Raw genomic sequence first — 144179 nt, 5'->3', positions numbered from 1 at the left:
GAGGATCTGGCTGACAAAATTCTAGGAGCTTCAAGGAAATGTAATTCTCAGTAAGTCTGGAAGGTCTATGAGATTCTACAAAGGTTCAGAACATTCTAGGAGGTTAGTGAAAAATGAATCCACATATGGAATACCTGAAATATTTTATTTTAAACATTCTATTTTTTCCTTTTGTTGCTAACTACAAAAACAGCCCCCCAAACTGAGTGCCCCTCAAAACCATCACCAAAGCTGGTCACCTGTGTTGCCAGTCCCTCAATCCAGCCCTGCCACCAACACAAGGAAGTGAAGTGTGGATGTCTAAACCAATTCAATTATTGTGGTGGCTGTACATCAAAGTAACTTAGTTTGGCTTAATTTTGTAGTGTAGACTTGCCCTGAGACTCAGAGTATGTCTACATTGCAATAAAACACTTGTGGGGGCCAGGCCAGCTGACTCAGGCTCGTGGGGGTCAGACTGGGGGGCTATAAAACTGCAGTGTAGATGTTCAGGCTGTGGCTTGAGCCCAGGCTCTGAGAGGGGAGAGGGTCCCCTGAACATCTACACTGCAATTTTATAGCCTTGCAGTGCAAGTCTGCTGACCCGGGCCTGCCATGGATGTTTTATTGCAGTGAAGACATACCCACAGAGAGATGGAGGGGTTCATTTTCAAAGGTTCAGATGGTACTCATATGCCTAACTCTCATTTGGTTTTCAGTAGGAGTTAGGAGCATACACATCATTTGTGCCTTTGAAAATCTTCCCTGAGTGACTTGCCCATGAGTCACACATGAAATCTGTGGCAAACCCAGGAACTGAACCCCTGAAACAAAGTAGAAACAGGAGGATATTGTCTGAAAATAAAATGCCTGAAAATTCCTTCTTATCACACAAAATATTTCCTGCCAAGTATCACGTGAATCAAGTGAAAATGGCCCACATATTTTATTAATCAAAACTTAGGAAAGCCTGTTTACATAACTTCTATTCTACTATAGGCAAATGCACAATGGAATGATACACATGCACTTCCCCTGCCTCTCTCAGAAAGGTTCATGTTGCTTAATTAAGGATAGGGTGAAATTCAACTGAACTCTTCCATAAAAGTATCATAGGTAAAATTACTTATAGAAATCTTCAAACAGGATCCTTCCATGATACTTTATTTACAGGGTCTGTGGCTTTCCCTATGTTTATATACAGCCTAGCACATTTTGCATGCTACCACTATACAAATTCTAACTAATGATATTGGCTTTTCTTATTTCTTTCCCTTACTACATGTCTCTTTCTTTTTTAGCATCAGTCAAACATCAGGCTACAAACAATGGGATTTCAGAGTCATGTGCTGTATTACTAACAGTTATCTTTCTGTAATATACACAGGTAAGAAGTATTTTGATATTATAGTCATTTTGTGATTTTATTTTCCAGCTGGACTCTGTACACAATATGGAAAATTGACCCAGAGGCTTGTCTCCAACTCATGACCCAGGGCTTGTTCCAAATAGATATATGCTCATACTGGGGTCCTTCAGAATTTCATAATAGAAATATCTGATTGAGGGCATAGCTGGTTCCCAATAAATCACTTATCTCAAGCACTAATACATACTGGGAAGTGAGTGTCCAATGGAGAAATACCTACATATTTGGGGCCTTGCCTTTGTAGCAGTCTTCCCCTTCGCCCCCTCCATGGCACGCAAACCAGCACAATTGGATTTCTTATACTCTACCCACAGCACAGTGGCTCAAATTGTCCCTTTTGTGATTAAAGGGATATTACGTAGATTGAAAATTACCAGATCACAATATCTTCTTTAAGTAAAACTTCATTAGTCTTAAAATAATCAGCACAAACCACCTATTAATTAACAGAAATAATGAGGCATGCTATTCTGTCCCCTTAACAATGTAATGTAGTCCTTGTAAGAATACTGACAGATCACAAAATGTATTTTAAGTGTGACTGCTGATGTGTTGTATCAAAAACTCATTATACAGTTACTTGAATCTGTAACTCTGTTAGAATAAATATTTGTTACGCATCATGGCCACTTAGAAGGACTAGAGCTCAGATGCTCTTGCTCCAAAAGCATAGGCCACTTCCATTTGACCTAAAGGAGAACGTTTATACACGGTTAATAGTTTTGCGGTATGGGGCTCTTTAGAAAGCCAACAGATAACTATTTTAGGGCTTGAACCAAACCTACTGAAGTTAATGCAATTGATTTCAATGGGCTTTGGATCAGGCTCTTAGTCCCTCATCTTCAAATCAAAGTTAGGTTCCCAAAAATCCATAGTTAGGTGTCTAAATATGTGATCTTTCAGAAGTACTGAGCAACCCCAAATTCTGGAGAAGATAATAGGAAGAACTGTACATTCAGAAATCAGTCTCAGAATCAGGCTACTTTTATTTAAGTACCTAAATAGGAGTTTGAAAATGTAGACCTCCCCATGTGAAAAGGTTGGCCCTTGTTATGATAAAAGACAACAACCAAAGGCTTTACATCGTGGACCAGGGAGGTGGTAGTCCGTCTATATACATGATGAGTTTGCTCAGGATAATGCTGCCTTCATGGCTTGGCACTCAGTACAGCAAGATATATAACAAATGTCAAGAGGTTCGGAGAACAAGAACAACAAAAAAGTCAAGGAAACTGACTTTTGAAGAGTTATTAAAGGAAGAAAATATGTATAATGATGAATAAAGGCAACGGAGTTATTCCCAATTTACATGGATGTAACTGAGATCAGGATCTGGTATTTAGTGGGTCTTAATAATGGTCTACCACTGTGAAGGAGGTAAATACCAAGGAAAGAGGGGGACTGCTTAGGTAATAACAGAAGGAGATGCAAATAAGGGAAAGGGGATCAAATTAAGAAAAGGAAAATCTAGATTGAATATGGGGGGAATTTTCCCAGCAGGGAACTATATTAGATTGTGAAGAGAAGGCTGGCCAAAACGTTACAAACTGTGCATTAGGAAACGATCCTGCACTGGCAGGGGGATAGACTAGATGACCTAATAGAGCTTTCTTTGACTCAAAAGTAATCAAAAGTTTGGATCCATATAATCCCCTAACATTGAGATGTTTATCCAGAGCTTATCAAAATGTATCCCAAACCCTACAGTCTGGAGGTCAGCCTGAAAATCTCACAGAATTAGTGTTTCCAGTGCTTCCTAGTATCAGACAGCTTGAAACACTGCAAGAACAGTCTTTCCATGGTATTTCAGTACTTACCCTTCCAGCCTCACTGGAAGTAAGAAGTGCAGAGGTGAGTGAAATTGTAAAACAAAATCCAGCTAAACTAATTCTCCCTGTGTTGCTAGTAATAACCCGACAGGTAGGCTGTTAACAGATTTCCTACTCACATAGCAGGAGCTCTGAGTAAGCAAATAATATGATAGTTCAATACACAAACCAAATGCCTCCTGCTGGCCACAGACTGGAAAGTTCTCTTTAGCTGTAATTCAGAGGGAAGCTTCTGAAACCTGAATATCTGAACACAGACATGTCTGAACACCAAAAAGCCTTTGTTAGAGGATATTTCCGAAGAGGAAAGATGGTCCTGTAATTAAGACATTGGACAGAGCTCCAGGTTCCATTACCAGCTCTTCCTCACAGACTTCCTGTGTGACGTTAATCAAGTCACTTAAGGCTTGATATTCTAGAAGTGCTGAACACCTCACAAATCCTGCTGAGGTCAATCAAAACTGTAGACGTGCAGCACAGCTAAAACGTCGACTGCTAATCTATCTGTGTTTCAGTTCCTCATGTCTGTAAAATGGGGATACGAGTTCCTCTGGGTGTTAGGATGAATTCATGTTTGTGAGGAGATGAGGGGGACATGTCGATGCCTGTGTTAATAAAGTGCTGTGTACACCCATTGTGCTACAAATTGATAACAGGTAAACATCTGGTTCCATACTTAAACAAATCTGCTTCAAACCACCGCAGTAAAAGCTGAATCTTCCTCAAACCAAGTTGTCCAAATAGTGATTCCCTAATTAATAGCAAGAGAAAGTGATTCAGGGGAAGAGCTCGCCTGCAAACAAAGAAGGAAAGTCCATTTCACTAGAGTTCCAGAGCTGACAGCACTGTTTCCTGCCAGCTATCCAATGGAATCTGGACTACTATATTGGGATGAGCCTGATAAGCTGCATGGACCTGAAAATAGTGTTTAAAATGCCTTTTCCCCCTTCTGCTTACACTATATGTTGTTGGACTGCAACCCACACAGTAGCCACTATTTCCCCAGCCAGGATTGTTGAGCCCACCATTCACCACCCTAAGCATGATAGAGTGTGTACAGCACTCACCAAAACCCTGATAGATGACAGTCACCAGTGGCTTTCCAGGACACTAAATAGGAAGAAGTAGTGACATGACTCAGTAACACCAAGAGCCACATTGTCAGAGTTGTAAACTGTGTGGGACATGCAATGAAAGCAGCGAAGCAGGAGAGGCAACACTATCTATGGACAAGGACAGTTAGATTACAGATTTAACACACACACACACAAAACTATGCAGCTACAGTGAGATGGCTGGAAACCTTGGAAAAGCACCAACTGAACAGAACGTCAGTGTTTGGAGAGTTCTGTTCAGGAGCTGGCCACAGATAGCGTGCAGTAAACTGCTGCCAGGCATGTTGCTTATTGATTTTTTCTGAGGAGCCCATTTGAACTGAATGTGCATTCTGAATCCCCAATGAGATTCCCAGCTGGAGGAGGCAATTCTGGAGGTACTATACGTATTACACTTTAGGACTCCAGGGACCAGGATAGGTTTTTACAAGCAGCTAAAATGAAGAAAGAGATCATATGGGAAGGTGCTAGGCTCCTATTGTTTCCGGACATAAGTCCTATAACCTAAAGCAAAAGGGAAGAATTAACTGTGGTTTAAAAAAAAAAAAGTTGTGATATAAAATGTATCTGCATGAGTCTCTCTAGCCTGCCAAACGGCACATTGTGCACAGTGAGAAAACTGATATCTTTCAGAAAGTAGAAGCAGCTTACAACAAGTCACTGTCAAAAGCAAAGAAGACAAGAGAGAAACTGTAAGAAGTTAGTCAGAGACTAAGGCCTGTGATTTACCTCCCACCCCAGGGCTTGGAGTGCTGAAACTGTCCCTATAAATTATAAATTTATATAAATTAATAAATGAACACAGTCACCACTTCTGGGGACCAACTTAGAGTTCTGTGGTTTGTAAGCATTGTTTTTCTTTCCCTTCATCTTGTATGATACAGTCTTTATTGGCCCCTCCCTGCCAATACATTGGGATGAATTTGAAGTCATTGCCAGAAGTTTTAGGGTTAAAACAGTCCCTTCTCCACCCCATCACAAAAGTGCTGGCTAAGGGTATGTCTACACTGCAGTTAGACACCTGGGGCTGGCGCATGCCAGTTGACTTGGGCTCACGGAGCTCTTTAATTGCAGTGTAGACTTCAGGCTCAGGCTGCTGCCAGAGCTCTGGGACCCTCCCATCTCACAGAATCCTAAGCCCCAGGTTCCAGCCCAAGCCTGAATGTCTACACTGCAATAAAACACCCCCTTTAGATTGAGACCCACAAGCCTGAGTCAGCTGGCGCAGGCCAGCCACAGGTTTTTAACTGCAGTGTAGACATACCCAAAGATAGGTGCACTTTTGCACTGCAATTGTGGTACATACAGAGATACATTTTGGTACATTCATCTATCTGAATAATAAGTTTAATATGTAATGAAACAACAGAAGTACCATCCAAGGGTCAGATTCTGCCCAGGCTTGATACAAGTACATAGCTGGAGGGAGGGTTCAAGCAGTTGCTGCTTTACACAGCTGACATTATAGTCAGGCACAATTTCAGTCCCGATGCTCAAAAAAGTGTGAGGTCTGCTTCCTCTTTTCTTCCGTGGGGGCACACAGGCTCAGATCCTCAAAGGTAGGTAGGCATCTAACTCCCATTGAAATCAATGGGAGTTAGATACTTCAAAGATATTTAAGATTGTGACCATCATTCCCTAAAGGGGACAGAGACCTATTGCTTCATCCCTCTCATGCAACTACTGTATACTCTGGACAGGGCCATCCCTATGGGGGCAGGGCCCAGGACAAATCAGCCTCCGCCGGCTTGGGGGCCCCGCTCTGCATCAGCAGCTGGGCAGAGTCCCGGGTGTGTGGGGTGGCAGCCAAGACCTCAGATATGAGGCAGCGGAAGAGTCCCGGCTGTGGGGCCAGCAGCCAGAAGCCGGGGGGTGCTGCACTACCCTCTGCTCCCTTAGTTTCCACATCTATGTCTTCTGGGACTGATCGCACCGGCCAATCGCACCAGCCTTCAGGAGCTCCCAAAGCACAGGGCCTGGAGCAGTCACCCCAATTTGCCCTACCCAAGGGACAGCTCTGACTCTGGATGTAACTCGTCACTTAGGAATAGAGAACCCCAAACTTTGAAGGGAGGTGGGTTGATGAGTGGGAATCCTAAGTGCTATCTTCAAAGAAAGAAGCAGAATTCAAGGTAGATAAATTTCCCCTGCTTTACAGCTAGCAGGCCATGTGAGAAGGGGTGGGGGCTGTACCTCTGCACAGGCAGGAGTCTGCACTGGGGCAGTGCAGCTCCATGACACCCTTCACTAGGGACTGTGCCTCGCTGCACAGGCCAGCCTGTAGTGTTTTTTCAAGCATTCGTGACAAGCATAGAATTCATGTACGGCAGGTGCTTCAACCATCGCCCTCTGGCTCTTAGTTTTACCCAGGGGCAGCTCTAGGGATTTTGCCACCCCAAACACAGCAGGCTGGCTGTCTCCTGCAGAGTGCCCCCCACGGTTTGCCGCCCCAAGCACGCGCTTGGCATGCTGAGACCAGCAGCCGCCCCTGGTTTTACCTTTTTAAAGGAAAAATCGAAGAGAAGTAAACCAAAAAAACTAAAAAGTGGGGGAAACATGCAATTTGACACAACAAGTACCCGCTCGTACACTCTGCCATCAGTGTGGGAGGCTTTCGGACACTTGGTAGTTCTGGGCTGCTGAAACATTTCACTCCAATTTCAAATCATATAATTGTGAAAAACAAAAAACAAGTGTCTGAGGAAGCTGTTTCTCATTTTGGGATGTCCACTGTGTCATGCGACACTAGGCGGAGGAGGATGGTGCAAAAGCTTCTGGGTTCAGTTCATGCTGTTTCAGTGAACTAGAAACAGCTGCTTTTATTTTAGCCAAGTTCAGTTCCCCCACCCCAACCCCTTCTGCTCTTGAGGGTTGTGGGGAGTTTTGCCACCTCCAACAGCCCCTCCCTCTAAAAAGACCCTGGGAACCTTCCTCTCCTTTTCCTCATCCCTGGAACCTGCCTCTCCTCGCAGAGAGGCCTGTTAAAGGAGTTACAGCTTTACACTTTGCTATTAATAGTTTTTCATAATTTGATATACCAGTGTCTCCTAGTCATATTATGAGAGGCCAGCCTTGCATCCTTAATTTACAGCCATGTTAGGAGCAAACCAACGTCCAACCGCCACATGCCTACATTTTCTATATTAAATAATCAAGTGAGCCACTTGTTAACATCTGGTGAAATACGCACCTATTTGACTGCACAGAGATTAATCACCTACATTTCTGTGGCAAATAGGATGCACTATTCACTAGATTACAGTGCAGTTATGAGTGACTGGGGAGACTTCCTAATGTGAACAGATGCTTGCTTAAAAAATAAACAAATAAATAAATAAATAAATAAATACACCACTGTGTTAAATAAAGTTGTACTGCCACCTTCGGTTACCATCTGTTTTTACTTGTATTCAACTGTTTCCTTCAGACCATATTGTCAAGTACATACAAGTCCAGCTGGCAGCTCTTAAAGCCAAACATGGTGGGGCCCCCTATGAGTCCTGGTGCCCCTTTCTCATGCTCCCAGACACTTGGATGATATTTAAGGGGGAGGGGGGAAGAGAGATCACTCCTACTATCCTGCAATCTTTAATCTTTCTCACTCTTTCTACTCGGTTTGGAGGGATATTAAAAATAGAGGAGGGTTAGATTTGGCAGTAAATTAATGTCCAGATGAAGGGAAAACAATTACAAATTGGAAACAGATTTATTCACACTCTGTACATTAATGAAAACTTTTACAAAACTAAACTGGGTGTACTGTGTGGAAAAAAATAATGGCCCAGCAGGTCTACTTTTTATTAACAACTCATCAGTAAGCAGGTTGTAATTCATAACAAAGAATTTACCCTAAGGAACACCATGGGACTGTGAGCTTTTTAGTTTCCTAAGAAAATACATATGTTGTTCCACTTGGTTTCCTTTCAATAAAACCCACCAGTTAGCACTTCATTTTCAAGCTGTTCTGACAAATCAGGTGAGTTAGCTTTGTAGAAAACACAGAAGCCAACTTTTCAGCTGAAAATTTTAGGGAATTTTTTTTAATAACTTAAATAAATTTCCCACCTGGCAAGGAAGTCATGATAAAAGGCTGTGAAAGGAGTTTGTTTGGAATGGCATGAAAGAATTTTTATTTTAATTCACTTCATTAATTTTTCCTAAGGAAATATTTAAGGATACATCTCTGACTGTTAAGGTATGTGGTTGAGACAAAGGGAATTTTTATATGTGTTTTATAGTGTCTTGAAACCTGATTAAAGACATGGAGGGAAACCTGCCCAGTAGTATACTGCAGAGAGAAAGGCCTCAAGGAGGAGACTTTCAGAACTCAGCTCTCCTAAGGCCAGTGTGAGATGCTAGATCTCCTGCAAAATAAAGTATTTGCATTTTTTACCTAGTAGCTCCTGGTGACCTAGTTACAGAAGAGAAATTCTGAAGGAAAATAATCAAGGCAAGGATAGAAAAATAGAGCCAAAAGACATGGCAATTCAAAGAAAAGATCTGGAATGAAGGGGAAAAAATGAGAGTGATTTCAATAAATCACTCAAGATGAAGTGTCATAGTGCAACCCACTGTTCACTGTGTGTTATGCATCCCTCTTCCCGTCTTCAAGTCACAAAGGCTATGAATCTGTTCCAGCTGCTAGCTACGGGACTGGATCCTTTAGTTCAGGTTGCAGAGGCCCCTGGCTTTAGCTCTGTAGGGCCCTCAGATCAACCTTCAGTCAGGAGCAAGATAGTAAACAGCACAGTCCTTGAGTACCACACCCAGGCTCTCCCAGAAGCATTTCCAAACTATTCTATAGCTGATCAAAGCTTTTATTATGGAACAAGAAAACAGATGTACAACCAGGGCTTGATCCAGTGGGAGTCTTTCTATTGACTCCAAGTATACTTTGGATCAGTCCCTAATACAGGTTGCAAACAAACAAAAAAATCAAACAATGTCTAATTGCGCTTGTATTTCCAGACGTGAGATTTGAGGACAGGGCATTGTGTGGAGGAAACTGCTTTCCAGCTATCCAAGTATTAACACTAGGGTAGTTATTTATCTATCCCTGCTTAATTATGGCAATTATCACTGCAAAAGTAAAGAATGCAAAGGAAAGTCTGATAAGTACAGATTGCATTATAATATAGCTAAATATTCAAATGAGTGTTAGATACAGGTGTTCACTAAAAACTAATCCTCAGAATAGAAGGAACAAGACCAGCCAGCAAGCCTCAAATCTTGAAACAGACTGGGGAATTAGCTACTTCAAAATGGCATGTGGTTTTGGCCCTGCCCCTATCACACAGTAAATCCTGGGAAAGAGAGCATGAAAGGTGGATAGTTCTTGGGCAGAAGAACCACACACAGACTTTGAAGAACCCTATAATACCAAATGCCAACAAAAAACCAAACCAAACACCACCCACTTCTGGAAAAACTTTTGCTGCTCATAAGATAGATGATTATATCGAGCATTTGTGTGGAAGTAATAGGTGGAGTTGGGGGTCCCCAGTCACATTGCCATCTTTGCTTTCTTTCTGAGCAGCAGGAATCTTTCCCAGAGGAGTGAGACATGGAGGATTTCAGCTCCTGCTTGAAGAAAAGTCCCCATTTGTATCTGTAAAAGACATAAAAGTAGAGGCAGCATGTCATGAACTGTTAAAGTTACTGCTAAGCCTGTCGTCCTGCCCAGGCTCTAATCAAAGGGGCCAAGACCAGCTGAATTAAGCAGTAAAAGTCTCTGAGGCACATGTAGGGGCTGATGTTAACATGAGTAAATCTGCCTGCCCTCCTTTAACAGGATTCCAGGCTTTTTTGGGGAGTGATCTTAGGAGCCAAGATAATATTGCAGCATGTAAAAGGCATCATGTGGCACCTCTGACTCCAGGCCCACTTTACAAGACCAAAAGGAAAAAGTCTAGCTCTGGCCCTGGGAGCAGCTGAACACTTGGAGGGTGGGAAACATATGGAAATGAACTTCTTATCTTGTGTGCAAAGGACAGTCGGCTCCTGCTACATGTGAAGGAGTAGGGCAATGTGGAGTAGTGTTGGGGTGGGAGGAACAGGTCTATAGTGGAAGTACAAAGTCTTACAGGTGCTATTCCTTGCTACAAACAGCCACAGAGGAATGTGGAGCTGCCCCATTCTCCTTACAGGTTGTGGGGTGCATTATACCTCTCAGCAAATCCCTTCAGAGTTCCCCATTCATAGCCCATTTACTTAGGCTTTGTGATAGGTATGTGTGTGAATTCCATCCAACATGCACTGCTGCCTCTTATAAAAAAAAAACAAGTGCAGCAGTTGCTGGACTTGAATATGTCTTATACATTGATCTCCAAAGTATTCCAGCTGAGAAACACCATTAAGACAAGTATCTAGTGCTTAGAAACTTCTATAGTAACACTGAAATGGAAACACTACCGTCCACTCCCTCTCCTCTTATAGTAGGACTGGGCCACACAGTATAAACTGCAATTAGAGATAATTTAAGAGCTTAAGGATGTAGCTCATAGCCTGGAAAGCATGCACAGCTGTAGTATTTAATCATTGCAAGACTGAAATACTTACTGTGTTCATCCACTTTTAGCCAATATCCAATCTGTAATCTATCCAGGAGGAAAATAAAAAATCATATATCTGCTACTCTAATTATTTTGCTATCTGCCAAAGAATACTTCTGGGAAGGGTTAGCCTTCCCAGCAGAAATGTAGAAAACGACCCTAGAAAACATTAATTCATATTAGTAAAAGAAAGACCTGTGAAGACAACAGCTGTTTGATCCTTAGATAAACTGTGGACAGTTTTCACTATTAAGTTTTTGTGAGTGATGTACTGTAGATTTAGGAAACAAAATATGGCCAGGAGAAAGAACAGGATAAGGAAAAAAGTCTGGGGAGTTGACTGAAAAATATTTATTCACATACCTACCTTTTCATAGAAAAACATAAATGTGGCTCATAGGACTTTTTTTATATATTCTGTATGTGTTCCTGTAGGGTCAGGAGACATTTTCTAACCAGTTTTAAAGGCATTTCACCTTGATGTAGTCTTGAAATCAGTCAAAATGGGTCTGCTTGCCTTAAATTGGGTCTCCACTATGGCTCCAACCAGTTTTGGATCTGGTTTAGCTGAACTGATTTTAGCAGATTTCTCAAACATAGACAGGCCCTCTGAGTTTTGGCGTACAGTCAGCTGTTTAGATACATTTCACTGTGTTATTGTTCTTTACCTCCTCTGAGCCCTTTGCAGTTATATAGGAAATGATTAACTAGGCAGCATTAGCATTTCCTTTTGCTTGATCGGAATGTTTCACTCTGGGTAATGTTTTGACAGTGTCCTAGTCACTTCCAATATTAAATAAAGCATAACCTTTATGTTACATTCCATCAAACTAGAGCTGGACATTTGGGCAAGTGGGCTGAACGTGAGGATAAGTTATTTATCTAATAGCTAATCTCATTAATGAATTACCCAGCAAAAGGAATAAGGGTATATACTTTAGTGCACAATGTCAAATGCAAGAGGACAGCTACTGTTTCACCCAATAATACCAAATGCTTTTATACTGAAATGTGCCCCAGCAGAATAATGGGCAATTTAGACTTGAATAACAAACATTCCAACTTCTCTTTTTGAAGCATTTGCACTTGTTGATTTTTCACTTCTTAGATCCTGAGGAACCCTCATGTAAGCAATCCTGGACCACCGGGGGACAGGGAATTTAAATGATTTGCTCAAGGTTACAATTCAGATTGACAGATAACCCAGTCTCTTGCATTGATGAAGTCACTCTTCTTCCTTCCAGTGTAGCAGCATGCTGTTAGTTAGTGATACAAACTCAAGAGATAAGCACCAAATTGCAAGAGCATATGATGGAGGACCTGCTTAGAAAGGGACTCTGGCAGTGGGAGAGTGAAGGAGAAGCTGTCTGAAGGAAGGAAGCCAATTAATAGCTTCTGAACAGAGGAATCCACAGGGGAAGGGCCTGGACTGTGAGGAAGGCCCAACTAGACAGCCAGGGGCCTGATCCGACCCCTCTTTTTCCCCCTTTCTCCCTGACAAGGTGGAATCAATGGACACTGAGAAAGGAGCTGGGAAGTCCCAACTGACTGTGTGCATCATTAAGCCTGTCTGAGCAGCTGTCTGGTGGGACAGAGCAGGGTGCCCTGGCCATGCCCCAAACTGAGGAGAGCACAGGGAAGATAGGAAGTGGCCCAGGAGAGGTTGGTTTGGTGTATCAGCTAGAGGAAACTGGGACATGCCTCACCCCTTCCCCCTGGGCTGCGAATGGTGGAAAGGGAGGACCCAGGTCTCCATACTCCACCGTCTGCCTTTTGTCCGAAAGAAAGAACCTGGGAATCACAGGGGGATGATGGGCTCTAACTCAGCCACCAGGCCCTCAGATTGCCTAGCAAGGCCACCCCAGACCTTTGGGGGACTGTTGAATTGTGACCTGCCCTGGCCTGCTGGCCCCCACGTGACGCCTGCTACAGTGTGAATTAATTTGTTGTTGAGGAGAGAAGTCAGGAAATATGTACCCTACGCAGCACATTGCCCTCTGAAAAAGACAGAAGAGACCTGGCTAATTTTCATATACCTTACTGCCGTTTCAAGCACAAGAGCCAGCCAGCCTGCTGGGATATGAAATGGTATTCACAATGAGGGCATGATCTCACACTCTGACTGGGCCTAGTACCTTTCAGGATGGCCAGTTCTCTCCAGGTGCACACTGTCTCTCACCAGCCACGATAACCATTGACCTTGTACTTGGGCTCCCTTTTGAGTTTATTTTCCCTGAGGAAAGCACCTTTTCCTACCAGCAATTGTCCCCAGCTAAAAGTATTCAATTCCAGTTGTTTTTAAAAAAAAAAAATCAGATTTTTACTGGAAAAAATAGAAAGAGGGAAGAAACCATGAAATCAAAGGTTGAAAACACTCTGTGCACTTGTTTAAGTGAACATAAAGAAAAAGAAGAAGAAGACTTTCCTTCGGCAACCCATCTGACAGGAGAGGGAACATCACCACCTCAGATCCTTTTCAGATGCCACTTCCTCTCCACAGTCTGTCTGGGTGCTGGACTTCTCAGGCATTGCTCTCTTACCATTATCTGGGGATTGTTTCTACAGCCAACAGGGTCTTTTTATCAGAAAAGCTGTTGCATTCCTAACTTTGTCTGGCTTCTACTGCTGCTGCTGCTGCTATCCCATGATATTGCTCAAAATAATATCACTTTTTTCCACTTCATCAGCTCAGTTGTATTCCTGTGTTCAGCCTCCTGGATATCACAGTAATTGGATGCCATATAAATATTTAGACAAGATCAAAATTAAAGTTTCTGCCTGACTTAAAGCTCTTCTGTTAGGGGCAAATATTCCAAAAATAGTCCAGCAAATATTTATCCCTTAATGGTTTCATCAGAATCACCCTTCCTAGAGAGTACAACAGGAGCTCAGTCTCATCATGACGGTCGAGGCTCAGGTGAGTTTCAGAAAGCCTTTGGGAGCCCTGTTGATAGGAGTTTGTCAGTGCTGTACAGCTCACTGCAGTTCTCATTTACAAGCTTCTTAAACTAGCTTCTAAACTAGCTTTTAACAAAGAAAATGTGTTAAAGTACCTATAAAACTACTCTAATAAGCCCTCCATAGCAAAATCCTAATTGAAGCTCATAAAGAGAGCTCTAAACGGTATTTAAAGTGAAAAAACACATTGGTCCTCCATGCAAACAAGTAGATGAGGGCTGGTCCAGAACATAAGAATTTAGATAGGGGAGAGAGATGTGTGTGGTTAGAAAACTGGTTATTGGTCTAAGATGCAGGTTGAAAAAAGCTTGACGTACTCATGACCAGCCCTGCTAGAGAGAACATAACAGATATTTACACACAACACATTTCTTTCTCTATTTAAACACGCACACTTAAACATGTGGCTAAACCCACAAGTGTATGAATGATAGAGCATGTTTATGTTTTCATTTACTGATGCTCTTTCATCCACAGCAAGCCATCATTTTCCTTTTCTGCATTCCCAGGCCAGGCACCCACCCTCTAGCGCTGATACCGTCTAAAGATGGGTAAGACAATTCATCCAAAACTTGAACCAATCCTGAGTCACTTTAAGGATGAGTTTGAGTAACTCTCTGATTCCCAACTGACATCTGTGGGAGTCTATTTTGGAGACTCCATAGACCTTGCTTTCCCAAGGGCCTGAGGGAGGGGAGGATTATATGTGTGGCTGGTGGGAAAATTACATTCTAAGGTGCTGTATCCTGGGAAAGTGTTAGTGTAACAGGGCCAATCACCTCCCGAGAACCCTTTTCATAGCCAGAGAAGGTGTTGTGTCACCCTGTCTCAGTTTCCCCTCACAGGTAATCCAATAACTTCATAAAATCATAGAATTGTAGTTCTGGAAGGGACCTCAAGAGGTCATCTAGTCCCGTTCCCTGCACTCATGGCAGGACTATGTATTCTCTAGACCATCCCTGACAGGTGTTGTTTAACCTGCTCTTAAAAATCTCCAATGATGGAGATTCTACAACCTCCCTAGGCAATTTGTTCTAGTGCTTAACTACGCTGACAATGAGGAAGATTTTCCTAATGTTCAACCTAAACTGCCCTTGCTATAATTTAAGCCCATTGCTTCTTGCCCTACCTTTACAAGTTAAAGAGAACATTTTTTCTCCCTCTTCCTTCTAACAACCTTTTATGTACTTGAAAACTGTTATGTTCCCTCTCAGTCTTCTCTTGGCTAAATAAACTTCATAGGTCATGTTTTCTAGACCTTTAATCATTTTTGTTGCTCTTCTCTGGACTTTCTCCGATTTTGTCCACATCTTTCCTGAAATGTGGTGCCCAGAACTGGACACAATACTCCAGCTGAGGCTGTATCAGTGCAGAGTAGAACAGAAAAATTATTTCTTGGATCTTGCTTACAACAGTCCTGATAATATATCCCAGAAGGACATTTGCTTTTTTTGCAATAGTGTTACACTGTTGACTCATATTTAGCTTGTGATCCATTATGACCCCCAGATCCCTTTCCACAGTACTCCTTTCTAGGCAGTCCTTTTCCATTCTGTATGTGTGTGACTGATTATTCTTTCCTAAGTGGAGTACTTTGCATTTATCCTTATTGACTTTCATCATTTCTCCAGTTTGTCCATATCATTCTGAATTTTAATCTTATCCTCCAAAGCACTTGCATCCCCTCCCAGCTTGATATTGTCATGCAAGCTCTCTTCTCAATATAGTCCATAGCAGAAGTCTCAACATAAAAGTCATTTATCATCCTCAGGGCAAGTAGTCAAAAATATGGTGGAGGGGTGCACAACTAGAATCTGGAGGTGGACTGTAACCCTCTGCTGCCTTTGATGGTGAAACAGTTAGATGGCTGAACCGTTTAGGTATCAGTTTGTGATACATCCAAAAGAATTGCATTAAATTAACTTGACATCCCCCCCTTAATGCCCCACATACTGCACCTATAGCCACATCCAGACTCTGTCACTCCATGTCTAACGCTTTGGCCCTGGGCAGCCACCTCAGCCCTTCCAGCTGGACTGCATACCCACTCTTCCCCATTTGAATTCCCAGCCTCTCTGCTGGGAGCATCCTTGCCCTGACTGCCCCAACCCTCTCACAGTACCTCTGAGTCCAGCTCTCCAGCCCTGGAGATGCCAGTGGGTAAGCTCCTCCACTGTTCCACTTTGCAGCCCCTCCGGCCCATGGCTCTAGCTCTCCAGCTTAAAGGCAACAGTGAACTCCTTCTGCTACCCCCTTGGCCTTCAGTCTCCAGCCCTGGCTCTCTGGCTTGAGGACAGCAGCCTGCAAACTCCATTTATCACTCTCCTGCCTTCAGCCTTCCCAGGACCCAAGCACAGTCTCTGCCAGCTCTCATCACTTACTCAGTCTTCTTCTCTCAGGCAGCTCCAACTCATTGGAGCTCCTCTCCACGAGACCCAGGTTTTCTATTTTAAGCCGGATTAATTGGTCAAATTGGAGTGTGCTGATAGGGCAGGTGCACTGGCCCTACTTCCTCTTACAGGGCCAGTGTCACCCTCTAACAGACAGAGTACACAAGCTTTGGCTTAGGGCAGCTAGCCAGAAGATGAGACTGGCTTGAAACAAACCCACTCACACCATTGCAGTTTCTACCCACCGAGAAGAATGAGAACAAAATCAGAGTAAAATGTACCTTCCTTCCAATTCTATGCAAGTCAGAACTACTAACTTTATGGAATAGTTCTCCCACATGAAAGATATTGGGTAGTTGGTTTGGTACCCGGCACAGCATGGCGCACTTTCCAGTAGGAGGCTACAAAACAGCAGCAGCAGCAGCACCCATCATCCTGTTCACCTAAACACAGCATAGAGCAGTAGCTTTTAAAGGCCCTTATATAATGAACACATGTAAAACTAAAGCAAGTGAGAACACCCCCCCACACACACATTTATACCTAGAGCCACAGCATTCCTTTCAGTGAACTATCACCATGGAAAGGAAACTGGAGGGTCAGTTAGAGACAGGGCGTGGGATGGTGGGCAGGGGGTGCTGTAGAAAGTTAAGAGAAGGAGCTGAGAGTTGAAGAGCCTGGGATGAAAGTTTGGAATCAGGGAAAGGAGAAGGCTCTGGCTTGGCTGAAAAGAAAGATGCAATTTGGAAGAGAGGGAAAAGAGGCTCAGAGGAGGTTAAGAAATTCAGAAACACTTTAGAAAGGAACCCAAAACCTTGTGGTGATTATCTGAACTCTGAGGTTCATCCACTCAATAGTGCCATCCCTCCAATTTCCATTCTGTCTCCCCGTCTGGTTGTGCTACATTAAAAACGCTTGTGCTACTGATAGATAGGATGCTTTAAAGTGGGCCTGAAGGCCACAAGATAGGCTGAGCAGGTGATCGCACGCTTGATGCATGAACAAGAGGGCTCAGAAGGTGGGTGAATGAAGTCAGCAAGCAGGAGCTGGGTGGAGAAACCCCCCTTGCTCTCAAGCTTGGGAAGTGCTGATAAAAAAATTCTCAGTACTGATAAGGAAGATGCTTGTGTGCCAGGAACTGCTCAAGGCCATGAATTTTGTAACCAAATGCTTCACCAGGTGCCGTTAATTAACCGCAGGCAATTAAATGCTTTAACTGTGATGTAAACTTGCTTATATAAATTTGTGCTATATTGGAGGCGTAGGGGGGAGGCTGGTTCTGGTTCTCTGTGGAGAATGGGCTTGTTCTTTGTTGCTTGTGTGCATGCATCAATAAAGAACTTGGTTTTGGACTTTGCTAGGTTGCCTGTCTCTCTTGCGGTCAGACAACGAACCTGAAAAGTCTGAGATAAAGATAACCCCGACAGATTTGGCTACTCCGCCGGGACCCGTCTGACTTTCCGGTGAGGGGTGTTGTGGAAAATCGACCACACCGTTGATTTTAGATCAGACAGCCCAAGGCTCTTTTATTTCATACAAGCATATATGCAGGGAGAGACAGCAAGAGGCTGGCTGCTCTACATATTACAAATTTTACCAAGCTTATAAAGGTTAAAACCGCAAAACATAGCACGCAGGTTATACATGTTATTTGCCTTATTTGGAATATAATGTTGATGATATGCAAGCTGACCAATTAATTCTCCATCTATGGTTTTTCCTGTTATTGTCTTTGCCAGTCAAGTCTGCGGTTTGACCGTTCCAGCACCTTTTCTGTAGTCCTGACAGCAGGCTCAGCTGTTGTAACTTAACAGATATTCTGGTTCCCCTTTATCTAATTCTAGTTCCTCTTTTTGGGGCCCTGACCACATCTTTCTGCCTCAGCATGCCCTTTGTACAGAAAAACAAGTTTAGCAAAAGTTAAAACTCTTGCTCTTAGCTAAAGGCTTTTGGGCCTACTCTTACTCTATTCTCAGCAAAAAGCCTGGGGCCTTGGGTAAGGTAGGGTCAAGAGGGGGGGTTCCCTATCAGGGGGTCTGTCTCCAAACACAATGCAGCGCACATCCTTCAATTGAGAGGAGCCTTGCCTAGGAGTCGGATCTCATGTTGGTGATAAGGTGTTGTCTCATGGACCAGCCTGAGCCCGTTTAAATCGAGCAAAGTCCACCTGCCCTTTGAGCAGGAGTCAAGGGAACTAGGTAAGTGAGCACTCAGTACAGGAAAATGGGACAAGGTGGCAGTAAATGTCCGGGGGACGCCCCTTTATCTCTCATTCTGAGAGATTGGAAGGATATATCCAGGACAGCCAGATTGTCCAAGGCTAAGATGAGAGATTTGTCAGATCCAATGGCCATCATTTACCTTTCATTTGTCCCTGACAAGAGACTGGCCGGAGTGTGGAACCTTTTCCACAGATAGGATGAACTCCTTAAGGGATATTTTGGTCGATCTTAGACCTGGACAAATGGATTATTTGTTTGTCTGGTATAATTATAAACCCACGGAGGGACGAGTGGCTATTGAAGCTGTTTGTATGGAGAACTCCTGTAAAAATCCCTCGCCATATGCCCCAGAGCCACACTGGGAGGAGGACGATTTTGTTCCTGTTCTTCCCCCTGTTCGGCAGAGTGCAAGGATTCAAGAGCAGGCTAGGGACAGTTCAGGGACAGAGGAGAATAAAGGGGGAGCTCAGAGTAATGTTCACTCATCTTTAGAGAGATCAGTCAGTCTCACCCTCCCTGCCTAGTCTTCATCAAATTCAGAAGGAATCTGAATCCATGGGGGAGAATGCCTCTGAGACAGACCTGACAATACAAGCCCCATTAAGAACTTATCTGGTTCCACTGGTTGCTGGGGGACATCAGATGGTTTTTACTCATACCCCGTTTGCAACTTCAGATTTGCTTAATTGGCAACGTACTATGCCTTGCCTACGGGACAATCCTGAGGCAGTGGAAAGAATGTTCCGCACAATCTTTTCCACTCATGTGTCCACCTCTGACTTTTGTGCCTGACTGATTCGTGAAGTTAGAAAGCATGGGAATTTGAATCCTGAAACTGATCATGGAAAGGAGATGGTTAAAATGGTTTTCACGTCACAATGTGCGGAGGATATTGCTAAGAGATTTAGAGAGCATCCAGACGATATGCAAGGGAAAAGTTTGCCTGAGGTAGTTAGCATTGCTACTAGAGTGTTTAATGGGAGAGAGGAGAAGAAAGAAAAAGAGAAAGGGAAGGAAAGGCATAAGGACATAAAGGAGCAAGTGTCACCGTTGGCAGCAGCAATGACCGGAGGAAGAGGCAGAGGTCATGGATGGAATCGAGGTGGATGGAATGGAAGGGGAAGAGAAGGAGCAGCAAGAGGCAAAGGACGTGGAGAAGGAATTAGAAGTGGTGGTTGTCATTATTGTGGTGCAGAAGGACATTGGAAGAGAAAGTGCCCAGTGCGCCCTAAGAAGAAGTATAAGCCAGAGGCAGCAGGGAAGTTCGCAGAGAACAGCGACTGACAGGAGTCGCCGTTCCCCTGGAGTCCTGAGATTTATGAGGCTGGACTTGTGCAGTTTAAACGTGATGCCCAGTTCCCTGTGATTCCCCTTAAAATAGGGAACGAGACTTTTGAACTGTTAGTGGATTCCGGTGCTACTCGTTCTGCCACACCCAAGGGAGCAGCCCCAAAAGGAAATATTAAAAAATGTGTGATAGGAATTACTGGAGAGACAGAACGATGTTTTATGACCAGCGAATGCATGGCCACTTTGGACCCTTTAAATATTCAGCATTCCTTTTTGCTTATGAATGAGCCAGTAAACTTGCTTGGGTGAGATTTGCTGTGTAATTTGCATGCTCAAATTTTTTGTAATCCGGATGGCATCATTCTAAGGTTCCCATTAGAAAAGGCATATTTGTTGGCAGGGCTGGAGGTTCAAGAATTCAGTAAAGATCTCCCTGTGTGAGTGCAAAATGAAGTTAACCCTTTAGTGTGGGGAGGAAAACATGCAGTGGGACTAGTAAAATCAGCTCCTTTTTTAAGTCCGACAGTAAAGAGTGATCAGCCTCCGCCCACCCAGAGACAATACCCTCTGAAACCTGAAGCTGTTCAGGGGCTAGGGCCTCTCATACAGGATTTGAAGGAAAAGAGAATCCTGGTGCCATGCGTCTCTCCTTGCAATACCCCTATTCTGGCTATTAAGAAGCCTCAGCCTGGGTCAGATGGAAAACCGGTGTAATGAATGGTTCAGGACCTGAGACTAATTAATCAATATGTGATCCCAGAACACCCTATAGTGCCAAACACTAGCACTATACTGGCAATGGTGCCACCAAACGCAGAGTGGTTTACTTGCCTGGATTTGGCAAATGCCTTCATTGCTGTACCGGTTGCCCCAGATAAACAGTACCTTTTTGCATTCACCTGGGGAATACCAGGTGCAGCCGGGCAAAGAGGGCAGAAACAGGAAATTCCATCCCCAGGGCAACTTACGTGGACTAGAATGCCCCAAGGGTATGTGGAGGCACCAGAGGTGTTTGCTAGAATTTTAGCAGAAGATTTAAAAGATGTCCAGTTACCCCGAGGCTCTACTTTGGTAACTTGTGTTGATGATATCTTAGTGGCATCAAAAACACAGGAAGATAAAGAAATTGATTCCATCTATCTACTTAATCTGTTGGCAACAAAGGGACACAAGGTCAGCCTCACAAAACTGCAGTGGGCAAGACAAGAGGTGAACTATTTGGGTTGTACTTTAGGATCTGGAATTCATTGCATAGATCCCCAGTGGCTAAAAGCAATTTTAGATATTCCTTTTCCCACAACAAAAGGAGAAATGAGAGGCTTTATTGGAATGATTGGATTTTGTCGTTCATGGATAGCGGCTGCAGGTGAATTATTGAAGCCATTACGTGAGTTATCTAAAGAAGGGACAGAGGAACCTTTACATCCAAATGCTGAGCAGTTAAGAGCCTTCAGAACACTCAAGGAGTTCCTTGTTCAGGGTCCCGCACTAGGGCTCCCTAATTATAACAAACCCTTTGACTTGTATGTATATGAATCTAAAGGAGTGGCATCTGGAGTGTTAATGGAATCATTTGGAGGCTCTCCTCAACCTAGTGCTTATTTGTCAGGACAATTAGACCCTGTAGCTCGAGGCCATCCAGGCTGCCTAAGAAATGTTGCAGCAGCTGTTTTAATTGTGGAAAAGGCTCAAGAAATAGTTCTAGGACACCCCTTCATGGTGCATATGCCTCATGCTGTGACCAGCTTGTTAAATTCGCAGCAGCATAAGCATCTAACTAATCAAAGGTTGTCAAAATATGAAACTGCTCTCTTAATGACTCATAGGGTAACCCTCAAACGATGTGCCACGTTAAATCCGGCTTCCTTGTTGCCCCAGGAGGGAAGTAGTGGATATGTGCATGATTGTTTACAGGTTTTGGACTTAATTTCTACCCCTCGCCCTGACTTTACTGATGTTCCCCTCCAAGACCCCGAAATGGAGTTCTTAGTGGACGGATCTGCCTTTGTCTGAGAGGGAATCAGACACTCTGGATATGCAGTTACTGATAGCAAGACTGTATTAATAGAGAAAGCTCTTCCTCCCGGTGTGAGTACCCAAGCTGCGGAGTTAAAAGCCCTAACCGCAGCCTGCCTTTATGCTAAAGGAAAGAGGGTTAATATTTATATGGACTCAAAATATGCTTTTGGGGTGTGTCATGCCACGGGTGCAATTTGGAAGGAACGAGGTTTCATTACCTCATCTGGAGCTTAGATTGCCCATGGAAAAGAAATTGCTGAACTGTGTCAAGCCATTCAGGCTCCTAGGGAGATTGTGGTGATACACTGCAAAGCTCATACCAGGCAGACTGATCCAGTCGCAATGGGAAATCGCTTGGCAGACAAGGCAGCCAAGGCAGCAGCCCTACAAGGGGCCCAATTGGACCTGATCTCTCCCTTAGCTCAATGGCAATTACAAGCTTCAGATACCGAAAAGGCAACATGGGAAAAGTGGGGTTCACAACTTAATTCAGTGGGAATTTGGGAATGTGATGGTCGTCCTATCCTACTCAGAAGTTATCAGTGTGAGGTACTACAAAAGTTTCACAGTAACACCCACCTAGGAGCAAATAAAATGGTTCAAATCGTTCTTAGGAAGTTTGTATCCCCTGGATTAAGTGAAATGGCTAGAAGAGTAGTGGAAAGTTGTATTCTTTGTCAGCAATGTAATCCTAAGGGAACACGCCAACAGACGTCACCTAGTGGGTGCAGATGGGCTCATAGGCCCATGCAACACATTCAAATTGATTTTACTGAATTACCCCCCTCAGAAGGAAAGAAGTATTTGTTGGTAATTGTAGATCAACTTTCAGGATGGGTAGAGGCCTTTCCCACTGCCAAAGCAGTTTGCAAGGTGCTTCTTAATGAGATGATGCAAAGATTTGGCCCTCCTGAAAATATTGATTCTGATCAGGGAGCGCATTTTACAGCAAAAATTTGCAAGGAACTTACTGAGGTGGTTGGGACAAAATGGGTTTTTCATGCTCCCTGGCACCCTCAGAGCTCAGGCCAGGTGGAGCATATGAAAGGAACTCTAAAGACCACCCTAAGTTGTGTAAGGAACTCAAGCTGAAATGGACTAAAGTTCTTCCTTTGGCTTTGTATATTGTCTGGACTACCCCGAATTCTAGGACTAAGCTAGCGCCCTTTCAGATATTTTTTGGACATGTACCACCTTTTTTTACTGCTCTGATTTCAATACCTAATGATGCTGATCTGACTTGTGAAACAGAAGATTATGTAAAAGCATTGCAGCAGCATTTAACAACATTACAACAGTACTCAGCACAGTCTCAATCTTTACCATTGTGGGAAGCTGTTCATTCTATTTCACCAGGTGACCCGGTGTGGATCAAAACTTACCAAAAGACTCCACTTCAACCCCAGTGGCTAGGACCGTTTGAGACTATCCTGGTGAACCCTACTGCTGTTCGGGTTAAGGAACTTCCCACTTGGATTCACGATACCAGAGTCAAACGGAGCCTCACTAGGGAGCCCAACCTGGTAAACGGTTCCCCAGAAGCAGACGGCTTTGGACTTCGAGGGAGCCACGCACATTCACCCCACCGTGAACCGGGTGAGCCAGAAGCAGATGACCAGCATGCCCAGGACACATGGACTGCTACCCCTTTGGGTGATCTGAGGCTAAAACTCAAGAAGAAGTAGATTTGTGCCCATCACAAAGATCCTAGCCAGCCCTCAGCAGCGTGCCCCAGCGCAGCAGGCTCTGGTGGCAGGGCCAATCTGGTGGAGGGAATTGATGTCCTCTTCACTGATTTGATTCCTTTGATTGGTTTAACCCAGACCGGCTAATTCAGGTGACAGGTGGGAGCCTGAAGTTGACTCACTCGCCCTGGAGAAAGGCCAGGGGGCCGGGGCTAAGGGGTGGTTCCCCAGGCGCTCAGACTGGGGCTCAGGGGTGGGTTCCCCAGGCGCTCCGACCAGGGCTCAGGTAGATTCCCTAAGGGATGGCCACGAATAGTCGCTTGGGGAGTCGGTGGACTTATTTGTGTGTTGTTTGTTATTTTTCTTCATTTGTGGTTGGATTAACTAGGGGATATGACTGGCTACCGAGGAAAAACAGCTTAGACAAATGGTTCTTCAAAATAGAATAGCCCTGGACATTCTGTTAGCCTCACAAGGAGGGACATGTGCCTTCATAGGACAAGAATGTTGCATGTATATTCCTGATGTTTATAAGGCAACATGGGAGAGATCTCTCCCATGGTGAAATAGAATGAACAGCTTCCCACAATGGTAAAGATTGAGACTGTGCTGAGTACTGTTGTAATGTTGTTAAATGCTGCTGCAATGCTTTTACATAATCTTCTGTTTCACAAGTCAGATCATGGAGGAAAGCTGCAATGCTTTTACATAATCTTCTGTTTCACAAGGGATCATGGAGGAAAGCGATCCAGCTGGAACTCCTGGTGGAGTGATTTATTTAGCTGGTTGCCTGATGTAGGTGGATGGCTACATAATCTGCTTAAAAGTGCTGCTGTTATTATTTGTGGGCTTTTATTGCTTTATGTAATCATAAGGTGTGGATGCTGTGTGGGTGCTCAACTATGTAAAAAAGTCCCCAAGGTTAAAAGGCCCTACCAAGTAGTAAACCTTCAATATCTATAAATGGATATGTGTCCCAAGAGTCCCCTCTTCAGGTCCTCTAGGGACAAAGGGGGGATTGATAGATAGGTTGCTTTAAAGTGGGCCCAAAGGCCCACAAGATAGGCTGAGCAGGTGATCATACGCTTGATGCATGAACAAAGGGGGCTCAGAAGGTGGGTGAATGAAGTCAGCAAGCAGAAGCTGGGTGGAGAAACCCCCCTTGCTCTCAAGCTTGGGAAGTGCTGATAAAAAAATTCTCATTACTGATAAGGAAGATGCTTGTGCACCAGGAACTGCTCAAGGCCATGAATTTTGTAATCAAATGCTTCACCAGGTGCCGTTAATTAACCGCAGGCAATTAAATGCTTTAACTGTGATGTAAACTTGCTTATATAAATTTGTGCTATATTGGAGGCGTGGGGGGGAGGCTGGTTCTGGTTCTCTGTGGAGAATGGGCTTGTTCTTTGTTGTTTGTGTGCATGATCAATAAAGAACTTGGTTTTGGACTTTGCTAGGTTGCCTGTCTCTCTTGCGGTCAGACAACGAACCTGAAAAGTCTGGGATAAAGATAACCCCGACACTACTGACCAAATATGGTTTGGCCTTGAGTAATTCACTGGTTTCCACACAAATCACTGTGCTAAGTTGATTTCACTGTGCTAAGTTGATTTTGCTGTAAAAAGGTGATTTCACCTCTTGCACTTGTGTGACAATTGAGGATATGTTCCACTCTAGAATAACACAATGTTACATGAAAAGCAGTGTCTTCAACAGCATTTGCAAAATCTCACCCTGGGCCAAATTTGTCACTTCTCATAAAATCATAAAGACCAGACCTTTGTGTGAGTGCACCAGGGCCGGCTCTAACCATCTCGCCTCCCCAAGCACAGCGGCACGCCACGGGGGGTGCTCTGCCACTCGCCAGTCCGGTGGCTCTGGTGGAGCATCCGCAGGCATGCCTGCGGGAGGTCCACCGGAGCCGCCTGCCACCCTCCCGGCAACCGGCAGAGCACCCCCCCGGCGTGCTGCCCCAAGCACGCGCTTGGCACGCTGGGGCCTGGAGCCGGCCCTGGAGCACACAGAAGCATTTAAATAGTATGATGATGGGCACCAAGAAAAGAGAGTGCGGGGCGAGGGGGAGGTAGAGAAACGGATGCAAGCAGGCTCTCCCACCTGTGCATCCCATCCATGCAGAGGCTGTAACCATTATAGTTCCTGTGTTCGCATGAGTACATTGACTCCTAGCAGCACACACTACCCCAAGGAATGTGGCACGGTGAGGAGCTGGAACCAGTCCCCCTCCCCCGATTCCCCCAAACTCCACATCAGTTGGGCGAGCCAGCACACCATGAAGGCCAGTGCAGGCCACTGTGCTGAACGTGCTGAAGCATTAGTCACTAAAGTTAAATAGATGTTAACAAGACAAACAAAAGCCAAAGAAACAGTCTTATTAAACTTTCCTTCCTCTGTCAGTCACTTAATATTCTGTCTCTTGTGACTGACAGACTTTCATAGCTCTTCAGTCACCATAAAGTCTTCCAGGCTAGACAAGACTTGAATATTTGATGTAAAATACAAGCTAATAGAAAACATTTTTGAACAAAAACTTTTCAGGCCTTCTGTATATACTACATAAAAAATAGGCACAAAACCAGTTTCCTTTTTCAGTTACTTCTAATAGTTAAAAGACTGAACAGGTTAATACAAATAAGGACAATCAGGAAAATGTTCAGTATCCCTGACAAACCAGCTTTCAGTTAAGAAGCTAACTCAGAGAATATATAAAAGTAATAGCATTTGGTTATACTAGTCAATTCATGAATCACAGTTTGTCTAATGTGAAATGCAAAAACTGGGTATTTATTACACAGATAACAAAATCCACTGTACAGCTTGTTTTCAAAGAACCTACAAAATCAAAATAAAATCAGCTGTTAAAATGAGAATTCTAGTCTCTAGGCTCTATGTTTATTCAAGTATAATTTAATTTATATTTTCAGACTCCCACATTCCTTACCTGGCCTCAGTTTGTTTATAGTCAGCTGTGTCCCATTAGCATGCAATAATAATCAGCCCAACATTCTACCATTAGCAAGAAAATAATAAGATAGTTATATGTATAAATAACTCACACATACTCCAAAATGCTTTAGGTGCTTTGCAAAAAATAAAATACAATTAAAAATAAAATATCCAAAAGGTGGATTATTTGAAAATCTGAACAACAAAGGCTATAAACCATTCTAAACAATATGACTATAAATTACATGAGAGTTTCACAGATCAAAATGTCTGTATTCACCAAGTAATCTCTGCAGTGACTCTTCTACAATGAGTAAAAGATACTTAGCACAATGACAAAGGGCCAAGGGCCTGATCTAATGTCCGATGACATCAATAAGCGTTTCTGTTTCATTTGACATTGGGGCCTGGTGCAAAGCCCAGTGAAGTCAGTAGAAAGCTTTGGATCAGGTCCAACTTCAGGTTCCACGGTCAGAGCTTATCTAAGGTATATCTTCACTATCCGCCAGATTGGCGGGCAGCGATCGATCGAGCGGGGATTGATTTATCGTGTCTAGTCTAGATATGATAAATCGACCCCCCGAGCACTCTGCGATCAACTCCTGTACTCTACCACCACGAGAGGCACAAGCGGAGTTAACGGGGGAGCAGCAGCAGTCGACTCACTGTGGTGAGGTAAGTCGATCTAAGTACGTCGACTTCAGTTATATTATTCACGTAGCTGAAGTTGCATAACTTAGATTGATCTCCCCAGAGTGTAGACCAGGGCTAAGCAAGTGCCAAACCATGTCTAACTGTGGTGCTGCAACCATTTCGAGCAACCCTGAATTAGGCCAAATTTACAACTCTTCTGAACTCCGATTCTAACAGAAATGTCAAAGGCAAACACTGTCCTTATTTGGGTTAGTTTTTAATTTAAGTGAAATTTCTTTCTGAATGTAAAGTAAATGTACTGATTTTTTGTCTTCTCTGTACGGTACAAAAGTATTTTGCCTGAAAGACATCAGTGCCTTTGTTAAAACAGGAATGTTCAGATGCGCACAGTATAAGGGCTTGTCTACATAGGGAAACTGATGAGCAAACTATTCCAGAATGGCTATTCCACATTCTGGAATAATTCCCCATGTGGACACTATTCCAAAATAAAAGTGACTTTATTCCTTCTGAAATAGCTAAATTATTCAGGAACAACTATAACAGAATATGCCCGACTCGCTAGTCAATTTCCCTCATGTGCTAGTCAATTTCCCTCATGTGGCACCTAGACAGATAAAATCAACATGGAATACACCTCCTGTTTTTTCAAGTGGTAGCTAAGGCAGATTCAAGAAGTGTTTGCAATAATGAGTGCATGATTTCTGCACTTACGCACAGTTCAATCTGCCTCATAACACTGGGGGCTTTTTTGGTAGAACTATGGAATAATTTCCTGTACTTCAGCACAATCACATGTACTCAAAAAACATTTTAACTTGTAATCTTATCCCCATGAAACCAAATCAATGTCCTTCTAAAGGATGGCATCAATACAATATCGAAGGCTCAAGCTGCTGGGCACAAGCCAAGGAACATAAATTAAGAAACATTTTACAATCCAAGCATGATGGAAATTATATGAGGACCTAACCCATTTAGGGCGATCTGAAAAGCACATGGTTTTAGATTATTTGACGGATTAACTATTTTGCCTGAGTAGCTACTTTAGAACATTGAAATTTGATTATAAAGAATAAAATTCAAGAATATTTTTAAATGCACTAATATTCAAGGATAAATCAAATTGTCCATGGGGTGAAAGCCTTCCTCTATTACCGTCTAATGGGAGTTTCCCCTTGACTTCAGTAGGGTCAGGATTTCACCCATTGCTTTGAGAAAAATACTCAGATTGAACTAATGCAGTTAGCAGTTCAAGATCTAGCTTTGGAAGGAGAAATCTGAGTAATGTCTTATCAAGCAGAAATAGTTCACATGTATTGGTTTGGAGCAGAGGCAATATAGAACTATGTAGATTATTTCACTGGCATTTATGTCTCAATCCCAGCTCTGTAGTAAATTATTTCTCATTAACTTAGTTGTAGCAAAAATGTCTCCTGTTAGGTATTTGTTCAACTTGGCAGGGCTCGGAAATGTTTTTTTCTGTACATATATATCTCTTCATTCAGTTCTCTCCCTCTTTTACTCATTCACCTTTGGCAGTTCAGTAAATCCCATTGTGCAATAATCTGCAATATAATATACCTTGGATTGAACCTCACAACAGACCTGAAACACCAAAAAAAAGTCACATTAGAAACAATATATTTGGATAATTTTACTTTAAATCACAGTGCAGTATTTTAATGTATCAACTGTTATAATTCTGATGTTTAGTTTGCAATATATATGATGTATAAGTTGTCTAAGTATCATGTGTGATATACATTTCCATGTTTTTCTCAGGGAAAATCTCTGACAAATTCCACTTTACCATTAGATTAGCAAAAGACAGACTGAAACTAAAAAAGAGATGGGGGGGAATTAAAGAGCTGCAAGGAGAGGGATTAATTTAAACACCAATTCAGCAATGTAGTTAAGCACATGCTAAACTTTAAGCACATGCTTAAGTTCCATGGTGCCAGTTAAGCAGGTGCTGAAGTGCTTTTGCTGAATAGTAGTTTTAAAGTCTTGTTAGGCCTTTCTTAGACAGTCTTAGAGCTGAACAGTGCTTTCCACATATTTGATATGGTATTGGCATATTTGCCATCCTCACATTTATCTGTAAAATATTTTTAGGTGCTCGTATAAAATAAAAACACGTTTTATATCAGAACCATAGAAGTCTCTGAAATTTATTTCAAGGCAATTCGTAGTCATAGATGCCTGTGGTTTTATGTGTATTTACGAACCATTTAGTACAGCAAAGAGATGGAGATTGGGGAGCAGAAGCTGTATATTTTCACTATTTTTTTTTTTACTTTTTATTTTGAAAACTATTCAACAGCAAAGAATGAAATAAGGGGAACACAAAGGAATTGTGTCAGTTTAACAGACAAGGCTTCTACTTCTTTTAATTAAGCACAGACATTAGTGCAGATCTTTCTGTACAAAAGCTGAACTAACCATATGTAAAAAGAAAGTTTCTTGAATATGAGCTGTACTAGAAATCCTGGCTTAGACTGGTTGAGGCCCCTTAGTCAATTGAGCATTGTAATCAAAACGTCCTATATGCTCTGATGACTTATGGTAGACTAGATCCATTTTTCTACTGGATTCTTTTTATTTTTCCTTTCCTGTCACGTGAGTGGCCATTAGGAATGTCTTGTGGGACACAACACAACCCCACCCCCTCAAGGATTATAGAAATGTCATAAAAATCACACCCTTAACTAACCTAGCTGACATTACTATGCTGGCACAAGCTCCTAGTAGGACTAGCCTATGCAGCAGCATTACTGGGAACCTGATTTTGCCAATCCCATGGGAGGTAACCATTCCATGAATTCTGTATGTGGAGAAGTTGTTGATAAGCCCTGTTGCAACATCAATGCTTTTCCCATAGGCACTGGAGTAACCACTTCCTTTTTTCTAATTTCCAGCTGCCTGTTTAGCTCAGAATAGAGAGTAGCGATTAAGAACAGCTTAATAGGAGAAAGCACCTGGAGAAAAGTCTGCTCGCAGCTTCTGCATTCCCAGAAACAACTTCACTAAGTGAAAGAGACATAGCAAAGACTGTTTCTTTGACAAGGAAAAAACACAAAATTCCGGTTAGAATGAGGCCTGCCAGGAAGCCTCTCACAGCCTTACATGAGAGCTCAGACATGGGGGTGGGTCTGGGGTTAGAAAGTTCTTGTTGATGTTGTGTCAATTCATTAATTGCGGAATGACAATACTTTGGGTGAACGTCTGCCTTAATTGAAGGCAATAGAAGTTTTGCCATTGATTTCTATGGGCAAAGATTTCACGCTTTATGCTTGCATACCAGTTTTTAGGTACAGATCGCAAAGCACTTTTCAAAGGTGGGCAAATATCATAATTGCCATTGTATATTTGTTGATTCTTATACATGTACTTCAGTAATAGGTATGTTTTCATAAATTGGAAAAACATAACACAAACCCTAAAGTAAGTAACCTAGGGTAGGTCTACACTGCAATAAACATGGAATGTCCCAGCGCTCAGGCTCCAGCCTGAACCCAAATGTCTACACTGCAACTGTATAGTCCCACAGCCTGAGCCCCACAAGCCTGAGTCAGCTGACATGGGCCAATCATGTGTATTTTATTGCAGTGTAGACATACCCCTAGGGGTTACAGATGGCATTATCTATATCACCAACAGAAAACTGCAGCACAGTTCAGTACAGCATCTCATAGGCAAGGGCGTGAAAGCATTGATTCATCCAGGCATTGATTTTTCTTCTTGTCAGCTTCATTTATTTCCACAAATCTGTGCCCCAAAAACAAATCCAGCTTTGCCCTAACATTTCCCTCTAGCCCTGGAAAAAAAATATTTCAGTATCCCAAGAGTAGAAATAGATTCTTTTAGCAGCAACAAAATGCACTTGCCAGGTTCTCTGACTATTGTGTCCTCCTGAACCAAATACTCAAAATAGATCCTGGCATCTAATAGAAGCCTAGCTGCCAAAGCTCTGCCAGGTTCAAGATCCACAAGAAATACATCAATATCCACACAGTTTCCCAGTCTGATGAGGGTATTTAAACCTCTCTGTATGCCATAAAGAATCTTATGGTGGAGGTTCCCTAGATTCATAGGTCCTTGCTTAATAAACCATCCCTTAAGGATGGCAATCCTATCAATTGGTCTCTAAACCTTCCCTTATGTTTAACAACACTGAGAACAAATTGTAACAAGGTAATTTTAGTGCCACCTGAAATCCTCAGTGTGAGACCGTGTGGGACTGGAACCATGGGGGGTTGGTGCTACTGATGCTTCTGCAGCATCTCTGGAAGGTTAGGCTAGGATTCCACTGGAGGATTCTGTGAAGCTAGGCTCTGCAGGAAGTACCGCCCAGCAGGGCCTGAGTGGTGGCCTCTTACAGTCCACTGACTGGCTGATGCTGATATAAGCAGAGTCTGAATGAACTTTCCCCAGACATTTAGTGATGAGCCAGGGTGGGGGAGGGATTTCAGGAGCACACTGTATTTGCATAAACACACCTACTCTACCTAGGTGCGCAGAATGATGGAGCTGCTTTGCTAATGTGATCAATTTTGACTGGTGCTGGGTTACAAATCACTTTAGTATTGAGTACAGGGGTAATGAAATCTTGTTATCCTTGTGTGAGTAAAGGGCAGAAGACCTGTATTTAGCCTGCCCTGATTGAGGGGGTCACCCTAAACTGAACTTCACTCACTAAGCAGGGATGCCAAAATCCAGGGAAGGAAGACAGACACCATTTGATGCTTCCCCTCTACTGTTTAAAGATAGAGCGGATTAGACTCAATTGAGAGTCCTCATTTTGTTCAGTGATTGCTAGAGCTGATATCACCAGGTGCTGAGCATTAGACCTGGTGTGAGACAGTGCTGCAGTGAAAAAGACTGAAAAAGACAACCTGTACTAGCAGTGAGGTTCCTCATTAATTGCTGAAATCACTGAGAGCTAGGTTAAACCTCAGGCTAGAACCTCAGAATGTGATTTTATAGCAGAGCCACAGTAGTAGCAGAGGATGGTGGCAGAGTGAATGGTGGCAGCTGTCAGCTAGTTGCAGAGGCAGCCACAGAAGCTGAGGCATTGCTTGATACTTCTTTGCCTCCATCCATGCGGCGGAAGGTGAATGCACCTCTGAGCTCTTGGTCTTCTCTGACCAAGAACAGCAACTGTGAGTGGATTGTTAAAGGAAAATTTGTTCATTGGACTTTCACACTCCAAGGTGAGAAACTGAGGCAAAGAACAACGCCCAATGTACTCTAGGGTGTGTTTGTTCATCGTCATTGCAGTAGGAAGACAGCCTGAGACATAAGCCCTTGTGTTACAGGCCTGGTACTAGGCATGAGGCCTGAGTTAAAGTAGTGGTAAAAACTTTGCCAGTATGAAGCAAAGTCATGTTGTGAGCAAAAGGCAGACCCTGCTCACAAAATTTGGCAAGCATATATTCCAGAAAGGTGGTACCAAAACACGTCGATACCAGCACATTCCCCAAATATAACAGGAACACACTGCCCCATCCTAAAGATAAAGTCAGGATGACAGCATGATGAATAGAAATGTTTTGTCAAACCAACATGTACGAGGCAATGGGTGGCGCCCTAATACATCAGAGGGTGGCACCTGATACGTCAGGGGCAATACATAATTTGTTTGTATCTCTGTATAAAGATGTATCTCAGAGGGAGTGTCTTTGGCCAGCCTAGGGAGCAGTGGAAAGTCCGGTCACTGGCTGAGCTGTGTCCATTGTCACAAGCATACATGTCTTAGTATCCTTGTAGAGTCTCCCAGGTGCTATTACCGTGCTTTGTCGACAATAAAGCTGGCTGGGTGTCTTCATTACGAACCGAGTCTGTAGATTTATTGGGCAGTTTAATTTAGATCTGCTCTTTCTGCTATCTGTGCAGAGCTGGGACTGCACACTAAATGAACACATGCAGCCAACCTCGGACCACAGTCATATGCTTTCGAATCATGGTTGTGACATTTTCCCATATTAATGCTGAGTTCCTTTTCCCTTTTATTAAAAATTGTCTCTGTTATACACAGATAGTGTGTGCAAGTGGGGAAGTATTGCCTCTTAGAGGTACCCAGGGGAGATGCTTAATTTTCCCAGATTACTGGGTGGGGGTTTAAGCTGGTTTTGTTTTGTATTGTTAAGAGGAACCCCTAGATATTGAACTTGACCCCTGCTGCTGGTGACTCCACCCAGCAGAAGGGTTATATGAATATTTAAACTAGGAAGCCACTATGGGGAGCAGTCTGAGCAACAATACAGACTGCCTGACTGTGCTCAAGACCTTGCTTGTTGCAGACCCTAGACTCTGACTTCTGACCCTGGTTTGTCCTGGACCTTTCTATTTGCTCACCTCCTGCAACTTGGTACCTGACCCTGACTTCCTGACATTTTGACTCGATTCACTCCAGATCCCATTACTCATCTCCTGACTATAACTTAGCAGATGACCAGTGCATGCAGACTGCCCACAGCCTAGCCCAGACATTCAGATTCTCTTCATCCCTTTCAGTTTTGCCTCCAGGCTGGGTCTGGCATACACTGTAGTCATGTTAGTTGAAGATCCTGTTTTTGTTTAGCCCTGGCAGCAGCCTTTGAAATTGTTAAACCCAAAAGTTTCTGCTGAGCTGCTTGAAGACCATGGTTAGATTAAATAGGATCTCTTTTGAATGGCTCTGCTCTTTTCTTTTAGAAAGATCACAGAGAGTTGGTCATCTGCCCAATGTACTTGTGTGCAAGGTTGAGTGGGGATCTTTTCCAGTACCACTTCATGCTCATGTAACCCTTCTGCCCCTCTGAGTTGGCAGCAACAAGGGCTGGGTTCAGTATCCAGGGGTTCCATTTCAATAACACAACGCAAAACCAGCTCAAGCCCCCACCCAGTGACCTGGGACAATTACATACCATCCCCTCGGGCGCCTCTAGGAGGCAATACTTCCCCTCTCACAAGCACGGAGTCTAAGTGTAGCAAAATCCTTTTAATAAAGGAGGGAAACAATGCAGCATCATGTTGGGAAATACCACAGACAGGATTCATAACACGAACCATAAGCAAAAGACCCACCTCCAAGTAAATTTTGGCAAGGTCCTTTTCCCCTCAGGGTCTTAAGTCCAATCACCCCAAAGTCCAACTACCCAAAGGTTTCTGTCCTTTGTCAGTGCCGCCCCAGAGTTCAAAAGTTTATCTAAAGAGTTTCCCCCTCACAGCCTGGGTGGAAATGGGGGGGAACATGGGGTATTAAGGGGCACCTTACATGGTCCGAGGCCGACTGCCCTGCCTCTCCGTGGAGTTCTGCTGCAGCCTTCACCACGAATTGCCCCGCTCCACCAGCCGCTCCACTCCTCCAGCCATCCCATGAGCCGCTCCAGCCGTCCCCACAAACTGCTCCACTCTGCTCCGCTCACTGTTCCATGTGCCTCTCCAACTGTCCCACAAACTGCTCCGCTCTGCCAGCTACTCCACTCCACCAGCGATCCCATGAACTGCTCCAGCTGTCCCTGCAAACTGCTCAGCTCCACTCCACTCACTGTTCATTGGGCTGCGCCAACCATCCTGCAAACTGGTCCTCTCTGCCAGCCACTTAGCGATATATCATCAGGCTCTCCCACTAGTTAACACAGAACTCAGTGATCTCAGCTCAGTAAATTTAGCTGGTGCACTATTGGCTCAAAGTGAATTCAGCTCAGTAGCCTCTTGCTAGACTTCTAATGGAATCAAAATTAGCTCTGCTATTCAACAGTGGAGAGAGGAGGAGATGCAATTGGTGTTCCAGGCCCTCAAAGGAGACCCATACTATCATGAACACATACCTGTCCCCAACCTCTTTCAATTCACTGGGTTTTTTAATATCTCCCAGGCTTATCTTTTGCTTTGGGAGCAATTTAAAGTGTTAATTGTTATGTATAAAACCCTGAACAGTTTTGGTGCTGGCTACCGCAGAGACTGACTCTATCTCCATATACTACCATGGCAGCTGAGTCAGCTAGGGAACTCAAACTACAGTCACAGGTCTTAGATTTAAATGTCTGGTAACTAGGGTAGGACACTTGAAGATCCTTTGGATTTGATCTTTCCATCATCTATCAGAGCTCGCCTTTGGCTTTCAACGCATGGAATAAGTCCTTCTCAGGCTTACTCCTCAGGGTGTGATTATGAGTATGGCACAGAGTTTAAAGGAGGATGAGAGTCTTTTACTGCTAACACTGGGGAGTTTTTCATTCAACAAGTTCTGTCAGTTTCATTTAAACATTTGTCAGGGCTCAGAGGTTACAGCGATGTTAATCTTCTCCAATAAAGAAAAATAAGAAATAACTGTAAGCACAGAGCAGAGTGCAGGTGTTAGAGTCTACGGCCTGTGCCATAAAGCTGAATTATTACTACCTAAAAGTAGTAAAAATAAATAAATAAATAAACCCTAGACTTAGTTCCAAACTTCCATGATTCACAGGAACATTGGCCTCCGTGGATATTTCAGCTTCACCAGCCAGAGTAATAAAAATATCACATGTTGATAATGTTTCTACTGCTCTTTGTGAAAGAAATGTTTCCATTCAAAAAAGATACATTTCTCCAGGTCACCTAGCGTGTATATAGTGACGTACAGTACAGAACTTACCATATGTAGCACAATAAACAGAGCAAACGTGGAAGAGACTGGCTACCCTTAGTAACCACCTTTGATCAATCTGGTAATGCTGTCAATCAATCTGAGTGCAGAATTAGGTCACGTGCTGTTTTGGTTTGCTGGCTTTCAGAATGCATGCTGGGAACGTGTGCAGGGCTTATTGCCTTGAATTTGTCAATAGCCACATCAACACATTTGCTTGCATAATTAAACTACGGAATCTCAGAAATCTAATAGGATGCTACTGCAAGATTTCTTGGGTTTTGTCAGGGCCCATAACAGGGAGGTCTGACCTAGTGGTCAGAGCCATGGGGCAGAGTCGGGGTCACAATCAGAAGCCACACTAAAGGTCAAAGACAAGGTTGGACACCATGCCAAGAGTCAATACCTGGGTCAGAGTCAGTAGCCATGCTAAGGATTCAGCCATAACTGGAGTCAGAAGTGATGCCAAAGGTCAAGCTAGAGTTAGTTACTGGAATTAGGGAGAGGAAGCAATAACCAGGAACCAAGAGAAGTAACAGGAACAAAGAGCAAAAACCAGGCAAGGAGACAGTAACTTGATTTCAGGGGCTGTGGTCAGCAGCAGGTCTAGCAACTAATTGAACAGACAAGGGGTGGGACAGGAACAGGAAGCTTTATTGGGTAGTGTCCAATCAGCAGTCTGCTGCTAGTCACCTTATCCAGGTGAGCCCGTGGGCATAGCCCTAGCGCTGGGGTGTTAGCTACAATACCCTCATCCATCCTTGTGGCTTGGTGGCACAGAGGGTAAGACTGTTGCTCAGCAACCTCACAGACCTGGGTTTGAGACCCTTAGTACCTGCCATCACAGTGTGATCCCACAGGGCCAGGCTTCTTGGAATGCTTCCTGTGGAAGGCCTGTACTCTTTCAATGGCATGCACATGTTGAGCTGGCTCCCCAGAGTGTTCCTTGCACCCCCAACCCTCCTGGTTGATCAGATAATACAGGGTCCCTCTACATACTTGGGAGTCCAGAATGTCATGGACAACATACTTTTCATGGCCTTTACTTGAATTGGGGGTAAGATAGTGAACAGATTGTCAAGGATAGGTTTCAAGAGAGAGATGTAGAATACTAGAATGGACCTTTCAGGATTGAGGGAGCTATAATTGAAACATCACTGAAGTGATGTGACAGTGAAAGGGCCTGCATACTGATGATCTAATTTGTGTGCAGGTTGGCCAATCTGTTGGTGTTTTGAGGACAGCTATATCTTTTGGCCTTCTTTTAGAGGTGGAGCTTCTTGGCAGTGTTTGTCAGCATGGTGTTTGTTGGACACTTTCAAGTGCTCCTTTAGGTTGGCTTGAATTTCATGAATGGTCTGTACCAGATAAGAGGGAGCAGGAACCATTGTTTAGGAGGGAACAGAAAGGTAGAAACATGAATGAAAACCATAGCTGGAGTAGAATGGGCTGGATCAGGTCAAGGCGTGCTCTGTGTGGTTACACAAACCCAGCTGTCTTGCAAATGGTTCATGAGGCAGCACAGGTATTGTTCAAGCACCTAGGTGACTGATTCTGAGTGGCTGTCTGTCTGAGGGTGATGTGCAGTGGATACATTGCACTGAATGTCCAAGAGGTGAAACGCCTCCTTCCAGAACCTGGATATAAACTGGGAGCCATAGTCCAGGTTTGTCAGGAAGCCATGGAAGCACAAGACATGGATAATTAGAAGGTTTGTGGTAGTTTCTGCAGGTGGGAGATGTATGCGTTGTACAAGATGGGGCACTTTGGTAAGCTGGTCCACAACAGTCAATATGGTGTTGCTGCCTTCTGATTTGGGTAGTTCCATGATACCAGTCAAGTGTTATATGAGACCTGGGCTGGGAAGAGGTTTTGAGTGGCATTAGGAGGCTTAATGGCCTGCTCTATGGGGTCTTGGTTCAAGCACAAATGTCCTGACATAGGACTGGACATCATACCACATGTGTGGCTAGCAGAACAAGAGGGATACAGTGCATGAAGTTTTGAATTGTCCAAAGTGACCTATCCAGGCCATGTCATTGTGTATGCTCAGCACCTCCAGTGCTGGAACATATAGGGGGCCATTGACATGGAGGAGGTCATTGACCCAGTAATAGTAGGATATAGTGGTACTGAAGAAACCTTCTTGAATGATGTTACAAGTTTAAAGAAAAGGTCATTAGGGAGGGCAGCTTGAAGTATGGTGAGAAAATCCAAGAATACAGACCCACAAGTGAAATGACATGATTTTAATATGGAAAGTGGTGGATCTTTGAAGCTAGCAGGTTCTGTATTGTATTCCTCTTTTTGTGAAGGGCCTTGCCATTCTTGTTGCCTGGATGGTGTGTGATTGTGAAATTGATTCTTGAGACTAACAAGGCCCAATGTAACTGCCATTGATTCAGTGCCTTGGCAGATTCTAGATATTCTAGATTTTTATGGTGGGTTAAGACGAAGATTGGGTGTTTGGCGGCCCACAAGGTACTTTTCCCATGTCTCAAATCCAGTCTTGATGGGAAGTAACTCTTAGATATCATCTAACTGTTCCACCACAAAATAATCTAAGAGATCTCAAAATATGTCATTGACCAGATGCTGGAAAGTGGTAGGTGTGTTTTTTAGTCCAAAGGACATGACCAAAAATTTAAAGTGTCCATACCTTCTAAAGGCTGTTTTCCACTTATCTCTCACCCTGATCTGAACTCAATGATATGCTTCTCTCAAGTCCAGCTTGGTAAACAGCCAAGCCAACCATATTTGATCAAAAAACTCCAAGATTAACAGTAAGGGGTACCAGTTGCATATGGCTATGTGATTACATGCCCTGTAGTCCATGCACAGTCTAAGAGAGATATCCTTTTTTTTTTTACAGAATACTGAGGCATCTGCAGGGACAGTAGAGCAGGGGATTAAACTTTTATCTAGGTTTTCCTTTAGGTATTCTGCTAGTTCTGGTTTAGACATAGAATATATACACCAGAATGGAACTGTGGCTCTGAGCTGTAGGTCAATGGGGAAAATGTACACACAATGCAAGGGTAGTGAGTCTGTGTTGCATTTTTTGAAGACATCCCAGTAGTCTTGGTATTTCACAGGAAGAAATGGTACATCATGTGGAATTGGCATTTCTGGGTCTGACAGGGTTGCTGCCATTTGGGGGAAAATCTGGATTCTTGGAGTGGGTTTGGTTTCCAGGGGTCCAATTTCTGGAACAGAAAGTCTGTTCTTCCTATAGAAACTCGACAGGAAGTAAATGGCGAACTCAGACCACAGAATGTAGGTGTCATGATGGATTATCCAGGGTGCTCCTAAAATCAAGGTGAGATGTGGGGAGGTAATAAAGTTAAACTGTGGGACTTCCAAGTGTTCCTCAATCACTACTTCCATCAGTGTGGTCTCCTGTGTAACTGGATCAGAAGCCAGTGGAGACCTTGTAAACTGGAGTAATAGAAATAGGATGAAATACAATAGTGAGAAGTGCAAGGTCATGCATTTAGGAATTAATAATAAGAATTTTGGATATACGTTGGGGGCGCATCAGTTGGAAGCGACGGAGGAAGAGAAGGACCTTGGGGTACTGGTTGATAGCAGGATGACTATGAGTCGCCAATGTGATACGGCTGTTAAAAAAGCAAATGCGATTTTGGGATGCATCAGGCGGGGTATTTCCTGCAAGGATAAGGAGGTGTTAGTGCCGTTGTATACGGCGTTGGTGAGACCCCATCTGGAATACTGTGTGCAGTTCTGGTGTCCCATGTTCAAGAAGGATGAATTCAAACTGGAACAGGTTCAGAGACGGGCTACGAGGATGATCCGAGGAATGGAAAAACTGCCTTATGAAAGGAGACTTAAAGAGCTTGGCTTGTTTAGCCTGGCCAAAAGAAGGCTGAGGGGGGATATGCTCGCCCTATATAAATACATCAAGGGGGTTAACGTTAGGGAGGGAGAGGAATTATTTAAGTTTAGTACTAATGTAGCCACGAGGACGAATGGGTATAAACTGGATATTAGGAAGTTTAGACTTGAAATTAGACGAAGGTTTCTGACCATTAGGGGAGTGAAGTTCTGGAATAGCCTTCCGAGGGAAGTAGTAGGGGCAAAAGACTTTCCTGGCTTTAAGGCAAAGCTTGATAAGTATATGGAGGGGATGTTATGATAGGATCGTTAATTTGGACAATTGATCTTGAATTACCACCAGACAGGTCTGCTCAATGGTCTGCGGGGAGATGTTGCATGCGATGGGTACTGAGTTGCTGCGGAGAACTCCTTCTTGGGTGCTGGCTGGTGACTCTTGCCCACATGCTCAGGGTTTAGCTGATCGCCATATTTGGGGTCGGGAAGGAATTTTCCTCCAGGGCGGATTGGCAGGTGCCCTGGAGGTTTTTCGCCTTCCCCTGCAGCGTGGGGCACGGGTCGCTTGCTGGTGGTGTCTCTGCAGCTTGAGGTCTTCAAACCATTTTTGAGGATTTCAATAACTCGGTCCTGGGATAGGGGTTGTACAAAATTGGATGGGTGGGGTTCTGTGGCCTGCCTTGTGCAGGAGGTCAGACTAGATGATCAGATTGGTCCCTTCTGACCTATGAGTCTATGAGTCTATGAGTCTACTCTTTCTACCAAATCTGGGGTAATCTTGGGTCATACTGGAAGACAGAGGACCCAGTTCACAGAAACAGCCATAAAATTGTCCCCATTCCCAAATCAATCAAGGTCCATTGTCTAGGAAAGGCCTGCTTTACCTGTGGGATCTACAGTTTCAGATAAGTCTGTAGAAGGGGAAATGGATGAGGAACTCCTGGTACCCAGGTTCAGGACCTCAACTGAGTGTGGGGGTAGAATTTTCCCAGTCATCGGGTTAGCAGAAATTTTGACAGGGCATGTGGATACTGCACACTCTGTTCATCCACAATAGAAGCAGGAGTTCTCCCATCTTCTGCACTCTTGCTCACCCAGGAATAGTTGGGGGCCATACTACATTAGTCTGCACACGCTTGACTGAGGCTGAGTTCACCTGGGCCTGAGAGATGAGTCTTGGGCAAGTGCGGAAGCGGGTGGTGGCCCTCCTACATTCCAGGTGCTGTTCATGCAGTTTGATGTCTATCTGATACACACTATCTAGTCTTATAGCGTCTATATTGTGCACTGTAAGCAGAAAATGGTGCTGATAGGACCCCTTTTTTGCCAATCACCTGCAATAAGGAATATGAGGTTGATAATATACCTTCCTTTAAATGAAAGAAGGACAGATATGATAATCATCCCATTTTGCCATAGATAAGCTATATGGTTGTCATAGTTTTGCACAGCAGAGTATGGAAAGAGTACAGGAAGGATAGATAGCAGGAAGCTCTTCATCTCTGTTTTTTAGCACCAGGGCCTGGATTCAGGAAAGCAGTTAAGCACACACTTAACTTGAAAGTGCTTAAGTCCCATTGACTTAAAGTTAATCAGATGCTTAAAGAACGCTTTTCTGAATGAGGGCATATAACTAACTATACACACACAACTATATACACATACATACATACATACACACACAGAGGATCAACTTCTTATATAGTGGAGCCTGTATAATTATTTATCACTCTAAATTTAAAGACTAGTGAACTAGGTCTCACACATTTTTGAGGTTTCTTCTGAATGTCTTGCTTCAATGTAAATGCTAGAAATAATTGTCTACTTTTTCAATCAATGATCTTTGATTTTATTTTGACCAGGTTTTTTCTCTTTTAAGTGACTTTTTTGTGTGTTTCAGTAGAACTTCCCTCAGGAGTCTGAAATTATGAGACTGTTATTCCAATTACTGTGTGAACTTAGGTTTCCAAAATTCAAAAAAGTTTGGACTCAGTGGGTTTGACAGGAGATCAAAGACTGAGGGAGAAAAGTGAAATAACAGCAAGACAAAAATTCCATAAATTTGGAAGGAGGCGTTCTTGCCAGTTTGTTTTTATTAACTGCTATATCGGAAATGAGGTTCAAAGTACTGAAGAGATGGTGGGGGAGAAAGATCAGGTAAATGGATTGCAAAACCACCACAGACAAATTTAAAACTGATATACTGAAGAACCATGCTTCACATGCCAAAGAACCAATCACTGGAAATCATTACCTAAAATAATAACTAACCAATAATGGCCATTTGCTTTTTCTAACCATAAAAATACCCCAAGTGAAACAAAGAGAAAGAAAATACATTTAGGCTCACATTCTCAAGTGTTCATAAGAATATGTTCATTCCAGAATAATTACTAGGTTTCTCCTATACGATATCTTAATTACTGGCAAAATCATATTTGGGAATATTCCTGAACCACCTTGCAGAAAAGCTACCACATGGTAGTATCACTGGCAATTATCTAAACAACATTTAAATGAAAAAACATGGCACCAGAGCTTTTCAGAAGAGAGAAACTATGGATGAAGTCTGTCTTTCTCTTTGGGCTATTTTACTATGCTTTAGGTCTAGTAATAGTAGTTGGTCGTCTAATAACTTCTACAGAAAATGATTACTTTCCGTGAAATACTCCCTTTAATTTCCCCATAATCAATCCCCTTCCCTCCTCATCACACCTTCAATAACCCTACGTCATGTGCACATTAATCTTTCTCCTCCTACACCCTAGATTTTACATTGGAAATAAGAAGTGGTTATTTTGTTACTCTGATTTATCGTTTTCATCTGAAAAAAGTCCATATGATTTTTCTGTATAGTATAAATAACAAAACGTGTTTTCAGATTGAATAACAAAGTTATAATTCAATCGTGGAGCTTTCCTGCCATTAATAAACCCTCAAGCTGTACCCTTGTGGTTCATGATGTCAGTAGAAGCCCTTGGTTGAATTATAACCATGCAGTCAATCAGGGACCACATATTATTCACTCAAGGTATTTCTATAAATGACAAGTTACTAATGCCCTGAAATATAAGGCAATACTACAGTAGGTAGGATGCTAGTTATAATGAGGACAGTTATATATATATATGTATAATTTAATGAGACAGTGGCTTAGGTTTTTTATTATTTTATTTCTTGTGGAAGTAAATCATAAGCTGCACATGAAAAAAAGCATATACCATAGGTAACCCGGGTATTATTATTTTTTTAATTTCAAATGCATTTACTGTTACTGTTTAGGAAAAAATCCTCTTGTTTGTGTGATTAGCAAATACTTGGTCAGGATTCTGTTAGACACCAGGGTGTAGGTGTTGAGACCTAGTGACTAGAACAGGGACAGAAGAGAGAACCAGAGTTATGGTCAGGAGACAAGCCAATGGTCAAAGCCAGAAGTCAGGAGTCAGAACAGAACATCGTGGTCAGGAGATAACCAAAGGTGAGAGCTAGAAACCAGGAGTCAGAACACAGTGGAGTCCCGGTCAGGAGACAAAACGATGGTTAGAGTCAGAACAGAACCAGATTCATGGTCAAGAGACAAGCCAGCAATTGGAGCTGGGAGTGAGAGGGTTAGGAAGAAGGTAGAGACTAGGGCTGGAACAGAAATAGGCGCAGGTTGGAGCATGGACCAGTACAAGAAGCAGGTCTGGCGCAGCTTTGGGCATGGAATATACTGGGAAACTGCTGTGCTGCTTTTGCTACAAGGCTTCAGTGATGATCGGCTGGCTTTTCTGTCCCATCAGGGTCCACAGTCACTTAGTAAGAGCTCATTGGGCCATGCCAAGCTCATTGGCTTGCCAGGTGATCATACCCAGAGTCAAGCTGAGTTCAAAATGGACTAAAATTAACTTTAATTTAGATTTCCACACCCTGTTGGAGGATTGTGGGAATGAGCATCCTGTAAAAAAAAAGTAAATGAGCAAAATAGATAGGAGTGAAATGACAGTCAGTAACTTAATTTACACTTTTCTGTTGCCTGTGCTTTAAAAGCACTAGATTTACATGCTGTGGGATTGTGAGTTACCTATTCACCTTAAAGGGTGGGGTACACTTTGACACACAATCTATTTGGAATGTCTTTCTGTAGCTTTCATCAGATACTGTGTGTCAAATGATGTGCACAACACTTAGAAGGGGCAATGTCAGAATTCAACCAAAATATGGGGATTGGTCAAACAGTACCATTAATTCATAACTGCTGAAACAATAAGCATGCTATATGCAGTATAGTTTATTCAGATACTGATGCAACAACAAGTGAGTGAGATTTTGCTAAAGTACCAAAGTGATTTAGAAGCACAAGTCCCATTAACTTTCAATGGGACTGTTGCTCCTAAGTCACTCATTGGTACATCTACACAGCCAAAAAAAAAAAAAACTCCATAGCAGCAAGTCTCAGAGCCAGCATCAACTGAGTCGGGCTTGCGCTGCAAGGCTAAAAATTATAATGCAAATGTTCAGACTTGGGCTGGAGCCCAAGCTCTGAGACCCTTCGCCCTCATTAGGTTTCACAGCCCGGGCTCCTGCCCAAGTCCAAACATTTATACTGCTATTTTTAGCCTCACAGCCTCTACCCCATGAGCCCAACTCAGTTGACCCAGGTTCTGAGACTCACTACCATTGCGGAGGGCGGGGGCGTGGAGAAGAGGTCTGTTTGTTTGGTGGGGTGTTATTTTGCTGTGTATTTGTATCCTTAGGTGCTTATGAAGATTCCACCCAGAATCCATAACAGTGCATGAAAGCTACAGTAGTAACTTGGGAACTGCGTGTTTTTAGAGCATCATAAAATGGAGGATTCTCTACAACACCAAAGAACTCTTACTTTGAAATCAGATTCTAACCTATGAGTCCTCTGATGGAACCACTGCATTCCTAATTACTTAAATAAGCCAGTTATAATAGCTGCACTGATTGTGTAGTATAAGGAAATATTCCAATTAATTTGCCCAGGAAAAATCAGAAATGAAGTCCTTTTCCAGGATAAAATAAAGGAAATAATTAAATTCCTGGGAAAGGTTTGTTGTGAAATCACTGGTTCTTTAGAGCCAGATCGAGTAATAAAGTTTTTCACTGGGACACAAAAGGCTCTAGTAATTTAACAGAGATGCAAACTTTTTTCCAATATAGTTTCAGATTATATCATCCCTCAAGAATCCTCTGTAAATGATCTTCTATGTAAAGGGAAATAGCCCCAAACTAGTAGGATACTTGACCGCAACCCAATTATAAATTGTAATGCTGTCATAGTATGTGTTGTGGGGGCTATTGTTACTCATGGTTTTTTTTTAATTTCTCTTTCAAATAAATGCAGCCTTTCCATCAGTTTTACAAAACTTGGGCCAAAAGAATCAATTTTTTATTACAATCATGGATTCCAAATCCCGAAGACCTGATATCTCAAGAACTTGTTCCACAACCTATTTCTTAACATTACTTTTCATCCAGGACACCCAGACCCATGGCTGCAGCCAAATCACCATTTCTTGGGGCAAGTCTCTTCTCTCAGAGGCCCCCTAGCCCTCTCATGTATTTTCATGCGCTTTTCTGCATTTGAGAAAATGGTCCCCACAGATTTGGTTGTTTTGCTCTAGTCCACTTCTGACGCGCTGCATTTTTTAAGATAAAAGCCGAGGGATAACCCCAATCTCATACACATACACAAATAAATATGTATGGCAAAAATTCAAGTTGCTGGAAACACCTAACAGGAAAAATACCACAACACTGGGATGAAGCATTTTACTTGAGGTTAACACCCTCCCAATCACATTTTCATTTTGACTGATGCACTTAGCTCACATTAACACTGGTAGAAATAACGGGCCAGATCTCCAGCAGGCATAAACTGATGCAGCTCCACTGAAGTCATCAGAGCTATTTGCCCCAGCTGAAAATCTGACCTGAAGCACACATTGCCAGGCCTTTCATTGAATCTATAAATATTCAGGGAGTTATTGTTTTATGGCTTATGACTCCTTTTATAGTAGAATCATAGAAGAGAAGGACTGGAAGGGACCTCAAGAGGTCTTCTAGTCCATTCTCCTGCAGTTAATTGCTTGCTGTTCGATACAATTAGAAAGATGGTCAAGACTGCTTACTAGAAGGGTCCTTTATGAATTACAATATAAAAGTTGCATCTATATGTGAATTCAAGCACTCACAGATGCCAGTGTGTATAATGTTAACTACAACTGATTCAGGATTGGTATTAAAAATGATTGATTGTGACCAGAGTCATTGTGTCATGTAGTCCTTTCATTTGAATGTGTAATTCTATATCCTGACTTGTATACTAACAGTTTTAAACTGGCTTTATTTGCTTCTGGTAGTGTTTATAATGTGCTAAGCACTTTGTAAATATAAAAGAAGATGTGGTCTCTGCCCCAAAGAGTTTACAGTCTAAAACAGTCTAGTTTACAAGCTAAAAAGTAGCTTTTGTTTTATAGTCATTAGACTAAGGGAACTTTAGTTTTGATCATCTTTGTTCGTCAAAATCAAGGATTAAGTATTATACTCATCATTTTTGCCACTGCCAGCTGTGGAAATATGTCAACTTCTCCAAGATTTACAGGATGCTGGGAATTTCATGATCATCAGGAAAGGTACCAAGTATGTGAATTCCTACAACTGCAAAAATATTAGTTTACAAATACCAACATTTGCAGATTGGTATATTACAGCAATGGGGGCAAGGCTTTAGTGAAGTTCATAGATTCCCAGGCCAGAAGGACCACTCTGATCTTCTAGTCTGACCTCCAGTATAACACAGGCCATAGAACTTCTCCAAAATAATTCCTAGAGCAGAGCTTTTAGTAGATCATCCAACCATGATTTTAAAATTGTTAGTGATGGGAAATCCACCACAATTGTTCCAATGATTAATTACACTCATTGTTAAAAATTTACACCTTATTTCCAGTCTGAATTTATCTAGCTTCAAGTTCAAACCATGTAGGTTTGTTCCCCATGTAGGCACTTACCGATGGTAATCAAGTCATTCCTTAACCTTCTCTTTGTTTAGCTAACTAGATTGAGCACCTTGAGTCTATCACTATATAAGACACGTCACCCTCCCTCTCCTGCATGTAACTCCCCAGAAGCCCTGTCCATATCTGTGCAGCTACTTGTGCTCTTGTAGCTTGTGTGCCAGAAGATGTGGCTAGGCAACATGAATTTTTGCTACCCACCAGCCACTGCTAGCTCTGTCGCTGGGCTATTTGATATTAGTCCCATCTAGCTCTAAAATGAATGGTCTGAACCCACACTATGCAGTAGAAAACTGACAGTGGAAACAGCACTGTCAAAGGACTTTGGGAGTCAGGACCATACAGATTTAGCTGCAATAGCCTGAGGTAGGAACAACAGAGACAGGAACTAAGCTGGTAAATATGGAACACACTAAAATTTTACCTGTGTACACAAAAGAAGACTATGCTCCAGTTACGGACAGAGTGCCCCTCTAAGTCCCTACTAACTGGCCACCATTGTGCATTACCATGGGACGGCTCAAAAGTAAATTGCTTTGCTAGAACTGAATTCAGATGATCACATTAAAGTGTATGGTACCTTGTGGCTAAACTGGTAGCAGTTTCAGTATCTTGCACTGGAAGATTCAAGTCCTGCATTTGCCTCATCAGAGACTCATTATTACATTTGATTTTACAGAGAGGGCAGCTCTGAATCCTAAGATAAAAATTAACTGATATGTTTTTTCATCTGCCTGCTTCTTTTCAGTTCTACTCTTCCTTTAGATGTAAAAGAGACTATCTGAAAAGATCAAGGAATGTCCCATTGGCCCCGTGCAACTTTCCCTTTCTCACTGAAGCCCATCAGAGCTTAACTGACAGTAGTGCAACTGTTAACAGCTGTAGATATGAGTGTGGAGGGCAGCAGGAGATGGCTGCCTGACCCCTGTCACTGCACTGCAAGAATGTAATTTACTTCTTCAGAAATAGTCTTACAATGTGTTGCAACAACAACATAACCTCTGAGCAGGCATCTGTGTGCTGGAAATGAGAGCGCATCTCGGTACAAATACAGAGAGGTGGAATGTAGAACAATGCAGCCCTCCTCGCCCTGCGCCTGAGCCGACAAGTGGTTCATTACTTTAATCCTTCACCTTCTCTGGATTCCCTGTTAGAAATATGCCTTCCCAGTGGGACTGATCCGATTAGTACATGCACTCCACACTCTTTATAACACCAAGGGGAGCCAAGTAATCTGAGTGTTATAAACAGATGGTTTTCGATTTGGATAAATAGAAGGAAAATAAGTGGAGCCAAAGTACAACGGTGACGATTTTACCCAGCATGTCTTCTCAAGTCTCTGGAGTCAGAAATGGTTGTTTTCGATAAGAAACTATGGCAACAATAGGAGACAACTCAGCTGGCCTGCTTGAAGGCAACCGGGTCATTATCTCCCACTGATGCAGAAGATAATGTGCACTGTGTTGCAGAAGTCCCAGACAGTGTGCTGTAGAACTAGAAACTAGAAAGTCTGATTCTCATTGACCCTAAGGCAAATAGCCTGAGAGTAGATGTCATTATACCTATTTTAAGGCCACTTTACAAGGCCAGAGTGGTATAAGGGGGTCTTTAGTGTAGCTGAGAATCAGACCCTAGACAGTAAAGTTACAAAGTAATTTTCCTATCCAGTGAAGGAAGTTTGTTTCTTTGGTAAGTTCTAAACAAAAGAAGCAAACAATTTATTTTTCACCCTATGCAGCTGTGGAAATGTTCACATTCGAGGAAACAGAAGGTGATGGGCCTTGTAGTTAAAGATCAAAAGGTAAATTCAGTTTCCTGTGCCTTACTCTCTCAATCTGAACATTAACTCTCAACATGCTTAGCCCTGCTGAAAATCAGACCCTTTTTGTTTAGATGCCTACATATGGATTCAGGGACCTAACTTTAGCATTCTAGTTTGATAATTCTGGCCTAACTTCTCTGTGTCTTTAACCTCTCTCTGTTTCATCACCTGGTAAATGTGGAGAACTCTTATTTATCTGCTCCTCAGGATGGGCTCTAAGGATTAACTAGCTAATTTCTATACAGTGCTATGAAAATAGAAATCGCTATAAAAAGATCATTATTAAGGGGCTCCCTGCAGAAGTCACCAGTGCCCAGAGGAGAGCAATCACGTCCCTCCCCCAGTAAACTCACTGTGATCTGCTGCCTTCCACATGGCTCCCTAGACTGCAGACCAAGACAAAGTACCGTAGTCTTGGCTTGGTGAGAGCAGCCAAGGCACAGCTAGGGGCAGAATTTATATCGTTTCTTGCTTTTTCACTGGGCTGAAAGATGGCAAACTCTAGCATTAACCAGAATGGAGCTATTATATGCATTATGTATACTGAAAGCCCAGTATTAACTCCACTGGCTTCAATGGTAGCTGAAGGAGTCGTAGAACCTTCCGGAAACAGGCACTAAATCTATTTTGTCTACAGAAGTTGCATTTGGCTTTAGAAAAGCCCGAAATGAGTTTGGAAAGAGTTTACAAGTTCACAGACTGTACCTGTAGGTATAGTATGTAGCACTCTGTGTAAAAGTCTGTTTCTTGTAGTATTCCCTTCAAATACAAGCTCATGTCCTGTAGTAGAACTGAAGCACTGGATATTGAATATTGCTAGGAATGGTAGCCATAGCTGCGCCCAATCTCTATTGTACTTCATATTGACTCATTTTACCTACAAGAACCTACCAAAGCTTTGACATAAAACACGTGGGCAAACTCAAATCAGATATTTATGTATGATCTCATGTTGTTGTGCCAGAGCCTAAAATAAGCACATTCTTGACCTTGCCTGTAAACCAGTCCTTCACTGACTGGTATACACAGTTTAAATAGCTTGAGGCACTAGTACCTATATTTTGCAGACTTACTGTATCTTCTACTACAACTGTGCTTACATTGTCTGTGTGTCATTTATTCACAGCAGTACTAGTTACAACTATTATCTTCGAAGGGCTTTACAGCTATTAACTAATCCTCGGTATCCATCAGTTAGCTAAGGAAGTCCTAGTATTATAACCAGGGCCGGCTCTAGCAATTTCGCCGCCCCAAGCACGGCAGCACGCTGCAGGGGGCGCTCTGCCGCTCGCCGGTCCTGCTGCTCCGGTGGACCTCCCGCAGGCTTCCCTATGGGGGGTCCGGTGGTCCCAAGGCTCCGGTGGACCTCCCGCAGGCATGCCTGCAGAAGCTCCACCGGAGCCGCGGGACCAGCGGACCCTCTGCAGGCACGCCTGTGGGAGCTCCACCAGAGCCGCCTGCCGCCCTCCCCGCAACCGGCAGAGCGCCCCCCGCAGCATGCCGCCCCAAGCACGCGCTTGGCACACTGTGGCCTGGAGCCAGCCCTGATTATCACCCCTTTTTTAAGATGTGGGAAAGCAAGTCGGAGGTTAAGGACAACATTTTCAAACTTGGCTAGCCAAAGTTATAGAATTAAAGGCATCTCTACTATCTGTCACTGCAACAGAAATAATAATAAATGTGTAATTAGTTATTAGAGCTAGTTGGAAAATGTTCAACAAAACTGTTTCCATCAAAAAATGCCAGGTTGTTAAACAGAAATGTTTTGTGGAAATGTATCAGTTTCAATGAGAATTTTGTTAGGAAGATTTCCTAAGCTCCAGGATGGAATGTCTGGTCAGAAAGAGACAGCAACACCTTCCAGAGTAACCAATAGCCTGGTGATTAGGACACTTGGCTGGGAGAGTGAGGTTCAAATCCCTGCTCCAAATCAAAGTCCTAACCACTGGCCTGTTGGTTTGAAGATGGGTTGATTTCTCTTATGTGTTTCTACAAAAAAATTTGAAAGGCCCCATTTATACTCTGTATTAGAACAAAAAACAAATTTCAAAACCTCAATGTCTTTCACCAAACAAATCTTATTTTCAGGCCAGCCCTATTAGTTATATACCTTTGGACACTCTTGTTTGGAAATTTTGACCTAGTTCCAGAGGGTATCAGTGCCAGAGCTAAAATAAGTACTCCAAAATTCCTGACACCCAGTACAGAGTGAAACATGAGCTGAACCAATTTTAACAACTCAGATACCTGACATAAGAGTGGCACAGTCCCTTATGGATGTGGAGTGAGTGCCTAAAACCCCCTCTCTACCCAATGCTGGAAACTGTAACATTTTTTACCTTTTTTTCCAGAACTTCTTCCCGAAGGTTGGTAGTTCTGTGACTGACATTAATGTAGCACAGAGCTCAGAGTGACCAAATGGTGCCGTGACAGCATTATTGTCTCCAGGGCCGGCTCCAGGCACCAGCCCAGCAAGCAGCTGCTTGGGGCAGCCAATGGTGAGGGGTGGCATGTCTGAGTCTTCGGCGGCTGGACCCTCGGTCCCTCTAGGAGCGAAGGACCAGCCGCCGAAATGCCACCAAAGACTGAAGCGGCAGCAGTAGAGCTGCAGATCGAGATCGCAGGTTTTTGGGGTTTTTTTGTTTTTTGCTGCTTGGGGCAGTAAAAGCCCTGGAGCCTGCCCTGATTGTCTCCAAGAAGCAATGCCTCCGTGGTTTACAACATAGCACACAGGATTGCATTCCTGGGCATAATTTGAGGTGATGGAGCTTTTAGAGCATTTATTTTATCATTTCACATCACTAAACTTGGCTTGGGTCGAGCAGCTTACCCAGACTGACACTACCAGTTTCACTAGCACATGAAGCCTGGCATATACCCCCTGGAAGAGACATATGGAGTATGAGCGAGATACTGCATTACTTGGCAAAAGACAATTTTTTTTTGAAAAATGAGCAATCTGAAGCTTTCATATAAAGTACTTTTTCACTGAAGAAAGGTAAAAGAAATGCAGCTTTTGCGTGGCCAACCATGTTTCCTAGATCCATCTCACATGTAGCCCTATTCCCATCTTGCTAACCACAAGTTCTGAAAGCTCCACCACTTCCTCTTTGTTGGAAATGTAAGAACATGTCATATATATGAATGCTAAAGCTTTCAAAATGGACTGTTGGCTTGAAGAGGGAGAGGGGAGCCAGTGGTTTGTTCTTTGATACTTCCCATAATGAGCATTTGATTAAATTGTTCTTGGATTTTCCCTCCTGCTCCTCCCAGCAAATAGCCTCTCTCTGAAAATGTCTAACATTCCTAGTATCAAAAATCCAAAATCACCGCTTTCAAACTTTCATTCAAGGTCACACTTTTCTGCCTAATCAGGCCAGTCACAAATAGGGGAGGATGATGAAGAAGTGGCAATGAGGGTTTTATGGTCATTCTATCTTTCTGCACGTAGGCCTTCTCTCATAGCATCTACAGTAACGATTCTGGATCCATTCATCTCTGGTGTAATGTCACATCAGGCAGAAGCAATAGGGTTGCCAGGCATCGGTGATGCTGCGGGATTAAGACAGGCTAGTCCCTACCTGTCCTGGCACCGTGTTGCACCCCAGAAGTGGCCAACAGATCCGGTTCCTAGGCCAGGGGACCACAGGCTCCACGCGCTGCCCCTGCCCTAAGCACCAGTTCTGCACTCCAATTGGCTGGGAACTACGGCCAATGGGAGCTGGTGGGGCGGTGCCTGTGGGTGAAAGCAGTGCACAGATCCTCCTGCCCTCCCCCTGCCTAGGAGCCAGACCTGCTGGCTGCTTCTGGGGAACAGCCAGTGCCAGGACAGGCAGGGAGCCTGCCTTAGCCCCGCTGCACTGCTGACCAGGCCAAACCCGTACCCCAACCCCCTGCACCAGCCCTGAGACCCTCCCAAACCGAGAACCCCCTCTTGCACCCCAAACCCCTCATCCCTAGCCCCACCTGAGAACCCCCAGCCCCGAGCCCTCATCCCCTCACACACCCCAACCTCCTGCCTCAACCTACAGCCCCCTCCCACCCTCCGAATCCCTCGGCCCCACCCTGCAGCCTGGAGCCCCCTCCCACACCCTGAACCCCTTATTTCTGGCCCCACCCTGGAGCCTGCACCCCAACCCCATCTCCCAGTCCAGGGAATGTGAGGGAGGGTGGGGGAAAGAGGGGAATGTAGTGAGTGGGGGGCAGGGCCTCAGGGATGGAACAGAGAAGGGCTGGGGATTCGGGGAAGGGGCTGGGCTAGGGTGTTTGGTTTTGTGCAATTAGAAAGTCAGCAACCCTAAGAGGCAATGCATGGGGAGGTATGCAGGGTCATGTGTCCCCCTCCACCCTCCCGATTTGCTGCCTGGCTTGTATTGAGCAAGCTCACACAGACTGAATACGCTCACTAACACTGCTGAAGCTGGCTGCCCTCCCTCTGCCCCCCCGGCCCCCCCCCACCCCCACACTTTTGGCAGACACAGGTCAACCCTGACATCAGGGATGAATTTAGCCATTTAAAACATATAGGGCCAGATCCTCACTGCAGATGCATACACTCAGCTCCATGTCCTCAGTTCAGCACAGCATTGAAGCATGTGCCTAAGCTTAGCTTGTAGGTAAGCACTTTTTTTGAATAGAGCCAGACTGCTGATTTGGGGCCCTATTGAGTTGCCTGGGAATTGCGCACACGCAAATGCAGGAATGATCAGTCTCACTGTAATTAACACAGTATTTATAACAGAAGCATGTGTAAATCACTGAATAAAGACTTCAAGAGAACCTAGGCTTTGTAAATATAAAAACAGTTTGTACGTTTTCAAGGACATGGTATTCTAGATGTTCTGAGCCAAACACAGCCCTGCTGTAAACAATCTCAGCTCAGCTGAAGTCAGTTGCTTACACTAGGTATGATTTTGGCACTCTGTTTATGTGCATACATGGACTACATAGACAAAATGCCTTTGAAGGAAAAGAGGTTTACTACTCCTGTGCATCACATGTGCCCAAGGACAGAGGCAGAGGTACTTTTACCACCGGGCTGGGCAACACCACTGGACTGTCTTTATTGTGATACATTTTATGACCAGCTCAAAGAAGACACTGACCTGTCGCTCTCTTTATGGTTTAAATTTAACATCTCTTTCTTGAAAAAGAACAACAGTCCCCAGGGATATTCACCTTTCTCAATTCTAAAAAGACAAAAAGCACAGAAAGTAACAGTGAGTTAAATAGACTGACTCACATGACACTTTTCCAAACAGGGGAGATGGCCGCTGGAGAGAGACAGAGAGAGGAAATGTACTGAATACTGTCACATGCTGGAATTAAGCTCAGACTTGTAAATCAGTCTAAGACACTCTTGGCTGAATTGAAACATATTCAAAACAGTTCTCTAGGATGGGTTCTAGATGCATGCTATATCAATTCTGTCTTTACTAATGACAGTTGCCACTTCAGTGAATGTAGCATTAGCTATTATGTACTTTTACGTTAATTAACTCTGCGGTAAAGACAACTCATCTCCTTTTCCTTCTGAACAATATCAAGACTGAACAGTGAAAGGACAAAAAAAGAATAATTGCTCAAGAATCTGGTGTGATGTTTTCTCCTGTACAAACATATAATTAGGTTGTCTTAGCCTCCCAATATAGCAATAAACACCATTTTGCAAACTAATTTACAGGCAAAAGTCACTGAAAGGAGAGGAATTGCCCTGTCATTTAGCCATACTTTCCTCTAACTCAAATGAGATTGAAATAAAGTCTATACATTCAAATCACTGAATAAATCAGCTAATAAAAAATACATTTGTGACTGGTCATAAAAAAGAATATAACCAGTCACACTTTAGAAACTACTTTTACATACACAGTACGGGGGAACGAGGTTTCAATAATATTGACTTTACTAACACTTCTACACTCTTCTTCCTCTCTAGTTATGCTAGTCAACAGCACCTAGCAACTGTAAGTTCCAGTGTGCATTTCTTTAGTTTAACTGACAGTGGGGTAAGGTTCTGATTGGAAAAGGTGAATTTCTCATATTCTACCACTTCACAATATACTGCCCTAAAGTTGCAACGGGTCCACATGTGCAGAGCTCTTTACGCTTTTATAAATCTGTGTTTATAAAGTTAGGAGAGCACACCATTTTTTTAAAGGCTAAAACGATGTGAATTGTGAAATCTGGTCATTTCATATTTCACTGATTTTTTTTAATTCTCTTGGCATGAATTATGGGTGAAATTCTGGCTCTACTGAAGTCAATGGCAAGACCCTCACTGATTTCAGTGAGGCAAGGATTTTACCTTGTGTGCCTGCTTCTGCACCACTGAAGCTGATAGGAGCTGCCCCATTGCCTTCGGGGAGTGCTGGATCAAGCCATATAGTAATAACAGGATGATTCAATGTGAGGAATTCAAACTAAAGTAGGAAGAGTTTAGAGAATGTTTTCCATGTATCCAACAATTATACTGTTGTATATAATCCAGAACTATTGTTAGTTACGTTGATTGCAGTGGTTCTCAAGGAACCTGGTCAGGGATCAGAGCCCACTTGTATTAGTCATTGTACAAATAAGTGACACAAGTAAAGTCTCTCCCCTGGAGAACTCACAGTCTAGGACTTGGACAATGCACACAGGTGTCACAATTCTCAATCACTGTAAAACTATTATTTATTTATCTTGATAGGTATTTTCTTATTTAATGACAAACCAGGACATTTGATATTTTCACCATTGCAAAGCCATGGTATTTTCACATTTTTGTCAGTGTTTTACATGAGACTCTCACAAAAGAGACTAGACTACATCGACCTCATTAACTTCCTTCCTTAACATATAGTACATGCACGTAACAATTGTTTTTGCTAACTTTGTTCCTTGGTATAACTATGGCCCTTGGCAAGCACACTAGTTAAGATGCCCATCTACTCCTTATTTAAAGAGGTTCTTCCTTTACTTACAACTGATATTACAAGTCTCAAGAAAATATTGATGAACAGAATACAGTCACTATGCTATTATTAGAAGACAGAGGGACAGATTCTGCTCTCAGCTGCACCAGTGAAAATCCAGAGTAACTGCACTGGCTTCTCTGTGTAAGAAAGAACAGAATTTGGCCCAAGGAGTGTAAAACCTTCAGTAGCAACCTATAGAACTCTTCCATCACACAGCAGTATAGGAATTGCCATACTTGATCAGACCAATGGTCCGCCTAATGCTGGATCCTAGCTCCAACAGCGCCTAATTCCAACTGCTTCAGAGGAAGGTGTAAGAACCTCCTGCAGCAAACAGGGAAATGTTTTAACCCCCATTAAATAGAAGTTATTGCATGCCCTGAAGCATGAGGGTCTGTATTTCTTCCAGAGCTCTTGGTTTTTATCCTTACCATAGCAATTTTGGAGATTCTTTCTGCCAGTGCTATAAAAGGAAGATTTTAATTTGAGGATGTACATAGTAAAAACAACATTAATTTTAAATAATTAAATCATGCTTTTACAGTATTTTGCATTTTCAGAATGCTCAAACATTAACCAGTTAAGGGCCAATCCTCCCTTCCTTTACACCCAGTTGACGTCAATGGAAGATTTGTGTGCACAAATAACTAACAGCCCTACATTATTAATCATTCAGCAATTGCTGTAACAACAAATCCACTAGGCTTTTATGTGTATATGCATTTGTGGAGTTTTCAAGATATGTGCACCTGATAGGACTTTCTAAAATAGACCAGGGTGTTGATCTAAAATTAGAATCCAGTCTTGAGTCTGCCCCACCATTGGCTGAATCCAGCTTTATAACATTAGCTATAATGCAAATCAAGTTAGACACCTGTCTGCACCCCTGACTCCGGACTGCAGAAACCACCCTCCATGGTCTGTGGGATTCTCAGGGGAAGACGACGGTAAGAGACAGCCAAGAAAAAGGCCAGAGGTGCTACAACCTTGTTATTACTGCTATTATATTATTTGACAGAGCCTAAAAATGTGCTAATCACTTCACCATACCACTAAGGTGACGTGGCCTCTGCTGTGAAGAGTTTGCAATCTAACTTCAGTGAGATACACAGGTCTGCTTGTGGCATCATTTCTGACAGGCATTGCCCCCTCTCATTCAGAACCCAACAAGGAACTCACTGAAAAATTAATACAGCTCTAATGTCCTGATCCTGCTTCAGAATCTGCTAGCCTGGACCCCTGTGCTGAATCATGGCCTTCTGTTGCATTAGCTTTTCTGCGGAGCCCTCCCTTTTAAGGAGTCTTAGGAGCAGCTGGGGACAGGAGACTCCCTGTCAGAACAGCTCTGGCAAAGCTGGTCAAGAGGCAGGGTCTCAGAGCCAGTGCAGAAGCACAAGGCCTTCATGCAGATGGCAATGGCCTCCAACTGATCTTGGGGACCCACAGGAGATTCCAGCCTCCAACGGAATGATCTGGGAAAACTCCAAAGAGGAAACCTAACAGTCTTCCTCCTTGCTGACTTCTGCTTATAACATCCCCCTCCCCCTAAGAGGCACCAGTCTGTATCTAGAGATCACGTAGTCCAGTGTTGAAAGCACTGGACTAGGAGTCAGAAGATCTGCATTCAATTCTTGGCTTTACCACTGACCTGACATGTGACCAAGTCATACACCTCTATGAACCCTCCCACCCTCTGTCTGTTGTGGCTATTTAGGTTGTAAGTTTTCCAGGACAGGGACTATTTCTCACTATAGGAGTATACTTTGCCTAGCACAATGTGGTTTCAATTTCAGTGGGGGCTTCCAGGAGTTATTTGCAATACCAAGTTGTTAATAATGTGGGCCAAAACCTTAATCCTGTAGCTGGTGCGAGTTTTCCTGATAATATATTATTTTAGCCATCATCAATATGAAGCTATTTCTGGAGTGAAATCCTGCATCTGTCTAATACTGCACAGCAATACTACATAATAATGCTACTAAGAAATGTAAACAATATATTGGAGTTTCTGCAATGATCTTCTTAATTTAAGAAGCACAGCAAGTCAGTCTGAGATGGAGTCAGGAGATGCAGTAAAAAAATACAGCAATAGTGACCAGATCTCACCTCTGAATTAAAGCATTGATATTTTATACTATGGAAGTCAACCCTGGAAAATAAGAGAATTTGTCTAGGTAAGGAACAATTTAGTAGTTTAATTATGAGCCCTTTAATGTCTTTTCATAATCAGTTAATAAATACCTTAACAATAAAATTGAATTTAAGCTTTTAATAGGCTGTGTTGGCTTGAACCTAAACAAAAGAATTAGCAGCTCCAGGCATTGTGCAATAACTGCTCACTGCTTGGTGCCAGGAGAAACAAAGCATTTCGAGTACATTTTTTATACCTCACTATAATAAACGCTTGTAATATTCCCCAATTTCTGGAGTGTAAGATGCAGATCTTATTTATCACAGTATGCGACACATCTGGCACATGGATCAGGAAACAACTGTTTTACTTCATTTCTGTCATCACCTTCCAACAGATTTCTTTCACATTCCAATTTGGATGAGAGGACTTGGACTTTCTCTCCATAAGTTCTCCATTAACAGTTTCACAGCAACGAGCACTATTGGTTCTTTCTCCTTCCACAGCAATTAGTTACACTGAGCTGCATGTTATGACTTTAATTACAGTGAACATGTGAAATCATTGGTATTTACGTGTATCTATTAGCAACGTCTTTGTCACATACAGAGTGCCAGGGTGGTTTCTGATTATCATTACCTCTACTTAGCTATGCTTTCAAATGGTGTTTCGGCCTGGACATGGACTGCTGGCTTCCACTGCCTCCTGTCACTCTTATTAACATGTGTTTTATTTATAGTAGGTCTTTTGTTATGTCATAAAGCATGTTTTGCAACTGAAGAGAACAGTTTGTCTTCTGCATTAACAGTGGTGGGCATATCAAACTCGCCGAAACTTGAGCTTTGAAAGCTGTATGAACAGCTACACACTAATAAAGCTTGAATTACACTTTACCCCACAAAATTTTTCAAATTAAAAAGCCATATTTAGAGGCCTCCCGTGGATTGTGATTTTATTTACTTTAATCCCCTCTTGTGGCCAATTAGGTAGACACCCCTTTGCACATGCATATGGCAGGACAAAAAACGTGTAAGCCTAGTTGTAAAAGAGTAGTATATCATTCCGCCGTGGACAAAAATTATTTTCCCTCCTGCAGCCATGAAAATAACATGGCTGTTAGAAATCAATAAAAGTGTATGCAAGAAGTATGTATTTTATTTTTCTAGGCTGTATCTTAATTTCTCTTTGTTTTTACTGCAGTGTTCAGTAAAGTTTTATTAACATATACTATTTCAAACTATATAATTGCAAAGCCTCCAGCCTGCTGCGTTTATTCTTAACCTCAGAAGCAAGGAGATACCCTGGAAAGAAATTCTTTGGACATATAATTGAAATGCACCACATTTATGTAGCATGTATGTACAGGGTGGGCCAAATGCCCCTTTCATGTACACTAGCACAACCTCATTGACTTTCACAGGGTTGCCCTGGTATAAGAGGAAAATGTGTGTGTGCACAGCTATAATTGACATCACCCCAAATAACACATTTGTTGCAAAAACTGTTGGCAGCGAGTCTTATTTCTCACTGCTGTTCTGTTAATCAAAAGTCCAAAGTTTGTCTCCTGCTTGTCTAGTGGCAGACACCAAGTGTACCATATGAAAAAGGAGTTAATAAAATACATGCTGGAAATATGAAAGAAGGTCAGAGGTGATGTTTTGGTAGTAAGGCCTTTTCCAAGTGTGGAAAACAAAAGCTCAAAATGATTGTAGCTGTCACAGCTGTCTATAGCAATGGGCAAATAACCAAAAAACCTGCTGCCTGATTCCTGCTTTCACTAACAGATAGTGTCAAGAGATCAAAATAATAATCTCTTAGAGCCTGAGCCTTCAAATATTTACGCATGAGTACCTTTACTGAAGATAGTAAAGGTACCTATGTGCACAAATGTTTGCAGGTTTGAGCTTTTCCTGGTCTGCTAAACCAGCTGCCACATTCCACTTCAGAAGTGGCTGCATTCCTGTGGCTGGTGAAGTGACTCGTGTGCATGCAAGTGAATAGTTTTGCAAATCACTTTGGGGCACATTTGGCATTAAGTGTATGATATTGTACGAACTGGGGTTAGGAAGGGGCAGTTGATTACATATGAAGGGGGAAAAGTCCATATGTATGTATACACACAAGTCTATGAAATCCAGCAGATCTGTTATATTTTCAGGATGTGCATCTTTCTGAATTAACCCAAAATAACTGGATTGGCCATTATGCTCAGTTACACTGGTATAAAGCAGCCCTTAGAATAACATAACCAGAGAAGAATGGGAGCCAACAAAATCAGCCTTGAATGGGTAAGTCATCTTTATACCACGTAAACCAGATTAGGATAAAAAAAGCAGCTCATATTTAAAAAAAGCAAGTGAATTTCATGCTTGTGAAAAGTACCAGACTCACAGATCAGGAGTCTGAAGTCTTTTCTCCATAGGCACAGTATGGGCATTGGCAGTTCAGTCCACTCCACGCTGCCTTGCCAGTGAGCCTCCATCCTGACCATGAAGGAATGATGTCTAGGAGGTGAGAAAAGTCTTCGTGTCCATTCAGCAACAACAAATAGTGGAATTCTTGAAACCAGAAATATTCCATATCAAAAGCAAAGTTGTACTGAAAACATATTAGAAACATATTGAGTATAAAAGTCATTTATGGCAATTTAATATAATACAAAGTGAAATACTGTAATAATTAAAAATACTTTGACATATTTAAAACTCTAAGTGCATGTAGTGTCTCTGTCTCTCTCTCTCACACACACACGTCTTAGGCCCCAGTACTTCTCCTCCCTGGGCCTGATCCAAAGTCAGTGGAGAGACTCCCATCAGTCTCAATGGACATTGGATCAGGTTCCATATATACTGGCAGGGGAGATCTTGCACCCAAGGAAGGAGTTTTGTGGAGATCTATCTCTGTAATATGCTCTAATTTCCTTCTGACCCCACAGAAGCTGCTTCATGGGGTGATAGCTGGGTACCAACATAGTGGAATTAAGCAAGAGAAGCAGGGGGACCCGAATGGGCTTCTCCTGACCATGCAATCCAAAACCCCAAACTGTAGGATATAGTGTAACCAGCTGTTCAGGGTCTGTTACACAGCCCCTTGTGTGCCTGATCCACAGAGGATAGGGGTTTGCTACAGCCTCTAGCTACAGAGCCAGGCTGGTGAGCTCAAGTGACCATTCAACTCTAAAGGGCCCCAGTTCAATCCCCATTGTGTGGGTCAAGATGGCAGCCATCAAAGTGACACATTTTAATAAATCCTAGTGAATTTAATAAGGATTAAATGACTGAGGCCTCTGAAGGGAATCTATAGAACTTAAGAAAATGATATTCAATCTATAGGTTTTTTGAACTATGCTATAGAATTCCATAGCAAGAATATAATTTTAACTTTATAAGATGGTTCCAAAAACCCTGAGTTCTCATTATCTAATACATTCTATAAGACTTTCCCATATGAAGTGTCCATACTAAGGACAGACTGAGGCCCCAATTTCTGAAATTCCAGGGACAGTTGTCAAAGCAATAGCAGAAGCTGGTGGGGTCAGGCAGTCAAGCAAATGCCCCTCTCTCTTGTGGATCTCCCAGAATCTGCAGATCTCAAAGTATCTATAAGTTAAGGAAGAAGAACTCTGGAGCTTTTTCTGCGGGGGAAGCAATCAATGGCTCCCTTCCCACAGAAGAATAAGCAGGAAACTCTGCATGCTGAAATTAACTGAGCTTCCTCTCCCCTACACGTGTTATTCCCCTATAGGGGAGAATGGGGCCTTTTATACCTCCATGCCTCTGGCCTCATTGAATAACGAGGGGAACACATTTATTGGTACAAGGTTCAGGGTTTATTGATGCTACCAATTTTTCACCAGTTATAGGACTCTGTAGGGAAGGCACGTTGACTTCGGAAAACACATTGTAAGTATAACCAATTTGTTTCAAGGTTTACATAGTAGAACGCGTTCAACTATTAAGTTGTAAATAAAAGGCACTGATAAGTACTAAACCTCCCTTAAGATATTATAGTCAGTCACATCCTCAGCTATCAGATTTATAAGCAAATCATCAGCTCTGCTGCATGTTTACACATACAGACACACATGCAAATGTGCTTTTTAGCTGGCAGGCTAACAGCAAATGCAGCGTTTGAAATTATAGGTCCTGAATGGTTGATGGGCAGAGGCTAGCCCAGCTTAGCACAACGGAATGAATAAAAGCAAGAATTCATTTCTACTGATAAAAAACTAAACATCCTCACACCTCATACTCTCAGATTTTTATAAACGTCAAATGACTTGCCTTGACTGCTCTTTAGAAAGATCTTTTCGTTAACATTTCCAAACGTTAACAGCCTCCAGAAATCACTGTCTCTGTGCTGCATGTTACTTCAGTCAGCTCCCCATGGCAGGGCAGCCAACCTCACCTCTTGAACAGACACACTCCCTCTTGTGGATGGATGCTGGCCCTTGACTGTTTCCAAGCAAGAACCAGAGCACTTGGGCAGCGGGAGTAAAATCCAACTGATGATGTATTGAAATCATTATGGCTGAGTAGGCCTAAGTATGGTTTCAAAAGACAAAAAAATGAAAATAGACCCTGCAGGCAACAAATGAATTGGGGTATTTTGCAGGCAACCTTCTTGTTATAAAACATTAAGGAGTTATCTTGCTGAGTGTGAGACATCTAATCTTTTAGACAAGTAGCAGGCCATTGCTGTACATTATAGTGTAGATACCAGAGTCCACATACAACAGTGAATTTTATGGCTCTTTCTTGAGGCCAGGCACAAGGGGTTCTTTTGATGAGGCAAAGTATTAAACGTTTAGCAAAATCTTACATCCAGTATTAACAATGGCTGGCCCTGGCAAACATTATTAGCGTATATAATGCTTTAGAGATTGATTGTTTACTTTCGTTTTCCTTTTCCCTGACAGCACCCTATTAGCAATAGCATAGCAGCTGTTCAAATTTTGTTACTTTGTATATTTCACCTGAAAGAAACCCTCTTAATACAGGGACAAGTGAATAAAAATGTTCAGTTTCAGATTAAGGCTAAGAAACAGGCAACCTGTAAGTTAAGGTCAGTAAATCTAACTCCCTGAAGATGATAAAGTAGCTCCCATCTTTTATGACAGCACACTTAGATCAAACACTTTTCATGCCAAGATAGAAGCCCTCAGAGATGAGCTATCATTGCAGCTATGCATTTGCTATCTGGTATTGATGTGTTACTTAATTTATGGATGCACAGAAGGATGTCACAACCTGGTACTGTACAAGCTGTTTTCCAGAACTCTGAACAAGAAATCTTAGAAACAAAGCGGTTTGGGGTCATTTTTTTAAATATTTTTGAAAAAAGGCACACCTCTCATACTCCAGGTGCTTCTGTCAGAGTAAATGAACAATTATTCTAACCACAAATAAATCCAACAGCTCCTGAGTATAAGCACCATCAAAATCTGATTGTCTTCAATTTGTTTCTGTTTCTCACTGTTCTAGGTATAAATTCTGCAGCTTTGAATTAAAAAAAAATCAAGTAAGTTACTCACAGGGGAACATGATCTTTAATTCCCTTCCTTCTTTTCATATTCAAAGAGAAACTTGATATCATGGAAAGGTGGCGAACAGGCAACCCAAATGAGGTACAGAGAAGGGCTGGGGGAGGGAGGCATACAGGTCCAACTTTGTGCTTCTCCATGCAGGGCCGATGCAACAATTTAGGTGACCTAGACGGTCGCCTAGGGCACTAGGATTTGAGGGACGCCATTTTATTTGGCAGCAACCGCAGCGGCCGGATCTTCGGCTGCCCTGGTCACCACCGTCATTTAGGTGGAGGGAGTTGGGGCAGGGGAGCGCGGGGAGGGCCGCCTGCAGCAAGTAAGGGGGGGGCAGCATGCAGGGGAACTCCCCGCCCCAGCTCACCCCGCCCCGCCTAGTCCCTGAGCACGCCATGGCCGCTTCACTTCTCCTGCCTCCCAGGCTTGAGGCGCCTAAGCTGATTGGCGCCGCAAGCATGGTAGACGGGAGAAGTGAAGCAGCCATGGTGTGCTCGGGGAGGAGGCAGGGCAGAGGTGAGCTGCTTCACTTCTCCCGCCTCCCAGGCTTGCGGCACCAATCAACTTAGGCACCACAAGCCTGGGAGGCGGGAGAAGTGAAGCGGCCACGGCGTGCTCGGGGTGCTCGCGTTCATGTGCGGAGCGGGGTGAGCCGGGGCACAGGGGGGTGCCTCAGGGCGGAGGGTGGAGGGTGAGGGGTGGGGAGCTGCCCCAAGAGGGGTGCCTCAGGGCAGAGGGCGGGAGCTGCCATGGGGGGGGGCGTCTCAGGGCAGAGGGGGGGAGCTGCCGCGGGAGGGATGCCTCAGGGCGGGGGCGCGGGGGGAAGAGGGCGCAAGGTGGAAGTTTCGCCTAGGGCGTGAAACATCCTAGCACTGGCCCTGTCTCCATGACATTAACTGGGAGATTTTCAGGACAATCAAAGCTCCTTTAACAACATGTATACAGTATCAGAGGGGTAGCCGTGTTAGTCTGGATCTGTAAAAGCAGCAAAGAATCCTGCGGCACCTTATAGACTAACAGACATTTTGGAGCATGAGCTTTCTGAGGAAGTGGGTATTCACCCACGAAAGCTCATGCTCCAAAACGTCTGTTAGTCTATAAGGTGCCACAGGATTCTTTGCTGCTTTAACATGTATACAGTAGGCTAAGGGACACCTATAAGGTAAAGCCTGTTTCAGCTGAGAAAGAATGGTGTATAGAAAACTCCACAACGGTGATTTTTAACTGTTCCATTGAGGTAATTATAAAATCAGTTGACAAGGGAATGGGATCGACTACATAATCTGACTGCTTAGACTCAGTGAGGAATATAATGGGATTTTTACCCTTATGCCCAACCACAGAGTCCCTCTTTCTCCTTCTTTGCTAATAGATGGTGTCATAGTATAATTCCCAAATCTGAACCTTAGCGTCCAAAATATGGGTACTAGCATGAATTTTCCTAAGCTTAATTACCAGCTTAGATCTGATAGGCTGCCACCAATCAGGACTTAGGTAGAGCTCCTGATAGACTCTGGTCTCCCCAAACCCTTCCCTGGGGACCCCCAAGACCCAGATTCCCTGAGTCTCACAACAAAGGGGAAAAACCATTTCCCTTTCCCACCTCCTTTCTTCCTCCCAGCTCTTTCCCGCCCTGGGTACACTAGGAGATCACTGTGATTCAACTCCTTGAATCACCCCTTCCCCCTCCCTTCTTCCCCGGAGAGAGATACAGAGATAAACGCAGAGAGCAGGCTTTTCTTCCCTCCTCCCTTTCCTTTCCTTTCTCCCACCAATTCCCTGGTGAGTGCAGACTCCCTTCCCTGGAGTTTTACAAAAGATAACCAAAAAATCAATTAGATTCTAAAAAAGAGGAAAACTTTAATAAAAGAAGAAAAAACATAAAACTTGTCTCTGTAATCAAGATAGTAAATATACAGGGTTTTTATAGCTTATAGACAATAGAAAGAAGCTTTCTCCAGCAGAAACACAATTTAAGCTACTTCCAGCAAGTACGCATCCGCAAATAAGAAAAACAAATTAAAAGACTATAACCGCCTTTTCTTCTTACTCACTATTCTGAATAGATAAGAGACTGTAGCAGGGAGATTGGCAGAAACCTGGTTGCACCTCTAGTCCCGTCCAGGACCCAGAGAGAACAACCCACAAACTCAAAACCCACAAACAAAGGCTTCCCTCCACCTAGATTTGAAAGTATCTTGTTTCCTGATTGGTTCTCTGGTCGGGTGTTTGGGTCCCTGTTTGTTAACCCTTTACAGGTAAAAGAGACATTAACCCTTAACTATCTGTTTATGACAGATGGGCACAAAAAATCTAGATTAGTCTATTCCCCTTTTAATTCAAGCAAATTAGTTAGCTAGGGGAATATCTTCTTCGCATGTAACAGATACATAGGGCCTATCTATACATGGAGCGGCAGCGCACACTATGACGGGTGTGATTTCCAAAGCACACTAATGTGTTGAGCATTAGCTGGTCTATGTAGACCCCTCTGGTGCACACTAAAGATTCCCTCATGCACTTTTACACATTCACAGTACTCCATTAAAGCACACCAGCTAGATCTACATGGACCAATTAATGCATAACACATTAGTGTGCTTTAGAAATCACGCATCCCTTGTGCACATTACCCCACCCAACTAGACAAGCTGTTTAAGGAACTGATCTTCTCCCATTAAAGTCAATGAGTGTTTTGTTTCTAACTCCAGTGGGAGCAAGGGCTTTCATACTGTCCAGATATTGTGTAGATATCCCTGTCTCTTAGCAGTTGGTGAGAAGACAATAAACAGCTGGAAACTGAAGAAACCATGCCAAGCACTTATGATTTCAATGTAGATGAATCATACAAATGTAGATATTCTTTTCCCATATATAGATGTTCAAAAGCCTGAACCTCTTATTAACAACATATTGTAATCAAATTTTAAAGGAAAAATTCAGTACACTCCATCAAGATGCTGCTCACTGAAATGTCCTTTGGTCATTTGCTTTGAATTAATCAAAATAAAATATAAAAACAAATCATCTCCTGTCCCTGAAAAAGCCTTAAAATAACAGAATTGTACACACCAGCTGCCAGCAGCTCACAAACTTATTATAAACCCCATGAGCTTATTACTTATTATTAAACCCATGAGCATCTGTCCTCTACCTCTCCTTTATTTATGTATTGGTGCAATTTTCTAGACAATTTTCCTGTATCGTACTCAGCTGTAAAAGGATAGAGGACAGTATGATCACATATTCTAATGGAGATTTATTTGATTTCGGAGTCACGAAGTCTGTCACAGATTGCAAGCTCTCTGGGGCAGGGACTGTGTCTTTTATTTAGTTTGCAAAGGGCCATGCCCAATTTTGGATGCCCTTTTACGAACACACAAGTTATTCCTCATGTTGTGATGCCCTCTGAAGAGCTGTGGCATGGATCAGTTTTCTGGCATTCAGAATCACAGAGCTCTGAAATTCTTCTAGGGTCCCAGCAAGAATGGAGTGGAGTGGAGTGCATTTTTCAGTCCTCTAGTCATGCTGTTAACTCGTGTCTGTTTTCTCACCTCCCACAACACCCTGGTTCTTGCAAAATTAATGAAGAATGGGCAGAACAGTGTCTCCTGCTTCTACCCCTGTGGCTATAATGACCTATTACACTGTAGCTTTGGGAAAGGTGCAGGGAGCACCCCAAATGGAGGGAGGGCAAAGAGACAAGTTTGTGTCAAAGATTCTCTCACACTCATAAACTTGTCATCAGGGAAGTTTTGCAAAATGGAGAATTTCAAGAACAGACTGTTGAACTCTGGCCTTCAGGATGGAAAAATATGACATATAAATCTAACCACAGGGTTTATAGAAATTTTGTTGTGGGGCAAACTCAAAGTAATGAAATAAAACTTTCCTAACACTAATTACTGTGAACCTCTAATCTTTGACTATTTAGCTTGCAAAACAGTGGTTGGTAAACCTACTGCCACATTTAAAATCTATGAATCTGCCTTAGTGTTTCTATTCCTTGGAGTGAGGAGAACCAGGGAATAGGTATGCCAATCAAAGTTGTTCCTTACTGGTCAAACCTCTGAAGTCCAAATACAACTCACTTGGGGTATTATGTTTTCGTTAAATCATTTAGCATATTGACAAATGCTCTTTCAGCATCAGAGAGACAAGACACATGCCACTTTGACAGCTAAATCAAATATGTGTCAGAACTGCTCCCCTAAGAGCTGATGAACCCTAGATAAAAAGAAATCCAAAAGGGGAACACATTTTTCCTGATTCCAAAATCAAATAACTTTCTGTTAGAGGAAAGTATGATCAGATAACCTATCTTCTTATGGCTGAGTATGATACAGGAAAATTGCTTAGAAAATTGCATCAATACCTCTTTGGATAGAATGGCTGATTGAGATGCTTACAAACACAGGGTTTGTCTACACTTCAAACACTACAGCAGTACAGTTGCAACTACACCACTGTAGTGATGTCAGTTTTCTCTGGTTTTGAACTACCACAGGCTAAGACAAACAGAGAGATAAAGAAGAGAGGTCATAAGTCTACCAAAGGTCATGGCTGCCAGTTGGCTTTGACATGAGCTTTTCAAGAAGAATAGCCAATAAGTTTATGACACACACTTCTCATAGGCTGCAGAGTTCTGCCAGCATAGCTATGCTGGTCAAGGGTGTGAAGATGTGCAATCCCTGACCAACATACCTGTGCTGACACAAGTCCTTAGCATAGATACAGTTATACTGGTGTGGCTGGTTTCTCTTATGGAAATGGTTTGACTATAACAGCTAAATAATGCAATGTGGGGTTTGTGGTCCATTTCAGCTTTCACTGTCTGTCCATAAATATACTAATTGAATTTCTCACAGGCAATCAATATTCCTAAAAGCTTTTCCATCTGTGTATCTGGTTTCTGCCTCGGTCAGTGATTTGGATGCATATGCCTCTGGTTGCCAATCTTCATGCTTCTATAAAATCACTGCACCTAACCCAGACTTGTGACGCATTTGCTGAAATGTTAATAGGCCTTTCTGGTGCATAAAACATAAACACTGGTTATTGTATCAGTTGTTGTATTAAACCTTCCCATGATTCCTCGTGTTCCGCACTCCAATACCATTCATTTTTATGTTGCTTTGGTAGATAGGTTAGTTATGAATTTTCCAAGATAATTTACCATTCTCAGGAACCATTGGCCATCTTTCTTTGACTCGGGACATGGCATTTCAATTGCTAAAATCTGTCTCTTATCGGGTTTTGCATCTTCGTTGGAAATAATGTCCCCAACAAAAGTCAGTCCTGTAACCCCTAAAACACATTTCTCCCTACTTAGTTTGAGGTTTGCAGCTCAAGTTGCATCTGGGACTTCCCAGAGTCTCTGATCATGCTCCTCTTTCACTGAGCCCCAGATGATGATGTAATCTATTGAGGTGTCAACACCATTAATATGTTCATAGATCATATGTATGGTTTTGTGGTACAGTTCTGGAGGTGAAGCTATATCAAAGGGTAACAGTAAGAACTTTCCAGTATTAAATGTGCATAGCTTTAAACTTTCTTCAGTTAATTTTAGCTGACAAAAACCTGAGGATGCATCCAATTTACTGAAATGTTGAGCATTTGCAAATTGAACCATAATCTCTTCTTTGACTGGCAGTTTGAAATGGTCTCTTTTTACAGCCTTGTTGAGGTCTCTGGGATCCAAGCATATGCATGGCTGGCCTTTACCTTTCTCCATAGTGACAAGGGAGCTCACCCATTCTGTTGGCTCCTCAATTTTTTGTATTACTTGCATTGCTTCCATCTTTGCAAGCTCAGCCTTGAGTTTATCACAGAGTGCAAATGGCACCTTTCTACACTGATGGATAACTGGAGGGACCAGCTTGATTATCTGGTTGTATGTTCACCCTGCAAGCAAACAAACCCTTGAAACAGGTCACAATATTCCTGAAAGACTGCCTCATAGCCAGATTCAACATGATCTTGTAGTGAGAGCATTCCTTTAACTAGATTGAGTTTCTCACATGCAGCCACGCCTAAAATTGGTGCCACCTTCTTTTACCCTACAATGAAGGGGAGCCTGTACATGGTGTTTTAATGGTTGATGCTAGGAATGCACTTGTCCTTCACTGGTATATTTGCTCCATAATAACCAGTTACTTTTATTTTTGATGGTCCCAGTTTTGGTCTTATTTTCAGTGTCTCATAATCTTGTTCAGACAGACTATTAACCAGAGCTCCCACGCCCAGTTTCAGTGGAATAATTGTTCCATTCACTGTCATAGGCAGTATCCAATCCCTCTCATCAGGTTTTCTAGATCCCAGTACGTCTATGAAAAACTCCTCAACCAGATTGTCTTTAACTCAATACACTTGACTTTTCTGCACTTAAGATCTGCAGGATTTTGCAAAATGATTATTTTCCCATTTATGACAGTTTCCCAAAGGCAACACACTGTGTGGGGCAGCGCTGTGATCCACACCTTCCACATGACAGTCTGTATCCAGTATTCCCCCTAGCGATGGTTTTCATAGCGAGTGGTTCCACTCTTTGATTTGATCTATTCTGGTTAGATTCTTTTGTACTTAGTACATAGATAACCCCTTTTAGTGAAGTCAACTCTTTGGCTTGTGCTTTCACAGTTTCTGCTGCCCTGCATATTTGGATAACTTTGTCTAAAGTTAGGTCACCTTCACAGAGCAGTATCTCTCTTAACATATTGTCTTTAATGCCAAAAATGAATCTATTTCTGACCAGAAACTCTGTCAGCTCACCAAAGTCACAGGTTTTACTGAGTTTCCTCCTGTGACATATTGCTCTATGGTGTTATCAGTTTTTTGCATGTATGTAAAAAGGGCATGTCTCTCAAAGGTTTCATTCCTTTTTGGCATGCAATGTTCCTCAAACATAGTCAGTATTTTACTTAATTCATGCTTTCACCTTTGTCAAACTTAAAGTTGTTATAAATATTCAATGCTTCCTCCCCAACAACATGCATAAAGAATTATTACACTTTATCATTTTTCTCCTTTGCCTCTATGGATGTGAAATGCAATTGAAATCTCTCTCTGATTTTTTCCAGTTCTCTGCAACATTGTCTGATAATTGCAGACTGGATGGAGGTTGCAAAACATCCATTGTTTTCCCTTGCTTAAGCTAGTCAAGCTACTATTGTGCTCACCAAATACATGCAAAAGCCTCTGTGCCTGGTGCTCCACATGCTGCTCTGGTGCCTCTCTTTGTCTCTGCTTTCAGTTGCAAATACAGGAGTTAATTTCAAAACGACTGCAGTTTACTTTTCATTCAGCATGTCTGACATCATGTAATGATCTTGGGATCATTAAATAACAAACTAATAAATGAGAAAGGAATAAAACATTAATAAAACAAACTGGAGAACTTCTATGGTGAACTATTGCACACAGCCATGTGGTGTTCCCAACCCCCAACTCTGGGCACATTTCGAAATTCCTATGTTCATAACACTGTCCCTTATGAGGAAGTGTCTCTAAATTAAAATCTTCTACAAACATATCTTTACATTAATCAACCCACAATTACCTCATTACCAGAGAGGGTTTCATTTGGGCCCCAGTGCTGAGGATCAAGTAATTAGACTGACATCTTTTACAGAGGATACATTTGAGACAGGACAGAAGATTGGGGATTCTGTTTTGTTGACCTGTCATCGGCATACGGTACAGTTTGGTACCATGGACTAGTCCTAAAATTATTCTCCATGGTTCAAAATACGAAACTTGTAGAGTTTCTTAGACAGATGATTTCTAACAGAACAGTGACTGTCGAGTGTGGAGATGGTTCAAGCTGACCACATCATATGAAGAATGGGATCTGTACTCATTCCGATGCTCTTTAATATATATACAGCTGACTTGCCTCCCACCTCAGCAACTAAATTCATTTACACTAATGACCTCTGCCCAGCAATAGCCAGAAGAAGCCTTGAGAAACTAGAGTCCAGCCTGTCATCTGATCTTGACACCTTGGCCAAGTACTTTTTGAAACACGAACTTAAACTGAACACACTTAAGCTGATGTCACCTTGTTTCCATCTTGCCAACCGGTGAGCTCATTGACAGCTGCAAGTCCTTCTGAACAATTGCTTTTAAACTGTACCCTACTTATTTGGGAGTAAATCTTGACCACTGTCTGTCCTTTTGACAATATATCAAGAAGATTCTAAAATCCTGTTGAGAACCACATGCCTCTCAGACTTGCCAACAATTCATAGAGAGCTAGGGCTGCAACCTTATGGACATCTACCAATGCCCTAATTATTGCACTGCCAAATCCTGTGCAGCAGGATGGGGCTCCAGTCAACACTGTGGCGAATTGGACTCAGTGATCAACTCTGCCCTTCATATCATTATTGGTGTGCCCGGGGCTACTCCAATCCCAACCTTCCAGACCTGACTGGCATTGCTCCTCCAGCATGAAGGCAGATACCTGGTTGCATTGCGCCACACAAGACAGTTTACTTCACAATTTAATCTCAAAGCCACATCAAAAATGGCAGCTAAATGCCAGCCCTTTTTCTGAAATAGCTGAGCCTCTCAGACAGTACATCAGACAACACTCTTTCTAATGAACAGTGGCAACAGGTGGGCAGGACTATGCTTTGGAGCAATGGTGCATTTCTTGGCAGATAGATAACTTAGATCTGCATCCCCTAGTGTATCCAGATCAGGTCTTGCAGGCCTATCAGAACAATCATATGAACTGAAAGATCCTTCTTCATTATAACAAGATACATTGTAGTCACAAGCAGTTTAACTAACATCTTTACCATTAGGGCTTCTTGACCTCCCCGCCCTGCCCCAGTACAGCCCAAGAAAAAGCAGCCTGCCACACGGTTATGGACTGCCTTCTTTTTCATCTTGTTGGTGGATGGACATGCTTAATGTCTTCAGATGATTCTGCCATGATACAGTGACTACATCACTTACCCAACATCTAACCCATTGTTGGTGCCATCAGAAGATGATTCAATCAATTAATTTCATTCTCAATAATGAGATTCTATATGCTGAGGTCACATGTTGCCAGGTAAAGGCACTGTAACACATGCCACTTAATAAAAGAAGCTATAAAATTAGCTGAATGTTAAATACAAAACACAATGTTCATACAGTATTAAGATTACACAATTATACACTCAAAAGTCAGGAAATGCCACAGGCTGCATACTAACACTTAATTCTGCCCCCTTGTGTGAATGTATAGTGAGGTCTCTCATTGCATGATATGTTTAAAAATCTTAAAACCATCCAGAAATTGAAGCTAGTGCAGAAGGTGGAAGTCTGCTTGGTAAGTGGAACGTCTGGCCACAAACATGTTAATCCAGTGATCTGCACTGGTGACCAATGGATTAGTGGGTGAAGAATACATTGTTGGTTATGATCTTCCATCGAAAAGGTTTTTTTCCAAATGAAAAATGCCTTTTTGAAGGATAAGAAAATGTTCATAAAAATATGCAATATGAAAAAACTATTTCCATTTGCATTGAATGGACATTAAATGCACATTTTTCAGTTTCCTCCCTCATCTCCCTTTTATCACTTTTTAACCAAGAAAAACAACAAAATAAAAAAAAGTTTTAGGTTCCATTCAAATTGAAGGAAAACAAAACATTTTATTTTCAAATATTTCTCCTAAAAAAAATCACAAGATTTCAGGAAAAGTTACAAAGGAAACAAAAAATTCTTTTACACAAAATTTTTTTTGAAGGAAACAAATGTTTTGTTTTCTTCTAAAATGTTTGCGGAAAAGAATTCCCATTTTTGACCAGCCCATTATAAAGCACTAAATCTTAGGATCTACCCACTCTGGAGCTTGTCTCTCTCCCTGTGTCACGGTGTGGCAGAGGAGATCAACAGAGATGCTCGGGCTCGAGCCGTGTTGCTATGAATGAGAGAAGGCTTCTGGCAGGGCATTCTCTGGGAGGGCTTTGGAATTCACTCCTCTCCACTTGGTCTGAAACACTCCAAGGAAGAAATCCTGGCCCCATTCAAATCAATGGCAAAACTTTCAGTGACCTCTGTGGGGCCAGGATTTCACCAGGAATCTGATGGCCTTCAGAGATACACTGTGAAGCTCATCTTTTTTCCCAATCATTTGAAAATGTGGGAGAGTTGTGAGGGTGGGCAATTGTTGCAGGGGAAGGGGGATTTGAGTTTGTAAATTGCATGGCTTCCTGGTGTGGGTGATATTAAGCTGTACTGCTGTAGAATGTATTTTTAAGTTATGACAAGGGAGCCTAGAGTCTATAGCACAGTAATTTGTAAATGTCCTGCTTCTGGCTGCTTTTTTAACAGTGTAGTAACAGGTAAAAAGTCTTCTCGGGTTTGTCCTGGAAACATTCATGAATCAACTGAACTCTATTATTTTAAAAACATAAAATGTAAGAGAATTTTTTAAACAAAAAAGTAAATTAAATTAACAGAAGGGAATTTGTTGCTTCAGAGGTTTGGTAATAAGCTTTGGAGCTTTGCACTTTTATCACCAATCTAAATGCAATTCACACTGCTGATTGGTTGATAAATGCAATAGTGTTCATGTAATATATTTAAGACTTCTGCAAGGCATCTGACTTGATACAGCATGACATTTTGATTAAAAACTAGAATGATACAAAATTAAAATGAGAGATAATGTAGGTGAGTTAACATCTTTTAAAGGACCAACTTCTGTTGGTGGAAGATATAAGCTTTCAAGCTACACAGAGCTCTTCTTTAGGACAACACCTTACCTACCTTGTCTCTCTCATATTCTGGGACCATTGCAGCTACAACAACACTGCAAACAAAATAAATTGATTAAAAACTGGCTAACTGACGAGTCTCAAAACATAATTGTAAATGGGGAAGAAGAACTACAAAAAGACAAAAGGATTGGTAAATATTTCTTATAGTGAGAGACTCCAGGAGCTCAATCTACTTAGCTTAATAAAGAGAAGGTTAAAGGGTGACTTGATCATAGTTTACATACTGATCAAATATTTGATAATGGTCTCTTCAATCTATGAGACATAGGTATAGTAAGGTCCAAAGGCTGAAACTAAAGAAATTCATATAGGAAATAAGGTGTATGTTTTTAACCGTGATGGTAGTTAACCATTGGAATAACTTACCAAGAGTTGTGGTGGATTCTCTATCACTGGCAATTTTTAAATCATTGAATATGAGGGTTGGAAGGGATCTCAGGAGGTCATCTAGTCCGACCCCCTGCTCAAAGCAGGACCAATCCCCAGACAAATTTTAACCCCAGTTCCCTAAATGGCCCCTCAAGGATTGAATGTACAACCCTGGGTTTAGCAGGCCAATGCTCAAACCACTGAGCTATCCCTCCCCCCAAACTTGGATGTTTTTTTTCAAAAGAGATGCTCTAGTTCAAACAGGAATTATTTCGGGGGATTTCTATGGCTCATGTTAAGCAGGAGATCAGACTAGATGATGAGAGTGGTCCCTTGTTGCCTTAGAATCTATGAAAGGCCTATGTGAAATGAGCTGGTGGTCTCAGGCCAGTTTCCAGCAGCCAGGTGTTCAGTTCATTGGCTGGCACATTTGGCTGTCTCAGTACAGAAGCCAAAGACTGGATGTGTTTGAAACCAGAACTGTTTTCCCCTCCCTACAGGAGACATCTTCAGGGCAGAATTGATGCATGCTGTTGAGGCATGACTACTACTCTTTCTGTGCTTAGTCCACAGATAAAAGAAAGACTGCTGTCACCATAACACCTTCTGTTAGAACAAATCCAATGTGAAGACAAGACTGTGGCCACTCTGAGGTTCAGAAGAAGTCTATTTGAAATATATTGGATGTATAATTGTTAAGAACACATTGCAATAGCGAAAAGAAAAAAAGTAGAAGATGACTATTTGGAAACCTCTGATGCTGATGCTGAATATCTGGCAGCTTAGTCCATTATTGATCTGAATGTTTCCAGGCCTTTGGCATTTGTCTGCCTACGGACCTGCCTCAGATACTAGGGAACATTTAGGAATTGACACAACCTTCATTATGCCTTGAGAAGAGACAGTCAAACTTTCTACTTTGAAAAATGGAACAGCTGGTGCAGAACACAAGTCACCAACTCTATTCATACTTGAGCAATAAAGTGGATCCTTCCACAAAGACACACATGGTGAACACAAGTCCAACTTCTATCAATTCAATCTAAAATAGTCACAGAAGGTTGTTGGGGATTAACAAACAGTGCAATATTAGTTTCAAACTGGAAAATAATCTGACACACAGATGCCTGGAGGGAACCAATAACAAATACGCTAAACTCACGCAATATTGCAACAAGGCAAAGACTTCAGCAAGGTAAATCTGTTCATCCTTTCGATTTAAAGGCTAATCTAAGAAATCACTATAGGATTGGTCACGAGTCTAGCAATGGTATGCGTTGTGAGAGTAAAAATGAAGGTTTGCAAGAGGCTTTTTTGTATTATAATTATTCACATGCAAGTTAATATTTAATATAACATCAGAGAGAACAAACTCATTATGCTCCTTTAAAGCCTGATCCAACTCCCTTTCAAGTTACTGGAAACACCCCCATTCACTTCAGTGGGAGTTGGATCAGCTCACTAACCAGAAAAAAATACCCCCATAGGTTTCTATCTCCACTGTTCCCACAATGGAACAGAGCAGTTAGTTGTTTATACATGGATAAGACATGGCATAAATAAAATACCATGGGCCTGATTCTACTCTAACTGCATCGATCTCAACAGTTACTCCTGATTTACAGCAGTGCTAGAGAAGAATCAGGCACTGGACCTCTATGCCTTCGCAGCTCCTTAAACACATTGCAGTAAGTAAATCCTGCAGAAAATCTGCTGAACCTGTACATACAGTGACTTCTAAAATAAAGTCTATGGCTGCCAAAAGCTGTATAAGAAGTTGGAAATAACATACAGCATGGCAGGTGTTTTAGTGTAATAAAGACATGCCTTAGGTACATTAGGAAGCATGAGATTGATGTAGTTCCAGACCCCGAGAATTATTACAATATTGAATGTGACATTGTCCTACATTTCCTACCCGGTAGTTCAAACAGTATTTTTTTAAATTTGTTTGCTCCCTTCACCACATTAAGGCCACCATCTTGGATTTCCTTCTGAGGAGGAAATCTCCACTTCTCAGTATGAAACTTCAAAAGCTTTTAGTCTTAAAACAACTATTGGAGCATATGTGGCTGTGTTCATGCACCACCATCAGCTAAACTAAAACATGTGTAAATGTGAACAGTTTACAACCTGCAGGCCTAGCTTGTGAGTGAAGGAAGCAACTTCATTAGCTCAGCCAGCAAAGGAACTGACATACAGCAGTGTGCATTTCACAGACATTCCTTCTTCTTAGCATGTGCGCAATGTGCCTTGGGTAGCACGTGACTAGGATCCTTCACTGAATTTGATCCGCTGCTTGGATTATTAACTTCCCTGGCCCAGGCTTGGTACTGACAGGGAGCACAATATGAATGCTGCTCCATGCTCCCCACAGACATTCCTTGAAGCAAAGGGCAATGGGAGCAGTGGTTAGTGGGAACCACACAAAAGGGAGTGGGTGAGATTTTCAGAAGTGCCCAGGTGACACAGGAGAACAAGTCCCATTGACTTTCAATAGGGCTTGTGTTCCGAAGTCACTCAGGCACTTTCGAAAACCCCATCCTGTATGTTTTATAATACGCAACAATCAAAGGATAATTTCTGTAGTACGGCACAGCTTTTAAAGCAGTTAGGAAACCATCCTGCAATGACAGAAAGAGCAACCAGGAGTAATTTTCTTCAGCTTCATTCAAGACCATAAAACCTTCAAATATGCCCACAGACTTTCCTACATCACACAAGAAAATCCAGTATGGTAGCTGTGATGTGCCAAACAAATTCCTCCCTTTGCTGCTAAATTCACACTGAATGTAATAGAAATAACGGTGAACATGGACACTACTAGCATTGGCTTTAACTGCCTTCTCATACAAGGTTTCAGCTTCAACTGGCTCAAGACTCAAGACTAGGAATATACTCCCCAACACAGAGACATACTTACTTTTTACCCTTTTTTAATTCTCCACTATGCCAAAAATTTACTTTAAAATATATTTGGTAGTTTTTCTACTTCAAGATTTTTCGAGGTGTCAAGTTGGGCCTTTCCCCAACAATAGCAATAATTAGCTTAGCCAGTGATCATGTTTTAAGGTTGGTTATATTTTTAAGAGGTTTTTGCCTTTCTTCTGAAAAGTGCCAGAAATATGGGCTCTGTTTCATGCTGTGGTTCCTCTCTTTGTTTTTGTTTTTAATATATGTTACCTCTTCTGTCTTGATTTTCAATGGGAAAGCCAGTAACAAAGGAATGGATAGCAGGGAAAGAGGCACAGCCCTTACTAAGCACTAATCAGGAAGCATTTCTCAACTCTATTAATCCCATCCTCTAGTTTGTCTAGAAGATTCAGTTTTCTCTGGTTCTGAATCTCTGTGGGGAGCAGAAATACAGCCTTAGTCAGCATATCAACTACCCAGCATAGCAAGTGACAATCATCAGAAAACAAAATTGAAATAGTTTATGAAAATCTAGAATTTGCTCAGCTCAGCTGCAGCTTATCTTTTGGTTAATGATGGGAGTGATTGGGAGTCAGAGGAAGAGAACAGTACTTGACATTTCAACTGGGTGACAAGGAGAGGATTCATCAAAAATTCAAGTGTGGCCTACATTAAATTATCTGAACTACCTTTTTGATGGCCATTTGAACAAGATGTCTTTTGTTTATGGCTGACCTAGGTCCTGATCCTGCAAACAGTTACACACATGCTTCATTTTGTGCAACTGTTGCCCCATTAAAGTCAATGGGACTATTCACATGCATGGAGTTAATTGTTTGTAGGCCCTAGGTTTTCATTAGTTTTCATCCCCTCTCTTTCACCCAGTTTGGGGACTAGTGCCCAGCCCCTTTCTGAAGTATGTGAGTCACAAAACACAAACAAAATAGTCTTTACATTCATTTAAAAACAGGCAATTTTTTTTTCCTAAATAACATTTAGAAATCCTCTCTGTAAAGAGGAAAACACTCCTGATAAATTAATGGGGGATATTTTGCAACAGCTAATTTTGTAATAATGTGACAGGAAATGTAAAATGGCTCCTGAAGATAAAATCCACATGCAAGCTAAGATTCTGTGACTTAAAGATGATGATGCAAGAGATCTATTTAGACATTTACTACCAGCTTCAGTTTCATTAACTCTCTCTAAATGCAAACTAACGAGATGTTTTTACAATGAGCAGCTATGCTCTTGTCTTTGAAAAACAGACAAAGAAGGTTGCAGTCCCATTTAGCTGATTGGTGTTACCTGCCCGTGCACTGGCCATTTGGTTGCAGTCTCGTTCCATGTGAAAGGGGGTGGTTTATTCCACGCGAATGCTGGGATTGTGTGTCATCAGAGCTGGCAGCGCTGGGGCATTAATTGACATCATGTATCAGGTTAGGTTAATAATCTGCATCTCGGTTCTGCTTGAGTAGATCTGAATGCCTGGGGGGTAGAGATCAGTGATGAAAAGGAAGTTTCTAAGGGAAAGGATTAGATACTGGAAGGTCAATGGGATGGTGCTTGCATCCTGAGATGTACAGATTTAATGCTCATCTTTGTAATTAATCACAGGCTACACCTGGAAAGAAGCACTGTTTAGAGAGTGGGGTCAGTAAATCTGACCCTCCCAAGGATGCCTGCAGCAATCAAAGCAACTTTGAATGGCATAACAACAGATACCAGCAACCTGGATGGGACATTACCAGAATTCGAGAAAAACAACAGGGATGTGCAGATACCTTCTTGTTTTAGCAAGATGCCCCAAAAGCCTGGAAAGAATTTCCCTCACACCAAACAAGTTGGGACTTACCTGGTGGGCAAAATGATCAACAGAGGCTCCTTTGCCAAGGTGATGGAGGGACTACACATCCCCACAGGGGAGAAGGTAAACTCATAATGGAGTAAATTTAACTAATAATTGCCACTAATCTCACTGCATTGTATGTAGGAGGAATTCAGATGATTGTTTTTAATCCCACAAACCAGTCATTCAGTGAACTACCACCCTAAGCCTTAAAACTGAACCTGTCTGGCTTCAGAAATGGAGTTTACTGTTCACTTAAAAGCCAGTCATACACGTGAATGTAAATTTGTATCATTGTTTTCATGTAGATGTAACTGAACATTGAGCTATTTCTGACAGCAAAGCCATCATCTGTTGAAAGAGGAAAAAAATAGTGGCATAATTACAACCTCAAATTTATTTTCTCCAATAATCCTCCCTGAGTCAGTATCCTGTATCTGATCCTTAAAGCTAGGGAGAAATGCTTATAGAAAAATTACCCACTGCAACAGCAATATCTTAGATGACAGGATGTAGTTAGCTAATATATATTTTCCCCAGCTAAAATACAAAAATATGTGCCACACGTCTTCTTTATGGAGCTGTATGATGTACTACTAAATTTGTATTTGTTGTCAACTTTATTTTTCGAATGGCTCTAAATAACACATGATCTTTATTTATGACATTTAGTTTTATTCTGTTTATTCTAAAGAGCCTGATCAAAGGCCACTAATGCCAAATGGAGTCTTTCCTTTGCCTTTGGTGGGTTTTGGATCAGGGCCTAAGGGAGCATGTTAGAAAAAGAACAAATTGGCCACCTTCCAGTACACAAATCATTTAAAGGAACATATTTATTTTTTGTCTTTAGGTGTGCTTTCCTTGCGCACCTTACTTACTGTAATCAGTGGGCTGTACAGAGATACAGATATAGATATGATTTGGATATCAGATGGCAGCTTGTGACCCTTGGGGGAGACAGGAAGCTTATGCTTCACTCTGGAAATTCATCCTCTCTGCACCATCAAATTGTCAAGATCAGTCTAAATAATCAGGAGTTCACTAAATTAAACTTATTCCCCAAGCATTTTGAAAATAGATCTATGTTGCTCAAAGCTGAAATGGATATTGCCAATTTGCATATATTCTATAATTTAGGTAGCCATAAAAGTCATTGACAAGAAAAAAGCCAAGCAGGAATCCTACGTTTTAAAAAATATGAAGCGAGAGCCCCGGATACACCAGATGATTAAGCATCCTAATATTGTTCAACTATATGAGACATTGGAGACTGAAAACTTCTATTACATAGTGATGGAACTATGCCTAGGTGGAGACCTCATGGACAGAATCTGTGACAAAAAGAAACTGGAAGAAAGGGAAGTAAGGGACTATACCAGGCAGATCATGTCTGCAGTTGAACATTTGCATCGCCATGGGATTGTCCACAGGTAGGGTTCTTTCACCTCTTTCAAAAGTGACAAAATCAGTAATTCCAGAATGGGTAGCATTTTTCTTTATGGAAATTATTTATTTCACCTGCCCTAATGATAATGATAATGTCAACTCCAGAGATCAACATTTTTCAATTTTTCATCTCAATATTTTCAAACAACCCCTACCTCCACTTTTCAATCCTTTCTAATAAAGTGTTTATGATGTTTATGGTCTTTAGGATGAGTGGAGAAATCCAGGGCCAGGGTAGAGGACAAATTTCATAATGTAGGTTAGGGAACTAACCTGAAAGTTTGGTTATTTTGGTTATTTTGGAATTAATTTGGGTCAAAGTGTTATCATACCAAATAAAAATAAATCAATATATTTGTTACTTTAAATACTGGTTTAGTTGTGGTGAGATCCATTGTGACTTAATCTGACCTGAGTAAGGGGCAGTAGATTATTGTGTTGTCCGCAGGGCAGACCAGGGAACAAATTGCAACTCAGAGTCACAATTAATTTTCTTGTTCTCCACTTGCTCCAGAGAGCAAGCAGTGGACCATTGCTCTAGACCAGTGACAGATTGTTTACTTTTCCATGCTGGCCTGGCAGAGCTCATTGGTGAGTTGTGGAATCAAAGTCAAGGCTTACATATGTGCATCTACTTTCATGTAGGGGTAGCCACTCTATGGAGGCTGCTCTCCTACCCCAGGCTGTGAATCATGGGGTGTGAGGAGGGCACAATGGACTAAGAGGGTGCATTATGCCTCCTAACTCCCTTGCACAGTGATCTTTCACACTTTCTGTATTTCTGTAAATAATTTGTAATTTATTATAGCTTTAAACAACAATAAAGACATCCACATATAAAGCTCTAGCCACCCTCGCACTTAATCAAACTTATAGTAACTTAACAATAGCCACCAAACAGCATTAAATATCCATCTAGCAGGTAGTACATTAACTCTCTTACAAGTGCTTTGCGTGGTGTGTTCTGCTTTCTTGTAATCCAACTGTACATATCTGCCTGTATCAGTTGCTTTGTACTAATCTTTTTACTCACAAAAATAAAGAATTAACTGAACAAAATTATGAAATAAAATCATGGCTTAGGTATTATAAGCAGCAATGTGCCCTAACAGAAGCCTCACTGACTATCCCAGTCTGACCTCACTGCCTTTCTGGGTTCCTAGCTAATCTATTTTAGGGTTTTTCTTTAGTGTCCACCAACATAGAGTTAGATGGGTTCGATTTAGATTATTGCTTGAGAACTCAAACAGTGCAGCTCATTTTTAATAAAAGATGTTAATTAATCAAAGAGAGAGCTGCATGGTACAGAAAGGCAATACATACCAATCTGGGTTGCAACTCCGCAGCTTGAATCGGTTCCACCGAATATGAGCTCACTTCAGGATATACTTATAGATAGATTGTTAATGACAAAACAGAAAATTCGTCAGTTAGCACAAACTTTTCACCCTATTGCTACAAGGTCATCTTTTAGTGCTTCTAAGGCCACCTCCATGCTATATCCTGGTTTTAAGCTTGACTGCAAAGTAGTCATGACATTAGCACGTTACATGTTGGAGCTTGGCTATCAATGGTTTTGCCTAGGAATGGCACTAGGACACACTTGACTTAACTCTGTAACATACCTTGAAACAAATAACATTTTTTATTGAGTTTGTGGTATATTTAGCTAAACACTGGTCCATTTCTTGACCACTTCTAGTATTAAAATAAGGAATATTGGTCATCAGGAATCCTTTTCCCTATTTTGATTGTTATTTTGATTGTTAATTCACCACTCTTCCCCATACCCTCCTCACAGTCTCCATCCCTCCTTACGTCTTGTCTCACCTTACATTTTAAGCTCTGCAAGACAGGGCTATAGGGCTGAATGAGTCCTTAGCTGCCTCCAGTAAGTGCTGGTTGCAACTGAGGAGAGGAGTTTCAAAGGAGCTGCTTGTTCTCCATCCCACTTCTGCCATCCCTGACCCCAGCATACTTTAGGACAGCCCTAGTACTGCTCTAAAATACACCAGCTTACAATGGCGTCCAAAGGTTTGTTATGCTAGCAGGGATCATAGGAACATAAGAGGTTCTGGATATGATCCCAATATCAAGATTATATCAGCTGAGGATTCCCCTGTGCTAGCAAAAAGCCTCAGCTGCCCTTTCGGGGAAACTTACTAGCCATTTGACATCATCAAAGCAGAAGCCAGGTTATAGTTCTTAATTATTTTGTCAGGATATCAAATATTCCCATAATAAACACATGTTCAGCTAAGCCAATTTATAGTATCTCCTCTATAATTTTGACCTAGTCATCACTGTTTGCTATAAGGAGTTGATTTTTGCTGATCCTGTCTAAGTGAACATCATTGCAAGGACGGTTCCATCTACAGTGTCGCTATTCTCTGTCCTTCTTTGACCCGACTGTTCTCCTTCATATGCAAGGCAGATCTCAATTTACCTCCTTTCTTTTATACTGCCTGAACACAATTAAATTACTCACACTGAAAGCAACTGCAATATAATCACCTCTTTAATGCAACAGAAAAAATACACTCAATTCTCTATAAACTTGAAGTGCAAATCTGAGTGCTTTATACTCAAAGTATATCTTTGCAAAGATAAAAAAGACAAAAATAAAAATACTTGCCTTTGTCTTGAAACTGAAGTAATGCAACAGGAAAATCAATAACTATATTTTAGATATTTTCCTTGAAGTTTTGAAGCACCGAAGAATTACTATGTAGCCATTTAATAAATAGTGTACCACTATAGTATGCAAAATAATAATGAAATGGTACTGACTTAACCCAAAGATATTAACAGAATGGATGATTTCTAAAATGAGTATTCATTAAAAATATTCAGTAAGATATTCAGTAATTTAATGAAAGTTTCCATTCCACTAACTGAAAACTGCAGGACCCTGTTATAATTGTACATTCTGAGCTGTATGGTACTATCTTTATTGTAATGAAATTTTTGTTAAAAAAGTCTGCTAAGAATTAGAATATAAGTGTTAAGTTTCAATATACATCTTAAAGTTTGCTTTCTGTCTTGATTTGCTTAGGGACCTGAAAATTGAGAATTTTCTTCTAGATGAAAACAACAACATCAAAATCGTTGGTAGGTGCATATCATCCATAAAAGAACATAGAAGGTTGATTCTTGTTACTGGACTTGATAGTTCACGTAGCTTTCTACGACTATCAACCATTGATTAAACTACAAATGTTGTGGGTGAGTTAGTGATTATTTAACAAATGTATCAGATGTAAATGGAACAGTCTTTGCCCAAGTGTGCCTTTAAACTGTATTTGTGCATTTATTCAATTCATTTTTAAAATATGGAAAGAAGAGTATTTTGCATAGGATTCAGCTTTCTTTTTTTGTATGTTGTAGGGGCAAGAAACAATTTAAGAATTATAGATATTGTGTGGAAAAGCAGAGGTGAATTATAGACACAAGCAAATAAACTTTAGACTAAACACATACAACTCCATCGGCTTCTATCGACTAATGCCCTCAATTGGACCCCTTATCATTAAACATTTTGAAAAGAAAACTGTTTCTTTGAATAATGGAAGCTTTGCTAGGGTGCTAAGGAGAGAGGCAAACTACTGTTAAATTGGGGGAATTCGCACCAAGCAGTTAACACACCTCAGAAAGGCATTTATATATTTTACAGAAACCTCACAGAATTCTGCACACAAACTTGCCTTTGCATAGCACAGGGTTCCTAAACTTTTGAAAGCTTCGCTTCCATCAGGAAAAGGAAACCAAACAGGCACACCTTTCCCACCTCCAGCTAGTCCTTCACAACCCTCTTTTCCTCCTTTCTTATGTGCTTTGATAAGCAGCACAATAGATAATAATGCTGACATTTAATGTAAAAAGAACAGGAGTACTTGTGGCACCTTAGAGACTAACAAATTTATTGTAGCATAAGCTTTTTTGTTAGTCTCTAAGGTGCCACAAGTACTCCTACTATTTTTGCGGATACAGACTAACACGGCTACTACTCTGAAACCTGTCATTATGCAAGACATTTAATGTGTCATCCTTTGACCTGAGCCAGCACCCATTGAAATGACTGGGAAAGTTAACACTCAGAGCTATTGTTTCAGGCTAACTAAGAACTTGGGCTCATTAAGATATTGCTTCATCAGTTACACTTGGGCCACATTGTCAATATTTTCTTTGCATATATAACAGCTAGAGATTTACTTTTTTTAAAAAAGGAGAAGTTAAAACTCTGGACAACTGATAGACCCCTCTTGGCAAGATCTTCACACACAGCCCCTTGTCGGAATCCTGAGTGAAGGTAGGAAAGATTAGTGGCAGGAGCTTTGGATTCCAGAACTGAAGTCAGGGGTCAGAGCTAGTATCAGGGTCAAGAGTCAAGCCAGAATCAGGAGTTAAGCCAAGAGTCAAAGCTAGATACAGAGTCAGGTATCAGGCTGAGGGTCCATACCAGGGATCAGGGTCCTCGCTAGTGTAACCCTTCTGTCCCTCTGAGTTGGCAGCAACAAGGGCTAGGTTCAGTATCCAGGGGTTCCATTTCAATAACACAAAGCATAACTGGCTCGAGCCCCCACACAGTGACCTGGGACACTTACATACCACACCCCCCTGGGCACCTCTAGGAGGCAATACTTCCCCTCTCGCAAGCACGAAGTCTGAGTGTAGCAAAATTCTTTTAACAAAGGAAGAAAACAATGTGGCATCCCATTGGAGAAACACCACAAACAGGATTATAACACAAACCATAAGCAAAAACCCACCTCCAAGTACATTTGGCAATGTCCTTCCCCCTTAGGGTCTTAAGCCCAATCACCCCAAAGTCCAACAACCCGCAAGTCTCTGGTCAGTGCCACCCCAGAATTCAAAAGTTTATCTGCAGAGTTTTACCCCCCCAGCCTGGGTGGAAATGGGGGGGAGTCCTTACGTGGGCCAGGGCCAACTGCTCCGCCTCTCCGTGGAGTTCTGCTGCAGCCTTCACCACGACCAGCTCCACTACACCAGCTGTGCCGCTCCTCCAGCCATCTCTGCAAACCACTTCACTCCACTCACTGTTCCATGGGCTGCTCCAACATGTTGCAAACTGCTCCGCTCTGCCAGCCGCTTAACAATAGGTCTTCAGGCTCCCCCATTAGTTAACACAGCACTCAGTGATTTCAGCTCTTAGTAGTGGAGCCCTGGTGTTGGTGCACCATTGGCCCAACATGAACTCAGCTCAGCAGTCTCTAGATGAACTCCTAATGGAATCAAAATTAGCTCTACTCTTTTACAGTGGAGAGAGGAGGCTCTGCAATTGGTGTTCCAGGCCCTCGGGGGGGGGGGGGCATCCCATCAGGTACACACGCCACTCCCCAACCTCTCTCAATTCACTGGGTATTGGAACCCATGTCCTTTGTTTAGCAAGTGTCACTTAAGTTATATTGAGACATCTCTGTCATAAAGCAGTCTCATAGGAGCCAGCAAACAGAAGCCAGCAAACAGAGCTGCTAACAGGGGAGTTTCAGTGGGAGTTCTGTTGGAGGAGCAGGTTTTTGTAGTTTGTGGATTGTCTTGTGGATTTTGTGTGTGAGTGTGTGTGTGTGCAGGCTGCTAGGGGCCGTGTGCTGGGAGCGAGGCTGAGCCCTGAGTTGGGGGCGGGGCTTACCTGATTAGGGGTCCTGTATAAGGAGCCAGGCACTCAGGCAGCGGCACAGGAGCCAGCAAACAGAGCTGCTAACAGGGGAGTTTCAGTGGGAGTTTCCAGAGTGAGGTTACAGGGGAGACCAAGGCAGAGAAACCAGGAAGTCAGACAAGGGAAGGGGCAGGGGTCTGCCAGCAGCCCAGTGCTTGTTGGTGGCCTGTGGTGCGGTGTGAGGCGTGGATTGCCAGGCACAGAGTTGGAAGGGTATGATTGAGCAGAGGCAGCAGGTAGAGACACACTGAGGATGACCGGATGCGGTAGCTGTGGCATGTACATGGTCCTGGAGGGGGCACCTGAAAGGAGTTTTGTCTGCATGAAGTGCCGCCTGATAGAGCTGCTGGAAGAAAAGATAAGAGGACTGGAGATGCAGGTGGAAACTCTGGCTGAGTTTAGAAGGGGGTTTGAGCAGATGATGGAACACAGACATGATGAGGCACAGGGGACAAGCTCAGACGAGCGGATAGAAGCAGGACCAAAGAACTCTGAGGAGGGGCTGCTGGGTGAGGAAAGTGGACGGTGGAAGCATGTGACTAGGAGAACCAGGCAGAGGAAAAGACGGGCCAGCGATGGAGAAATAGAACTCAGGAACAGGTTTGCTGAGTTAGAAAATGAAGATGGAGCACAGCAGGCTGCTGAAGGAGAGAGGGCAAGGAAAAAGAGACGAGCAGCTAGTCCTGCAGAAGGAGGGGAGGAGTCGATGGAGGCGACACCAAGTATGAGCCCTAGGAGGATTGTAAGGGCGAATACAAATCGAGAGGACTTGCGGCCAGCTGGTGTGGGGGATAGACCGGAGAATCACACTGTCACCAGGAAAAGGCAAGTCTACGTGATTGGAGACTCTTTACTGAGAAGAATAGACAGGCCTGTAACTAGACCTGATCGGGAGAACAGAAGGGTGTGCTGTCTGCCAGGGGCTAAGATACAGGATGTGGACCTGAGGCTGAATAGGATCCTAGCGGGAGCGGGAAAGAATCCGTTGATTGTCGTTCATGTGGGAACGAATGATACGGCTAGTTACTCGCTGGACTGTATCAAGGAGGACTATGCCAGACTGAGGAAGATGCTCAAAGAAATCGAGGCTCAGGTGATCTTCAGTGGATTCTGCCGGTTCCTAGAGCAGGGCGACGAAGGAGTGACAAGATTATGGCGATCAACAGATGGCTCAAGCATTGGTGTTATAAGGAGGGCTTTGGGATGTACGGTCATTGGGAAGCGTTTACGGATAGACAACTGTTCGCTCAGGATGGACTTCATCTAAGTAAGGAGGGAAATAGAATTCTAGGATGGAGGCTCGCCGACCTCATCAAGAGAGCTTTAAACTAGGAAGTTGGGGGAGATGGTTGGGAGATGTTCAGGAGATCTCCACGCCGGAATATAACCTGGAGAGGGAAGTAAACAAAGTGAGAGGGGATACCCTTGCGGACCAAAGAATTGATCCAAGGAGGAATAGTAGAAACCAGAGTAACGGGTGATGCTGGTGGTAGATGGTCTGTGCACAATGGGGGAAAGAATGTCACTGACGCCAAACGCCAAAAATTAAAATGTCTGTACACTAATGCGAGGAGCCTAGGTAACAAGATGGAGGAACTGGAGCTACTGGTGCAGGAAGTGAAACCAGATATTATAGGGATAACAGAAACCTGGTGGAATAGTACTCATGACTGGAGTACAGGTATTGAAGGCTATGTGCTGTTTAGAAAAGACAGGAACAAAGGCAAAGGTGGTGGAGTAGCCTTGTACATCAATGATGAGATTAACTGTAATGAAATAAGAAGCGATGGAATGGATAAGACAGAGTCTGTCTGGGCAAAAATCACACTGGGTAAAAAAGCAACTAGAGCTTCCCATGAGATAGTGCTTTGGGTGTGCTATAGACCGCCGGGATCTGATTTGGATATGGATAGAGACCTCTTTAATGTCTTTAATGAAGTAAACACAAAGGGGAAATGTGTGATTATGGGAGACTTCAACTTCCCGGATATAGACTGGAGGATGAGTGCTTGCAAGAATAATAGGGGTCAGATTTTTCTGGATGTGATAGCGGATGGATTTCTTCATCAAGTAGTTGAAGTACCTACGAGAGGGGATGCCATTTTAGATCTGGTTTTGGTGAGCAGTGAGGACCTTGTAGAAGAAATGGTGGTAGTGGACAACCTTGGTTCGAGTGATCATGAGCTGATTCAGTTCAAACTAGATGGAAGGATAAACAAATGTAGATCTGGGATTAGGGTTTTCGACTTCTCGAGGGCTAATTTTAAACAGTTAAGGAAATTAGTTAGGGAAGTGGATTGGACGGAGGAACTTGTGGATTTAAATGCGGAGGAGGCCTGGAATTACTTTAAGTCGCAGCTGCGGAAATTGTCGGAAGCCTGCATCCCAAGAAAGGGGAAAAAAACCATGGGCAGGAGTTGTAGGCCAAGCTGGATGAGCAAGCAACTCAGAGAGGGAATTAGGAAAAAGCAGAAAGCTTACAGGGAGTGGAAGAAAGGCAGGATCAGTAAGGGAAGCTACCTTGGTGAGGTCAGAACATGTAGGGATAAAGTGAGGAAGGCTAAAAGCCGCATTGAACTGGACCTTGCAAAGGGAATCAAAACCAATAGTAAAAGGTTCTACAGCCACATAAATAAGAAGAAAACAAAGAAAGAAGAAGTGGAGCCACTATACACTGAGGGTGGAATGGAGGTTAAGGATAACCTAGGCATGGCCCAATATCTAAACAAGTACTTTGCCTCAGTTTTTAATAAGACTAGTGAGGAGTTTAGCGATGATGGAGGGATGATAAACGGGAATGTGGATATGGAGGTGGATATTACCGCAACTGAGGTAGAGGCCAAACTTGAACAGCTTAATGGGACAAAATCGGAGGGCCCGGACAATCTCCATCTGAGGATATTAAAGGAACTGGCGCATGAAATTGAGAGCCCGTTAGCGAGAATTTTTAAGCAATCGATAAACTCGGGGGTTGTGCCGTACGATTGGAGGATTGCTAACGTAGTTCCTATTTTTAAGAAAGGGAATAAAAGTGATCCGGGTAATTATAGGCCTGTTAGCTTGACATCTGTAGTATGTAAGGTCTTGGAAAAAATTTTAAGGGAGAAAGTAGTTAAGGACATAGAGGTCAATGGTAATTGGGACGAATTGCAACATGGATTTACTAAAGGTAGATCGTGCCAAACCAATCTGATCTCCTTCTTTGAGAAGGTGACGGACTACTTAGATAAAGGAAATGCAGTAGATATAATTTACCTCGATTTCAGTAAGGCGTTTGACACGGTTCCACATGGGGAACTGTTAGTTAAATTGGAAAAGATGGGGATGAATATGAAAGTTGTAAGGTGGATAAGGAACTGGTTAAAGGGGAGACTCCAGCGGGTCGTATTGAAGGGTGAACTGTCAGGCTGGAAGGAGGTCACTAGTGGAGTCCCTCAAGGATCGGTTTTGGGACCGATCTTATTTAACCTTTTTATTACTGACCTTGGCACAAAGAGCGGGAATGTGCTAATAAAGTTTGCGGATGACACAAAGCTGGGGGGTATTGCTAACACGGAGAAGGACAGGGATACTATTCAGGAAGATCTGGACCACCTTGTAAACTGGAGTAATAGTAATAGGATGAAATACAATAGTGAAAAGTGCAAGGTCATGCACTTAGGGATTAATAATAAGAATTTTAGATATACGTTGGGGACGCATCAGTTGGAAGCGACAGAGGAGGAGAAGGACCTTGGGGTATTGGTTGATAGCAGGATGACTATGAGCCGCCAATGTGATACGGCTGTTAAAAAAGCAAATGCGATTTTAGGATGCATCAGGCGAGGTATTTCCAGCAAGGATAAGGAGGTGTTAGTACCGTTATATAAGGCGCTGGTGAGACCCCATCTGGAATATTGTGTGCAGTTCTGGTGTCTCATGTTCAAGAAGGATGAATTCAAACTGGAACAGGTCCAGAGACGGGCTACTAGGATGATCCGAGGAATGGAAAACCTGCCTTATGAAAGGAGACTCAAAGAGCTTGGCTTGTTTAGCCTGGCCAAAAGAAGGCTGCGGGGGGATATGCTTGCTCTATATAAATATATCAGGGGGGTTAACGTTAGGGAGGGAGAGGAATTATTTAAGTTTAGTACTAATATAGGCACGAGGACGAATGGGTACAAACTGGATATTAGGAAGTTTAGACTTGAAATTAGACAAAGGTTTCTAACCATTAGGGGAGTGAAGTTCTGGAACAGCCTTCCGAGGGAAGTAGTGGGGGCAAAAGACTTATCTGGCTTTAAGACTAAGCTTGATACGTATATGGAGGGGATGTTATGATAGGATAGTTTAATTTGGGCAATTGATCTTGGATTATCACCAGATAAGTCTGCTCAATGGTCTGCGGGGAGATGTTGGATGGGATGGGAACTGAGTTACTGCAGAGAATTCCTTCTTGGGTGCTGGCTGGTGACTCTTGCCCACATGCTCAGGGTTTAGCTGATCGCCATATTTGGGGTCAGGAAGGAATTTTCCTCCAGGGCGGATTGGCAGGGGCCCTGGAGGTTTTTCGCCTTCCCCTGCAGCGTGGGGCATGGGTCGCTTGCTGGTGGATTCTCTGCAGCTTGAGGTCTTCAAACCAATTTTGAGGATTTCAATAACTCAGTCCTGGGTTAGGGGTTGTTATAAAAGTGGATGGGTAGGGTTCTGTGGCCTGCCTTGTGCAGGAGGTCAGACTAGATGATCATATTGGTCCCTTCTGACCTATGAGTCTATGAGTCTATGAGTTCCTCATTCACACAATCAGGTGGCAACACTTTATTTATCCTGCCCCAATAACAAAGAAATTCAGGATCCCAGAGCTGTCAAAATAACCATCCCAGGCTGCATTGGGCTATGCTGAGCGTGCCCATGCAAATATCTGAGAATTCACACTTTTTGAAATTCTTTCCACATTTCCCACAATTCACCACCAGATGTCAGGGTAGAGCTCATCTTGACTCTGCTTACACTAGAGTTCCAGAGGACATTTGGGAGTCAGAATCCAAGTCAGAGTCAAGATCAGTACCAGGCATTCAAGTCCAGAGAGGCAGGCAGTCGTGAAAGCTAGCTAGGGATCCACATTGTGGCCTGGACACTTCCTGATATGCTCTCATGGGCGTATATAAGGACAAGGAGCCATTTAGGGATCACTAAGACCACTATCAGTCAGATCACTCAAGGCAGAACACCCTGTGGTGTAGTAGGAGGATTTTATGTTTGTATTTTGTATAATTTAGAAAGAAGGATAAAAAATCTTGTGTAGTATGTATTAAATGTATTGATGTATGATTTGATCATATCCTGCCAGCCACCCTTTCTGAAAGCAGAAAGGAATGGCCTAATGGGCCATTGGTAAAGATGCATCAGTCAGAATCTGTGTCTGAAGCTGATTTCAAGGCAATAACAGACCTTTAGGGTCACCACTTTATTGTAGGTTTAGCATTTTAAAATAAGTAAAGGAAGCCAATGATTGTTTTTTCCTGCGTTGCAATTTGATGTTTCAGTTCAAATGCTTCTTGTAAATCAATCCTGTTTTGTGTGTGAATGAGGAATGTGTGTGTTAGAAGATGAGTGTGAAGGCCATCACCAGACCAGATGTTCTAGGGAGGAACCGAGGACAGATGGAAGGGCGCCAGGAGATTGCAACACGCCCTTATTGAGATGTCAGAGGAGGGCAGATTGACAATTCTAAAGATGTGATCAAAACCAGTATGGGATAACTCCCTAAAAAACGTAATAAAAAAAAAAATTAAAAATTAAAAACAAATGTTAGAAAACAAGCACTTGTCAAATGACAATTGATTACAGTATGATGGTGCAAAAGTCATTCGTCCCAATGAAGGAAAATCACTATATAAACAGAGTGTCTTGCCATAAAACTTTGGGTTCATCCTTCCAAGACTTCCCCAGAGCATTGTGTCGCAGCCGACAGAACCCGGCTCCTACCTACACATGATCAACGTAGCTGGCCACTAGACTGATCCGGACTTTGAACTGGTAACTATAACATCGACTGGCGGGACAGAGAGAGAGAGAGAGAGAGAGAGACTGTGTGTGTGATTGAATGCATATTCTAATTGTTGTATTTCCAATAAATGAGGCGTATTGCCTTTTCCCCTGAAAAATATCCCTTGTGCTTCTTATAAGCATAACATTTTTGGTGGAGAATTGTGAAAAGGGGAAGACATGCACCATGATTGTTGAAAATACTGCTAAATACTGCTAAAAGGTATACCATACATTTAAAGTGATCCATCATTCAGGTGTGCACACCCCTGGTCGTCAAGATACCAAACAATAGGGAGAGGATTAGAGTCCTCGATGCTCCTACCCATCTGTTGGGGAAAACTATACAGATAAATATATATGTAAACTGTTTGTACAAACGATCTAGGTATATACACCCCTAGTCTTAGAGCTACTGGGCCCAAGGGAGAGGATTAGAGTCCTCGCTCCCACCCATCTGTCAGGGGCAAAATTGCATAGATGAATATACCCTCGGTCATAGCAGGATCGAGCCCAAAATGTAAGGGGATTAGCATTCCCTCCCCTCCCCCACTCTGTCAGTCAGAGGTTTTAGTGGGTACAGACTTTTTTTGTTGTTGTTGTGTAAGTCCTAGCACATGCATTGGCACGGAAAAGTTAAAAAGGTAAACGAGATTCATAAGGAAAATATGTTCAGGTGAAGAGAGTCCCCTAAGGACAAAGCTCAAGAAAAGCAGAAAAAAGTACCATTCATACAGGAAACTACTCCTTTTCAGAAAATTTTGCAAAATTTTGGGCATAGCCCATGGACTGAACAAGCATTAGTCTATGTCCACACCACAGCTAAAATACAAGAATTGGGAAAGCCCATCAGTGCATCCTTATCAACATTAGCAATGGGACAACTATTTTCTAAAATGCTGCCAGTATGGCAACAGCAAGTAAAGCAGGATCAGGCCCAGACAAACAGGCAGGCAATAGATAAAGAGATTGGAAAACAGGTTGGGAGCCCTGAGGGGCTTAAGTGACAGGAGTAAGGAAAGTAGTAAGTACAAGCATGGGGAATTCAGATCCCTGGGACAATACTTGGAATGGTGATATCTGGGCTGATGGAGTTGTCATTTTGGAAAATAAGCAAGTGATTTAAGGAAAGAGAGTGAGAAGTTAACTCTGCAGCGGCTGGAGGGAATTAAGCAGTTGAACATGGTAAAAATGTTCAAAAGAAAAAGTGTTATAGAAAGAATTCTTGGTTTCTTTGCAGCCATTCTGAAGGAAAAATGGGCCCTTTTCCAAAGGAATGTCTGAAAATAAGCCAGGCAAAGAGACAATCTGATTTAAATCATCTGACTATGAACAATTTTGTCAAATTCGCTAAAAGAACATAAGGGGTTTCTACTGGAACTTAACTGCCCCCAAATGTATACAAATGTAAGCTATGTACAGCTGTGTGTAAACATATTGTGCAAATATGTGAGTTTTAAGGACCTAAATCAACACTCCTGGTTTGTAAAACTCTTGTTTTGTAGGTTTAAAATAACTTGGTTTGATTTGGTTTGGTTTTTAAAAAATACAAACATAAAATACTACTACTACAGTGGCATTAAACCTCTGTGCATTGTGGGTCACCGAGTGTAAGCAGGCTATAGCTGCTGCCAGATAGTATTGTGAGGATGTTGGTTGCCTGGTAGCCTTGCAGGTCTAGATTCAAGTCCCACCAATCACTGTACCAATGGGGTACAACCCTGCACTTTGGGAAACACTGCTTTAGTAATAGCTTCTTATAAACCTGACCTAACAGGGCTCTGAGTGTCTTCATCTCCCAGTGACTTCAGCATCTTACAGAGCTACACTTGAGGGATTACTTACTCAAGTTAGGCACAGTCTACACTTAAAAGTTAGATCAACATAGCTATGTCAGTCAGGGTATTAAAAAAACACTCCCCTAACTGAAACAGCTATGCCAACCTATCCCCTGGTGTCGCTGCCACTATGTCAATGGAAGAATGTTTCCATCAATTTGGCTACCATCATTCAGGGAGGTGGTATTTCAATGGAAAAACCCCTTCTGTTGGTGTAGGTTGTTCTATGCTACAGAGTTATGCCAAAAATGCTGTGGCAATATAGCTATGCCAGTATAGTCTCTGTAGCATAGAGATATCCTTACACTAGCATAGCTTGACTTGGCTTTTACTGAGACAAAATTCCAAAACGCTATGTGGACTCTTATTTAAATTTTAAGCATGGCTTATTTACCTTTAGTTAAACTTGTTCCTAATTGTAAAGAATGTGGGTGAAATCTGTATTTATTTTATAGCTGTTAGATATATATCATTGCGGGTTTGGTGATTATTGTGTTGCCAGCTAAAAAGCAGCTCACAGTTAAACCAGTCTTAGGTGTGCATACTTGGTTACTAGACCCTGTACATGCTTGCGCATGTTCCCTATAGCCATATACTGTGCTGGATAGGGATACAACACTGTGTTCACATATATACACACATCCACACTGCCGCAGTTGTTAAGCAACGTTAGCATTACCATTTCATCGGAGGTATCACAGGATTCTACTCATCATAAGGAGACACTCTAGGAACTGCTTTGCTGCAAATTGTTGGTACTATCCCAGCCCTTCACGCATTTCCCAGCGGTGGTTCCTGCTCACCATTCTCTCCTGCCAAACTGGGTGGAAGACATGCATCAATGGAATGAGGATGTGGTTCTACTCCTGCTCCTTAGTGCAGGACAAATGTTTATGCTGTGGAGTGGGTGAGTGGCGAGATGCCAGATGGACTTTGGGCAGAACTTTCTAACATGACAAAGATGGCTGACCTTGAGGGTCAATGACAATCCAGTTTGACTCCCATGGAACAGATACAGTGAATGCCAGTATTGCTACAGTATGCCAATGGCTTATCCATCCTTTCTGAGACAGGAGAACCAGCACAGTGTGGTTCGATTACATTGTTTTGGAAACAATGGGATGATCTGGGATTCAGAATTGCCAAATGAGGAAACAGACCTTTATGGAGCTGCGTGAGAAGCTTGCACCAAACCTCCAGCACCAACGTAGCCATGTTTGTGAAGATGAAGGGGAGTGCTTCCCTCCCGAGTGGGCACAGGGCAAGTCTGGTTTACAAACTCTGTACAGGCAGCTGGATCCCACACACATGCATACTAGTCCTGGTTCCCAATGGGCAAGGGAATCAGGGATGCCAGATGTGCACACATCTTGGCACAGCAGGGAAACAGAGGATGACATCTGCCTGTGCCAAGGGACAGCTTCACACCCTGTATAGCTGCTGGAAAAAACAGGAGGGACCATTGGCACATACTAGTGGGGCTTCATAACTTTGTGTGGGTTTTTGTTTCCCTGTAGTTGATGGCCATTAGACATTCATTCCTGTGACTATTCACCCATTGCAGGCAATTATAACAGGTACCTCCACTGGGTTATCAGCTTAGGGCTGGGTTTGTGCTGTGGAGGGTGGCAGCCCAGTTGTAATGCTGTCATGTGCAATGCTGTTGTCTTAAATGTTCACGCTTGTTTACAGACCTGTTATCAGGAGTGCTCAATCTCTTAATGAACTTATCAACATTTTTTTTAAAGAACGGTTGTCATGGAGCATTAATCCCAATGTTAAAATGGATCAAGATGGGGAAAGGGGGCATTTAATCATTGGATAGTGGCAGAGGCCTGTGTTGTTACTTAAATTGTGTTTCATTTTTAAGCCTGTGACCTAAGCCATAAAAATGTTTATCTAGCCCAGCTCTGTGCTCTGAGTTCTGCTGCTTTTACAACTAGCAGTGCTTTCCTTAAGCACTTAACAACACATTTTCCACATCCTTCCTGTGGACCCTTTGGACTTCAGATATTTCTTAATCTGAAAGTGGGGCAGGGGGTGGACAGAAAAGTGTTTGCAGTATGATGGCACCAGACAGTTACACCTTTCCAGTTCATGTGCTGTAAATTGTGGGGCCCAGTCTCAAACCTGAAAACATTGTATGCTCATCATACTTAGGAAGCGGGGTCCACACATGTGTCAAGGAAATTATAACATTGATTCAAAATACTATAGAATGGGTAATAGAAATATTTTTAAAAGGAAATGGAAACCAATAAAACATAATGGGACTAAAACCATGTACAATGGGAAAACGTTAATGTCTCTGCACCTGTCTCCTTGCCCTCCTCCTCCCCTGACAAGCAGGGAACAACTGGGGAAAATTGTTCTTGGGAACAAACTGGCATGTCTCCTGTGTATGTTTGGAGGCTGGGCACTTGGTGGGCTTCAGAGATTCCTGCAGGCTCTTTGTTCCCTTCCTGGATGCTCAGGAGGGTTCCCCTGCCAGAGGTTTTCCAGTGGAGAGTGTGGTCTCAGAAGTCCTGCAGGCTCCTTCCAGTAACACAAGAGGGAGGAGTCCTCTGCCTGAGCAGCACGCTGGGTGGTAGCCAAAGGAGGAGCTGGTTGTGGCGGCAACAGTACATAGACAGGTATAGTGGCCATGGCAGAAGATGCACCCTGAACACATTTGGCCACTAGGTCTATCAGCCTCTCCATAAGGGAATGCTGTTGCTCCCTATGGATGTGCTCCCATTCCTAAAGTGTGCCTCCTGCTCCATGAACCAATTATCAGTACCTCTTTCTGCTGAAGAATCTGATCCTCCCATGTCCTGAGAAACTTCAGTTGTTCCTGATTCCTCCTGTCCACTCCAATGAGCAGCTCCTCTAAGGTCCTTCTCTGTCTGCCTCGGCTGTCTCTGGGGTGCTGCTCCTGCTGGTCAGCAGACTGGTTTCCTTCTTGGGAACCAGAGGTCCTGCCATTCAAAGACAAGTGTAGCATTATACATTTTTCTCCTTTGGAGTGAGGCAAGAAATCCCCCCACATAACATAACTTTGCTGTGGAAGGCCACAATTTTGATACTTTTCAGCATTCCAGGAATGCGACTATCCTTAATTCTCAGACTTTTGCAGCCCATAAGGAAGGAGCAGAGGCTACTAATGGTAAGAGACATGGAGTCATGTTTTTAAACATTTTACATTTTCATAATGTCTCAAGGGGAGGAGGGGAAGATGGGCAGTTCCTTCCAGGAGCTATATTACCAGTTTAAAATTTCTTCTTTAAAGGCCAACATTTGAAGAACACAGCAGTTTTCAAGGTATCAGAATAGAAGAGTGGCGGCTTTCCAGTCCTGTGGGGGAGATCCAGCAACCTATGCCAGAGAGATGTTTCTGCTGATGGTCATCCCTCTACGTACTGCTGAATGGAGGGGTTTGGGCAGCTATGGAGGTAGACCAAGCAAATTTGCACTGCGGTTGAATGTCAAGACCCAGATGGAGTTTCTGCTACACTAGAAATTTGCTGAAATATGCTTACAGGACTAGGAGGCACTTCAACTGGAAATTGACTATATACTCAGCTAGCGTACAGAGTTTCCATGCAATAAGAGATGTGAACCATGGACACTGCCAATGCATCCCACCTCATCTCACCCCCAGCATCACCAGAAAATCTTTCACATCTCTGCCTAGCAATGGTGAAATGGACAGGGGGAAAAAGAAACACACCACAAATTTATTTCCTTCCCTACCACTTCCGATCAGCACCACAAGCCCCTCACCTCTTCACAGCAAAGGGACACCATACTGTGTTTATCCAACCACTAGACCCCACACCACACTTCCTTCTCACACCTGTTTCCCTTGGCTTGTGCAGCCTGGTTCCTCGTGGAGAGAGGCCCAAAACCAGAGAAAAGAATGGGGAAATTTTGCAATCTTCCAAGGGAGAAAAGATGGCTATGACTAACTTCCTTAGACAAGCAAAGTGTTTCCTTCCTCTTCTTGGACCCAACCCCTCTCTGACTCAACCCACCCACCATTCTGAGTGGCTCCCATTTGGAAGGGGATGATAAGATTGGGAAAGTAAGGGTTGAAGCACTGAAACTGTGTAATCTTCCAAGGGACAGAAGACAAGAGTTGCTAACTTTAGACAAACAACTATATGTTCTTTACAACTGTCCCATTCCCAGCCAGGACCTTTCCACCCGCCCACTCCCTTCCTCCAGTTGACATGGCCCCAGGACCATCACTTCCTGATTGTTGTCCAAGAAACGCACAGACACGAGGCACAATGATTGTTCATTAATAATCTGTTTTATAGCATCTGCCAATTGCATTAGTAGTTCATCAGAAATCAATAAAATAATTGATTTATAGCCATGTCTTGCTCAGGGCAATTTAAGGGTTGAAGTGAAGCAGGGGCTGGGCTTAACATTAGGAATGTAGCACCAGAGCAAGAGGGACTGTTGCTCGGCAGGGTGGGGAGTCCATTGTAACTTACTAGCCTTGGGTTCTGGTTCCTGCTTCTGCTTGGAGTTCTCCTTGAGTTGTCAGGGGGGCTTCCGCCTCCAGGTAGAGGTGCAGAATCATATGATCCTCATCCTCTGGGGCTTTTCCACAGTCCGTACGGCCTCTTCATTCTGGCCCTCATCAGACAAACATCCTCATCAGACAATGAGTTCAGAGGGGTTGAGGAGCGGGGGTCATAAGCCACTTCAGGGTCTGTACTGGGAGCCCTTGACAGCACCTGGGCCAGCTCATGGCAGAAGGGGCATGTACAACGAGCCCTCCGGGAATGACTGTTTGAATCTTTTGACCTTCTGTACAGGAGCCTCAAGTGCTTTGCCGGCCTGGGCCTGGTGTCTGCTCAATGCTCACCTTCTCTAGCCTCCATGACATTTCCCAGTACAGGCGAATGTTCCTGTCACTCCAGGCAAAGTTGTGGAGGATAGTATGCTCTGACCACACATTGATCAGCAACTGGGTGTGGTCAGCAGGCTAACCAGCTGCTCTTGGAGCAGGATCCATGTTCCCTTTTTCAGATCAAAACAGTGCAGCAGAAAACTGTTCTGACATGGTCTGTGCACCTCAGTACTGCTGGTGAAAACAGGGGGACAGGGGCTTTTATAGATTGGTAAGGGTCAGGCAGAAAGGGGTTCGTTACATTATGGAAACAGGGATGGAGGACGATCCAAACTCAAGACCTGGTACATGCCCTTTTCCCCTCTTCCACACTGCATATGGGTCTGGGTCCACACCACAGCCAAGGCAGGTGCTAGCTTACCCACCCTGTACTCACCGTCAGACAAGTTTCTGGAGTTTAGATGTGCACAATAGGGGAATTAGAGCACAACCACATGCATGGACTTGTACAGTTGCCAGTGCAGATAAAGCCTTAGTTAGCTTTGGCCTGCAGAAATCAAACTCAATGGTTGTAGATATACCCAATGGCTGGTACTCAACCAGACAATATAGGAGTTCATTCCTTTGGAATTCACCTCCCCACACGTGGAATCAGATGTCTGGCTTATCCCGTGGATAGGAAGCAGTAAGACCCTGTCTTATGTCCTCAGGGAGATTCAGGTGGGAATTCTTAAATAAAGAGCTTTAAAATGGTTATAAACTGCCCCTCTGAGCACACAGGGAAACAGAGGGTCTGAAGAGGAGCAGGCTGTCATTTGGTCCCTGGGAGAATGGGTGTGACGATGGCCCAGGCTTCTTGGGCCTACCCGTTTGAGAGATATGCCAAGTTTAAAGAAGAAAATAGAGAAAAGTTTAGGCTTTCGTTATTTTGCCCTTTCTTCCCTGTTCTGTTCTTAAGGATAGATCAAAACAAAGTATTATTTAACAATGTGGTCTTGAACATTACATTTTTATACAGGTCCCAGATTCTTTGAGGGAAGTCTACTGCAGGCTAAAACCCATTTGGGCCTGCTGAGGTAATACAGTGTTTAACAGGGGTAGCGTGACTTGGGGTTCCACTGTAAGAGTGGGTTGAATTGTGAAAATCAACCTTGAGTGACGTACAAGTTCATTGCTTTGAAAGGGCGCTCATGGGGAGACAGTGGAGGGAGTGGCATCAAAAGTACAGCTCACCCTAGAACCATCACACTAATCAACTTTAGCTAAAGTGAAATAGGCCACTTAGACTGAACTAAGATTGCTCATAGCCTTTGGCATCAGTTTAACTAGATTGGTTTAAATTAATATTCTAATTTAAGGAAGTTGCATATATCTATAATCATAATTTATGGTATAAGTGCATAAGCCCTAAGCAGAATGTTTATTCTATTTACAAATTTACAGCACATACAGCAATCAGTGCTGTACTAACAGCAAAGAATCCTGTGGCACCTTATAGACTAACAGACGTTTTGGAGCATGAGCTTTCATGGGAAAATACCCACTTCGTCAGATGCTGTACTGTATTTTAAGAACAAAGTTACAATATTAATTATAAATGCTAAAAAAGAAGTAAAGGAAAATGAGAATAATACCTAGTCACCTCCTTCATAACATTGCTTGTTTCAGTGTATTATTTCTGTATCTTTTTCCCTGTCTTTGGCCAAATGTTAAGGATAAATAAGTCCCAGAGGAGACTACAAACTCTTTGTTTTTGTGAATCTGGCAGATTTTGGACTGAGCAATACTATTAAGTTTGAGGGTCTTTCTCAGGAGCTGTTGAACACCCAGTGTGGAAGCCCAGCCTATGCTGCCCCAGAACTCCTAGCTCATAAGAAATATGGCCCAAAGGTGGATGTCTGGTCCATGTAAGTAGATCTATAAAAATATACTCATCAGAAAGTTATGACATTGAATGATTTATACTCTGATAATACAGGATTTGGTGGCACTTATGTTTTGGGGCAACCTCAATATGACATTATGCTACTTTTAGGTCTCGATCATGCAGCCACTTATGCATGGGCTTAACTTCATGCACTGTGAATATTTCCACTGAAGTCAGTGGAATAACTCATAGGCCCTGATCAGAGTAAGCCCAGCCATCGGTCTTTTCAGGGTTAGGTCCCTAAACTGTAGACTCCTGAGAGTAATGACCAAGTATTTTATTTATCTGTAAGGCATCATGCACACTTGATATTATAAGAATAGACTATATTTTAATACTATGAACAATAACTACTAACAATAACAGTCTACAAATACATCATATTCAGCCAGGACATATTGAAAAATCTATTGGTGTAAGTAACTTCCATCTCATTCACTATTCTGAAAAAGTTCACTAACATAAAACTATTTTCATTTGCTGGTAGTTAGAGATGGTCAACTTCTTTCAAACAGAAAGGGATTTTTGTTGCTGAAAATGGCTTTTTGTGGGAAATTGTCAGCATTAATCAACATTTTCCATTTTTCACAATTTTTTCAAACATTCTTCATCACTATTTTTATTAAAGGCCATTTTCAAAACTTTTTATTTACCAGAAACCCAATTTTCAGCAAGAAAAATAAAAAAAGTAGAAAATGGACCCAGGTCAAAAGCTTATAGACTAAGGCCAGAAGGAACCATTGGTGATCATGCAGTCCAACCTCCAGTATAAACCAGGCCACAGGACTTCCCTGAATTATTCATCTACCTGTGCATGTATATTACACCTGGGGGAATTCTGAAGCAAAAAATTAAAAATTCTGCACACAATATTTTAAAATTCTGCAATTTTTTTTCATATTTTATTTGTCAAAAGAACACAGTATAATCACATGAGTTTCCATTATTTTGGTAATTTATTTCAAAATACCTGTCAGCAAGTATGTCTGTAACAATACAGGCAATGAAAAATATGCAGCAAATGTTTATTGTCGAATAGATTCCTTGCTAGCCACATAAATACAGAATAATAATTTGAATAATATTTTGAATAATAAATTGAATAATTCATTTAAACTACAATATAAAACTGTATTTCCTGCACACACACCCCACCCCTAGAAGGCCTGGGGGAATCAGGGGTAACAGAGAAGCTGAGGAAGAGGGAAGGAGCATAGGAGTGAACTTGGAGGGTTGTTGGGTGTGGGTGAGAGAAATATCACACAGGTTTTTTTTGCAGGGGAGTGAGGGATTGTTAGGGAGCCTCCCGCATGCAGACCCTGGCTGATCCCTAGCCTCTCCCATTCAGTTAGGCACATCTGCCCCATCCCCATGTGTCCTTATGCCACCACATGTCCTTGCATCCCCTCCCCCCACATGTTCCTCCACACCCACTCAGACATCAACTCCCCTCATCCTCATGAGCCCCTGCAACCCATTCAGCCACTCTCATGTGACCCTGCACCCCTCCCCCATCCCCAAATGTCTCTATGCCCCCACTCAGGCACCTATCTACCCCCATCTGGCCCTCCACCCCCTCCCCGCATCCCCATGTGTCTCTGTGCCCCCACACAGCCACCTCCTTCCCCCTTGTGGCCCTGCACCCCCATTCCCCATCCCCATGTGTTTCTGTGCCTCCTCATCCATCCCCTCCCCAACCCCATGTGTCTCTGCACCCCCCACCATCCCCATGTGTCTCTGTGCCCCCACACAGCCACCTCCTTCCCCCTTGTGGCCCTGCACCCCCATTCCCCATCCCCATGTGTCTCTGTGCCCCCACTCAGTCACCCTTTCTCCATGTGCCCCTGCAACCCCTTTTCTGTCCCCATGTGTCTCTATGCCCCCTCAGCCACTCCCTCCCCCATGTGGCCTTGCACCCCATCCCCATGTGTCTCTGTTCCCCCACTCAGCCACCCCCATCCCCCATGTGGCCCTGCACCCCCTCCTCCCATCCCCATGTGGCCCAATGCCTCCACTCCCATTCAGCCCCTGCCCCAATCTATCCTCCCCTAACAGCCCTTATGAACCCCAGCCTGTGACCCCCACCCCAGCCTCACGCTGTCTGTCCTCCCATAGCCCCTGTCTCCTGACCTGGTCCCACAGGCATGGCGCTCGGCAGGCAACCTCTTCCCTATGGGCAGCTGGGACTGTCCCCTCCCAGGAGTGGCTGCTCTGGTCTAGAGCTACCCTGGGCCCTGGTGGTCAAAAGACGGAACTGCAGCAACTTTCCAGCAGAAGTTATTTTCTTCCGAAAAAAATTATGCACGGCACATTAATTATGCACGTGTGCAGTGGCGCAGAATTCCCCTATATATATACGTGCATATACAAACACAGGTATTAATGAGAGACAGAGACAGATATTACATGTTACAATACATATAAAAATACATCCATTCTTTGGCTTTTGGACTTAAAGTCCACCAGAATGCTAACAAGTCCCTGAGTGATAATTTGCATTTGAATTGCTGGACACTTTGGAGATAACTGATGTATAAAAATGTATATAAGCAGACAGTTCCTTGTCAAGCTACATACCTGCAGGTGACCAAGAGTGTAAACTAGACCTTCACAGTACTGACTTTATAGCATACACTAACTGCACATTTGTTCGTGAGAACTGTTGTGGCAGACATACCATATAACAGTATTTTGTGGCCTAAACACGATTCTTTACATCTCTCCTTTCCTGCTCCCCGGCAAACATACAGGATATAGAAAGTCAAGCACAGAGGGACAAATTGTATTGAGTTACATTGGTAAAAATCTGAAGTATTGCCATTGACTTCAAGAGTGCTACTCTAAATTTGCAAAGGAGTTACACAGCTGAATTTCTCCCAGAGAATGTTGTCAGCACCTAAAATCTGATTTAGTTTAGTTCATGTTTGAGATGTCTGCAAAATGAATGCAAAATAGTAACCTTAAAGCCATTTACTGATGTAATTCTGTCAGTGAGTCACACACAAAGAGTTGTATAAAACTTATATGTGGCCTTTGATATTTAATTTAGACATTTTTCTGTGTCTAAGACATAAAAAATGAATTTACAACTTGATTTGTTATTGCTGGAATTCTTCAACATGGAAAAAGAACTTCGACAGAATGAAATTTTAATTCTCATGATGTTATTTCTATCTCAGTTCAACTGTCATGAAATAAGGATATCAGCTTGGTTGTGTAAAAGTGCTGACTTTATAGAGACAGATTGATAGGTAATGGTTGTTACCAGAAATAAAGAGTTGCAAAATCATGTTCAGACAACCAAATCAGATTGAACAGTAATACAATTAGGATTCCACTGAGGAAACACCAGCTCTAGCTTTGGCTATACATGGTTTTTGTGCATCAGATTTTAAACTTCTTTGGAGGAATGGAAAATTATTAGCTTTCATACATCAGCTGAATTAAGAAAACAGCTGCTATATTCAAATGGAGCCAGATATTTCAGCAAGAGGGAAGAGCAGCAGTCTGTTATAGACCATAAATTTTCAAGCATAATGTATAGTCAATTTCCAGCTTCAAATGTTAAATACATTGTTGTTAAGTAACTACATTTTGTGCATTGCTTTTTATATATATATATATATATATATTTTTAAAAGATATTATGGTTGTAGCTTCCACCTACTCCCAAATTCTCATACATTGGGGATTTCACATCCAGTTAGCTGATGAAAAGAACTATTGCTGGTCATAAAGGCACCACTCATGTATATCATCAACTGTAATTTAAAGTGCATGGCAAAGGAAGTGTTCACAGTGTTAAAAAGACAAATGTACATAATGTTATATGCCATTACACATCCATTTGCACAACATGTGTTCTTTCCAACTATCTGAAAATATTTAGGGACCTTCTCTCACTTTCAGTCCAGCTAAATGTAATCCATTTTCAATGAGATTATACTGTGTATCTAGAACTTTGGATGCCACAAATTAAATCAATGTGAACATCTATGCTGTTTCACTTCAATATTATATGCACTCACCAACACCCCCCTACTAATATTGTTCTGGCTGAAAGCTTCATCAGGACACTTTGGGAAAATATTACATTCAAGGACTGAATGTATCAAAAGACTGAGTAATGAGGATAATAAAGATTTTCATTTTGAGGTGGCTGATTCAATTTTGGTCCAAGCTAGTAACTAGTAGAAGATGTCACCCATCCCATCCCATGACAGTTCTTTGGTGTGATTGCAGAAAAGACAGTGGTCTTCAAATATAGTTGTCTGCATCACATGTATCATTATCAAATTATCTGCAGAAATAAGTATACCAGCTCAAACAAAATAAGAAGTGCCAGAAATTTGAAGTGAATCGAGCCTATTTCCCGATCAATAAAGTTTGACCAGATTTTTCATTTTTACAGTCTTTGGTACTTTCTGGTCCAGTTGGAAGCAGGAATGACAGAATACCAGGCTGATGTTGTGGTCTTTCTGACCCAACTAGTTCTGGAAGTGCCATGAATAGTGTGAAATGGCCTGTTCACATGAGATATTCAGACCAAGTCTGAAAACTGAAGACAGTTGGATAAGCATTCAGACACGTGGATACTTACCCACACTGAATCTGTGAGCTTTAATGAAATTTGCTAGTGACAACAGGTGCTAACTAACACCTAGGTTGGTAGTCTCTGCAAATACTCAAAGGATTGAATGATCATCTTACTCCCTGTTGGGTGGCCTTTCCATGTCAGAACCAAAGCCTTTGGTTTGGATCGGGTAAGAATGGTGCACTGTCATTGCATGTGCAGTACTTATTTTGTGAACAAATAGCAGACTTCCACTCCCAATACTATTCATCCCGCATCTTCTGCTCGAACAGATTAATATTCCCATCCACCCACAACTTATTTTTTTACTGTCTATGCTGTAGAATGCTTTTCTGAAGCTAAATGGCATGCACATGGAGAAAATAATTTCAGTTGGTGAGTCTATGTGTATGACAACTTAGAGATGATTTTCAACCTGCTCTTGATTTCAAAAGACAAGACTCAGACACCTGAGCCATGGATTTTGTTTTCTGTATTTACCACAGTTATCTGTAGCTCTGATGTATTTATTGTGTTTTTCCTTAACAGAGGTGTTAGCACATTTGCTATGCTAACTGGCACGTTGCCCTTCATTGTGGAACCATTCAACATCAAGCAACTACATCAAAAGATGGTCAACAGCGAGATCAGCCCCATTCCATCCAATATCTCTTCTGGTAACCCACTCCTATTTTATATAGATACATAATATAGATAAGATAATATTTTTAACCTCAGTAGCAAAGTTAATGTAACAACCTCACAATAAGGAAGACAGCATGATTACTGTGTTTAGCATCCATGTTATCAGGAGGTAATGTGATCATATTCCTATGGTGGACCAGAGCCACCTCTTCCATTTTCTTTGTTCTGTTTATTACGGGCAAGATCACGTGCTATCTAGACTGTCTCAATCTTGCCTCAGAGATGAGAGAGACAATAACATTGTTGCCTAAACTTGAGAGATCACAGAGCTCAATTCTCATTTACATTTAAAGAAAGTTGGAGCGGACATAAGAATTACACTCTTTTTAAGGACTCTTTATGCTGCCAGAGTGATGTAAAGCGGCCTTAAGTGCAAATGAGATTCAAACCCATGGGATTTTGTTTAGTGGGCTGTGTGCCAGTTTAGGAAGCCATCTGTTTAATGCACACAAAAGCAGAGCTGTGAAAACCTTTGATAAGTGGTGTGAAAGAGCTCCCTCACTTTTTGCTCTAAGCATAATTCTTCAAAGTTCAAACTTATAACTACAGTTGGTTGACAACAGAACTTTTTGTGAAAAGTCCGTTCCTGTTTTTCATTAAAAAAATTGAAACTCAAAATGTTTACACCAGCTGTAGTTATCACCTTAATTAGCGAGGCAGAGTCAATGGAGACTTTTAGGCCCAATTTTCAAAAGGCAGTTATCATAATCACTAGCTCTGGATTTGGCCTAGGTTTTAAAAGCCAGAGATAATATTGGTGAATATGAATTTGGTGCTAGAAGTCCAATATTTATTTTCACTGGCATTAGATTTTCAACAATTCTTTTATTCAGTACCTCTGGTTTTAGTTTACATTCTCCTGCCAGTTATATTGATAACATTTTAGCATCATCTGGCTTGCATATTACAGGTTTGGGTTGTTTTCTCACAGCAATTTTATGAGTGTAACTCCATTCGTTTCAATTCATGTCAAGAGTAGAGTGTGAAGGGCAGGACATAGAGTAGAGCAAGACTCTGCTTTGCCCAGTTCACCACTGGCATATATTAAAGTTTTCCCGTGTTGCATAACTTTAACTTTGTGTGAGGTCAGGTGAGTAGAATCTGACTGAGCTCAAACTTTGTACAGATGTATAGATGCAGTGAAGAATTCCAGATCATTGAATCTGTCCAGATCTAGTTCAGAATTACAATGTTCAGGTAACATGATAAGGTAGATGATTGCTTCCAAAGAATGTTGATGGGATAAATACCATACATATTCATCATTTTAATGTAGCAAAGAATCCTGTGGCACCTTATAGACTAATAGACGTGTTGGAGCATGAGCTTTCGTGGGTGAATACCCACTTCCTCAGATGCATGTAGTGGAAATTTCCAGGGGCAGGTATATATATGCTAGCAAGCAAGCTAGAGATAACGAGGTCAGTTCAATCAGGGAGGATGAGGCCCTGTTCTAGCAGTTGAGGTGTGAAAACCAAGAGAGGAGAAACTGGTTCTGTAGTTGGCAAGCCATTCACAGTCTTTGTTCAATCCTGAGCTGATGGTGTCAAATTTGCAGATGAACTGAAGCTCAGCAGTTTCTCTTTGAAGTCTGGTCCTGAAGTTTTTTTGCTGCAGGATGGCCACCTTAAGGTCTGCTATAGTGTGGCCAGGGAGGTTGAAGTGCTCTCCTACAGGTTTTTGTATATTGCCATTCCTAATGTCTGATTTGTGTCCATTTATCCTTTTCCGTAGAGACTGTCCAGTTTGGCCGATGTACATAGCAGAGGGGCATTGCTGGCATATGATGGCGTATATTACATTGGTGGATGTGCAGGTGAATGAACCAGTGATGGTGTGGCTGATCTGGTTAGGTCCTGTGATGGTGTCGCTGGTGTAGATATGTGGGCAGAGTTGGCATCGAGGTTTGTTGCATGGATTGGTTCCTGAGCTAGAGTTATTATGGTGCGGTGTGCAGTTACTGGTGAGAATGCTTCCGCCGGCGTGCACAGGAAGAAATCGTGGAACAACAACATCGCTTGCCTCATAACCTAAGTTGTGCAGAACGCAATGCCATCCACAGCCTCAGAAACCACCCTGACATTATCATCAAAGAGGCTGATAAAGGAGGTGCCGTTGTCATCATGAACAGGTCTGACTACCAAAAGGAGGCCGCCAGACAACTCTCCAATACCAAATTCTACAGGCCACTTCCCTCAGATCCCACTGAGGAATACACTAAGAAACTATAGCATCTACTCAGGACACTCCCTACACTAACACCAGAAGAAATCAACATACCCCTAGAGCCCCGACCAGGGTTATTCTATCTACTACCCAAGATCCACAAACCCGGAAATCCTGGACGCCCCATCATCTCGGGCATTGGCACTCTCACTGAAGGACTGTCTGGATATATGGACTCTCTACTCAGACCCTATGCCACCAGCACTCCCAGCTATCTCCGTGACACCACTGATTTCCTGAGGAAACTACAATGCATTGGTCACTTCCCAGAAAACACCATCCTAGCCACCATGGATGTAGAGGCTCTCTACACAAACATCCCACACACAGATGGAATACAAGCTGTCAGGAACACTATCCCTGATGATGCCACAGCACAGCTGGCTGCTGAGCTCTGTGCCTTTATACTTACACACAACTATTTCAAATTTGATGACAATATATATCTCAAATCAGTGGCACTGCTATGGGCACCCACATGGCCCCACAATATGCTAATATCTTTATGGCCGACCTGGAACAACGCTTCCTCAGCTCTCGTCCACTCACGCCCCTTCTCTACCTACGCTACATTGATGACATCTTCATCATCTGGACCCATGGGAAGGAGACTCTGGAAAAATTCCACCATGATTTCAACAGCTTCCACCCCACCATCAACCTCAGCCTGGACCAATCTACACGGGAGGTCCACTTTCTTGACATCACGGTGCAAATAAGTGATGGTCACATTAACACCACCCTATATCGAAAACCTACCGACCGCTATGCCTACCTTCATGCCTCCAGCTTCCACCCCAGACACATCACACGATCCATTGTCTACAGCCAAGCACTGAGGTACAACCGCATCTGCTCTAACGCCTCAGACAGAGACCAACACCTACAAAATCTCCACCAAGCATTCTCAAAACTACAATACCCGCATGAGGAAATAAGGAAACCGATCAACAGAGCCAGACGTGTACCCAGAAGCCTCCTACTGCAAGACAAACCCAAGAAAGAAACCAACAGGACTCCACTGGCCATCACATACAGCCCCCAGCTAAAACCCCTCCAACGCATCATCAAGGATCTACAACCCATCCTGGACAATGATCCCACACTTTCACAGGCCTTGGGTGGCAGGCCAGTCCTTGCCCACAGACAACCTGCCAACCTGAAACATATTCTCACCAGTAACTGCACACCGCACCATAATAACTCTAGCTCAGGAACCAATCCATGCAACAAACCTCGATGCCAACTCTGCCCACATATCTACACCAGTGACACCATCACATGACCTAACCAGATCAGCCACACCATCACTGGTTCATTCACCTGCACATCCACCAATGTAATATAGGCCATCATATGCCAGCAATGCCCCTCTGCTATGTACATCGGCCAAACTGGACAGTCTCTACGGAAAAGGATAAATGGACACAAATCAGACATTAGGAATGGCAATATACAAAAACCTGTAGGAGAGCACTTTAACCTCCCTGGCCACACTATAGCAGACCTTAAGGTGGCCATCCTGCAGCAAAAAAACTTCAGGACCAGACTTCAAAGAGAAACTGCTGAGCTTCAGTTCATCTGCAAATTTGACACCATCAGCTCAGGATTGAACAAAGACTGTGAATGGCTTGCCAACTACAGAACCAGTTTCTCCTCTCTTGGTTTTCACACCTCAACTGCTAGAACAGGGCCTCATCCTCCCTGATTGAACTGACCTCGTTATCTCTAGCTTGCTTGCTAGCATATATATACCTGCCCCTGGAAATTTCCACTACATGCATCTGAGGAAGTGGGTATTCACCCACGAAAGCTCATGCTCCAAAACGTCTGTTAGTCTATAAGGTGCCACAGGATTCTTTGCTGCTTTTACAGATCCAGACTAACACGGCTACCCCTCTGATTCTTGACATCATTTTAATGCTTTCTTATGTCATTTAATCATCATAAAGGGGCTGGTTAACAGGAAGTGTATTATCTCATCCTCTATTTTTCTACATTAAAAGCTATTGTTAGTGGGACAGTGTGAAAATTTCAGTTGCTCCAAATGATAACCTTCCTAGTTGGTGTTTAGACATGTTAGGGAAGTAATGAATGAGGTTTTCATATCTGAAGACCTGAGCTCTTCTAAGGTAGGTCACAGGTGAAATAAATGTTATGGTCCTACTCTAATCTTCATCTAACATTTTTTTCCACTTCTAAAACTCCCCATTTAGCATTTTTTGCTCAGGAATGTGCCAAAAATGGAATATTAGCAGTATTAAAGAGGAGGCTGAGTTCCATTAGCAGAACTATATACAGACAGGGATATTTACGTGTACTTCATCTGTGCATGTTACAAATGGATGAAGCCAAATTATTAGTTGCACTCTTTCATGAGTGCTAAAATGTGCCAAAAGCACACAAAACAATAAATCTTGTCACTGAGATTAGCTTTACTAAGTGAAATTACTACTGAGCAAAGGATCAGCCCAAGACTTATAACTAGAGCTGGTCAGAAATTTTTGAACAAACAAAAAAAAATATTTTTTTTTTTAAGGAAAATGCCAGTTCGTCAAAACTCAAACTGTTCATGGGTCAATTCTGATGAATCTGCTGGTTTGAAAAATTTTGGAAAGTTTTGAAATTGTCAAATAGTTTTGACAATTTCAAAACTAAAAGTTTTGTAAGTTCAACATGACGTTTTGCTTTAAAATGTTAGTAAATATACTAAAAATGTTTTAAAATATTTAAAAGGTTGAAATTGAAATAAAACATTTCAAATTATCAAAAAGAAACATTCTGATTGACCACTCAATCTGAAATATTTTGTGAATCATTGTTCTGCAAAAAAATTTATGATTTTGACTTTCCATCTTGATCTGGGATGGGAAATTTTTTTTGCCATCTCAAAACTTTTCATGCGACAGTAAAATCTTTTGCCAGGCACCTCTGCATATAGCCCACTTAAATACCTGACCATGCCCCAAATCCTCAGAATAGGGCTGACTTTTTGCCTCTGCACATGAGTAACTTCTCACTGTTTGAATAAACAGACAGTATTATAGAGGTCAAGCCATTTCATCTGAATTTCTGTACAGGAGCTGTGCACTTCATGCATTCCTTACTTGAACCTGATCCTGCTAAGCGGCCTGCTGTTAAAGACGCAATGAAAGACAAATGGCTGAATGAAGTATTCATTGGGAAATCACTGAATTCCATTACATATAAAAATAGGTAATTTCAAATCTCTCTTCCATTTACTTGTATGTGGCCCGTGGAGTTTCAGAGACTTTATCCAATTCCAGTACTACAATAATTAGTAAAATTTTACTTTATCCTTCATTAATTTAGCTCTGCTTTACATAAAAAGTACACAAAATGTATTTATGTTGCTATGTGCATATATTGCATTATTTTTTTCTGGATATGTTTAACTGATGACATTAAATTTCTAGAATGTTTGATTCCAGTTATTTCTTCACTACAAAATTACATAGTATATTCCCGTCTCAGAGATTTTGAAAAAAACTTATGCTGAATTTGCTACGTTGATATTATTCTCACATATCTGCAAAATTGGGCTTTACTGTACTTCATGTTTTCCCAGTCAAATCACTGCACCTATTAAACAGCAGAAGTGTGCAAACAGATGCATGACACCACCAAACATTGCCTTTTCAGGCCAGTTGTTTTCTCATATATATGCACACACAGCTCCCACTCTGAGGATAAAATTTGGCCCACTGTCTTATTATTTCTGAACTATCTGTCTCTGAAGAGGTAATATGACACTTTATACCTGAATTCTCCACCTTCACAGTTTTATTAATTAGTGTTTCATATTAGTATGTTCATGCTCTTCTAAAATATCTAATTTCAGCGATGGAGCTTTAATTATTTCTAACTAAGAATCATTTGATTTAGGGAAAATGTTTGGACCCAATTCTGTAGAAGTCAGTGGGTTTGCACCCATGAAACAGATAAAAAAAATCTGACCTACAGTTCCGTTATGGTGGGGTTCAAACCAGCTGCATTGACTTTGTCCCTGCTTCCTGTAATACTATAAAAATGTTTGGAAAAGAATCTTTAGAATTTTTAAAACCAGATATCTAGATGTTTCTAAAGTGCCCTCTCCAAATTCATTCAATCTGCTTATGAAAACACATGTCTATTTGGAAGTTATTTCTAATTGTAGCTTTAGTGAGTAATTTTATGTAGAAAAATCCTCTCCAACTTCCCTAAGATCTTTTATGTACTCAAGATCCTCCAATCTCCTCAGATCTTCCCATCCTTTTCCACACACAGATTTTCTCTGTATCACTCCCTCCCAGACTCCTGTGTTGAGGACCAAAAAATAAATAAACAAACAAACGAGATCATGACAGATCATTAACTAGCTTCTTGACATGCTGCAATCTTAATCTTAGGGAACATCCTTTCAAATTAATCCATCCACTCTGCATCAGCAGTGGAATATCTAACAATGTTGTAACCGAGTCTTAGCCCAGCAATGATCTTGGTGTTGTCTAACAGAATATTTAAGGTTATGTAACTCTGTATCTCAGAGTTTTATATATATAAAGTATGTTGAGTAGCTGGACTGTCAAATTACTTATAGCCCACTGATGACTGCACTGCTCACTTATAAATCCATGCAACTACACTTGTACATTTTTTGGTGTGGGTTTTGTTGTTGTTTGTTGTTAAAATGAGCATTCTTAATTTTTCAGGCTTCGTCCTGATGAACTGAACCCTGTTGTTCTAAACTACATAACAGAAACAATGGAGCTCAGACTTTCAGAAGTTATCAATGTTTTGATAAATAACAAACCATCTTCTATCATGGCTTCTTATTGCTTATTACTGAAGAAGTTGGCCAAGTATCAAAAAGAACACGAAGCAATGAAGGTAGGACATCCATTTGTAACCCTTCTGCCCCTCTGAGTTGGCAGCAACAAGGGCCGGGTTCAGTATCCAGGGGTTCCGTTTCAGTAACACAATGCATAACCGGCTCGAGCCCCCACCTAGTGACCTGGGACACTCACATACCACACCCCCCTGGGCGCCTCTAGGAGGCAATACTTCCCCTCTTGCAAGCACGGAGTCTGAGTGTAGCAAAATCTTTTTAATAAAGGAAGGAATTAATGCGGCATCCCACTGGAGAAACACCACAAACAGGGTTATAACACAAACCATAAACAAAAACCCACCTCCAAGTACGTTTGGCACTGTCCTTTTTCCCCTTAGGGTTTTAAGTCCAATCACCCCAAAGTCCAACAACCCAAAAGTTTCTGGTCAATGCCACCCCAGAGTCCGAGAGTTTATCTGTAGAGGTCCCTCCCCGCAGCCTGGATAGAAAGGGGCACCTTACGTGGTCCGGGGCCAACTGCCCTGCCTCTCCGTGGGTTCTGCTTCCGCCTTCTCCACGAACTGCTCCGCTTTACCAGCCGCTCCACGCTGCTCCTCCAGCCGTCCTCAGAAACTGCTCTGCTCCAGCAGCTGCTCTGCTCCATGAGCTGCTCTGCAAACTGCTCGGCTCCGCTCGCTCTGTGGGCCGCTCCACCCGTCCCACAGCTACTCCGCTCTGTCAGCCGCTCTGCTGCCACCAGCTGTCCCGTGATCCGCTCCAGCCATCCCCACAAACTGCTCCACTCCGCCAGCAGCTCTGTTCCACAGTATAGCTTTGGGCTCCCCACTAGTTAGCACAGTACTCAGTGCTCTCAGCTCAGTGATTTTAGCTTTTAGTGATTTTCAGCTCTTAGTGATTCCAGCTCATAGTAGGGGAGCCCCAGTGCTAGTGCACCATTAGCCCAAAGTGATTTCAGCTCAGTAACCTGTATTTAAATTCTTAAGGGAATAAAAAAATCAACTCTGACATTCCACAGTGGAGAGAGAAGGGGGTGCAACTGGTGCTTCTGGCTCCACAAGGAAACTACACCACCAGGCACAAATACCTGTCCCCAGCCTCTTTCAATTCTCTGGGTTTTGGAACCCATGTCCCATGTCTAGCCAGTACCACTCAACTGAGGGTGAGCAATTTGTCACCAAGCAGTCCCACAGCTTGGCAGTCTGGGATAGGGTGGGCGTGCCTATGCAAATACACTCTCTGAAATTCTTTCCACCAGATGTCAGTGTAGAGCTTATCCTGACCCTGCTTACACATTCATAAACAGCATGTTAAGGCCCAACCTCTGTTCACCCTACTCATATGAGCAACAGAGTCAATAGGAAGGCTTGTGTGAGTAAAGTAGTCTTAAATACATTATGTATAGCACTAATGCTGCAAACTATGGAAAAATTGGTAACAGAAGTACAGCCACATATACAGTCTAAAGAGACTCATTCGTGGCATTCTCAGAGGTGATTACTGTAACAGATTTTTTCCCAGAGAAAATGTATATTGTTTTCTCTACAAGCAATCAAACTGGAACTGACAATTTGTTTCTTTACAGAAGAGATGATTTTTCCAATCAGAAAAAGGAAAGTTCATTTCTGCCTGACCTCACACCACCTTGCTTTTGTGACTGGTCAGTGAGGGCCTAATTTTAAGTTCACTAAAGTGAATGGGAGTCTGAAAAGTTACACATTTCCATTCTTGTCTTCAGTGTGCATTGTAGATTTTCTACCACTGTAGTTTAGGTTCAAGTTTTAACTCCGACTAACTGAGAGAAGGAAGCTAAGATTAGCAAATACTATATAGCAATAATTGCTGAGACCACAATTAGCTAAAAAGTCTGTAAGCTTTTCTTTTACAACCATTTTTACTAAGGGGTTCACAGTTCAGTCATAAAAATTTTGCTTCAGGCAGAAATGAGGCAGACAGGAAGCCAGATTCCAACTTCTAACACACAAGTGCAGTAGGGAACGTTTCAATTACTAAACAATGCACATCAGAGATTAGAATCCCAGTCAAAGTCTTAGCCTCGAACAAACTGTATTTTGAGACGGTCCAGTTGACTGCTCTAGAAATTAGTGAGCAGAGCTTAAGCAGGTCTAGATCTGCATCCCAGCACACAGCCCTGGAGTCACTCTAGCATATGCATGTTTCCATTCTAATTCCATCTCACCATGGGGAGGAGTGGAGGTAGCTCCACATAGTCTTATTCAAAACTCAAAAAATTGGTTTTCTTCTTCTTTTTTTCCCAAAAATCAAAATTTGGCAGGTCATGATGCAGGGGTCCTTACCTCTCCTAATAGTTTCATTTAAATAAAAACTGTATCTGCTGAATTATAAATAATTGAAAACTAGCTGTTGTGGAAAGACTATTGGGCAGACCCTCAACTGGTATAGCTCAACTGAAGTCAAAAAACTGATGACAATTTACACCACCTGAGCATCTGGCCCTTTAATGTCAAATCACAAGCACCTTAGGCAAGATCCTGCATGATGTGGAATGGGAAAGCGGTCATATGAACAAGGGAAAGAGATTATCTAAGCAAATGGCAGCACTACTCCCTGTCCTGTTCACTCCGGCATCCTATTCTGCAGGTCTACATTCCTGAAGTTGTGGAGTATCTGAAAAGTTTTTGAAGCATTTCATAGAGTTTAACACCAGAAGAGATTCACTAGATCATCTAGTTTGACCTCCTGCATATCATAGGCCACCAACATCACCCAGCACCTGCACACTAAACCCAACAACTGATATTAGACCAAAGTATTACAGCTCACAGGAGACTATACTATGTAGTACAGAGAACAGGAATGATCAAGATGCACCAGTGGCCAAGGTCCCAGCCATGAGTGGCAGAAGTGCCCTTTTGGGGGGGGAGGTCCCCAGGCACCCAAACTGTATCCCACCCTGTGCAACACCACTTCCCAAGACCTTGCCCATGCACCGCCCCTTCCCCCAAAACCCTGCTCCCCCGTCATTCCTCTCCACCTCCTCCCCCTACCATTGCTTTCCCTTCAGCCAGTAAAAAGTGGGTGGACACAGCCCTCCCACTTTTAAAAGTGGGGGGCCATGGCCTGCTGTCCCCCCAATTCCAGCACCACTGGCCCCAGCAATGGCAGGGAAATGATTGAATGTATGTCTATAATTGTGGAAGAGTACAGAGCACAGACACTGAATGCCCAGCTAGCATTACTCCTGGGGGGATTCTGCACCAGTGCGCACACACATAATTAATGTGCTGCACATATTTTAATTAATTTTTTTCAGGTTAATAGTTTCTGCAGGGAAGTTGCTGCAGTTCCACCTTTTTCTCACCAGAGGGCGCTACAGAACTAAAACAGAGCAGCCTTCCCAGCCAGCCTCTGCAGAAAATAACTTTGGCTGGGAAGTTGTTGCAGTTCTGCCTTATGCCCACCAGACATGCTGTGGTGCTAAAACAGAGCAGCCACTCCCAGCCAGCTAGGGAAGAGAAATGGCCTGCAGTGCCAGCTTCACTGTTCCTGTTTGGCCAAGTCAGGAGACAGGAACTATGGAGAGACAGATGGCATGGAACTACTGGGGAGGTCAGACAGGGCTCATAAGGCTAGTGGGGAAGGACAGACTGGGGCAGGGACTGAATGAGAGTGGAGGCACAGAATTCCCCGAGGAGTACAGCATGAGTATAGGCAGCAGAGTAGACGGTCAGGCACTGCTTAGGTGAGCAGAGTACAGACACACCAGAGCCTTGGGGTATACACCCTGCATGGCTCTCGATGCACCCAAGCAGTGCCTCTCACATCTACACTACTGTTTTTAGTAGCATAGTTTCTAGCAGCAATGAGACAGCGGCAGTCTTTCGCCCGGCACAGTGAAAAGCTCTGGGAGTGGGCAATGGGAAAGGGGGAAAACACACCTGCACCTGGAGCCTTTCTCTGCTGCCTTCCTACTGCCAGACCATTTCACTTCTGGGTGTAGCTACACACCACAGTGTGAACACAGCCTGTATTTCACTACAGCATGTGGTACACATTCCCCACGCACTGCTGCAAGAGCAGAAAAGGCCTAACTCAGAGATACACAGATAATCCTGGCAAGTGACCCATATCGTGTCCTGCAAACAAAGGGAACAAAACCCCAAGGACATTGCTATTATGATGGGGGGGGCGGGAAATTCCTTCCTGACCCTGCATATGGCAATCAATTAGACCTTGAGTATGTGAGAGCACACCTTAGAGAGAGAATGCTTGGGCCCACTTCAGAGCCCTGGCCCTCCCTGTCCAATGTCCCATCTCCAGCCGTGGTCATCCCCTTGTACTTCAGAGAAAAGAGACAAAAAAATGGAATACACTTGGGGGGTGGGGGCAAAATCCTTTCCTGACCCCTGCAGGTGACCAGCGGAAGCTCTGAAGTATGTGATTTTAGGAACATAGGACACAAACTAAAAGGGACCCCCAGGGCTGTTTAGCCTTGTCTCCCCCACCCCATCATAAGCACCCTGTCATGTGCACCAGACTTGCTTCCAGGAAATGGATAAAAGAAAGCCAGCCACAGTTTCAGCTACGTTCTTCTATACCTTTTCCTCCTCCCCATTACTAGTGCAAATTAGGGACCTCATTAAGTCAAGAGAAGTTTTGCCACCGATTTCAGTTGTGTGGGATCAGGCCCTCATGGTGTAGAAGGGGTGGGTTGGATACATGTGCACCCTGCACAAATGATGGCAGGATTTGTTTAGGTGCAGTTTGGATTTTGCACATTCAGGCTCGCCCAGAAAAGCATTTTCATAATCTCATTTAGATTAATTAATATATACGTGCTCCAAGTTCAACTCATAAACCTTGTGCCTAGCCTGAGTAACAGGATGGGGAAGGAATCCCATCCATAGGCCTCGGAGCCGCTTCAGAACCAGTTCAAGAAGGTTACTCAGCAAAATGGAGGAAGAAGCCTGCATAGCCCACTCTTCCAGGGAGAGGGCAGGAACAATTAGGAATTAAAAATTATAATCACCAAAAGATATTGTAATAAAAGTTTAAACCAGTAAGTTATTAGTTACAGATGTTACATTATTAGAAATCATATTTTAAAATGGCCAAAATACCTCCAACACATTTACAAATAAAAAAATAAATAGAAGCGCAGGATTCCGTTTTAATAAAATAATTAAAAATAAGGAATAAATAGAGGAATTTTCACAGGAAATTCCTATTATTTTAATCACTTTTTCTTAAGCCATCATTGAAACTGGTTTTCCTAAACGGGTGGATTCCCATTATGTATCCTACATGGGGGAATTAATGTAATGAAAACACTTCACTAGCATTTGGCTTCTGATCAGATTAAGAGAAAAAAATAATAGGTATTTTCACTATAATTGTATATGTGTTCTGTAATAAAATGAGTCATAAATTTAAACAGGGCACATGTCACTACTGCAATGGGGACAAAGCCAGGTAACTTAAGAATCCCTTGACTCATTTAGCATCTGAGTCAGATATGAATAACAGAATCACAAAAATTAAGAATGGAAAAAAATGAGTAGTCCCATCTTGTCCATAGCCCTGCCATTGCAGATCCATTCCCTATTGTTCATTAATAAGTGGTTGGTAAAATCTACATTTAAAAGTTCCTAGGTTCAAGCCTTCTACCAGTTCTATTTGGAGACTATTGAATAACTCAATATATCTTCCTGGTAGGGAGCTTTCCCAGTTATTCAGCCCAAATTGTTTGTTTCTTAATTTCATCCCATTACTCCTAGTTACACTCTTTTGCAAGACCATAAATAATTTCTCTACCTTGGTATTTATGCTCTACAAATATTTGTAACTGATCATGTTCACCTTTTAATTTTTATCTGTCCAAGCCATACACATGATTAACTCTTCTAATCATTCCTCGCAATGAGGTCTCTTAAATCATAACTAGTAGTGATACAGTCCATTTGCCAATTCCCTTAACATCCTAAAATATGTATCACCTAGACTGACCATTTTGTAAATATATGGTCATATTTGCCCAGTATTCCCTTGCCTGTTCTTTAGCAATAGCTATTTTATGCTTATGTCTACAAAAAGGCAAAACTCAGGCCAAAAAATATTAAAAGTATATTCAAGGAGAAAAAGAAAACTTGCTATACACCGAGAGACAGGTCAGACAAAGGGCAGGAGGGGAAACAAAACAGAGAGAGGTTATGTTAAGAACAGCCATACCGGGTCAGACCAAAGGTCCATCTAGCCCAGTATCCCGCCTTCTGACAGTGGGCAATGCCAGGTGCCCCAGAGGGAATGACTAGAACAGGTAAATCATCAAGTGATCCATCCCCTTGCTTGAGGTCACACAGCAGGTCAGAGCCAGACACAGAGCCCAAGTCTGCTCAGTCCTAAGTCCCAGTGCCACTGGACTGTGCTGCCAACACCTGCAGAGGTCCCTGTTCTGAAGCTTCACTGCAACATTCGCTCTGTGCAGCCTTTCTGCTTTGGTCTGAAATAGCCCCAAATCCAAAGACCTGTAGAGCACAGAGCAGAGCACTCACTCCAGCTCACCCCCTCTCATGCCCCCATAAGTATTTGAAAGTGGGGGAGAGGCGTGAGGGTGGCTAATTGGTGGAGAGAGAGGATTTTTCATCTGTTAGTTTGTCTGGTCTTCTGGTTGGAATTTACATGAGAAGATATTGCAGCAGTTTAGTTCTAATGATGTGGGTATTTAATGTTTGTATGTCACATTTCATCAAAGGTGCCTAAAGAGGATGGATAGATGCTCTTTTTATTCCAAATAAAGCCAAATATTTGCTATTTGTTAGTCACAGTCTGTGATTGGTCACTAAATCACAAAATATAGTTTCCAATCCACAGCTGAATAACAAAGGCCCCAGATCTGCAAATTTATGCATGTGCTTTACTGTAAGTGCAAGAGTAGTCTCCCTGAGCTCAATAAGAATATACAAGTGCATAAAAATGAAAGCACACAAAGTAGTGTTTGCAGAACCGGAGCCTAAAATGTTTTAAAACTAGGAGAGTAACCAATGCTTAGCAAAGAAAAAAACAGCAAATATGGCCTGATTGAGGACAAATTTCCATTGTTTTTGGATCAGGTGAAAATGTTCAGCATGTACTCTCGCTTTCATCTGAACATGGATATTCCTAGAGGCTGAGATTTTCAAAAAGAGCATAAGGGAATAAAACACCCAGCTTTTCACTGAAATTCAATGATACTTCAGTGCCTAACTCCTTTGAAAAAATTCTGGCCAAAAAGAACCAAAAGATTCACCAAATATTAACATAAACACTGGCAACAATGTTCATGAATGGCATATCATAAAAAGAAAATAACATGGTCAAACCAATTAACTGCTTGCAATTCAAACAAATATTCACAAACATTATTTTTGTAGTATTCAACCTGCTCCAATCAATAGATTAATCAAAAGTGTTTCCACACCAAAATCAAAGAAAAATGTAAACTCTTAAGGACAAATTTTCAACAAGCCTTCTAAATTGCAAGTGCATTCTTTTGCATGTACAACAAACTGTGTTTGCATAAGTTGAATGAGTAGCTGTGTTTGCAAATGCTGGTTTTACACTCAAACTGGCATTTCTACATGAAGATAAGGGTTTTGGTGAAAGCAAATAGACGCAATTCCAATGTTTGTAAGTGCAATTACAGAAGCCTGTTGAAAGTTTGACCCTTAAAAGATTCTTTCCATGTTCAAATTTGAGCCATAAGCCATTGGATAAATATAACACATGGCCCGTCCTTTCATGCACGGTAATTTCTCCAAGCAATGTATTTGTATTATGTGTGTTCTTTTGTAGAAGAGAGCCTTAATGATTATAATTTGCCATCCAGAACTTTATAGCTAGCCCTTGTCGAAAACAGTGTTTCTGCCAAAAGGCTTCCTGCCCAGGTGCTTAACCAATTAGCTCTTAAGAGGTCTGGCAGTAAAACCAGTCATGGCAAGTATTCTGGTGTACTGTATATAAGGTGACAGCTTGCAAAACATAAGATGAAAATTTGTTTTCTTAACAAGCAGTGTGTAAAATCCTGGGAGACTATTTGATTGCTTTGCCTAAAACACTTATGACATCTCATATTCCCAGTTGATATAGTGTGGTTTTAAAAATATGTTGTCAAATTAAACATATTGTAATTTTTTTTATATACACTCTAAAGACAATTTATTTAATTGTGATTTGGGTGTTGCAAATGTGTAGTAGGCATGGACTAACCTAAGAGTTTGAAGTTTGGTAAGCTTCAAACTTTTCCAAGCATTTTACTAACTTATGAAATGCATTCAAGCTTTGAGAGACCTGTTTTTCCCACAAATTATACCCAACGTTTTTCATGGGACATTAGATTAAAAACATGTTTTTACAATGTTACAAACTAGGGCTGTCAATTAATCACAGTTAACTCATGCAATTAACTCAATTAATTAATCATGATGAATCACAGTTTAATTGTGCTGTTAAACAATAGAATACCAATTGCAATTTATTAAATATTTTGGATGTTTTTCTATATTTTCATATATTATATTCTGTGTTGTAATTGAAATCAAGGTGTATATTATTTTTGATTACATATATTTGCACTGTAAAAAGGATAAAAGAAATGGTATTTTTCAATTCAATTCATACAAGTACTGTAGTGCAATCTCTTTGTTGTGAAAGTGCAATTTACAAATGTAGATTTTTTTTTGTTACATAACTGCACTCAAAAACAAAACAATGTAAAACTTCAGAGCCTACAAGTCCACTCAGTCCTACTCCTTGTTCAGCCAATCGATAAGACAAACAGGTTTGTTTACATTTACAGGAGATAATGCTGCCCTCTTCTTATGTACAATGTCACCAGAAAGTGAGAACAGGCATTTGTATGGCACTTTTGTAGCCAGCATTGCATGGTATTTATATGCCAGATATGCTAAACGTTCGTACACTCTTCCATGCTTCAGTCACCATTCCAGAGGATATTTCCATGCTGATGATGCTCATTGAAAAAATAACACATTAATTAAATTCGTGACTGAACTCCTTGGGAGGGGTGGAAATGCATATCCCCTGCTCTGTTTTACCCGCATTCTGCCATATATTTCATGTTACAGCAGTGTCAGATGATGACCGAGCATATGTTGTTCATTTTAAGAATACTTTCACTGCAGATTTGACAAAACACAAAGAAGGTACCTATGTGAGATTTCTAAAGATAGCTACAGCACTCAACCCAAGGTTTAAGAATCTGAAGTACCTTCCAAAATCTGAGAGGAATGAGGTGTGGAGCATGCTTTCAGAAGTCTAAAAAGGCAACACTCTGATGCGGAAACTACAGAACCCAAACCACCAATAACAAAAATCAGCCTTCTGCTGGTGGCATCTGACTCAGATGATGAAAATGAACATACATCGGTCCACACTGCTTTGGATCGTTATTGAGCAGAACTCATCATCAGCATGGACGCATGTCCTTTGGAATGATGGTTGAAGCATGAAGGGACATACGAATCTTTAGCACAACTGGTGGGTAAATATCTTGCGATGCTGGCTACAACAGTGCCATGAGAACACCTGTTCTCACTTTCAGGTGACATTGTAAACAAGAAGCGGACAGCATTATCTCCTGCAAATGTAACCAAACTTATTTGTCTGAGCGATTGGCTGAACAAGAAGTAGGACTGAGTGGACTTCGGTTTATTTTTGAAAGCAGTTTTTATTGTACATAATTCTATATTTGTAAGTTCAACTTTCATGATAAAGAGATTGCACTACAGTACTTGTATTATGTGAACTGAAAAATAGTATTTCTTTTGGTTTTTTACAGTGCATATACTTGTAATAAAAAATAAATATAAAGTGAGAAATGTACACTTTGTATTCTGTGTTGTAATTGAAATCAATATATTTGAAAATGTAGAAAACATCCAAAAATATCTAAATAAATGGTATTCTGTTACTGTTTAACAGTGTGATTAATTGTGCTTAGTTTTTTAAATCGTGCGATTAATCGCGATTAATTTTTTAACTGCTTGACAGCCCTAGTTACAACATAAGATAGACCAACAGTTGCTAATTCAAACCTCCTAAGGGCAGGCTATACACACAGTGGTAATAAGGTCAAAGTCTCATTGGGGGGCTCTCTACTTCGTTTTTCTGCCTGCAGCCTCCAGCTCTGTATCTTTCTGTTGAAGATACTTCTAGTCCCATGCCAGCAACAGGGTGTGTGTCTGACTTTTAACCTTCAGGATGCCTGCTGCCTGGCCTTCCCTCTGCAGCCAGTGCCCAGGCAGCCTCCATCTCTCTTCGAAGTCCAGTCCCCTCAAACCTCAGGCTGTACTTCCATTTTCTGACCCTTGGGATTTAGAAAGCCCTCTGCTGGCTGGCTGTTGAACAGCAGAAGGGTGGGGGGCAGAGTCACAATGCAAGTAACAAGTGAGCCAGTTCACTCCATCACACTTGATGGTGGGAACCCTAGTCGTTCAAGAGCTAAAGCACCAATGGTAGAACAGCAGGATTCCCTTTCTCCCCATTACTCAGACTGCCAGGTCCTGATTTCCCTACAATGTATTTCTAATCCTAGTCAAAACTCAACAAGGTCAGGAGGCTGCTGAGAAACAGAACAGTCATTGTGGGGGTCTTGCTTTGAGAAAAGGAAGGAGATTGCTAATTGCAGTGGGTCCAGGCAGGGAAGATGCTGAGTGGAGGAGCAGCTAAGCAGGGAGTAGATGCTCAGCAAGAATGAGGTAGGGAAACTGTTCAGTGGGATGTTTGAGAGACAAGGTGGGTGAGGTCACATCTTTTATTGGACCAGCTTCTGTTGGTGAGAGATAGAAGCTTTTGAGCTACACAGAGCTCTTCCTTAAGCTCTGTATGAACTTAGAAGTCTGTCTCTCTCTCCCACAAAGTTGGTGCAATAAAAGATGTGACCTCACCCACCTTGTCTCTCCAATACCCTGGAACCAACATGGTTACAATACTGCAAACAACAGTGAGATGCTGGCAGGAAAGTTGATCAGGGAAAAAGTGCTGTGGAGCCAGATGGGCAGTTGCAAGGAGGAAAAGAATTAAAACAAATCCTTTCAACTAAGCTATCTCCAGCTCAGCTTCCCTCCTCTCCTGCCTGTCCACAGTTGCCTTGTCTCTCCCCTTCCCCCCCAAAAAAATGCACACACTGAGCAATTTCCCTTCCCCAGTCTGTTTTCGTTCTCGCTCCACAGTCAGCTGCTCCCATTCCTAAACCCAATGTTCTTTTCAGAGCATCCTCTCTCATTTCCTTTTCTTCTCCCCCTCCAACAACCCCTAATATCTCTCCTAACACCCCCACCCCAGTAACCTGGCCTGAGTATCCCTCATCCCTCCACTGGCTTCCCAGCATCACCTGGGTTTGGATCTTCCTTTTGGAGGAGGGAGCAGCAAGTTCCAAGTTCCCACCTACTGCTGCTTGTCACGGGGCTGCAGCCAACTAGTGGAGTCATCTAAGAAAAATAGAGGAAAAAAGGTTAAAATAAAACACTTTTTTTTACTTAAAAAATAAAGCACATTATTGTCCTATGGGCAGGCACCTCTGCAACTTGAAGCATTTTACTGGCAGATCTGGTCAAAAAAAAAAAAAACAAGCAGTGCTTGCTTGATGAAAACCTTAGAAAGAAACAACATTTTTCATTCTTCATTCTTCATTAATTTTGTGTTTTGAATTTGTTTTCATTCAGGTGAGACACCCCTTATGTGGGGGAGAAGTTAACCAAAGTTTAAAAGTGAGAGAAATTGATTTTTTTCCCTCACTTAAATTATTGCAAATCAATTATTTTCAAACTAAAATCATTAGAATTAAGAACAGGACTAACCACACTTTACTTTGATCATTGAGGTAGGATCACTGCATTTATAGATTGCTCTGCTTGTGAGTAGATGACAGATTCCTTGGTAACACTGTAGAACAGGAAAGGGGGCTAAGAGAGAGTAAACCTACTAGGGTCTCTTTGCAGACCTCTCCCTAATTGTTCTGCCAGGAAGCAGGACTTGTCAGCTCACAAACCCTGTGGATCTCGGAGATTAGAGGGAGATCAATGAACAAGTTCTGTGCTGGCTCATTTTGTATTACATTGCATGGGGTGGGAGGGGATTTCTTCAGGACTGGTGGGGAAGGAAGATGCACATTTCTATTTACACGTGTCTGAGCTTGTTGTATTTCAGTTCCTTGTACGTTCAAGCTTCTTTTCAATCTAAGACAATATGAATTATGACTGTTATGTTTTCAGAGGGAAAATGTAATAGAAAAATGTGGTGGCAAACCTCCTAGAAACCTGAATCAAGATGCAGATATTCAGATTTCCCAAAAGGCTGAACTGGTCACAACAGAAAACCTCAACAACTATGACAATAAGACATTTCCTTCTGCACTAAACCAAGCAATCCCAGACGCCATTCAAGAAGATGAAATTGCAATTACTTTGGATAACCAAGAAAATATACCAGAAGGTACTGTACAAAAATCTATTAATGGCTTATTAACCTGAAAATGTTCTTTTAGCGCAAGTCAGTAAAAAGTGAAAACATTTTATGATTTTTTTTTTAGAAATTTTCCATTTGTTTGTTTTTTGAGGGGGAGGAGGGAGTTCAAAAAATGTAGCTCAGCTCTAGTTCTCCGGCTTCACACAGTTTTCCCCTCATAGAACTACCTCCACCATTATGCTATAGGCACATTCTGTGTGTTACCTCAGAACAGATTTTTAAAGACTTGGAAGTGTGTGCTCCCCTATCTAAGTCAATGTGAAGGAGATTTAGCGACTGATCTTACACTCACTGAAGTCAGTGGTAAAGCACCATCTTTGAAACAGAGAGAGTGTGATGGGAAAGAACAAGTTCCACCCATATTCACCCTCCTCTGCAACGAGAAAAAATTCACTGGGTGAGATATGCCCAATAGATGCTCAGAAAAAATCATTCAATATAGCCAAAGGCCTTGCCATTACACTTCTTTCCTGATCCCAAGTTTTGGTGATCAGTTTGAAAACATTGTATATGTAGGAAAGAATAGCCATAACTAAGCATCAACCCAATTGTTAATCTGGATATAGTGACTATAAGTAACTGTCCATTACATGCCATTCTCCAAGTTATTTCCATTGTTTTCCTAAGAAGGATTGTGAGGAACCTCCAAGGTCAAGAAATTTCAAACACTGATTATTCTAGGAGACAAAGACAGAACGTGACTTTAGACTTTGAGGCTAAATCCAGGTCTGGCATAACAGTCACAACATGATTGCTCCCACTTACACTCTCCATTGCCCTGCACCAAATCAGAAAGATACCAGTTTACACTGTCTTTGCAATGATGTAAATAACAAGTGCAAGGTGCAGACCCATGGATAGTCAGCCCCTCGCTCTGAATTTGACCTCTCAGTAAACAACAATTGATTCTGACTCGATCATTGTGCACGTAGATATTTTTTAGATTCATGCTGTCTTTAATAAATGCTGAGTAATAGCCCCAGTAATAGCCGTACAGAAATAACAAAAAGATAGGCAACCCTATGCCCAGCTGTCCACTTTCTGTTCCATCTTAACATCAATGGCTTCCTCCTCATTTGGATGTGAGCTATGCTGTGTCATCACTGCTACTGAACCTTATGCCACTTATAAGCAATTATGGTTACACACAGGTGTAATTTTTCAACATTGACTAGTGATTGTGAGTGCCTCAGTCTTGAATGCCAGCATTTTAAAAGGGGTCTGATTTTCAGAGTGTTGATCACCTCACCTCTGAAAATCAGAACCCTTTAAAGCATCTAAAGTTAAAATCACTAGTTACTTTTGAAAGCCTATGTGTAAACTTGTGGCATTTTATCAAGATTTTTTATTATTTATAATATTGCAAAAACTCTACCAACAGTCAGCAAAATTCAGAGTCCCAAAGGGAGGTACTTTCAGTAATAACTTGTTACTTCTATAGACGCTTTCATTTCAGCATGAACTGATCTTATCCATTCTATATTCCATTTAGTTTCCAAGTTTGCAGATAGAGAATGGGTTCATCTTGAACCTCCTAAATCACCAAATAAAAATACTTCATATGACCCAATGAATCAGCCACTTTTGGATCTGCAGGAGAATTTGGATGATTATAAAGACTTAGCTGATGTGAGGAAATCATATCTTCCTGAGAAACCACCTCCTACATTAGCAAATAACCCAACACATTCTGCAAACCACCAATCTCAAAGATCTGCAATGTCATGTACAAGTAGAATAACCCCACGGTCTCTAACAGAAAATAGAGTTGTAGACCACAGTCCTATGCCTCATCAGGATACAAGATTTAAAGACCTTCTCAAAGCAATGGATGAGACTATTCCAACTCCAGCATGGCTGTACTCAGAAAAGGAAAGTCCTAATCTACTAATGATTGAAACACCACAGCTTTCCCCTTTGCCCAGGCTGAGACAAGCTGCCTTGAGAGACACCATAGTTAAAAAGATTTCATGTATGGAAACATCACATCAACAAACAAGTGGTTCCCCTCCACTTTTGGTCAATGGCTCAAGACCACCAATTTTCCCTATATCCCAACAGCAAACACATATGGTAAGAAGTTTGAGGCAATCTAAAGAAAACCCAAAAACCTTTTTCAACAACAGCATGAAGATTAAGAGAAACTTAGTCCAACTCAAGCATACCCATAAAGTTACAGACCTGAATCTTCCGGTCTTATCTCCACCATACCAAACCAGGTCAGGGAAAAAGTCTGAGATTTTAAGCTTAGATTTTGTTTAAATACAGTGCACGGCAATATAAGAAAAAAGGGAGGGGTATGTGCGTGAGAGATAGAGAAAATAACAGCGTCTATAAACTTTCCACAAAGTATAAAGCTGATAGGTTTTAGCTGAATACCATGATGTCACATGATGTCCCAGGTCTGTTTAATGTAGATGCAAAATTTGAGGTTCTAAGAAGACAATTCACAATAATATTTGATTGTGAATTTTTTGTGTCTATGTACATTGTTTGCACCCAAACTGTGAATCATTGTGTTAGGGCAAAAGATCCAGAAAATAAAACGGACTAGTCTATTTTGATTGTCCTAGCTGAATAAAAAGTAAATGTAAACAAATTGTTATAATGAAGGAAAACTAGATTTTAAAAATCCTCTTTCCATTTTAATAAACTACAGTGTTAGTAAGACGTCAGGAATTTTTTCATATTAGCTATATGAATTTTAACCAGACAGTGGCAATTTAACCCAACTATGTTCCAAAACAGAGAGAACCAAATTTTGCATCCAACTTCACTGCATTAATTAATTAATTAGGGCTACACACACGTGACAAAGTAAAATGTATCCCTTTTGTTTTAAATTCCAATGATTAATCCTCCTTATTTATATTTCCTTTTTCTTATTACTAGACTTTGGGCTTAATTCTCTTCTCACTCTAATATAACTTCCCTGACTTCTTGGAGTTATTCTTCATTGATACTTGTGTGAGCAAAAGGAGAATCAGGTTTTGTGTTTGCAGCTTTGAAATGTCCATGTGAGGTGTGAGCTTACAAGTTAAGGATAACAAAGGATTTCTAAATGGTATTTAAGAAAGCATTGTGCGTCATCTTGTCAAGATTTGCCCTCCCATATGTCTACCAACATTACTGCCATACAAAGAACATATTGGGAAGGTCTTTAGAGGAGATAAAGAATGAGTCTAAATGTGAAAAATGTGTAAATTTCAAATGCCAGGGTGTCTTGTGTGTAAGATTCAGCAGTCAGAAAGACTGTGCAGCCACTTGTGAATTCTGCTGTTTCTTTCTGGGAGATGGTCAGATTTCACCTTCAAGAGCAACAATAGAATATAATATTTAGAGTAATACAAAGAAGGTATATACATGGAGCCCACAGTAATTGCACTGAATGCTCAAGAGCCTAATTCTGCCCTCCTTAGGGCTAAGATTCAGGAAAGTATCCCTATTCAGGATAGCACTTAAGCACATGCTTCTGTTCTATAGAAGGCAATGCGACTTCATCATGTAGTGAAAATTCAACATGTGATTAAGTGCTTTCCTGAACTAGGGCCATACATGGCTGTAACTCCCAGAACTGGGCCATTAGCTTATATATCATCTTCATTATTAAAGCTGGATGGATATTTCACAAACAAAGTGGCTTTGTAAACATTTCCCCTCTAATTTACAAAATTTTGTAAATTCATTCTAAACTTGTCAATCTTGTGGTCAGTTTCCTGGAGTTTTGTCAGAAAGAAAAGGGAGGGGGGGAAATAAACAGGATTTGACTCCATTTTTTGGTAAAAGTAGGCTGGGGGACTAGGGTTGCCAATTTTCTAATCCCACAAAACCGAACATCCTTGTCCCATCCCCTGCCCTGCCTTTCCCTGAGGTCCTACCCCTTTTCTGAGGCCTTGCCTCCCACTCACTCCATCCCCCCTCCCTCCATCACTCTCTCTCTCCTACCCTCACTCACTTTCACCAGGCTAGGGAAGAGGACTGGTGTGTGGGAGGGGGTGAGGGCTCTGGCTGAGCATGTGGGCTCCAAGATGGGGGCATAAATTAGGGGTTCAGGGTGTGGGAGGGGGCTTCAGGATGGGGCAGGAAGTTGGAGTGCAGGAGGGGTTGCAGCTGGGCGGCGCTTACCTCATGTGGCTCCCAGAAGCGGCCGGCATGTCCGGCTCCTAGGTGGAGGGGTAGCCAGGGGGCTCTACAGACTTCCCCTGTCCACAGGCACCACCCCACAGCTCCTGTTGGTCATGGTTCTCAGCCAATGGGAGCTGCAGAACCAGCGCTCATGGTTGCCTCTCTGCCTAGGAGTCGGACATGCCAGCTGCTTCTGGGAGCCACGCGAAGCCAGCCCTAGCCCTGTTGTACCGCCAACTGAACTTTTAGTGGCCCAGTAAGGCCTCTTTTCAATGGGGCATTCCGGTCAAAAAATGGATGCCTGGCAACCCTATGGGGAACAGTGGTGACATATTAAATATACGGTTCTGCTGGCAGAGAGAAGGCAAGCAGCAGTGTCTTCTAAGAAATGCAGACTACAACAAATATGAAGTGACATTAAAGCTGTAAGAGCCTCCATTTTCATGCACCCCGGTTTTCCAGGGACCCTCACTGTAATGTTTGTTAATCTGTACCTCATGGCTCCCTTAGTTATAGTGTTTTAGGCCTGTTTCAGCAAGGTACTCACACAAATGTGTCTAACTGTAAGCAAATGAGTAGAGCCCTTGAACTGAATTGTGAAATGTCAGAATTTTGACTTTGGTGGGACTACACATATGCTTAAAGTCAGGCATGTGTTAAGTACCTTGCTGACATGTGGCTTTATTGCCTACCTAAGGCCTGATTCTGCAAACGCATACTTGGGTAACTTTTCAAGGGATTACTCAAGTTATCCAAATCTGAGTTTGAAGGAATAGGCCCCTAGTTTGCATATGTCATGTTCCAGACAATGATTTGAAATACAGAAGTCAAAGGTGACATTTTAAAATCTTAAAGAGGAATTCCTAAGCACTAGCACAGCATGTTTCAGAAGGATAAAGGAAGCCAGATACAGCATATTAAGTTCTGCTCTCAGTTGCACTCATTGACTTCAATGAGTGCAACTGGCATAACTGAAAGCAGAATATGGCCTTGTATGTGCACCCTGTTGCTCCATATAAGTTGTACACAATATACCAACTTAAGTTTCTTATTTGCTTACATCCTGTGCAACCCCAATGAGATTAATGACATAGGTCAGCTCACAATTTGTCCCACTGTCTTTGTGTTTTTATACTAGAGACCAAGTATAAAACTGGTCAGCAGTTACATATGAATTCTGACCTGCTTGAAGGACAGAATAACTGTGCCTTCCAGTAAACTTTGCTGTATAAAGTGTGGCAGCCAAAAAGTGCTATTGCTAAAAAGGCAGCCAAGGATTTTAAGAGCTAAAAGTTCACTTTTTACTTTACAAATGTTTTTAAATCAAAATTTTCACATTGTTACATATGTGGGGTACTGGAATGCGGTACTATTCAGTGGAAGTAAGGGTTTCCAGCCCAGCCCTTAAAGTGTTAATTTCTCAACATTAATAAAAACCACTAGAACAGATTCCCTTATTTTTAAATAAAAAAAGGTTTTGACCAGCTCTAAAAATTACATCATCATTCTTTTTAACATAAGACCATGATCTAATACCCATACCCATGATATATATATATATAGCATCTCACCTATCAGCTAGAACCATTCATTTTTGGTCCAGTGGTTAGGGTACTGGCCTAGGACTTGGTAGATCTGCATTCAATTCCCTGCTCCACTACAGACTTACTATGTGATCTTGGGCAAGTCACTTAGCCTCTCTCTGTGCCTCAATTCCCCATCTGTAAAATGGGTATGAGAGCACTTCCTTACCTCACAGGGGTATTGTGAGGGTAACACATTGAAGATTGTGAGGTGCACAGATGCTATGGTGATCCGTACAAGTACTTCAGATAGAAGGAACAAGGATCCAATGTGAGTAAGGATGGTAGTATCTAGCCATGGCGTATGAAAGAGCTGCTGTCTGAAATAAAACCAAACATGCATTCATTATGCTCAGTCACTGGTAGCAGTCTTTTCTTTCATCTATATTTCACATATCAAAAACTGTGTGCATCTATTCTGCTTTCATGGAGAGCATCTCTAAGATCTGTGCCATAAGAAGTCAGTGTATAACTATATACAGTTGGAGTTTTTTTAATTATTATTGTTACAACTAACAGTGATTAATTGTACCATTGTGTTTGCTATGAGTCAGAGCTGACTTCAGTGGGACTGCTCATGCTGTAAGATACTATTCAACATGGAGAAGAGTGTCATAACATATTTCCCAGATTTGGACCTTAGCATCCAAAATATGGGTGTTAGCATGAAAACCTCCAAGCTTAGTTACCAGCTTGGACCTGGTAAAGCTGCCACCACCCAAAAAATTAGAGTGTTTTGGGGCACTCTGGTCCCCCCAAAAACCTTCCCTGGGGACCCCAAAGACCCAAATTCCTTGAGTCTTACAACAAAGGGGAATAAACCATTTCCCCTCCTTCTCCCTTCCAGGTGTTCCCTCCCTGGGTTCCTGGAGAGATACACAGAAGCAAGCTCCATGAATCTAAACAGAGGGACTCCACCCTCCCCGTTTCCAGTCCTGGAAACACAAGTACTTCCCGCTTCACCCAGAGGGTATGCAAAGTCAGGCTTAGTAAATCTAACACAAAGAGATTTTCCCCCTGACTTCTTCCTCCCACCAATTCCCTGGTGAGTTGCAGACTTAATTCCCTGGAATTCCCACTAAAGAAAACTCCAACAGGTCTAAAAAAGAAAGCTTTATAAGAAGAAAGAAAAATACATAAAAATGGTCTCTCTGTATTAAGGTGACAAATACAGGGTCAATTGCTTAAAAGAAATATGAATAAACAGCCTTATCCACAAAGAATACAATTTAACACATTCCAGCAACTACACACATGTAAATACAAAAAAAACCAATATAAACCTTATTGCCTTACTATTTTTATACTTACAACTTGGAAACAGAAGATTAGAAAGCTGGAGATAGAAAAATCACTCCCATAGCCGAGAGCGTCAGACACAAGACAAAGAACAAAGAACTCACACCCAAAACTTCCCTCCACCCAGATTTGAAAAAGTCTTGTTTCCTGATTGGTCCTCTGGTCAGGTGTTTCAGGTTACTCATTTCCAGATGAAAGAGACATTAACCCTTAGCTATCTGTTTATGACACGCCCCCCAAATTGCAGACAGTGGGGAACCTCACTGGCGGTGATTTCCTCCTAGAACTTTAAAACAAACAGATTAATACAACACATGCACCTTTACATATACCACTAGCAGACTTTTACATTTTAAGAACACTTTTTAACTACTGGATTCTGGGAAACTCTCACGGGAGAGTGCATCAGCTACTTTGTTAGAAGCTCCTAAGATGTGCTGAATTTCAAAATCAAAATCTTGGAGAGCTAAACTCCAACGAAGAAGTTTCTTGTTGTTCCTCTTGGCAGTATGAAGCCTCTTTAGCGCAGCATGGTCAGTTTGTAGCTGGAACCGCCGTCCCCAAACATATGGGCATAGCTTTTCCAGGGCGTACACAATGGCGTAGCATTCCTTTTCACTGACTGACCAGTGACTTTCCCTCTCAAACAGTTTCTTGCTGAGAAACACGACAGGATGGAAGTTGTGATCCATTGCTTCCTGCATGAGAACTGCTCCTATACCACGCTCAGATGCATCCGTGGTTACTAGGAATGGCTTGTCAAAGTCCGAGGCCCTGAGCACAGGGTCAGACATGAGCGTTGCCTTAAGTTGGGTAAAGGTCTTTTGACACTCATCAGTCCACTTAACTGCATCTGGCTGGGTCTTTTTGGTCAGGTCGGTCAGTGTGGCAGCGATTTGTCTGTAGTGGGGTACAAATCACCTGTAGTATCCGGCCAAGCCTAAGAAGGATTGGACCTATTTCTTTGACCTTGGGACAGGCCACTTTTGGATAGCATCCACCTTGGCCTGTAGGGGGTTTATGGTTCCTCGACCCACCTGGTGTCCCAGGTAAGTTACTCTGTTTTGGCCTATTTGACACTTTTTGGCCTTAACAGTTAGTCCGGCCTGCCTGATGCACTCAAAGACCTTTTCCAGGTGTAGTAGGTGTTCGGGCCAGGAGTCTGAAAAAATGGCCACATCATCGAGGTAGGCAACTGCATATTCGCTCAGTCCTGCTAGTAGACCATCTACCAGCCTCTGGAAGGTGGCAGGTGCATTTCGCAGCCCGAAAAGAAGGATATTAAATTCATACACCCCCGCATGGGTGACGAATGCTGACCTGTCCTTGGCAGGTTCATCTAGCAGTACTTGCCAGTATCCCTTGGTTAAGTCTATTGTAGAGATGAACTGGGCACGTCCCAACTTCTCCAATAGCTCATCGGTGCGTGGCATTGGATAGTTGTCCGGACGAGTTACCACATTTAGCTTACGGTAGTCCACGCAAAAGCGTATTTCCCCATCTGGTTTGGGTACCAGAACCACTGGAGATGCCCATGCACTGGTAGATGAGCGGATTATACCCATCTGTAGCATGTTCTGGATCTCCCGTTCTATAGCAGCTTGGGCATAAGGAGACACCCGGTAGGGTGGGGTTCTAATGGGGTGAGCATTACCTGTGTCAATGGAGTGGTATGCCCGTTCAGTCCGTCCTGGGGTGGCTGAGAACAATGGGGCGAAGCTAGTGCACAGCTCCTTGATTTGTCGCCGCTGCAGACGTTCCAGGGTGGTTGAGAGGTTCACCTCTTCCACACCACCGTCTTTTTTCCCGTCGTAGTAGACACCTTCAGGCCACTCAGCATCATCTCCCTGGACTGTAAACTGACAAACCTGTAAGTCTATGGAATAGAAAGGCTTGAGAGAATTAACATGGTACACTCTGGGCTTTAGTGAGGACTTGGGAAATGCTATGAGGTAGTTCACAGTTCACAGGCGCTCTTGGACCGTGAATGGCCCTTCCCATGATGCTTCCATCTTATGGGCCTGTTGCGCCTTCAAGACCATAACCTGGTCTCCTACCTTGAAGGAATGTTCTCTGGTATGTTTGTCATACCAGGCCTTTTGCTCTTTCTGAGCATCCTTTAGGTTTTCTTTAGCAAGGGCTAAAGAGTGTCGAAGGGTGTTTTGTAGGTTGCTTACAAAGTCCAGAATGTTAGTTCCTGGAGAAGGCGTAAACCCCTCCCATTGCTGTTTCACCAACTGTAATGGCCCCTTAACCTTGTGACCATACACAAGTTCAAATGGTGAAAACCCTAAACTGGGATGTGGTACAGCCCTGTAGGCAAAAAGCAACTGCTGTAACACTAGGTCCCAATTATTGGAGTGTTCATTGACGAATTTACGTATCATAGCCCCCAAAGTTCCATTAAACCTTTCCACCAGGCCATTGGTTTGATGGTGGTACGGGGTGGCAACCAAGTGGTTCACCCCATGAGTTTCCCACAGTTCTTTCATGGTCCCTGCCAGGAAATTAGATCCTGAATCTGTAAGGATGTCGGAGGGCCAACCTACCCTGGCAAAAATGTCTGTTAGGGCCAGGCACACAGTGTTAGCCCTGGTGTTGCCTAGAGCTACTGCTTCCGGCCATCGGGTAGCAAAGTCCACGAAAGTCAGTACGTACTGCTTTCCTCTGGGTGTCTTTTTTGGGAAAGGACCCAGAATATCCACAGCTACTCGCTGAAATGGGACCTCAATTATGGGGAGTGGCTGGAGAGGGGCCTTGATCTGGTCTTGAGGCTTTCCCACTCTTTGGCATACCTCACAAGACCGGACATACTTGGCAACGTCCTTGCCCATCCCCTCCCAGTGGAAGGATTTCCCCAACCGGTCCTTGGTTCTGTTCACCCCAGCATGGCCACTGGGATGATCATGGGCTAAGCTTAAGAGCTTCCCCCGGTACTTAGTTGGAACCACCAACTGTTTTTGCGGCTGCCGTTCTTCCCGGTGTCCACCAGAAAGAATCTCCTTGTATAAAAGTCCTTGGTCTATAACAAACCGGGATCAGTGAGAAGAGCTGAGAGGCGGTGGGGTGCTCCGTGCCACCGCCCAAGCTTTCTGAAGGCTGTCATCTGCTTCCTGCTCAGTCTGGAACTGTTCCCTTGAGGCTGGGGTCACCAGTTCTTCCTCAGACTGTGGACTTGGTCTTGGTCCCTCTGGAAGCGATGTAGGTGATGGGGTTGTTTCTGTTGCTGGTGAACCGCTCTCCGCTGGTGCACCAGGGGGTATTTCAGGCTCTGGCTGAGACTTTTGGGTATGGCTGTCTGTTGCTTCTGCCAGTTCTGGCTCGCTGGCGCCCTCTGGCATTGAGTTTGAAGATGTGGTTGCACTTGCTGGTGCTGGTTGATGTTCCAGTTCCGGGCCTGGGACTGGAGGTGCTCTGGCTGTTTCAGTGGTTGGCATGGAATCTGGGTCCACTACCTCTGTCTGGGTCTCTGGTAACACAGACGAGGCGTCTGTGGACGGCTCAGGAACGGGAATGGGTCTGGAAGCTTGCCTGGTTTGGCTGCGTGTAACCATTCCCACTCTCTTGGCCCGCTTCACCTGGTTGGCCAAGTCTTCCCCCAGTAGCATGGGGATGGAATAATTGTCATAGACTGCAAAAGTCCACATTCCTGACCAGCCTTTGTACTGGACAGGCAGTTCAGCTGTAGGCAAGTCTACAGCTTGTGACATGAAGGGGTAAATTGTCACTTGGGCCTTTGGGTTGATGAATTTGGGGTCTACGAAGGATTGATGGATAGCTGACACTTGTGCCCCCGTGTCTCTCCATGCAGTAACCTTCTTTCTGCCCACTCTCAAATTTTCCCTTCGCTCCAAGAGTATTTGAGAGGCATCTGGGCCTGGGGATCTTTTGGGTGATGGTGGTGTAATGAACTGCACTCGGTTGGCATTCTTTGGGCAGTTGGCCTTGATATGTCCCAGTTCATTACACTTAAAGCATCTTCCAGCTGACTGGTTACTGGGTCGAGGTGAGTTACTGGAGACTGGTGAGGTGGAAGAATAGTGTGTCTGTGGCTTTCCTTGGGTTGTAGGTGGGGTCTTTGGTTGTCCTCGGTTGTAGGGTTTATGGTCGGTGTGCCCTCTGGGGTATTCATTCCCCTTGACAGTAGCTTTCTTGCTTTCTGCCACTTCCATCCATCTGGCTCCAATCTCCCCCGCCTCGATGAGATTTTTGGGTTTTCCATCTTGTATGTACCGTGTTATGTCCTCAGGAACACCATCCAAGAACTGCTCCATTTGTATGAGGAGGTGCAGTTCGTCTATGGATTTAACATTGTTTCCTGATATCCAGGCCTCATAATTTTTCCCAACATAGTAGGTGTGTTTGGGAAATGACACATCTGGTTTCCACTTTGGGGTTCTGAAATGCCGACGGGCATGATCCGGGGTTATCCCCATTCTGTATCTGGCCTTGGTTTGAAAAAGTTTATAGTCGTTCATTTTCTCCTTAGGCATTTCAGCTGCCACCTCTGCTAAAGGTCCACTGAGCTGTGGCCTCAATTCTACCATGTACTGGTCTTCAGGGATGCTGTACCCAAGACAGGCTCTTTCAAAATTTTCCAAGAAGGCCTCAGTGTCATCACCTGCCTTGTAGGTGGGAAATTTCTTGGGATGTGGAACCATAATTGGTGAAGGGTTGTTAGGATTGGCTGGAGCCTGTTGCTTAGCCTTTTCTAATTCCATGGCCTGTCGGTGGGTCTCCCTCTGGAGTTCTATCTGTCTTCTGTAGGCTGCCTCTTCTTCTTCTTGTTTCCTTCTGTGAGCCTCCTCTTCTTCTTGTTGTTTTCTTTTGTGGGCTGCCTCTTCCTTGGCTAGTTCTGCATTAATTAGTTCTATCCGTCTCTTGTGTTCATTTTCTTTGTCTATGGCTTGTTGCCATGCTCGCTCCTGCCTTAGGCTTTCCTTGGAACTCATGTTTTCTGCTTTCTTGTGCTGAGGCGCCCTCTGGGGTTTATTGTATGAACTGCAGCTTCTCTGTTGCCTCCTGGGGTCTGCCTAGCAACAATGCCTTTTTCCCTTTCTTCCTCTAGCTAATCTTTTAAATGTAAAGTAAACCAGAAAAACCACTTTATTTGCATGTGTATTGCTGGATATTTGACTCTCAATGGGAGTGCTATTGTCTGACAAAAGACCCGTTTGTCACAGCTTAATGGTTCCTTGCTTAATATGCAAGCTACTGCCAGGAGAGAACAGAAAAAAATATTCTCTCTAGTTCCTTTTAAAACCAAACCCTCTCTGCTTAAAAGCCCCTAGCAGAGAAAAGAAAAATATAATATTCCTACTGGCTTCTGGATTCTATCTATCCCACAACGCTGCACACCATGTCATAACATATTTCCCAGATTTGGACCTTAGCATCCAAAATATGGGTGTTAGCATGAAAACCTCCAAGCTTAGTTACCAGCTTGGACCTGGTAAAGCTGCCACCACCCAAAAAATTAGAGTGTTTTGAGGCACTCTGGTCCCCCCAAAAACCTTCCCTGGGGACCCCAAAGACCCAAATTCCTTGAGTCTTACAACAAAGGAGAATAAATCATTTCCCCCCCTTCTCCCTTCCAGGTGTTCCCTCCCTGGGTTCCTGGAGAGATACACAGAAGCAAGCTCCGTGAATCTAAACAGAGGGACTCCACCCTCCCCGTTTCCAGTCCTGGAAACACAAGTACTTCCCGCTTCACCCAGAGGGTATGCAAAGTCAGGCTTAGTAAATCTAACACAAAGAGATTTTCCCCCTGACTTCTTCCTCCCACCAATTCCCTGGTGAGTTGCAGACTTAATTCCCTGGAATTCCCACTAAAGAAAACTCCAACAGGTCTAAAAAAGAAAGCTTTATAAGAAGAAAGAAAAATACATAAAAATGGTCTCTTTGTATTAAGGTGACAAATACAGGGTCAATTGCTTAAAAGAAATATGAATAAACAGCCTTATCCACAAAGAATACAATTTAACACATTCCAGCAACTACACACATGTAAATACAAAAAAAACCAATATAAACCTTATTGCCTTACTATTTTTGTACTTACAACTTGGAAACAGAAGATTAGAAAGCTGGAGATAGAAAAATCACTCTCATAGCCGAGAGGGTCAGACACAAGACAAAGAACAAAGAACTCACACCCAAAACTTCCCTCCACCCAGATTTGAAAAAGTCTTGTTTCCTGATTGGTCCTCTGGTCAGGTGTTTCAGGTTACTTGTTTCCAGGTGAAAAAGACATTAACCCTTAGCTATCTATTTATGACAAAGAGAATCAGAATCTGTCCCTTAGGGAAATGGAAAGGACACTCAACTTGATTGTATTGGTGCAAAATAATGTTAAAGTTAAAAGTGAAATGGAAAGCTTTTTTTTAAAAGGGGGGGACTTGAGATATAAAATCTTTAAAAGAAATACAGAAAACAATGTATACTTATCAATAAATATTTATGCAGCACTCAAATGTAGGTGCCCAGTTGCTTTCAAAACTGTATGACAGATCATTGCACCACAAAGTTTACTGTCTAAAGGCTCAACCCTGCAAGCTGTTGTATGCCTGCTGTGAAATGCTTGGGACTTGAAGGGGCTCAGCACTGCAGAGGATTGGACCTTAAATACAATTAAATACAGTGAACAATGTCAGAGGCAAATAGTGCTAAGTGGGAAGGGAGAGGGTAACAATGAATAATAAGATCATATGCTTTTCTCTGTAAAGCTGTGTATGCTTGTTAGTTCCCATCCTCCTCCCCAGTTAGTTGCACTTTTCATCTCCTCTTCAGTTTGAGAGCACAGGGTCAGGCCTGAGGGCAGAAGCAGATGACGAAGGGTTGGAGGTGAGTGGTGGAAGGCTAACTGAGGGAGATGAGTGTTGAGAAAAGGGATGAAGGGAGATCCAAGTTTCCGTGATACAGGCAACTGGGAGTATTTGCCACCTGGCTGCCACATTGTTTTGTCTGTAGTTATTTGAGAAGGATCCAGTTTTAGTACACAGCCTGGTTTTGTACAAATAAAAGGAATATTTGCGAGTCTGTCTGTGGAAATTCAATCAATGTCAAAATTACCATGAACTGTCTGTAAGCAGAGGTAACATATGCACAATCGTCTTTGATAACAACAAAGGTAGCAAATAAATGTGCGCTCTCAATCCCTTGCTCTTTACTTGGCTGCACAGAAAAGTGCGCCTCCACCTGGCTTAGCTGAATACAGGCTGCCCAGATTGTGGCCCCAGCTGCACGAGGCAGGAGAACAGGAACACCTGATATCTTCTCCATTGTGAGCAAGTGGGAGCAGAGGAGGTGGCAGAGACCAGGGTAGCTGGGTAAGCACATAAAAGGAGTACGCTACAACCCATAAGGAGTAAAGCAACATATTGACAACTCCTCCCAGAGCAAGGGGGAGCAAGGGAGAAATTGTGCTTTTCTGAGGCTCAGTGCCATCTAACGCTGTGAGCGCTCCCATCAGTTTCTTTGGGCAACTCACAGTGTCAGGTATTTCTTGACTTGGGAATTGGGACCGTAAAGAAAAAAAATGTTGCTCCTTAGCCTCAGTAGCTAGCCAGTATCTACAGCCTTGTCCGGTTATTTCCATTAAGAGGGGAAATTGATGTTTCAGGTGTTTATCTGGTGCAGTCCTGTTTATTTACAATGACTGTACATGGTGGCCTGTTTCCTGGAACACAGTGGGAACAAACACCACCAGGCAGTTTCCTTCCTTACAGTTTTGCTGCTGCTTGTCATTGCATGTGAGCTTAGTGCCTTGGGCAGTAGCTTTCTCTATAGAAAAGTAGCTTAATTGCTTCTTCCATTTGACCTGAATGAAGGTCACACAACCAAAAGCTACAAGGTCTGGGATTGACTATAGGTCAAAGATGTGCCCGATGGCAGCCATTAACACCCTCCAGAACAACATTATAAGCATGGAAGGAGTTGCAATGCCTAAAGCAGTGACTCCTCCCTGAAGCTATTTGCAAACACATCCAACCTTGAAGCCGACGAGGGTTGCGCCCGCCTATCCTAAGACCGAGTGCACCTCTGAGCCAGGAAACAATCTGCTGCTTTTTCTCAAATTCACCAGAAAGGCCAAATGCCCCTTTTGGGTTTAGTGCAAAAAACCCTTCACCACCATTTGTTCTGGTGATGCTCTATGAATCTTTATAAACAGAGCTGCAAAGGATAGTTCTTATAAACTGTTTTGGATTTATTTTTTTAAAGTTTTGTCTTATGGGTCACATGAAATCGGGGAGAGGGGGCAGGAAGGATATTTCTTGGCCTTAGTGTGTGCTATGATATAGAGGGCCCAAACAATTTCCTGAGAATCATTCAGAAAACTTCAAGATATTGAACATACATTACAACAACAAAAAGGCCAGGTCCACACTAGAGCGTTAAATCGATTTAAACAGCATTAAATCGATTTAACGCTGTAACCATCCACACTACAAGGCACTTAAAATCGATTTTAAGGGGTCTTAAAATCGATTTCTGTACTCCAGCTAAACGAAAGGAGTAACCCTAAAATCGATTTTACAAAATCGATTTTAAGCTAGTGTGGACGGAAATCGAAGTTAATGGCCTCCGGGAGGTATCCCACAGTGCACCAGTGGCCGCTCTGCACAGCTAAAGGAACTCTACTGCTGGCCAGGTACACAGGAAAAGCCCCGGGAACTTTTAAATTTCATTTCCTGTTTGGCCAGCGTGGAGCTCTCAGCAGCACAGGTAACAATGCAGTCTGCTGAGAATAGGAAAAGAGCTCCAGCGTGGAACACACAGGAGTTATTGGATCTGATAGCTGTATGGGGAGAAGAGTCTGTGCTATCAGAACTGCGTTCCAGTAGACGAAATAAGAAAACTTTTGAAAAGATTTCAAATTTCATGAGGCAGAGAGGACATAGCAGAGACTCGTTGCAGTGCAGAGTTAAAGTGAAGGAGCTCAGACAAGCGTACCAGAAGACCAAAGCAGCAAAGGGCAGATCTGGATCTGGCCCCAAAACATGCTGCTTCTACGAGGAGCTTAACGCAATTTTAGGTAACTGTGCCACGACAAGCCCCCCCTTGTCTGTGGATTCAGAGGTGGGGGTAGTAATCTCAGCCACTGCTGATGATTTTGAGGACGGCGAAGATGTGGAGGAGGAACCGGAGGAGGTTGAGATGGCAGAGACCACACAGCACTCCATTCCCCCCAACAGCCAGGATCTTTTCCTCACCCTGACAGAAGTACCCTCCCAGCCCTCTCAAGCCAGTAGCACAGACAATGAAGCCGTGGAAGCATCCTCTGGTGAGTGTACTTTTTGAAATAAAAACCATAGTTTAAAAGCAACCGTTTTTTAATGATTGATTTGCCATGAGGGCTTGCATGCAGTAGCTGGCATTAAAGTTACTGGAAAAGTCTGTTAACATGTCTGGGGATGGAGCGGAAATCCTCCAGGGACATCTCTATGAAGCACTCCTGGAGGTACCCCAATAGCCTTTGCAGAAGGTTTCTGGGCAGGGCAGCCTTATTCCGTCCACCATGGTACGAAACTTTACCACGCCATGCCTGGAGCACGTAATCAGGTATCATTGCACGACAAAGCCTAGCTACGAATGGCCCCGGGGATTGCTGGCATTCAAGAAGCATAATTTCTTTTTCTCTTTCTGTTATTCTCAGGAGAGTGATATCGTTCATGGTCACCTGTTAAAAATTAATGTACTTTATTAAGGGAACAGAGATGACCATTCCTTCGTTTCTGCTTTCTTGCTCCTTTAATAGAAAACCTTTCCTAGCAGTCAGCCATGTGGGGGATGGTAAAAACCTGCAAATTCCTATGGGGAGGTGTCTCTAAAGCATTTGGGCAGCAGGAATTATCGCTACTAATTGCCAAGGCAGACGGGGGGAGGAGGGAGGGGGGAGGTGTTAAAGTTACCTGCCAGTACAGCAGAGATGCAGATTGGGGGGGGGGGTGAGCCATTCACTATTTTCCTCTAGTGCTGAACCTTTCTGATGGCATAAGAAAAGAAGCCAGAGTTTTGCTTTTCAGCACTTTGGCTGCAAAGCGTGAATGCTACCTGTTAATAGCCGGGGGTACAGGGTAATAAAAGAGGTTGCACGGTTCACTGCCATTTGACTTACCATGTCCTCCAGCAAGGTTTTTTGTACTCCCCTGACCTGCGTCTGTGTTGATCTCTGACTCCACAGCCGCAAGCACTAAATACTAAAAGAATCCTAAGGCGACCTTGTAGTGAAGTTACATGTGCTACGTACGGTGAATAGTGTAGTTCACTGTGAAAGAGTATAACCATTGTTCTGTGAAATGTGTCTCATATGATCCTTCTATCACTCTTTTCCCCCACTCACGCAGCTGCACATTTCTCCAGCCTCCCTTCTCCTGTCCGAAGGATAGGTCAGATAAGGAGACTGAGGAAGAAGAGGACACGGGAGGAGATGTTCACAGAAATAATGGCAGTAACCCGCAGTGAAAGAGCTCATCTGGGGGAGTGGAAACACGTGGTCGCAAAGTACAGGGACGCTGCCAGTGAACGTGAGGACAGGAGGGACCAACGTGAGGACAGGAGGGATGCCAAAAATGACATGTGGCGGCAGGAAGATCAGCGGTGGCGGGCAGCAACGCTGGAGCTTCTTCGCGATCAGACTGACCTCCTCCGAAGTCTGGTGGAAGAGCTGCGGGGTCACAGAGTGCCACTCCAGCCCATGTTTAACCTCTCTCAGTACTCACCATGTCCCATACCTTCCACACCCAGGCGTGTAAGAACGCGTGGGGGAAGGCTTTCTGCACCTGCCCACTCCACCCCTGTGGACAATCCAACCAAAAGGCTGTCATTACATTGAAATGCCCTTAATGGCATTTTTCTTCCCTCCTATACTCCTCCCAAACCACTCCCGGGGTACCTTTTCATTTCTTTTAATCTTAGGACATGCTATTCAAAGGCAGTGGGAGGGTGGGTTGGTAACGATAGTAAGCAAGATGTTCTGGAAGGGTGGAGGGAAGCTTGCTTGCAGCAGCAGGAGTCAATACATGGGGTGGGGTTAATCAAGGGGAAAGAAACACATCAGTCACACCGTACCCTGGCCCATGATGAAACTCGTTTTCAGGGCTTCCTTAATTGCCTTTGTCTTCCCTTAATCCCTCCCTCCCTCTACTATCCTCCCCCAAAACCCCCTACTTATGTATTTTTAATCACAGGCTTGTAAAAGCAGGAGGGAGGGTGGGTTGCTTACAGGGACTGACTTTTAATAAAGAATACAATGTTTTCTACAGATAGTAACTTTATTTTCCATAAGCAAGCAGTTCTGGAAGGGTGCAGTGAAGCTACCTTGTATCAGCAGGAGTCAATACATGGGGGGGGGGTTAATCAAGGGGAAAGAAACACAGCAGTCACACCGTACCCTGGCCCATGATGAAACTCGTTTTCAGGGCTTCTCTGATGCGTACTGCTTCCTGGTGTGATCTTCTAATTGCCCTGGTGTCTGGCTGCGCATAATCAGTGGTCAGGTGATTTGCCTCAGCCTCCCACCCCGCTATAAAGGTCTCCCTCTTACTCTCACAGAGATTGTGGAGCACACAGCAAGCAGCAATAACACAGGGGATATTGGTTTGGCTGAGGTCTGA

The 144179-nt window shown here is 42.7% G+C and overlaps 1 protein-coding gene across 1 annotated transcript; it reads left to right on the top strand.

The window, feature by feature from the left end:
- Window positions 1–78771: 78771 nt before the first annotated feature.
- Window positions 78772–143827, top strand: LOC127050095 (serine/threonine-protein kinase MARK2-like). Its single transcript, XM_050951626.1, has 11 exons — window positions 78772–79023; window positions 80080–80372; window positions 83444–83499; window positions 100542–100680; window positions 105823–105950; window positions 111285–111420; window positions 112917–113094; window positions 125305–125524; window positions 127050–127529; window positions 141599–141847; window positions 142911–143827. Exons 1-11 carry the CDS (start codon window positions 78772–78774, stop codon window positions 143396–143398), a joined length of 2619 nt encoding a protein of 872 aa, XP_050807583.1. The 3' UTR covers window positions 143399–143827.
- The last annotated feature ends 352 nt before the right edge of the window (window positions 143828–144179 follow it).

This window comes from Gopherus flavomarginatus, chromosome 4, assembly GCF_025201925.1.
Source record: "Gopherus flavomarginatus isolate rGopFla2 chromosome 4, rGopFla2.mat.asm, whole genome shotgun sequence".
In the NCBI taxonomy this organism is placed as follows: domain Eukaryota; kingdom Metazoa; phylum Chordata; order Testudines; family Testudinidae; genus Gopherus; species Gopherus flavomarginatus.
Note: the sequence above shows the minus strand (reverse complement) of the source record. Positions and strands in the feature narration are given on the sequence as shown.

Bases quoted from the DNA above. Each gene is read 5' to 3' on its own strand.
- LOC127050095 (XM_050951626.1), top strand. From the start codon at position 78,772: ATGCCTGCAGCAATCAAAGCAACTTTGAATGGCATAACAACAGATACC. The intron at 105,951-111,284 runs GTAACCCACTCC...ATTTCTGTACAG, and splicing joins TCCATCCAATATCTCTTCTG to GAGCTGTGCACTTCATGCAT. The intron at 127,530-141,598 runs GTATGGAAACAT...ACGCAATTTTAG, and splicing joins CATAGTTAAAAAGATTTCAT to GTAACTGTGCCACGACAAGC.